Here is a 134,154-nt window from a genome sequence, read left to right as displayed (position 1 = left end):
GTGTTTGGACAGACGGCTGTATCTGTGCAGAGGGATAGAGCAAGCCAAGGAATAATTGACCAGACTATTAAAGAGGGAAAAAGAATAACGTTACCAAACAGTAGTGTTACTGAAACATTTATAGCCCCATCATACAAGTTATTCTGTAACTGAACAGCCTAAAAGTCACACATGTGTGTGTGTTTACACAAAGAGGTTCTTTCTGTGTTACAGATAATTCAGACTCAATAATCACTTTTTTCAAAAGAGTATTTTTGTCAGGGAAAAAAAAGGCCAAACTTCTTGTGTTTTCTCGTATTTACTTCTACATATGCTTCTATATACATGAAGAGATGAGTCTGCCAGGCATAAAGACACACTTTACGACTCCAACTTGTTGATAATTCTATGGAGAATTAGTATGAATTTGTATTCTGTGCTTCCTTAGCTCTGGCTGAGTTGAAAGACTTGAAAGACTTGATTCTTAAATAAATATTTTAAATTATTTTAAAATCGTTTTAGTTACTCTAAAATAAAAATTTCATCAGGGAAGCACTATCAGTCTTTTTAACTGGAGTGGCACAAATAGTATCTTTATAATGTGTTGCCTATTGTACTTAAGGCTTGAGCTACAATAAGCACAATGCTCCTTCAAATTCCCCCATCTAAATGAAAAGTGATTTTCTTTATTCAAGTCTCTCCAACTAAGAAAGAAAGGGAGAGGAGATAGATACAGCTCTTTGTATTACCGCTTAGATGTGCAGGTCAGTCATAAAGTGCAGCGCTGTTTTTAAAGGTTTCAAAATGTAAAACAGAGATGCATTCGGACCTGCCTCATAAATGGACCGTTCTAGTTGAAACTTTGAGAAATTAATTCCTGGGTCTGCTTCTGTTTACTGAGAAAGAAAACACTGTGGCCTTCTGAGGCAAGATCTTTAAAGATTTTCAATGGGATTTATGTGGCAGAAAGAGCTTTCAGAGACAAATCGATATAACTAAGTACAGCGCTCTCATACAATCACGCTGATCAGGAAAACTGGCCGCATCATCAGAGGGCTGTCATTTTCTCACTTGCATTGTGTGAGATTGCCTAAGGTTTCTCACAACATTGCAACCAAACCCTCCGGTTGACAGCAGCCAGTGACAACAGGGGTGTCAGGGCAAAGGAGCTCTATCTTCTCCAGCTCGTGGGTTGCTATACACATTTCGTTTCTGACAGACGTGAGATTCCCATTCCCTCGCACTGTACTGCCAGCACAGACACATTCTCAGATTGCAGCTGTCCTTCTATTAGATAATCTTTATAAAGAAATATAAGGCCAGAGATTGCAAGGAAAAATATATTCTTGCACTTTTTATACATCCAACCTATTTCTTTATTTGGGGATTTTTTTTAATCAGTCTATTTGCAAAGAATAGAAAGACAATGCCTCATCTTGAATTGCTAAGCAAGATGTTTCTGATCACCAAGTCTTCACTCCCTCATCAGATGAACTTATTGCATGGTGTCTTTTTTTTCTTGGCTCCTTCTACTTCATATTAATTCCCACTGCATGGCCCCTTGGCATTGCTCTGGTTTTGTTTTGCTACTGTTAGGTGTTTTCAGGTTGGTACTGCTGATGAACCAACTGGTAAGGGCAGGGCTCTGCTGTTCTCAGCACTGCACAGAGAAAATGGCAGTTCCCATCCCAGCAAACTTAACAAGCACAGGTAGCAGATATCCAAAGGAATTCAGGTGTGAAACGGTAAAATCAGGAAATTAAGGATTAGGAACTCAGCCTGCCTAGTCACTTCTCAAAATCCTGTTAGACATCTACGTGGCTTAAATGTAGCTATGAACCTGACCTGGCCTTTCTTAAATGGAAAAACGTCCAAAGCAGGACACGCACACTGAATGCCATTCTTGTGTTTTCATTGCAGAGGACAGACTCTGCCTGCTTGTTCAAATGCACGCACCAGACTCGCATATGTACCACAAGTTATGCAGAGCCTATGCAAGTCTGGGCAGCTTGCAATTAACATATGCACCAGTGAGAAACTAAAGCAATTGGAAAATAAAGTCCTACTTGACAAAAATGAATGTTATAGATTTTTTTTTTTTGCATAACTGCGGCAGCTGGCTTAGCAATACAAGAAGTTTGCTGCTGATGGACATTAAAAGCACAAAAGAGTGTGATAAAAGAGAGATTATTATGCAGTATTTTTGTGGAAATGTCCCTCACAGCATTTTAAGGTCAGTTCTGCTACTGAAGTATTAGTCTTAAAAATATGACAAAAAGATCACGTGTAAAATTAGTCAAAATGCTTAGCTGTACTGGTGATAGAAAAAGATGGGGAGCATACAAACTAGGGAAAAGGAAGAAAAAAGAAAGGAACTGAAAAGAGTAACACAGGGGAAAAGAGAAGCCTCAGGAGGAAAATGAACATAGCCTGTAAATATCTTCAAAGTAACAATGTAAATGAAGGAAGGAAATTACGCCAAGTCTCAGATTAAAACAGAAAACGAAGTAATGGCCATAAGCAAGCAAAGAAAAAGTTTAGGCGAAACATGAACAAAAACCTAAGAGTAATTACGCTAGTGAAAAATTCAGAGGTAGCTGAGGTGCAATTAATGCACATATTTAAGAACACTGGACCAAGAATAAAATGATGAAGAGAGCAGATCTGTAAAATTTAAGTTTTGAGATGAAATGAAGAAGAAAATCTTCCCTGGCACCCTGTCTATGATTTTTCTCCACAATGGTCTAATCAACTTCAGATTGGCACAGTGTTCAAATTCTGTTACTTGCAACATACCTGTTTTCTCATTACACCTGCTTGTCCGTAATTTTTTTTCTTTCGTGACAGCTGACATCAGCGCTATTCTTTTCTTTTTTTTTTTTTTAATCTTATTTGACTTCTCATCAGTTATACTTCAGTCACCGCATCTCCTCACCTCATCATTTTGTTCCCTCTCCATCCGGCTCCTTCAATCAGTATATAGACACAGATGCTTCTTTCACAGGGAGCACTGATTTGACTGTATGTTCCTTCAGTTGCATTTGCCTCAAACATTTTAAGTTCTGTCATGTTCCAAGAGAGCCTGTAGCTGTTCAGGTGTAAGAGGTGACTGTTAAAAGCTGTGCAAATGGATGACCCTTGTTCAACACAGGACTGGTTTTCAATAGGTCTTTTCTTTCAAGAGACATCTGTGTTTCACTAAGCACATTACAATTTAGTACACAGCATAGATGTTGTTTCATCAGCACTATCTCCTTGATATTTTGACAAACTGTAAATTCATGCTTTTAAAGTCTCAGTTACTCGCATGCCAAGGTTTCATTTCAAGGTTCAACTTTCAGCTCAATATAGATGTTTATTAAAGTCAAGGGAAGGATCCTATCAACTCAGATTGAGTTTAGAATGAGACCTTATACTTCTATTCAAGCTTAAGTAACCCAGAACATAAATTTGCCATTTGGATCCTTTACCTTGCAGTCAGTACAATAGCTTCCACTTCTGCTATCACAGACAGCTTTCGAATTCAATGGTCTGTTTTAAGTCCTCACACAACTCTCCACACCTTTGTATGCAAGTGTTCAAAAACCCATAACAGACTTACACTTCCAATACTATAAGGTCAAGGAGTGCTATTTTCTGCTTTTGCAGATGGGCAATTGACTCACAGTTTAAAAGGAATTGGGCACCTACATGCCTTGACGACCTGTGCCAAAAGGACTTCTGTGGTGTCCCAGTAGCCCTTAAGTTTTTCCTGGAAAAAGCACTTGAACCTGAATTTCCCAGCGCGTGGCCGTAATGCAGAGGAAGCTGGCTGGAGCCACAGCGCTCCTATGGATGCAAGGGCAGGCTGGCGTAGCAGTAGGGAGCTCCTGCCAGCCCAGGGATGCTGATGGGAGGCAAAGGGGAGAGAAAGGAAAGACAAAGTTCATCGTCCCTTAACATTTTTCTCCTCATTTTGCCGTTCTAAAGTTGCCCTTGCTGGGGTTAATTAACAGCTATGCATGCTGGTGCTAAAGGAACAAAGCAGACTGCAGTTTTTACCCCTCTCCCGCATTTTCCATAGCAGTGACCAGACCTTGGGATGTAACCTCTGCAAATGCTCTCTCATTACCTTCCTCCTAATTAGTCTCATTTCATTTATGAGGTATATTATCTGGGGATTTTATATGGTTTAACACATTAAAAAATAAAGCTTCTTGACATTTGAAAATACTCTCATTTTGGAGAAACTGTCATTCCTCCTCACATCTGCACATAAGGGGATGGTCGAAGGAGTCGTCTGGGGATAAAGAAGCATCCTCACAGCAATGGCTATGTAAAGTATTAAGGAGGCTATGCCATGCTGGCTCAGTTTGAGCGCTTGTGTCTTATTACAGCTACATGCCACAAATGTTTAAAGCCTAGATTCAACACATCTAACTATGGGCATTGGACTAATTGGAAAGATAAAAGAGCTGTCACCCTTCGGTTCTCAGACAAGAGTGGGTGATTCATCCTGCCTCAGCCATGAACTAGTCTCTGGAGGTGTTGGCTCCTCTCTCCACTTATCACAGCAGGGAGCTAGGGGCCATAGCTAAGACTTCCGTGTCTACTATTTGGTAGGATGCGTTTCAACCTTAGAGTTTAGTATGGTATATGAACTTTCCAGGAGTTCTTGAGTTTGGGGTATTTTCTTTTTCTATAGATGCAACGTGCCTCGAGTTCTAACTTCAGGCACGGTCCTTAAAAGCCTGTTGTGCCAGCCCACGCTTCCCTCCGCCGCTCTGCATGCTTATGTGCATGCAAGCTGGAGACAAATGTTACTGAAAATTCATCCCAGAGCAGCAGAAGCCAAATCAGCACACGTCCTCCACCATGTTGGCGAAGGTACTTAAAAAAACAGAGGCTATTTTGCAGAGCCAGGTACATTCCCAGGTTGCTGGTATTCATCTTCAGCAAAGTGACAGCGCTCAGTCTTTTCTCCGCTATCCCCTCCTTGGAAACACAAGAGAGATCAATGAGGATTAACCTTCTGGAAGTGCTATGCCAGAAGTCAAAAGAGGAGCTTCTTGTCTCTATACACTGGAACCTCTTCTGATGGGGCGTCTCCTCCAGACTTGCCTTCTCTACATATGCTTCCTTGTACAGAAAAATTGCTGAACAAAAGAAACTGAGTTAAGGTGAACATCTTGAGTTGTATTACAAGTTTTAAGACAGAGGGATGTGATCTATTCTGAAAGTCCCTGATGATTTATTTAGTGGGCATATTTTTACATTGTTTCCTTTAACATCACAGAAAAGGTGCCTTTAGAGAGGCACGGCTTTTATCTCATCTCCTTTAAAATCACACCACAGAACTCGAAAGAAAGGCTATGCCATGTCAGAATTTAAAACATTCACCTTATGGCTGTCACCCAAAGTAGATGAAATACGTGCCACTGAGTTTTAAATGATTGCTTATGCTGCCAATCATAGTCAGGTTCTCAACTGAATAAGTTCCCACTGTTTCCCTGAAAGTGGTGAAGCTGAAACTTTTTATACCAGAAAAGGATCTGGCCCTTAAGTTTTATCCAAGTAATTTTATCCACTTGAATAATTTATCATCATAACCTATTTTTCATTAATTTGACTATGCTCTCATTCCTCTTGGGCTTGGTACTTACCGTGTAGCTCTACTGCGAAAAACAACAATGTGAAATTAGCACTTTCTTACTCAGCAGATCCTTTTCCTGTGTGAAGTCAGAAAGAGTGCTGCTTAACTTACCATAAAAAGTACTAAAATCTTCCCCCCTGCCCCTTCCCTGCTTTCCACCCAGTAGAACCAATACAGCTGAGGGGAAGCAAACAGGACAGGACTTTTGTCTCCTGTATTTACGGGACTATTAACCGAAGTCCAGGGCCACCTGGGCAGCCTGCATGTCTCTGGACTGGGACCACCGCTGCGCTCCCGCCGCAGACAGCGGAGGGCTGTACGTACAAGCGGAGCTTGCAAAACTGTCGCCGCTGACGACACGCAAGTCAAAACAACGCGAGTTCCCGATCCTAGCTGACGTCCTCAACTCAACAGACAGTCAGGCGCTTAAAATTAATCTTAGGCGTAAGCGTTGCAGGACCAGGGCCACTACAAGTCTCGGGAGTGAAAACCAAATGAGGCTATTTGATGATGTGCTGCAAAACATCTCAGGTGTGAATCCTTCTGCGCCAATCCTGAGGGATTCGCTTAGCTAAAATAGATTGTGGAATCAGATTGGGGGTCCCAAAATCAAATAAGATTTGGGGACAATTTCTTACATCGTAAGAGAAACTGATTGCTCTTTCAGAGACAGATAAAGTAACACTGGCGTAAGATCTCTTGTAGAAGACAATACAGTTTGAGGCAATACTCCTTCCAGTGTATTTAAATATTTTTTTTTCTACCTTTCAAGATAAGTCCTTTCAAAAACTCACAGTACAAATTCAGGATTAGTTTCCCCCAAGAAAGCATATGCAATACATAATAAAAATAGGAATTTTCAAAACACCTTTCAGTTTCCCTTTGCCATAAGACACCGTTTATTACCAGAACGTTCTTCAAGTTTAGACACTCTCTAACATACGACTAAATCTGAAGTCACTTCGTCTGTCAAAAGGTAAAGGGCAAGTGAGTTATAAGGGCAGCTGGGTCATCAGAAGTTGTTCTCTTTGGACCCAATGTAGTAAAAAATACCCTCAGTCTTCCAAGTAACTAAAGTCCCAAAAGGCCAGAAATCCTAGCTTTGCAACAGGCCAACCTATTCAACACAAAGGTCAGTATCATTAAACAGAATAAACAAACCAATCCTATAGCCAGAAATGACAGCTCTGCCTAGGAGGCGAAGCAGTCATGCAGCTGTCTCTCTGGGCCCCCTTCACTCCCGCACTTGCACAGTCCCAGGCTTCTTTATACACACACACACTCTCGTCTGTTTAACTCCACGCACACGTATGCACACATGTCCGTAGAATGCGTGTGCAGGTGGGACCAGGCAAAAACCCCCTCAAAGCGTGGGAAGCTGCAAGATGAGCCATTACCAGACAGTACAGAAGCAACATCTGATCGAACTGAGCTCTTCTGCACGTGCGCTGTCCTCGGGAGTCCTCCTCCTCCCCACTGCCTCGCAGGAAACACTATTTCGGCCAGAGATTAAACCACAGCTTGTAAAGAGAGAGCGGTCCTGCTTCTGCTTTCAGGTCTCACCGATTTCTGCGTTCCCGCTAGCCTGCCTCGGCACCGGTGCCTGATGCTCCCAGCCCAGGGACTGTGCTCAAGCACGCGGCGAGGGGTCTTGCCCCCAACATCCACCTCCCATTGCTGCCACGGGGGCTGGTGGCCGCTAATCCTCCTCCTGCGGGAGCCAGGACGCGTGGCAGCACGCGACTAAGAAGAGGGGATGCTCTTCTCTTTCAGTGGCGTTAACCCACAGCCTCCTGCACCTATCTGTGGCCGTTACTGGAAGGCAAGCAGTTCTCCAACAATTTATTTTCAGGGAACCAAGGAAATTGCCTAGGCACTTTGAAACCAAGTACTTTGCATAAACGAGAGCACAGCTGTTTGCGTGCTTATTTTCTTTTGTAACCATGCTGGAAGTATATTATACGTGCTTAGAGCCATACTAACCTCTAATGGGTTTGGTGAGGATACGATCAGCCTTAAAAAACCAGCAGCCATTAACGTCTGGCCGCGAAGCCAGAGCAGAGACCTGCCTCATCCTGCACGTGTGTAAGGGAGCCAGCGCCAGCTCTGCCGCAGCACCCCACCGCCGCTTGTCACGACCCAAGTGACGCTTGTCACATGCACCGTCACGACGCGCTGAGCGGCCGACCTCGGAGCTGCGAGCACGAGCTGCCGCAGCGGGAGCTCAGCAGCAGAGGCAGGCAAACGTGAACACGCGGGCTGCGGAGAGAGACTCCTACCGAGCAGCACCAGCCACTTGAATTTTCTTTCGCTTTTTTTAATTACTTTTATAAGCTTTCGGTATGAGATTATGTAAAACCGCATTCTAGTCTGCCGTGCATGAGATTTAAAATGCCCACATTAATGCAGAAATAAAACCACCACTATATCTAAAGCTAAATGCTGTAAATAAGTAGCTATGCGGTATGAAGAGAGGACGAATCTCAGATGGGACTTGACAGACGCAGGTTTTGTTCTCATTTCTACTCTTGACCTGTTCAGTGACTTTGAGTAAGCCGTTGCTTGCTTTCTATTGCTTTCTGGGTCAGGGACTGCCTGTCATTTTGTGTTCGTAGTCGCTGGCATGAAAAGTGCCAGTGCTAGTGAAGATCCCTGGATACTACTACAATAGAAACAATATTTAAATACCTGTTAAACAAACTATGAACACAGAAAAGACTTTTTTCTTGGTAAAAAGTATGATGTTGCAATGAGTGAAAACTTCAGATGTTTCATAAATAAATAAATAAAATAAATCTGCATTTACCCCAAACACACATATTCAAATATGTTCCTAATTAAACTCTAGATACCTATTACAGCTTTGCTAGATTATTTCCCACCTCCGTATCTTATGAAAGTTTTATCACCTCACTTCTTCTAATAAAAAGTATTGATTTGCTATATCATATCTTTAAGATTTATGCTCTGGCTACGCATAAAACTCAACTCTTAATGCATTTTTTTAAAGCCATCATTATCTCAAGCACATGGCACAGAATTGTATTTACGTTACAACGAAACCCCGTATTTTTCAGTACATATTTGAAAGTTAACATATTTTTCTGTCCAAATCAATTTGCTTCTCAGCATTGTTGAAATAGGCCTTTTCCTAGTGTTTTTGGTAACAGTCCTGCCTTTTCTTACCTCTCCTTGCTTACATGTATAAATGTCCATTTATAAGCTGCCAGCTGAAATAGATGCCAAACTTAATCCAATTGCATAAATTCGCAACATAAACTGCAAAAAGTACATCACTACATGCCTGAAGACCTCACAATCTCTCCTAAAACGTCTGACAGAATCCCCCCAAAATTGTAGTGGAAAGATTCAGTATTTTATTTGCATGAGTGTGCAGTGAAGCTTTTGTTCTCGCTGTTGGCACTTGATTTCTGATACAAATGTTGAGGTATGACCTGCAAGGGCAAAGAGCTCAAGGTCATTCATTTTCTCACAGTGGGCAAGGAATTGATGCCTTATCTGCTAACCAAAAGTAAGGATCAGGTAACTTTGAAATAGGAGACAGTAGTGCTACGGACCACATTAAAAACCAAATAAACAAACAATGAAAACATTGAAAAATGAAAAAAAAATAATTGAAAGCAATGGGACCAAAAGGAATGGGAAGTTTTGTAAACCAGTTGCTGGGTAAAGCCATACAGTTCTCTGAAAGTTTTGAGGGCTTATAAGGTTGGCAGTGTCCCACCATTTTGGATGTCTGGTCAAACACCGATTCAAAAAATGGTAAGTAATAACACATAGATTGCTTTCGATGGTTAGTGTACAGACACCTACTGAGACAGGATATTGATTGTAAAATCTGACACATACCAACAGGTGGAAAACATTTGAAATATTTGGCTTGGTTTTTGGAAGAAGGAAGAAGACAACAGTGTTGAATGACAGGAATTTTAAACATCAAAGATTAAAACAGGTTTTTTTTTCTTATTTTTTTCCTTTGGATAGCATGATATTTATTTTTTCTTAACGATGACAAAGCTCAAAGACTCTCACGTATTTGACAACGCTTATAATCACAAGAACAGAAGGTAAGAGCAGCAATTTTGGATGACTTGTCCAATGAAGTCATTAAAAATTCTTATCTTCGAGAATTTTAATTAGATTTTTTTCTTTTTTTAATAAAAAAAAATTATAATTGGATATTGAATAACATTAGCATTTTCAAGTGCTGCTGGATTGGGAGATGGCTGCTTTTTGTTTGCCAGTTCAAGTATCCCTCTGGAAACAGAGCTGCAATATTTGAATTGTAATGCTAGTTGGCAGCAAAAACTGGTCACCATGTCAGAACTGTTCTGACACAGTAAATGGCTGAAGTAATGACAGGAAGAAATCTGCAGGGAAGTAATTTTTTTTTTTTTTTTTTAGAAATGTTGGCTCAGCTTGCATCAGTGGGGTCCCATGGGTTCCCACGACCACCATCCCCATCTTTAAATAAAGTAACAAGCTACCTCCAGTGACAAACACTCACCCATCACTGCTGCATCACTTCTGGACCACCGATGTATGAGCTGCTTCTGCCAGCAGTAAAAGTTCACAATTTGTCAGCTCAAAAGTCTGTCCTTTGCTAATGGATTACTTTTGCAATGTCTGCTGTAAGTGGAAGTTTTTATTTATTTATTTACTTTTTCCAAAAAGGTGTACAAGCAACACGCTCTTTGGGTTCTGGCTTCTCATAGTAGAGTCCCCTGTTTTAGAGATCTTCTCGATCATTGTTTCCCAAGACTCCGCAAGAAAAAGGGATGAGGGTGACAGTGCCCAGCCTGCACGGCCAAGTTCTCTTTTTCTCTCTCAAAGATACACTCAGGCACAGAAAGAGAAATGTAGCAGGCTTTCAAAGAAAAGATGATACTTAATCCACAGACCAAGGCATCACTGCCCTACGACGGACCTCCTGAAGCCTGGACCCAAGTGACAATTTTGTCCTTGTTTTCATCTCTCAGCAATGGAATAGTCCCTTATTCCTGCCACACAGGTGCTGTGAATAGCAACAGAATCACATGCTTGAGGCATTTAGGTACGATCGTATTGTAAGTCTCAGGTATATCATTTATACGCTTACTCATGAAAGATTTTGGAATCCTTTTGAGGAATGCAGTGAGGATTTAGACAAAGGGAAATATAGCTAGTTAGCGAGGTTTTGGGTGTAATTTGGTGCTCCCTTTGTTACCTGCAGGAAGCAGGTGAAGAAAAGGGCCTCTGAGGTAAACCTGCTCCCTAACAGATAGGGAAATCTGAGTGGCTGGAACACGAAACCTATTTCATCTTAGGACCCCAGAAAGAATCTGTGAAATTTGAGGGTACGTGAAAAAGCAGGCATAGAAACAAAAAATCCAGGACAGTTGGAGAAGTCATCACTCTTTTCTTTGTCTTTAAGCAGTCCTTGTCTTTTGACTTTTTAAAAACCGGGGAGATATTTCATTTAATTTCTCTTCACAGACTCAGCCCACCTGTTCTGGCCAATACACTCAGCTGCAGCTGTGGGGTCAGCCTCTCTGACTGCACTGCTTTCCTGACACCCTGGCAGATCTTTCAGCATGCTGATACCAGCCAATGCACTCCAGTCAGCAAGACGCAATGCTCCTTTCCCTCTGCTTATTACCTTCCAGGTCAAGAACGTGCCTATGAGCAGAAAGCACAGACACAAGAGCCTGGGATGGTCTTCTCTTCTGCAACCTTCAGAGAGTTGCGCTAGCTGAGCAACTCACTGCAACAGCAACAAGGTAGGCTACCATGAAGAGAAAAAAATTAGGAAAACAAAAAAAGACCAGTGCGAATTCATTGACCCTTCTTTCCTTCTACAGACAGAGAATTGCTTTAAAAGGGGAACCCAGAGAAACACTAAGGATATGTGATGGATGGTCTTACCTAACTTTTTATTGCTAGGGAGACATAGTATGTCCATAAACATGAACAATTTGCTAAGAAACACGCCATCTGTAACTGAAGCTGGGAACACAAAATACATTGGAATATGAGGGAAGAAAAAGTAATGAAATACTTTTGAAAGGCCATTCTCACTAAAATAAAAATCTCCACCTTGCCTATAATTTTAATTGACCAGTACATCTCCAGATTTTCAATCCATTTTAACTAGCGTCTTCATACAAAGAAAAATTATGTCTTCAAAATACAAGGAGTTAACCTATTTTTCAGTGGTAGATGGTCTAACGAGCAGCTCTGCAATAACAATAAATGGTTTTGAGATGTGTCCATGACAGATGAGAGATCCGATTCCCTGCTCCGCCTACCATATTGTTATGGCAATTTTTCTTTTGTGTTAGTCTAATAAGTAAACGCACGTTCATTACGCAGCCACCAGTTTATTTTGCAGGTGCTTTGCAGGTTATTCACTGCATTTGCTTAACTGTGAATGAAAGAACAGACAGCAGAATCCAGAATGCCTGTCCCCTGACACCATGGCTCACTGGCCAAGAATAATTACCAGCAACCAATGATGAGACGTGTCACATTTCGTTTCTGTGCCTATTCACAATAATATGTCAGTCATTCCAAGAGCTAAGCATTTAGGCTTGCAGGCAGCAGAAGACAGCAGAGCACACTTCAACTGCAAGTTTTCACTACACTTCATGGAACAAAACAGGAACCACTTTCTGGTTATTAGTCCCCATTTAGGCAAAACTACTTCAAATGCTCAATGACAAATACATAACCCAGGGGGTGGGGTGGGAAGGGGAAGAAGCAGGGTGGGATGTATGGGTCACAGAAATTTCTATCGCAAGACCACCCCCACCAAAGACAATGCACAACGGTACAACGTAGATGATCAACTCCCTAAGCTCTTACAGGGCTTTCCAAACTTCCACCAAACAGAAACTTTACAAGTGAACAGCTTGCTTCATTTAAATATGTAGCCTGTATAATCAGAGTCTTTGAAGTAGGGAGACAGATGATCAGGATTTGCCTTTTGATCTTCCCAAATTGTTTTAGCGAGTAACAACTATGCCTGAAGTCTTTTCTGGAAAACTTTATTAGCAACAATGTTTACAACAGTCTTAGAGACCACGGTTCTCCGAGTATCGCTTGTTAAAAAATCTTCCAGAAACTGAAATCTTACAAAGCAAACTTAGGCTCTGCAAATAACAATGATGAATTTTATGTGAATTCAATTAAAATTCCTCATCAAATGAGCTACAATTCTATTCAATGCTCTGTACATATGCACATTAAAAAAAAAAAAAATAAAAAAAGTGTGCTCACAGGATCTACTGGATCCACACAGATCTCGGTCTTGTTCTTCGTTCACCTATTTGTACCTAAATCAAGTCAACGGATCTTGCATGAGAAGCTCTAGGTCAGAACAGATCAGGCTCTGGAGCAAGCAAAAAAGGACCTTACTTTATCAATAAGCCAGAGACACCTTCACACTTCCAAAAAATCAGCCAGAGTTGCCTAGTTATAAACTATAGCTGTCCAACTGATTAGCATGAGCTCAGCAATCATTTTTCCCAAATTTAAGGCAACTTAAAGAAACAACTTTCTCTCCTTAGTGAGTGCTAAGGACTGTGCTCACATTACACATTCTATGCATCTCTTTAAATTACCAGAAACATTCACACCCGCTGGTTTTAGGCAGTGCGTACACAGAAAAACACCGCGGTTTTGACACAGACAAAGGAAACATGAATTTCTTTACCTTTTATTTTGTTTTCTGTCCTCAAGACAAGGAAAACAAAATTTCTTCAGGCAATCTTCCTAGCCCATGCTTATACAGTGAAAAAAGGGAAAATAGTCCACTCATGAAAAAATGGTTATCATCTACATTTTATTGAGGAAGACCTAAAATTCATTAACTGTAGTAACGGAATGCAGAAATCGTTTTAAAAGTTTGTTTGTTTTCAAGCAATTTCTGGGCCAAAGAAGAAAAGAGAACAGTTCTGGGTTCCTCCCCCCAAACAGCATATCTGATAAATTCAATCTATTTTAATGCAAATGTTTATGAATAAGCTCACAGTCTTCTTACAGCTGAAAAGCGAAACGATGTATAGGAAGAATGGAAGTAATGTTAAACTATGAGCTAACAATTCCACTGGGGTACTCTGGTGATATGAGATACGATGAGAGAAATTTGCAAAGCAACCATACACCTGCAAATGAAGTCACTTGCACATTCTACATGTTAAACACATGAATCTGGTCACAGTTAAGAGGGAAAAATAAAACAATGGTGTACACAGTTACCCATAACCATCTACCAAGGCACCATTTCAACTTACTGCTAGAAGCACACTGGCAATTATACAAAAGAATTTGAAATACAAGACTTGAGGGTAGGGGAGTTGTTGCTGCTTGCTTTCCAAGCCTGCTGCTGTTCAGAGGCATTTCAGCTTTTTATTTACAGGCTGAAGCTATAAGAAGTCACAATCACTTCTCAAAAGTCAGAGAACAGCAGCATCCAGCAGAGAGCAGCTCCTTGCCTTTATCTTGTTTTTATCCCCTCCTTTATGTTTTAATGGTTTATTATCACTCTCTAAATCACAGGTGGTGGTTGTTTTTTTTCTCTCATCCTCTGAAAAGGATTTAAAGCATCAATCCATTACGAAAAGGCAATCATAGAAGCTGGAAGAAGTGAGGTAGTGCTGTGGGGTCAAGTTTTAAAAAAAACACATTTAAGTGCATCTCGCATTGCATGTGTACAAAAATGCGCTTATGAAAATACACGTATTGATTAGCTCAACAGTGAAACTTTGGGAAGACATTTGGGTAGTCTGAACTTCCAAGCTACACTTGTGTCTATCTGCTTTGGCACCTGCAATAAAGTGCTTTCACGGATGCCCATCACACACCTATAGAAAGGTGCTTCAGACAATTGCTTAATTAGTTGCTCAGCATAGTGTGGCCATTGGGCACAAGTTTTCTCCCAGGAGTCTGTATGAATTCTTTGGGCCAGACTCATGCATCCACACTCACGAAGCCGCCTGGTATCTTGTCACATGTATCTGTGTTACTCATATCAGAAAAGATGTGTAAATGACTCACCAAAAAGGATCTGAAGCAGGAAAAAAATGTGCAGTTAAGGAAAACAAGAGTTGTTATCTGTTTCACTTAGCAGAAAAGAAAGATAGAGAAACGACTACACGATACGTACTAAGGGACTGTTTTAACTTAGAACTCAGCATAACAGAAACGAATAGCTTGAAGCAGGCAAATTGAAAGTACAAACAACACACCAACATCTACAATGAAGCTGGTAGTCAGTGGTAAAAACCACCAACAGACACAGTGGATGTTCCACTTTTGGTACCATTCAGAGCTTTTATAGAAGAAACATCCATCTGTCTAAGAGAAGCCACAGACACCAAAAATCAAGGGAACTGGGTGACTTAAAACTGTATGCCACCTTTGAAATACACCTTGGGGACAAATTCTGCCCTCCTTTGGATACAACCAGTTTTCAATGAACCTATCTGGAATAGCACCTGTATGGAGTTTCTAATACACTATTTGACTATTATGGTGACACTGGTATCTTCTGGACAAAGAAATCCATCAAAGTAGACACTAGTTTGATAGAGCAAGAAGTTGAGAATGAAACTAAACTTGTAAATGTAAACTCAGCACCATCTCTACAAAAAAAGTTGTCACACCCTTGCTTTATATTAACTTTTTTCTTTTTTTTTTTTAGAGTTTTATAATACTGATTTAAAGACAAACCCTCCCAACCTTCCACACACACCTGTGTCACATTCCAGATGTGGAATCCACTATTTAAAACAAAACTGAGTATCTTCTTTGCTTAAATTACTGTACCAGTTTCTGTAAAAGGACCTGAAGTTTATGGCTCTGGTTTAGCAGAGTCTAGAAGTACATTCAGCTGCAAAACTTAAGTTAGGTACATGCTTAAGTACTCTGCTGAATTAGTTTCTCATAACACTTTCTCTGCCACAGCAGAGTTCATGCAGTAACTTTGCTGGTCACTGACAAAACAGCATTTGGACATAGGAAACAATGGTTAAACAGCTTTTCCTCTTACAGGCTTTTGAAATTAATACTTTATTACTTCATACAAGACAGTAAAAATAATAAAAAGAATCCCACAACTTTTCATAAAAATTAAAAGGATTTAAAAACAAATCTTATTAAAAAGCCAAACAAACTTTGCACTTAAAACCAAACTAAAGAAATACTATATATACACACACTTTTTAAAGAAGAGATTATGATTTTCTATTTGATATCAACAGGCACTCTTCATTCATCATCTGCAAGAAACTAGGTTAGGTCTCCATAGGCCACAGAGTTATTAAGTAAGTAAATATGCCACTGCTTCTGTGCCCTCCTTTTATTTCCTCGCTTCTTCAGTCTCATCTGGCTCTCTCTCTTGATGCTCTCTTTCCCACCTCATTTCTTTCAACTCTTGTCTGTACTTCCGTTCAATGAACCGCTTCTGATGGGCCATCTGGGGAAAGTTATCTGACACAAGGAGAAATATTTTACATTAATAAACAAACTGGTAACACAAAAAGCCTCAGCTCTTTTTTTTTTTTCTTTTTTTTTTTTTAAACTTTGATGATATTAGGGGTAGGAAGGAATAATGATAGTACCATTTTTACTCATTTATTTCTAATAATCCATAGTAAACCAGGGCTGTGTGTCATAAGACTTTGGTTTCTTTACAATTTCCACATCTGTTTCCCCTGCTATAAAGCACTGCCAAATCTAATACACTCACAAAAATAAAATATAAAATCCTGGTACAGCAACATGGCCACGTATTACCTGGATTTTACATTCTGTTCCCTTAGCAACAGGTGGTCGATACTGAAAAACAAATGTGAGACTACTGTCAATGCTGTCAGGGTTTTTTTTGTCTTGTTTGCACTCCAAAAAGTATGAGCCACTGGTTCCAAGCATTGTACAGATGTTGCCATTATTATGATTATTATTTTAGACCACGCAGAATCCACTAGATGCCCCATATTATGGCAGGGTTCCTAATGAGAAAGTAATAGTGTAGGAAAATGGAATGTAGTAAAATCTGTTCCTGAGAAAGTTAATGCTTGGCTATGTACCAGAATACAGCCATAGAGTAGTCTAAGAGCATGGATGAGTGAAGACTAGCTAAAACAGACTAGACAAGGCTGAGGTGACAGAGAAATAGCTAGGGGGATGGACGCTTCTGATTTCAGACATTTGTCTATTGGCTGGTATGTATGTACACTAGTTAGAACTGAGGCTGTAAACCCAGCTTATATAATTGATCAGAATTGCTCTCAATTTAGTGCACAGCTGACAGAATATGATGTCTTCTGCATGACCAGGGTGCTGACATTCATCTGTGTCTCTGTGCTGCAAAGACCTGTACCCTCCAGCCGTCAGAAAACGAAGAGGTGGTAGAGTACCTGGCAGCCTGCAGTTGCTGGTAAATCCTGCTGGGATCACAAAGAGCTCTGGGATCAGCACTGGCTACCTATCTGTGTCTGAGATGAACGCAAAAGGTTACTACACTGACCTTTAAAGCCATAAACAAATTTGGGAGATGTCTCAGCAAAGGACTGCTCTCTCTCTAGCTGGCTACCGAGAGAGAATTCAGCTGAGGCTGCTCAGGGAGGAGTCCCTTGGCACCAAGCGTTTTCCTCCTCTGAGTCCCAGGCAGCACAGATTTGTTCAGCTAGAGAACATGGTGCAGAAGCCACATAATCTGCAGGAGTTTGTGGTAGAGCAGAATGACTTTCTATTGCTTTGTTTTATTGGCTGGCGAAATTTGTACCTTTTATTATATAGTACAGGAATAAAAGGTTTTCATCAGTTATTTACAACTCGGGCATAGAAGGGTATATTTATTTAAACCAGAAAGCAATCTAAGCAAAAGAAAATTGTTTTTAAATTGCTGTTGCTTTTAAAAACACTAGTACTTTGTTTAATGGAGTTCTGGGATATTTTGTTGCTCATGTTCATCATAAAATGAAAATCAGATTTTCAGCACTGTGCCTGTAACATGATTCTTAAGAATGCTGAAGAACTCAGCTTGGTAGCAACCTGTTTGTTTATAATCCATTTAAGATGTTGAGACAGAAATTTATGTAATGAACACATCATGGCTATCATTTATAAACAGGTACATGAAAATTACTTTTACTTGACTTAATACTTATGCATTAAAAAAAATTAAACTAAAACCTCCACAAACATATATGTAATAAAATAGGTGCCCATAAGGGCTGTGCAGCCTCCGTCCCTAAAGATAGTCAAAACTTGACTGGCAAGGCACTGAGAAACATGACCTAACTTCAAAGTTGGTCCCTCTGTTTTGAGGGGTGGTTGGAGTACAGGCCTCTAGAGATCTATGGTATTCAAACAAATACGTATGTCAGAAAAGAGCTGTGAAGTCCTTGGACTGATAGGAGATGAAGGTCACAGCTCTCTGGGTGGTGATACTGTCACAAGAAAAAACACTCAAAGAAAACTTCAGTAACATTTTGCAGATATTGAGCGGAGAAGGGAAGTTACATTTTTCTACTTGTCAAATTCACCGGTGGTGAGAAGTATATGTCTAGCAGATGGATATAAAAAAAATTCTGAATTACAGGGATTCGTTGTCTTCTGAAATTTTTAAGCTCTGAGATTTCCAGATGTGGAGATAACAGATTAAAAACTTTTGGCATCTGAGAAATCGCCTATTTCTTCCATTGAATCAAATGCAAAAAATGTACTTCCCCATGTTCTTCTGAATAGAGAGCTTCTGCTGCACAAAATGCTTGTAATCTATTTGCTTATAGTACATCCACACCTGGCACTTTAACTCAACTGACCAAAGTTCTTTCGTATAAGAAGTTTGCAAACTCATTCTTTTAATATCTGAGACTCCATTGCAATGAAGGACTGCTCTCACGCTGGCTATCCTGTGCATAATTTTGAGAGATGCATACACAGATCACTAGATCCTCAGCTGATATAAACCATTCTTAACAGATAAATATTGACTTACATTGGCTGGGGATCTGCCTGTTAGATTTTAACCTAGTGTACTGTATAATCTGAGATCAAATTTTACTTCTAAATTGGCAACTGAAAAGTAATTTTCCTCCTCCCCTAAATTAGAGGATGAGACAACCACACCATCAGAGACTACGCAGTCTTATCCCACTGCATATTTAAGCATGGAAACTCTCAAGGAGACTTCACTGAACAGGGTTCCCGCTAAGTTGCAACCTCTGTAGCTGATCAACTGCCTTTAAAAAATACCTGTTGGTATCATATTAACTTCATCTGTTACAAAATTGTCTTGAAAGTACTAAAAGGAAAACCTGCTGCTTAGAAGCTGACAGCATTCAGCGTATACACCCTGTTCAAATCTTAGCCCCCACAAAACCTGCACCTCACGTTGCTAAAAACAAAGCATGTAAACTATAAATTATTTTCTTTGATGCCCAAATATCTTACATTTTTCAAGTGCGTCCATTGCAGCTCCCATTTCCGCTTGCTGAATACTGTGAAAGCCAAACAAAAATATGTTACATGAGATCTAAGTTGTACAGAATAAACTAAAGTTTCTGACAAAGCGGAACACTAGCTACTCTTTTGTAATAAAACTCTTTGGATAACCAGTAGCTAGTAATTCCCAGAGTGTATGATATATCAGCCTCTCCATAAATATGTGAGCAATAGCAGTACAGCTACAGTAGAATATTTTTAAACTTAGATCAATAACACTAACAGAATATTCTAGTCCATTCTTCACTGAAGCATTTGCTTTTACTTGAGAGAAAAAAAGGAACAAAATCACAGAGGTGTGAATGCTATAAAACCAATGATATTTTTATAACCACCACCAGATTTGGTAGCAGAAAATAAGATGAGGTCTTTGGGGTTCATGGTTGAAGTCTTTGCAACTTTAGAAACCATTCTGAAATACCTAGAAGTAATAACATCAGAAAAAAAAAAAAAAAGACCTGAGAGCCTTGCACCCTTAACTTGCCAGCTTAAGTTAGACAGTAATCCAGTAGCAAAGCCAAAGATAAAGTCACTATTTCCTGGAAGCTCTTCTGCAGTTTCTAGTCTGAGAGCCACAAGTCAGTTAGCATTGCCAGCCACCTAGCATTGTGAGGCAAGTTGGCCAAAAAAGCTCAAGACCCAAAACTATACAGATGTTGAACCCTTCAGGTGTTTCTGAGGCAGAAACTCAGAATAGCTTGAAGAAGGCTCTATAGCTTTCCTTTTCTAAAGCCAGCCACACGCTTGTCTATCTCCACAGCTAGTCATTTTGGACACTGCCACATTCAGACTGTAACACCATGTGATTAATTTTTCACTATACCTTGGGCCTTTACCGCATCCTATTCTTTCCCCTTTGAAGTAAACAGCTACTGTGTATGTCCTTGCATGAGACGGTCCCACTGTCTGCAAAGTCCTGAAATAAGAAAGATATGATTTATTCAAGCAGGAAGTATTAAAAACCAGAATCTGTTTGCGGCACATACATCACCAAGCTTTCAGTCTGTGCAAAGCATAGAGCAAGGGTTGAAAGATGCCTGTATAAATCACATTAACCCAGAGATTACCAGTATGGTGCACAATAAAAAGGAGAAATTTACATAAAATGCACCTTATCTATATTGGCTATATTTATTCCTCCAGGTTCACTCAGGAGCACCATATGAATGTCAAAACCTTAAGCTATAAGCAAAAATGCAAAGTATAACACAAAGTGCTTAAACACTGCGAAAACACTTATAATAAATTCATATAAATTGTGCATAGCTGTGCAATTGCAAATAATCACACCAATATGATTCTTGTGTGCACTAAAATTTTAGTCCCCGAGAGTTATGCAGTTAGCAAGGCTTTAAAAGGACTTTCTATTGGACATGGTAGCTCTCTACATACTGAATTATCACAGTACAAAGAAATTTTCCATCAGCTTTGAAAAGCTACAGTTTGTCACAAAACAAACTTTCCATTTGAGCTGAAGTCTAGGACATGCATCAACAACCATCTAAAGGGGAAAAAGATAATTCCCTAGACATGCAATGAATTGCTGCTTCTGCTGTTTCTCTCTGCTGTCCCAAATCTCTCTCCACTGTCAGCTCAAGTTCTGTCCACTACCTTGTTTCTTTTTGGAAGGAGCACCAATTTCACATGAATTTTTGAAGTATCTAACTATAGTACTCTGTTTCCACGCGCTGTGACAAAAGCAAATAAAACCCACCCCAAATTTAAAAGCAATAGTACTGACTGCAGTGAAATAGATAACCTCAAGAAAAGGAATTTAACAAGATAATAGGAAGATAACAGCATATTACTAGCTCTAAGCTGTACTATAAAAATCAATTTATCATCACAGCAAAACAAAACAAACATTTGGTACTTGATACTCAGTGGGTTTTACAAGAATCAGGAATTGTTTTTATTGTATTCATCTCCCTTACTGAAGACAAAGCTGTAAGCCCTCATACAGAGACACTGAGGAGTCAGATTTGCAGAGCATCAGTTGCAGTGTTAAAGCAATCATATTTCTGAAGTGCACTGTTTGTCACTATAACCAAACGGCTACATTTCATTGAAAACTTTATTTCAGTAAATAGGACAAATGCACTTTGACTTTCATTCTTCATACCTTTTTGACGTAATAATCCCAATAACACAAGCCTTGAACTTTCATAGCTTTTCTCTCTTCTTTTGGGGACTAACATTGCACCCATTCTTACATTAATTGAATGGATATGGATGCAATATACAAACTGAAGTTTATTACTGCCTCTCTGAAGCAGCTATTACACTATTTTACAACTGAAAGAGAGAAGGGAGATCCATCCCATCCAGCTTCAGGTATCTAACTATGTGTACAAGTTAAGAGGTTCATTGCCCTGAGCTCTTCTATCACTAAACAGGAGGACATATGTGGGCTGAATTGTGCAGTGAAAATGTCCAAAACTTGTGTTGCCCTTCAGTGCCTGACTCCGTGGATTAGAAACAGAGCCTACAATCAGGATGTGTAACACAAGGCATTTATTACGCTGCATAATAATGTAGAGTGTAGAGAAACCTCATACTATTACTGAAAATAGAATGGAGGTAACTTGACTTCATACTCAAACAGCCATTGTTCCATTCACTTCATTTAAAATACTGCCATTCCTCACATTAAAAGAACAAATATAGAATGATGCCAATGAAATACTCCATTTGAACGTAAAAATTATATTTTCCCTTGCAATTGTACAAGGTAAAATGCTTACTAATTCTTCCTTGTAATGGCTTAAAATGCCTAAAGCTTGGAAGACATTGGTTCAACATTTTCCATCTGCAGAGAGAAACTGGAGAGCTTAGATAACTACAATGAAACCAAACTATGGGAAAAACATAGGGTGACTGATCATACCTTCCTCCGTATACAAGAAAGACTGATAATTAGCTTGTATCCATAAGATGCCAGTTCTTACTTGTAAAGAGGAATGTCTGGCTCTTTTCCTTCTGTCCTGAGAGTCAAGCAGCACTGCTGAAGCTGAGATTTAGGATCATTCCAATCTTGATTTAAAATAAACTCCTGTAAGAAGCTCACAAAGATGCTTTTATGATTGAGAGATTGTGGTAAGAGTCCCAAACACAATAACATGTTAAAACATAGTGGCAGAAAAGTAGGAACCTGACTGATCTTACCTTTAGCCGTGGAAAAAAGCATACATTCATGAAAGTGTGAACATATTCCAAATCTTTATCAATGTACAGGGCAGCAATAAAGGCTGGGGGGGGGGGAAAAAAGGTACTGTCAGTCATCCAAGGAGAATGTTAATGGCTTGCACTTTTAGAAACAAGTATCTCTGAGTACTCTAAAGCCATATTCAATTATGTTTCACAGCAGTGATCTGATGAGGGTATTATTATCCTGCATACACAGGAAAAAATAAAGTTGACCAAGAGATTAAGTGACTTACCCAAATCCACTCAGTCATTTAAAGAGCTAGAAACAACACTCAGCTCCTAATCTCACATTTTAACCAGGAGACCATGGATACTTACCAATAAATCACTACTGGGTACCATAAAAAATTTTAGATATAAATCACTCCTGTTTGTGTGCTATATCCATTTGCTTAGAGGATCTGGCAAAAGCCAAGAATGGCTCACAAAATATATCAAAATATACAAGATATGGATTAGCTTGCTTTGCAGAATATTTATCACTGCTTCCACTTTCTTTGGAAAGAAGGTAGCACAAACTTCTATAAATGAGCTAAAAATAATTTAATTTCCATGTAGCTTTCCCTCTTGTGGAATGACCATTTTGAAACCTCCTAAAATGCAGTCAAATCAACCACAGAAATATCCACCTGCTGAAGGAACTTACTTTATCTTCCAACAGTGACAAGAACATATTAATGTAACATTGAAACTGCTGTTAAGTAGCTCAACTCGGATTACAAGCTTTAACTTTCCAAACATGCTTTTGACCTGGTGATCATGACCCCTCAATTTCTAAGGCTACAACTTCGTATCTGCAATTACGCCTCCTTCATGCTTTCATACAGACTTCAAAAATCTAGGCTAGTGTTAAAAAATCTGGTTTTCAGAGTTATAGGCATAATTCATTTGAAAACCTGAACATACATTTTTAATAGTGATTTGAGAGATTGCTAATGGCTTTCTTAAACAAGCCCCAAGGAAAAAGAAGTTGCGTAAGTACTAAGCTGTTATAACCAAATTAACTCACATTCCAAGAGATCAGCCAAAGTCTTAGTTCGAAGAGCTACAGGTCTTTTTGTCTTGTCATTAGTGATGGCAAATTCTTGCATACCCAGCTCTTCTGCCACCTTGGCCTGTGTCCTGTTGTTCACCAAAGAACTTCTCAACAGCTGCAACAGAAAAGTTCCACTCAATAGTAACAATTAGCAGTACCAAACTATGAAAGGTAGGGAGAGCTGGGGAGAAAAAGTTACTTGCATCGTTGTAGCCTCTCACTTCTCTCAGTTTACTGACATTTTGTTTTAGTACACCTCAAATGATTTTCATAAACGCACACGCACTCTGATTCTTTCTACTGCTAATTTTTCCTTCTGTTTCAATACTTCTCACTAAGTTTTATTTATTCTAGGACTCATTATTTCTGTAACTATGTCTTGCATTTAAAATGCTTGTTTGTGAGCTTCTTTGCAATCATATACCATCTCTTCATTAGTCCTGTACTTTTCAGCTAACCTGCATTTTTCTAGTTTAAGTAATACACAGTTATATACATTTTTCCACATAAAGTATAAACACACAATATTCCGGAGTCTATAGAGCAGTCCCCAGTGTCCATCAAATAAGAAATAAATAGGCAGTAATTAAGACAAATGCACCTTAAAGCAAGACAGTCTAGTGTTTCAGAAGAAGCAGATGAGGAAGCCGCTCCATTCATTTAGCCAGAGAAGAAAATGCATAGCTGGACAGCCTGTATGTACTGTTTGCTCTACTGAAGGCGGTATAGCTGAGCCAATGCATCCCTGACAAAGATCTGGCTCTAACATTTTCAATGTATCACAATGTCCAGGACACCTGGACTCCAGCAGAGTTCCCTGAAATGCTTAATCCTGGCTGCAGGCAGATTGCTTAAATAAACACAGAGCTCTGCCAAAGATACAATCCCATACAGCTTAAAGGAGTATTTTGGAATTTTAGGGTTTCATACAATTTTCTGAACCCGTGGTTAAGGTGAGCTTTTTTCCTGTTTGTTTGCTTTTTTGCTTTAAATGAAACAGCATTAATTTAAGAAGTTAGGGATTTTATGGGAGGTGGAGGTGAGAGGGAAAGAATGTCTCTGCCACTGTTTATGTGTAATCTAAAGTTGAGAAGCTGCATACACTTTTTTTCTCTCTTTGTCTTCCATATCACATTGTCTCAGCTTATTAGATCCAAGTTATATGCTACCTGGCTCCAGCATGTCAACTGAGCTTATGAAAATCAAGATTTATTTGCTGCACTTGATACTTCTTCTCTGACAACAGATAAATAAAGAACAGTATGTTCATAATTTGTTTGGCAATGATGTATGAAGCAGATACTTACAATTTGATCTTCATAAACTAGGCAGACTGCAGATAGGTTTATTACCTGCCTCCCTAACCTCTGCTTAAACTCATCTACTTATTAATTTCCAAAATTCTTCCCTTTTATGTTCTTAAAATAAATAAACAATACTATCCCCAACAAAATCCTAAGTACAATATGCAACCTAGGAGACAGAAGTGCAGTATCACACATGACAAAAATCTGTTTCTTCTAACAGGAGAAGGATCTCTTTTGCTGTGTTTGCAGAGTATTTATTTTGATGGGAACCGTAATCATGATTAGTAGTAACATGAAGAGCAACATATACACTACACAGTGAAGCAGAGATGGGAAAAAACCCCCAGTTATCCTTCTAGCACTGTGGTTATCAATTTGCTCCATATTAGAATTTGCCTCTTCTGCAAGTGTGATCTAGCAAGGTGCTCAGTCCCCCTTAACGATACCGGGAAAACATGGTACCTGTGCCTTCCCAGTGAGTTTTTTAGAGCTAGTCTCCACCCTGGCAAGACACCGCCTGCATCACTGCAGATGTTGAAATGTGTGACAGATGCTCAACTGGAGCTTAACTCTAATTACAAAGCAACTTTTTTTTATTCTTTCATCTTCACCCAGCATACTACTACCCATTGACTGTAGCATAAGCCAGTACAGGAAAAGCTGTATCTTCCAACAGCCAACAAAATTTCACCCTCTTCTTTGGCAGATCACTCGGCTATCTCAGAATATGTAGACAAGACTATGTTCTTCTTTCTTTTTCTTAAATGTAGTTAATTTACAGACATCTCTCCCACAAGTAATCACTACACACTGGGAAGCCACTGCATTCCCAGTCAAGTGGAATCCTCCCATCCTTGACCAAAACTGTCCTTAACACTACAGACACCATTCAGCTGATGTTCTGTTACTATTTTGAATGTATGTTCCCAGATGACAGAAAGAACTCTGTGTTTGCTGTTTCTCTTCAGATCCCACATCACCAGCCTCCTTTCTCACAAGTCTCATTTTATTTGTCCTCAAATTTAAAAACATTCTAAGACAATTTTCTTTTTCACTGCATGCACATCCCCAGAGTTGAAATTTTATTCTCGACATTGCCTACTTCTCCATATCTTTATGTGTCTTCAGCATCCGTTCTGCTCTTTGTAGTTTCCCCTATGAACTTGGGCTGTGCAACTTGTTCTAGTTGCCAACCCACTAATCATTAAATTACGCAACATGGAGACATTCTGATCATTGGTCTGTGTATTTACACCCATTAATAGCAACACTTCATATCCTTCCTACCAAATAGTTCTGGAAAGATTTATCTTACTGTAACAACACTGATGCCTACATTCTTAAAAGTCACCTACAAAGCAGAAAAACCCACAAGTCTTGGATTTCTGCCTTATGTTATTGTTTCTATGAAGAACATTAAAAGTCTCTTCCCCTTTTAACTTTTACTTCAAAAGTTCAGGCTTTATCTACTCTGTCTCCTGAATGGTGCAGAAGAATCCATACGAATGTAAATGAAGCTTAAGAACTGATGAAGAAAAATTAAAATTACTTTTAGTCAGAGCATGTACTTATTTTCTTGTAAGCAGCTTTAGCCCAAAAGACCCAAGAAGTATATTCTTGAAAACACATTGCCTGCTAGAAACTTAGCATTGCTATCCCTTTATTGATTTGAGAAAACCACTCCAAGTGGCTAAGAAACTTACAGTGCTACTTCCTAATTTTAACTAGAAGACTCGATTCATATTCCTGATACATGTATTGCTTTTTCATTCTACTCAAGACTTGAAAACTAAGAAAAATTTAGTAAGTCTAAGAAAATTTATCCTCACAAAGCCACAGCTGCCTAGTTGCAGTACTAAATGAATCAGGAAAACTACATATACTACCACCCTATGTTTAAAGTACCGTAAATTGCTGAAAGATCCCCAAACTAGGTTGTTCAGAGCCCAGGTAAGAGAAGCTGAAAGGCTACAGTAATCAACAACAGATGACTATAACAACAGTAAAATTAAATTCAAAAGCTACCACAGGAGCTCCAGACTGAAGACAACAGGAAAACCAGACTAAAATAAATTTAAAAAACTTATCAGGAAGCATAACCCTGCCTGGTTGCAGGTTCAACAGACTGGAAGTCATGAATAAAAAAAAGTCATGTGATGTGCCTATTTAAATAAATGGTTTAAGACACCCATCTTTAAACAAGAACTAGTCTTATCTCTCAATTTCATCACTGACATCCTTAAAATTATTGATCCATTTCACAGACAGAACAAAAATTATTGCACTGAGCTCATAAATCACCATTTCCTATTCATTGCAGTGCTCATGACTTAAAATTAACAAAGCCTTATTAAAGAGCAGGGGTTGCTGAGGCTTCTTTTATTAATCAAATCCAGAATAATTCACTAGCTGCTCCCATAATTTCAGTCTCCATCCCACTCTTGCTCTTCCGGAGAGCATGATTGATGGCAGTCTTACCGTTAAGTGCCCTTCATGATGATCGGGGAAATGTATGAATAAATACTCTGTGGCTACCAACTGCATTATGGAGTCACCCAGGAATTCCATCCTCTGGTTGTGGCCTCTGAAAAATGAGACATCAATGGAGCAAAATCAATAAGCACTGAGGAAGGAAAAAAAAAAAACCAGCACGCACACACAAATTAAAATAAAGAGTGATCTGAAAGTGAGCCTCGCTCATTTCCAAACACATTTAAGACAATTTTCCAGTGTTAACCAGGTGAGATGAAAACACAGTTCATTACTGTTGTAACACCAACATTCAGGGAGAAAGCAAATCAGGGCAGCTACATATAAACACAATTATTAGATCACAGATCTGGGACTAATGGAAGGAGAATAGCAGTTGACATCAAGTTTGTAATGGGATAAGGTCTCTCCCTGCAACTTCTTACAAGAAAATGAACTAATGAATGCAACAACTTCAATAGAGAAAAAGGTCTGTCCATTCACAAGAAATAAAAGGATCAGGGTTTAAACTCATGGGAGATCCTGGACTCTGTAACCACTGGTATGGTTCTACTGTCTGCTTTAAAACAGGGCCTGGCAGCTCCACACACCACAGAACACAAGGGCTGCATTTGGACCAAAGAGCACGATTTTACTTCTTTCCTCTGCCCAAATGCGATTCCAAGTATGTTTTGCTACTGTCTCAGGAGTGATGTGCAAATATCAATGATGCAGGAAGCTCAGAAGAACCACCGGGATGGCTCTAACATCTTCTATAGTCTTTCCCAAGATATCCACTACTGACTACTGTCAGAGACAGGATACTGAGCCAGGCAGACTTGCGAACATAGCTACCCTATTCTCTTCTGGAGAACAGATATAACATCTAGAGTTTGTTTACAAATAAAGCAATCTGGGATACTAACAGAAGGACCAACAGAGCTACATGAGGACTCTTGCTGTGTACTCACAGAGTCAGATGGTTAAAGCCTACTGTCCTCAGAGTGAACGCACGTGCTAGAAGCCGAACATGAGTAAAGATGACTCCAATTGCCTCCTCAAACTCTGTAAGCTTTTGAAGAACTGGAGAGGTCTCAATGAGTTGCCTGTCAGTATTGGACTCCTGCAGCTGTAAATAAAATGAAGTGCAAATAATGACATACAGACACCGTTGCAGAACTTCTCAGAGAAGAGCAAGCCTTCTGTAAACCAAGGGCAAAGAATACAGTAAACAAGTCGTTCTCTGGACAGCTGAACTGAGAAAACCATGTTTCCTCTGGCTTTTTGTCTTGGATAATTACCACTCAAAGAAGATGTGAGCTCTGATGTATGCTTTTTTAACAGTTGAGGCACTTATAACACATTGCTTATATGGTCCTGTCTCTACATGTGGGTAGCATGGACTACTTATTTTCATAAAACATACAATTGTACGTGGCGGAGTTTTCTAATATTATCACATTGTTTGCAACTGAGCAACAGATTAAAAAATTATTAGAATAGGACTAGCAGACTGACAGCATGTCAAGATGAGACAAACCGCAAATCTATTTCTCCTACTCTCCTTCAGTATCAAAAAATCAAGAACAAATACTTAGTATACGAAATTCAAAAGGGCACAATAACACAAGAAAATTAAAACTATCACTTTGGGTCAGCATCTTTTCTTATCAGTTTCTTGTCTGATGTCCTTGATGTGGTGATACTGTTAAATGGCTTTCTGGAGCTGGGAAATGGCTTAAGCATTTTCTCCAGCCACTCCGGGCATCTCTCTTGTATAGCAATGCCTTAAAGGAAGAATCATCCAGATGAGGATACCTGAAGGAAAAGTAAGAATAGCCACCATTTTTTAAAGTGGCATTAAGATTTTTTTTTAGCTTTTTGCCTTGTCTCTCTTCTATTAATTGATTACATTCAGTTTGTCTTTTTCCTTAAACACTACTGAGCTTTCAGCTGACATTTTCATGGAACTACATATCCCAGCACCAAAATCCCATGCTTGGGTGATAATGGTCAGTTTGGAGCTCAGCTGCATGTGGAGCTGAGACTGCTTTTTGCTTCCTCATGCACAGGCCTTTATATTTATCTACACAGAATTTTATCTGCTTTTTTACTCCATAGTTAGTCACCCTCGCATTCTCACAATCAGACTGCAATTCTTCAGCCTGCTGTTGTCCCTGCTACCCTGAATAATTTGGTATTGTCAACAAACTGCCACCTCACTGCTCATCCTCATCCCTAAGCTGTTGATGCGAACAGCCTGTATTTCAGCAAAGATCCCCAGGGAAATCTGCCAGTGGTCTCCATCCCTTGTAAGATGTGATCATTTCACTCCTGTTCTCCATTTCTTATGTTTCAGCCATTCCTTTAAATCTTGTAAGGACTGACATTATGCACTGGGGTTGCTTGGGGTTTTTTTAATTCCCCCTTTTTTTTTTTAACACATTTTTATAAGCCTTTTTTGAGTGCCTTTCCAACAGCCTGTTAGGAAACCCAGCAGACAGTATCATGTGCATAATCACATGTGTTTTTGTCTCCTCTAAAAATCTGTTACTCATTTGTGAGGGAGGACTTGTCTTTACATTTTGACTCTTTCTAAAGAGACCACATTTATCCAGGTGACCACTAATTATTTTTTTCATCACTATTTCTACTGACTTGACTACTGCCAAATAACAGGGTTACAGCCCTTCAGTTCTGTATATCTTACGCAGAGCTTTTTTTTTTTTTTTTTTTAAATTGGCATCTCATTTGTCATATTGTTATGGTGAAATTTTAATAATTTTTAAAATGCCATTTTTCAGGCTAGCTGTGCCTACAGGCTAACCTGAGAAGCCTGTGTTTCCCCTACTGGCAAGCAGAGAGCGAGGATGGCTTCTGGGACATGGAAGAAAATAAATTTTCATCACACAAGGTAGTAGCAAGAAACGATAAGCTGCATACACTGACTGTCTCCAATCTCTAAGCAGAGTTCAAGCCTTCTTTGTGCAAGCAGAGATAAAAAGGTTAAAATAAAATAAAGTAAGAGAAAAGAAAGAAATCTAGAGTAAGAAGAATTTTCTTGGAAGTTTGTGCCACCATGCAGGATAGCTGGTGCTGAATCTCAAAAGTTTATCTTCCCATTAAGACTCTTTTCTACTTACACTCACAGAGAGTTGGTCATAAAAACACTTCATGTGCACTGATTTGTTGCTGAAGATTTTGTCTATGTACCCATTACAAAATCCATACAAATATATGAGACATTTCAGATGGAGACCTTAAAGTGACCTTCTGCTGGGAGGGTGTGCTCACAAAAAGTTTCAAAGGAGTCAAACCAACTGCACAAAACATCAGAGATTTGGATGGACAAAAGAAACCTCTCAGATGTTCATATGACCCTGAAAACCTTACTATCTGACTGGATGACAATTTGAATACAGCTATTCTTGCAGCTCCCCCGCACACTTGGAAAATGCTACCATGTTTGCTGTGAAGATGAGCTACAGTGCAGAGAGGCTCTGTGACTTGCTCTAGGTCTCCCCTAGAATTCAGTCAGGGAACAAGGACTGGGAAACCATTCTCCCAACCTCCAGCCTTGTAAACTAACAACTTATGAACTTGTATCCTTCAATACATGGAGGACAAACTAGCCTTCAGACACCTTCATAATTCCAGTGTTTATTTGGTATTAAAGCTACTGGAACCACCAAAACAACCATGTTACCATTGCACACACACACAAAAAAATCAGAAAATCAGCATCACGCTCTTATTCCATTCAACTAATATTCCTCCCTATTATTAAGGTTTCAGTCTTAATTTCAGGTTAACAAAATAGGTACATAAATTGTTTTTATACCCTTTTTCCCCAACTTTGAGAAGATGAACAAGAAGCCACCAAAATGTTACCTCTCACTAGATTTATCGTATAAGCGCAGTTATATATCAAACATGAGCAAAGGAAAGGTGAATGATTAATCCTCAGAGAGGCAAAGACTCATTATTTATTAAAAAAAAGAAAAAAAAACAAACCCAAAAGCAAACACAAAGGCAAATATATATACTCCTTTGGCTACTTTTTTCTGAGATGTCATTACAATGAAAACCAATGAAAACATCCCTGAAAGTAAAACAGAGCTGTGAAATTTATTACAGAAAGGGATACACTTACTTGCAATGGGTGTAGTGGATAATTAAGCCATACATCCCGCAGGTCCTGCAAACATTGAGAGATGCCTTTAATGCTCAAGGGAGTCATTTAACAAATTCCACAGTACTAAATAAAATGTCATTACTTGAAATACTGAACTATTTCAGATGCTGACTCTGCTTATTGCAAATTCAATAGTGCTGGCAAACTAATTTTTAAAATCGTGTATTTGCTGTTCAAACTGCCTGTAGTTCTCCCAATTAGCTTGTGTCAAAGAGGTGGAAAAATCCTTGAACCAAATAAAAAGTGGTTAAAGGAAGAAAAAGATTTGTTTAAGCCTCAGGACTAACTTTATTTGCAAGTACTCCTCAATAGCAAGTTTGATTTCACCAAAGGCAAAGACTAAAGAAAAAAATGAACACTTATTTTCTTCTATTTCATATAGGTTTTCTTCACTACAGGCACTGAGCAGCAAAAACACTGAGTTACGACAGGCTTCGCAATACTTTTATTTCTAATAAGCTTTGTCATTTCACAGACTCGGAGACTTTCAAGAAGGAGAATACTGTATAATTCATGCCCTCACCACTGCCACGTGTATTGTTGCAGGTTACTTTCCTTAGGCATTATATGGGAAAAATTCCAACTAACAGTGATGTAAGACACAGTATGCAAGAATGGATCAGACTTCAGTTATGCAATTGGGTAAATGCTGGATGAAATCCCCTGTATTTTTTTCAAAGATATGTTTACAACTTTTAGGGGTGGGATGATTTAACTGATGAAACAGGAATAGTCATTCTACATGTGCATCATTTCCCCAAAGCATGCTGCCTGGATCCACAGCACCCATCTCTGTTGTTAAGAGCAGCACTTTGAATGGAAGTCTGCATGTTTCCCACGCCACCCGCCCTTCCCTACCTGAGCCAACCAACCAACAGCACACCTGAGGAAACACCGTAATTTTTTTGCCTGAACCAGTGCAGCTTGCTGTCCTAAACATGCTATGCTACATTCAGTTTCCAGGAACTAAGTACAACAGGTGTATTCCTGTTCATTTGTGATTCTCAAGTAAAAAAATGGACAAGAAAGCATGTCTTCAGTTATTTTTAAAATGGAAATCAAATTATATAAATACATAAATACCTTGTCATTGAAAAGTAAACGTCCAAATAATTGTTTTGCTTCTTCTAGGCTCCCCTCTAGATAAACAGCTCCTATATGAAAGGACCAATACGTCAATGGTCAATAATGCATTAATACTTAGAAAATTACTAAGCACAGGGAAGTCAAAGATCTCTGCCTTCTTCATGTCCAATACATTTATTTTTTAAAAGCATGCTTTCTGTAGTAATACCTAATTTTCTAAGAAATTTAAAGCATGTTAAACACCAAAATAAATCAATGGTCATAAAATGCACAGAAAAACCTGAAATAGTTAAATCAGTGATAGAAAATGATACACCTAAAGAGCAAAGTTTAAACAAATTAGACCAGAAGCAATCTATTTCTAAAAGTAGTTTCCAGTCAACAGCTAACTATACCATATACATAGATAATGAAAGCCATGAAATACATTTCAATAGTTAGCAAATAATTGTCATTTATTCTGTACTTTCAACAACATTACATTTGGCATATAAATGATGTATCAGGACTATTCCAAACCTCAATGTCTCCCCAGTATCACAATAATACATTGTCTGAACTGGAAACTGCACCTCTGCATCTCTCAGTTTCTGGAGATTATGATACTTCCCCCCCAAACTGCATATACAGCCCTCACTAGCCCTCCACATGCCCTTTAGTAACAACCTCTGCAAAACTTGTGCTAGCATATTATATTGTTTGGGTGTACCATATACACTCTGTATCTGCACAGGCACTTTATAAATTCAGTATCAACATTTTGTCCTTTGATACTATTTACAGGAGGGCTTCTAAAAACCTCAAACTAGTTCTTGTAAGCACATCCATATAAAAGCAAAGGGAATACACAGCCACATGAAGAACACAGAGAAAGGAAGTCAATGTTCCCACATACAGGGAGAACATGGTTTGCCTTGCTGTGTCTTTCCCTCTCTCTTTCCTTTTAATTCCTCTCTAGGTCAACTACTTTCTTTGGACTCTTTGGAGAACAGTTTGGAGGTTTGTAAGACTATCTTGCTAGAGGCATATTATGAGAGCACAGAATTTCAAACAGGTCCTAGGCAGCCTGCTTATACTTTTGGTTATTATTTTCATCACAGGGAAGAAGCACCAGACTTTTAGAAAGGTTCTCAAGTAGGAGCTCCAGACCCCACATATACTTTTATAGTCCCTTAACAAGCTCCCAGATTTTAGCTATGGCCCTGACAAAATCTTATTGCTCAATTAACTTTGTGAACCACTTTGTATTGGAGGTTAAACAGCAAGCCTGCTCTCTTAGCAAATCACAATGCTTGCCAAATCATCCTCATCATTACATCCTAGACAAGCTGAAATATATGAACAAAGCCACAGATACATATCTAGTGTTCCTTTTCTGTTTGTTTTTTTATTTTTAAATTAAAGATCAAAGCACTCACGGAAAGCAAAATAGAGTTAAAGAAAACTCTTATTTCTTGATAAGATGAAATGCAATTTGGCCCAAGGCAGAATGCACAGAACTGCTGACAACTAAGCCAACTATGATCTATTTTTCAAAGCAGGACAAAATGCTTTAGGAGCTTGTGTAGCATGTAAAGACCTGGATCAGGGCTAAACCATTCCCATAGCTAATATCATGTACAGTACATTTGGATTAATATGAAGCCAAATCAGTGAGATTTAGCTTGCTTTGTGTATTCAAACAAGTGAAGTTTTATAAAACATGCTATTTAAAATAGAGCTCGTGTGGATGTAACAGATAAGATTTCCGCCTTCCTGCTTATTTGGTCACCGTGGTCAGGCAGTCCTGATTTCTTCTCCAACATAAATTTATCGACTAGTGCAGCCAGTCACTAATCAGCATCTTAGTGCCCAACAGCAAATTTGACACAACTCCCCTTCATCCTCAGCTAGAGGGTTTTGGTAGGTTCATTACACCAGCCATGGCATATTACCATGCTTTTTATTTGTAAGGAAAATACAAAGCCAAAAATATATTTACTTAGCAAATGTCATGTTTAATTCATAGCAGAAGGTTAGCAGGGCACAGAGGAAGCAGGCTGGTGACTTGGTTGGGAGTGCCTGGTGCATTCAGAAAGCAAGCTGCAGCGTTTAAAATTCAGGGCTGAAACGCGACTCCACATTTTGCAGGCCTCTGCAAGTACTATTGGAAGCAGCAAACTTGTACTTTCCCTGCCAGGCCATGGTGACTGAACTACTCCCCCCAGATGACTGCAGGTGGCAGGCCATGGTGGTGCAGGAGAGGTGGAGTTCTGCGGTGATGGACAGAAGCGCTACACCACAATGGTGTGAAATGGCAGGATACAGATGAGATTTTCTTTGTAATACTGCACACTCATGTGATACATGCAGCATATGTGCAGGAGATGGGAAGAGGTAAGGAAGATTTAAGAAGCTTTACTATCGCCTACCCTTACTAACACTACTCAACACAGACCCATGTCTCCTCCATCACAGTCAACATGGCACGTAGACATATTAAAACTTAACTGTCTGCACACACGAATACACACACTTTACCTATTAGGGCTTCAAAGCAGTTGGCCATGGCATGGCGGAGATCCGATTCCCTGCAAAGGTCTGGACCATGAGCATAAAGCATAAATCGATCTAGTTCCAGCTTCTGCAGAATATGTGCAAAGAGTTAAAACCATGGCTTTAGAAGTACAAGAGTACCAGTTCTAGTCACTAGAGTTCAATTACACTATTATTATGCGGCAACTGGGTCTGAGGGAACTTTAAAGCTTTTCTCCATAGTTTCAGTTCAGACATATGCTAAAATTAGAAGACTTCATATTTGTTTATCAGAGGCAAACAACTAGAGTGTGATAGCATGGGAAAGCTAGGAATTATCAAACCAAATTGTCAAGGGAAGCCAGATCAGAACATGTTACTAGTGAGATTTAGGAATGAGTTGAAGAGGAGGGCTGAGGGTGTGACAGAAAAATAGCCTGATACCGGCTGGATGGTGCAACATGCTGTGTTTCTTGCTGGTAGTTTGCCCTCATGTGATTTGCCTTCAGAAATGCCAAAGGAACATTCAAAGGGAGGGAAGTTAACACTGAGGAAAAGATTTTGCCTATAAGAAGAAGATAAAGTAGAACCATGAGGAACAGGGACTCTGGTAGACACAATCCATTGAACATCTGTCTTCTTCCTCTAAGAGTGCCAACAGGTGGCAGTAACAAAAGTCTCTGGGCACTGCAAGCAGGAGACTGATATTTTAACCCACAGTGCCACCTAGCTTTCTTTATCCTTTCAAACGTGCATCATTAACATTCATCTGTTGCCTAAACCACAGTTCTGCTTGTCAGTCAGAATCTCAGGTAGTGAGTCAGATATCTTATATAACATATGATAATTCTGCTATAGAAATGCAGGCAAGAGCTACTAGATTCTCTTTACATATTCATCTTTTTGACACAAACCCATTATTGAGATTTTTAAAGAATAGATTTGTGCATCTTGCAAAGTTTGGATGAGAACAGGTTCTTCCCAACTGAGTGTAAGTTTCTACTGACTAATTTTTCATTAACTTTCAACTTCATCCTCCTGGAGTATATTTAAGAGGTAAAAGTGGAGACTAAGTTGTTTGAGGTGCGTGGTTTAGACACATTTCAATTCAAAAAAAGGAGTCTTCCATTTTCAATGAATGAGAGCCTATTCGCTGCTCCAGAACACAGGGAATTACCAGTTACAATGTTCCATTGCACTTCATAAAGTGCAGGAGCACTCATTAGAGTCAACATTAAAAGTGGAACATCAATTGTTTTATATCGAATTTAAACTTCTTACAGTTTATTGTCATTTGTTCATGTTAACAGGTGTTGTTTGGGTGTTGGTGTGTCTCCCCCACCTCCAATGGCTTATCTTCATTTTCGGAGCTTGCATTCAGCTTTTTTTGCATGTGTTTTGCTTCTCATTTGTTGATCACAACATGTTTCAGATTATTTTTACAATTTCTGCTACAATGTCCCTTAGAAGCTACAGAAATTTATTGTTTGATCCTCAATTAAAACAGCATTCCACACACACGAGAGAAATTGATGAGCTGTGAATTACATTGAGTAAATAAACTGAATGCAACATGACACTGCAGGGGATAATTAAAGGGGATGAAACCAGGAATATTGTATAAGATATACGAGAGGAAAGAAGGGTAAGTTGGGAAATCAGGAATGTACAGATATCTAATATTTACAGTTTTATCTAATATAAATAAATACAGTTTAAAAAATGTTGCAATAATTTTTTTTTAAATTGTCCATGTACAATGATAAACACTATGAGCAGACATTAAAAATATATGAACTTTCCTGATGCAGGTGTTAAAATAGTAACACGAATTCAAATGTCAGGCAGTTCAATACCATATTTATAAAAAAACCCCTGATTTGAAACATTTCAATCAATTCATGCTTATGTAAATCATTAAAGAAAGCTTTAGAGAAAAATTATTGTGTTCACTGCCTACCCTATGCCTCTCCTGAGAAATGAGCAAAAAGATGACATGTTGGAAATCACGCAGTTTTTGCCAAAATCTCAAGACTGGATATGCTTGTTTAAATTACTGCGTGAATATGAACAGAGAAGATTAAAAGAGCACTTGAAAACTATCAGCAGTACACAGGGGACATGTTTGCACGCATGCGTGCATGCACAGCTTAATACATTACATCAGTAAGTCTCAGACTTTTTTAAAAAACATGCTAGCAAAATCAAGTATAAGGGAATACCAAATTATCTATGAATAGAGACTTAATCAACTTTCTGTATCATATTCCCACGCCCCAGTATCATGTAGAAAAGCTCTGTCATTCACAGAATTAAATGAAATAAAATTCAGAGGCATCTCAATTTTTCCCATGAGATAATACAGCTTTTCACCAAAAGCCTTTTTAACATATTTGTCTTTCACAGTGAATCTGAAAATGACTGTGTAGGTTAGGGAGCAGACAAAATTATCTCCCCCCACCCCCCACCCCCCCTTTCTGTACCACCTGCTGCCATGTTTTCCCCATGTACTCTATCAGGAAGTCCTTTTATAAACAACCAGTTTGTTTCTTTTTCTTCACTAAATTTCTACTACCCACTTCATTACCTGTGCAATTTAAAGCTAAATATAAACACACCTTCAACATAAGCATCCTAAAACCTATCCTTCTGCCTGCAAAAATTGCTCCTCCTAAAAACATGGTTTGGAGAAAACACTAAGTCCTACTTCATCTTTAAAATCTACTTTCAAATTGAAAAGAGTTCCTGTATCCCAAATCTTGTACACAAAACACAGTAAAGACACTGATGTTCAAAGCAGGCAGATCCCTCAACAAACAGTCCACGCGCTAATAGTACCCTACCTATGGGTGTCAAATACAGAGATGTATAAAACTGTACCTTAGCCAACATGGCCAGGTGTTGGTTCTGTACAATAGCAGTGCGGTACGTTGCTAATCCTCCTTCCTCCAAAGTGGGAAACAGGTAGTACAAGTGGACACTGGCAAAACAAAAATCAAATCGGATGCTGTCAGCATTTGGTTAAAAATGAAGCACATGTGTCTCTAGGGAACTGTGCCTTTCCCTCAGATCCTAGCTGCTAACACAGGTCCCTTCCCAAGGTGGCAACTCAGCTTGAAGTAAGGTAAAGAAACAAACATTAAAACAATGCTCAATAATATTTGACTGGATAGCATTGGCAGCAGGGGAGGAAGAGTGCCGTTTCTCTACTGGGCAGCACATAATCTCTAAATCCCTGCAGTGACATGCAGTTCCATCATCTGAAGGTTATCAGCAGCAGTGGGTTCAGCAAGGTTGACACCTAGAGGATGCTGAGGAATAAAGCACAAGGGAACCATCAGCCTTGAGAAACTGTGCCGCAGGTACGCAGTGCTTTAAGATGATACTACTGATGCAGGCTGGACCACCACTCAGGGTATTTGTTTTACAAGTTTCTTACAGCACTTTAGCAGGTGCTAATGGAGCCAAAGAACAGAACTCAACAACCTGTATTTATCAAATATGTGAAGTCATTAATACCACAGAAAAAAAAAAAAAGAGTAAAAATTATAGGCTTTCTACTGCCTTTAATGATATTTGTTATCATGCAAGTAAGATACTTCATAGAACAGAAACAAAACAAAAAAAGTAATTCAGTGATCCAACCAAGATCTGAGTAACAGATAAATGATTCTGAATATCTTCATATATGACTACCTAACCCATGTCAGAAAGAAATTAATACAGAGAAGTTAATACAGTTAATACAGAGAGGGTTTTCAACATCCCACAAATAAAGCAGTGGATGGCACTAATTATTAAAATATTTTATTAACCCAGTACACAAAGAGAAAAGTGCAGATGGATGCAGGATTATTTAAGGACAAAAATTGCTACAAAACTTAGAGCAATCTAAATCTAATCAAGCATCATAATTCACAAAAGCAGAGACCTGAAGTCAAGAGAGTTAGAAAAAAAATTCAGACTTAAATAGATGCTTACATGCTCTATTGAACAGAAATGTAGCTCAGGTTTTTTCTGACTCGAGACAAAAGTTAGCTCAGAAAGTCAACTGATGGTTGATGAACAATGACAATGAAAAATGTAAGACATTTTAATCAGCAAGTCGTCCATCTTATCAGCCTGTACTGTTGTACGAGAGAAAAGGCCATGGGTTTTAAGGGCACTGAAGACCTTTATAGACAAATAGCTTTTAATACTGAGTAGCTAACGGCTAGTAGAATGGAGATATAAGGGCAGTTTTGTTATTCATATAACAAACTTGCTTAAAGAGAAGCTTTACAGTAAACAAGACTACTCCCCTATTAAAAACAGTAGAACAAAACAGCTGAAAATGGATTATAATCTTTACTTTGTGCAACTGCCTGCCTCTAGTAACTCAGGTAAGAGAGGCCAATGGAGGTAACCAATAATATCACTGTATTCTTCACTGATTTCAGTATACTCAAAGCAGACCAAAACTGGAACAATTTTTGATGAATCACGTTTTTTTGTTATTACTTCTAAATAAATTACATTTGTGCTCAACTATTTTATTTACATACAGACATTACGGAAGCTACAGCCCTAATAACTGGAAATATAAGAATTGCAACATATTCAATATTACGAATAAATGCTTTTCACTTGCAACTAGAAAGAACTCATGGAAACAAAATGGCATGCTAAGAAAAATACCCTTCCTTTAAAAAAAGGGTACAAAGTTCAACTTGTCTGTAGCTGAATAATCTCTAACCCCAATCAACTTGAAATTGCACTCCATGAAACAGAAACTCTAGCTTTTCATTTTGTAATCTTCCTTGTTGTACCATCAGTACTGAAGGAATTTTCAAGAGAGCTGCGTGCAGATGTGCAGCTCTAAGTATCAGGCAGGACTGCAAACATACACAGTCATAAAGTAGACACTGCAAAGCTTAATAAGCCCAACAGTATGACAGTAACATACAAAGGTGAGGACTGTTGAAGAATTCCCCATTTACCTTGTTAAGAACTCCACCACAGCATCTCCCAGAAATTCTAAACGCTCGTTGTGGTTAATCCTGAAAAAGGCATTTTAAGGTTTACTATCATCTAAGTAACAAATGTTGGTTATTTACACAATACAATTAAAACAGAACAAATCAGACTTGATTGCTAATCAGCCATGATAGACATTTTTGCAGCCTCCCCCACCCTCTCTGGGTTACACTCGTTTCTAAAACAGAATAACAACTACCTGAATCTTGAAACTCAGGACTGACACCACCACCTTTGAAATTTTCAGATGTACCATTCTGAGCTACTGTCAGAGCTTAATAAATGGAGAAAGGAAACAGTACCATTGATTGGCACTGAGGTCGGGTTTCTTTGTCCATCAGACAGCACCAGGAGACTGAAACAAACAGCCTGTCTTCAGTGTTGTGCATGCAACTAGGGAAATGTACGTAATTAATATCAACACCAGCAGGGTATGACGACTCTGCAACAGATTCGTTGGTATGGCAGAGCTACAACGGAGTTAAGTACTTTCATTTTTCATAGCACCTTTAAATGCCCTGTTTTCTGTAACTTTCTTGAAGCTCAAAAGAAAAAATGGCTGTACAAGATGATGCATTCAAGCATGCCATTAAGCTAGTAGAATCTTATATTTCCTGTGTTTTCCTTTTCTTCTATCACTGCTCCTGATTTTCCTTTGTTTTGCATAAAGTTTCATTTCCTCCAAGCTCTCTCTCTGTAACAAAGGACTAACAGGACACAGCAGCCAAAGAAGGACGTGAGTTTGTCTTTGAATATATACAAATTTCTGCTCTACACATCAAAGCATGTAAGTAGCACCATTTTGACTTCACACATGATTGTAACAGAATCAAGGCCATTGCCACAGAGGGTTTTTTTTTCATCCGGAAGATCCTTCTCTAATGTCTGACAGCTTTTATCGTAATTTGTACTCCCCCAGCAATTATACAGTTACTCTAATTTCTGAAATAGCAGGCCTTTGTTATGGGCTGAAAGAATTCAAGTACCTCTGCTGTGTAAAACAATAAAGTGTGAGCAAAACTACAACTCCTCTGTGTAGCAACATAGAAAACACAGATCTCTCAGAAGTGGGATCTTATATTTGTGTGTTATTTTGTGAGAATTAATGCAATTTAGCCTTATCTCACATTATCTTATAGAGGGCTGAAATAAGCTTGAGGCTGACTCTCAAAGAAAAGGGCATGGTCTAGCTGAAACAGCACTTGGGGAACACTGCAACAATAATTTATTCAGAATTCAACTTCTCCCATTCCCGAGCTTCCTCCAAAATGATGACTCTTAAAAGGCCCAGTTATAGCACTAGTTATACACTAAAATACACTCTGCCCTCTAGTTCACACATTTAGGAGATTTCACATGCAACTGTTTCTTGCATTAGCCCTATGAGCTTTGTTTATTCACTTTGGCTAAATATGGTGCCTGTGGCTATAAACCACATCTTAAACATTATTTATTTGGACAGAATTCTTAGTGGTCATTTAAGGATTATTACATTACAACATTAATCGGTTTTGCATATCTTTAAATTGGACCAGTAAATCAGCAAAGTCCACGTTCAGTATCACACTCATGTTAACAAGGTGCCATGTCAGGAAGGTACTACTGTGAGGAAACGTGATGGAGTGTCCAATTTATAGCAATGATAACAATAACAACAAATCTTATTTTATTTGGCAGAAAGCAAAAAGGTAGCCTTTTAGTCCTCCTCATTTCAAGAATAAACAAAAATGATAGAATTATCTGTTAAAACCTTCCTCAGGAGTTTTCTGCTTGCATGACCAAACATTTACTATGTCACTGCTAATGGAGGTTCAGCACATCTTCATAATATAAAAGTGAATTGAAAATGACTTTTCATTTCAACTATTTGCAAAAGCTGTTGCTGACAGTAAGTTGGTTGTTTCTATTAAATATCTCCCTCTGCAACAACTTTCCTACTTGCAAACAATTATTTTCCCTACCTGGAAGGAGCTGGATCATCCTGTCCCAAACGAGACATAATATTTATCAGGGTGTTTATCCCTAGAAATATAAACAACACACTATTAAATAAACAACCACTATTTCAATTTGAATAGACTTAGAAAATAATTACTCAAAATGTTACTTTGTAGTTGCTGTCCACAAGATCATCCTGTTATTTCCAGGGTTTACTTAGAGCAAGTATAATCCTTACAGGTGCTCTCCGCCTAACTGATCGCAGTCTCATTACAATACTATCATATTTTTGCATTCAGACACCCTGATTAAAATACCACCTTTGTATGAAAAAGACATCCCAAACATTACATAAACAATTTACTTCATTACAGCTGAATATACTTTTAAGGGGTAAGGAATATTCTGCAGCAGACAGACCACATATTTTCACATTAATAAGACATTTTTACAAAATATCCTCCACTTTGCTCACCATATTGAGCAGCAAATTAAGGAAACAATACTTGCCAAAGATCAAAGAAAATACATCCTCCCACTTATTATCCTTGCTCTTTCTCAGCTCCCTACTTGTTGATTAATTTGCAAAATCCAGTCTTTTAGAAAGATCTCACTGGTGTCTGTGTATAACCATTGAAGTCCTCCACTGAAGGAAGCTCTCAGAAGAACAATGGCCAACGAAATAATAACGGACAAAAGGTTTTTATTACTGATTAAGTGTTCAGTGAGAGAAAAATGGTAGTGGTGTAACAAACAGCATACCTTTTTTTCTCATGTGCATATGGTGAACTTTTCTATCTCCATACTTTGGCTGTCGAATCCCACAGTTGGATAAGGAATTTCTGGCATGATCTGGATTCATTCCAAAGTTTAAGTGATGGCTTGGATGAGTCATGGCAAGCTATAAAGTAGCACATACAGGAAAAAAAGTCTTAGATGTATTTTCACAAATATAAGGAAAAAAAAAATCTTAGACTGGTAGCTAATAATTGTTATTTTTTAGTTTGAAGAAAGGCTATAAAGTGACATCATCAATTAGTAGCTTGGTTCCAGCAATTTAAATGTAGGAGGTACTATTTCAGATGTCAGAAAGAACATTTATGCTCAATCATCAGTTTAACTAATTAACTTTCAACAGGTTTTTTTTTCTTTAAAGAAAAATTAGTTTAGAAGAGAAAAAGCATGAACTGTCAATTTGCCCTAAGAGTTTTGTTTACCAGTTTTGCTGAACTGATTTCGATACATTTGCTTATTTAAACATATATTCACACTAACATTGCAGCACAAACATTCATATTAAAAATATGAACAACTAAAAGACCTTCTCAACCATTCACATATTTGATTTAGGTTATTTAAATATAAAACTTTCCTACTTCAAAAAAACAAACAAGTGGATTATCTCTGGTTATTTACAGAAGAAATCTTTCCATCTTGACTATACAGGGCCACTCTTCAATTGGAATTGAACAGCAATGGCATCTAGCATCATCAAAAGCTTACTCTGCTGCTGACACCACCACTACAAAAATGGCAGCAGTAAATAGAACTACAGCTAGCTTTTATGACTCCATCCTGCAGACCCACACATTTTCTCCTTCTTTACACAGACACACCTAAAAATATTAGGCATGTATAAATGTACGTGTACACACACCTTGTATATAAAACAAAAGACACGTTGGCAAATTCAAGCTGCAGAAAGTTACTACTTAAACACCTGCAGGACTGGTGCTGCAGGCTATAAGCAAAGACATTCCAGTAGTTCATTCAAACATTGTCTGTAACTTTCCAAACACAAGACTTAAAGAAGTTTTTATTTTAATTAGAGAGTAAAATTACATTTAATCAACAACAAGAACTTTCTCCAAGTCCTTTTTAATTCCTCGCTAATATTAGTAAGTTTGTCATAATTGCACATTCTCAGCTTCTGCTCCATCTGAACTGGATGACACATGACAACTTCTCTGAATAGTTAAATTAGTGTAATCTTTCTTGCCCAGACTGCACTTTAAAAAAAATACATCATGATGAAACAGGTGCAAAATTACACATCTAATATCGCCTATGCTTAAGTAGGTGATTGGTACTATATACATTTTTAAAAAGCTCTTTCTCTTCTGGAACAAGTTTGTAGGTTTTAAATAAATTTGCATAGGGATCAAGCATTTAAAAGTACTTTTGTTGTAACTAAACATTAATTTGACTAATGCTGACACACTTGATTTCATGCTTTCTCCCCTTTTTGATTGCAATTTGCTTTTTGGTTTGCGTGTTTGGTCTCAACATTTTGAAGATTTCCATCACTGCATTTTTATCTTTCATATTAAAACTAAGGCAGCCTGCAAACAACTAAATCCTACAAGATGCAAAATGTTTAATGTAACTTTCAGTAGGACTAGCCCTGGAACCAACTTCTAGAAAACAGAGAAACTGTGAGAAAAGATTTCCTCATAAGCTTAAAGTAGTTCAGGAGTAAAGTCTCCATACAAATACAGAAACTGCATGTTTTGAACTTGAAGAAAATTCACCTTTCTCAGCCCCAGTCAGAGGAGGGAGATGATGCTTATTTCAGAGGGAAATCCTGAACAGAAGTCTCCATTTCCTTTCAGTAACTTCAGAAAAAACGTAAGGGGAAAAGGGCCACTATGCCAAGAGTCAGCCTTCTGGAGCTGATCAATTCCAAATATGCACTTACATAAATGACTGGTTATGCAACATGGATGCATTTAGAACAAAATAAGAAATTCTCCTCTCCAGTTCCTGCCCCTGTTTGTAAATGCAAAAATTTCCTCATGTACTTGTAGAAATCAAGAGCCGAACAGAAGTTTGCCAATTCCTTTTCACTAGCTATAAATGCAAAATAAAAAGGCAACACTTAAGTTATTCTTTTTTTGAACAACAGACTATAAAAGGAAGAACAAAGGCGTGTACGGTCATCTACAGAATAACACTGTATTCTTCACAAATACCTAAAAAAAAGAACTTAGATGGAAATAATGAGTAATGTACCCGACAGTCTTTTCAGTAAGCGTATCTTTGTCTTTCTACACATTACAAGCAAATACAGACCTACCACTAGAGCAAAGGTAGGTGTGTGTCTACAGGCACAATAGATGTCTCTATTTACAAGTCTCTCGGGATAACCGAAACTTCTGAAAGATCTGCAGTGCAAGTAATCAAGTACGTCTAAGCTGTGGCAATGCAGTGCATTTCTCAAGTTTGTACAGCAGGCAGGATTATGGATAAACTCAATAATATTAGGAAGACAAACCAGCAAGTAGTTAATTTTTTTCATATCTTACCTGCAGCAAGCACCTATCTCGAAAAGTGTAGCCTATCAATTTGTCCAAATGCATCAGACACTGATGGTAGCGGACATGGTGAGTAAGGACAGGAAGCATCATTGCATGCTAAAAAACAATTGCAATAAGGAAAAGCATTCAACTTCAGTGTACAGAGTACTCAGTTGACTAAGCTATAAATACAAACACCTTCCGTTTGTCACAACACTGAGTTTTACTGTTTTGGTTTAAATGAGAAAAAAAAAAAAAATCATATTTTCCCAACCTTCATCATCAGAGCACTTAAATCATATTTGTCCATCTGCATAACCACAGCCCCACTCAGACTAAATAAATAAATACATAAAACCAGTCTTCTACTTCAGTATTTTGAATGAGGTAAAAAATGTCTGGTCACCAGTAACATCAAATTTCAGTAAGCTGTGACTGAATATGATGCTATACGTTTGTACCTTCTCATTTAACACCCTGCAGTTTTACATTAGTACCAAAGATGAAGAAAGAGCATTTCCCCTCTGCCTCATAACATTAGGGAAGAACCACTTTATACCACTTTAATCAGTTTTCCGCAAACAACAGTAGCTACTTGATTTTCAGGCACAGTTATTAGTGCCTTGCTTTATTTCCTTCTGAGGAAGAATTAGGGGCTTTTTGAAATGCTGTAGTCTGGCATAACCTGGCTTAATGTGCTAAAAAATATCAGAAAGGTTGCTGTTTGATCATCTAGGAAACAGATAATGTTTTTCTGTTAGGGAAAATGTCAATAAAAATTTAACTAATTATGTTGCAAAACCAAAACTCTCCCTCTTTCGGTGTTTTAAAGAGGGAATTCTACACTAATATTGACTTTGGATGGATCTAGCTTGAAATAAGCAAGTAGTACAGTTTATCAGTAAAGTAGTACAGCAAGTATGATATCAACGTCAAAAATCTTGCATAAGAGTAAAAAGTAAGAGCTACATGAGAAATGTATTTAAAGAATTTTATGCATGTGACCATTTCTGTGACACTGATATCAAATTTCAGTTCTTCTAATCATTCCTATTAGTGACATGACATGAATATATGCAAAAGAATGACGTGTTTTAAGGGAATCAAAATCTGAGGGCTGTCACTATTAATTTCAGAAAGAGGAATGTGTATGATTACAGAAGATGAGTATACAGTTTGGAGAGATGCAAGAAAAAAGCATACAAAGCAGATGATGTATAATTTACAGAATAAATGATGTTATGGATTTCTGCATGTCATTAAAGAAAGAACAGCAGAAAATACAAACAGGTGAATGTTAAAAGATTGAGAAATTAAGAATAACCAATGGCAATACTTTCCATTTAAGTAAGACTGTGAAATTCTTGAGAACTGAACACATAGCTGGAAGGCAATCATAGCATCATTTAGGTTGGAAAAGACTCTTAAGATCATGGAGTCCAACCCTTAACACGGCCAACTCCACCACTAAACTGTGTCCCTAAATGCCACATCTACATGTCTTTTAAATACCTCCAGGGATGGTGACTCCACCACTTCCCTGGGCAGCCTGTTCCAGTCAGTGCCTGACAACCCTTTGGGTGAAGAAATTTTTCCTAGTATCCAATCTAAACCTCCCCTGGTGCAACTTGAGGCCATTTCCTTTTGTCCTATTGCTTGTTACTTGGGAGAAGAGATTGACACCCACCTTGCTACAACCTCCTTTCAGGTAGTTGTAGGGAGCGATAAGGTCTCCCCTCAGTCTCCTTTTCTGCAGAGTAAACAACCCCAGGTCCCTCAGCTGCTCCTAGTAAGGCTTGTGTTGTAGACCCTTTCCCAGCTTTGCTGCCCTTCTCTGGACACGCTCCGGCACCTCAATGTCTGTGTTGTAGTGAGGGGTCCAAAACTGAACACAGTATTCAAGGTGCGGCCTCACCGGTGCTGAGTATGGGGGGACAATCACTTCCCTAGTCCTGCTGGCCACACTATTTCTGATACAAGCCACAATGCTATTAGCCGCCTTGGCCACCTAGGCACACTGCCGGCTCATATTCATCTGGCTGTCAACCAACACCCCCAGGTCCTTCTCCGGCAGATGGAAGTAGCTAGTTAACAGAAAGAAAAAGACTCTCTGGATCTCTGAATGGCACAAAAATTCAAAACAACTCCAAGCAAACTGAGTAAGCATAAGTGAAATTTTATTTTGTTACCATGTCACTCATTTAGAGTTTTCTGAGGGTAATTTACAAGCTAGGAGAACACCCCTCTTATCTCCATATAAACTGTACAGGTGTACTTCCTATGTCTTCCTTCACAGAAGGAATTCATTAAAAAAACCCAAACAAAAACAAAAGAAAAAACAACCTAAAACTTGTTTCATGGGACAACTCTGCTTCCCGGCCTGACTGTTCCACTGCACCAGGCAGAAAGAGTCCCTCAAGCAAGGTTTAATATTCTTTATACCAATGCATGTGGCCCCAAGTTTGAGGGCTGAAATACAGTTTTAGATTTTTGTCAGCTGTGGTGCAGTGAACAAAGAATTGACATCTGCCTAGGAGCACACAGAAGGCCTTTAATTTGACTCTTGCAGTTATATTGACAAAGTGGTGCTTTCATGGCACTAAATACTTGATTGATTCAGTTAACGTGTTGCGTAGGATTTTAACTATTTGATGTTTCTGATGTTTTATGTATTTATCTCTTTATAAGAAAATAAAATATATGCTTTAAAAAATTGTATTAGGCTAAAGAATGGCTAGTGATTAAAAAGAAAGTCTCCTGAAACCATATGGCCACAGGAGCTATCCCACAACTTTGGTATTTGCATCTGGTTATAAACATACAAGTAACTTCTTCTTTTGTTTTTAAATATATATGATTGTAACTATGTTAACTATGCATGTTCTTTTCCTGCTGCAGCTGGCATGGCAAGGCAAGGAATCTCTTGGGTGCTCCCAGCTAGTGCCACTATCCCCCAGGGTGGCAGATGCTCCTGAGCTGAACCTACTAAGAAGAACCAGGTGAGCTAAAATATTTTGAAATGCATCATTTCGCTCCTTACCCTAAACACTTAACACAGCTGTTGAGGGCACACCAGCAACAAAACAGGCAAGGGGGGGGGGGGGGGGGCAGGGGGAGGTATCTTCTCAGCATGGCCCCATCCTGCCAGACTGCACAGTAAGTGCTGCCCAGCTTAGTGCCAAGTTGTGCACTTCATCTACCGGATAACTTTAAGTGAGCCTGGCAGAACACAGCCATTTTACATTTTTGGAACATTTCACTCACCCTTTTTCCTCCCCCTCCAAGCAGTTCACTTCTGAGATTGCAAAGACCAGTGTCATTACTGCTACGTGGAACTTAAAGCAACTATAAGCTATCAGAGTGACTTAAAAGAGTTTCAATCTTCTAAACTGCAATGCTTTTAAAAGCATTAATTTTAAATCACTGCACTTTAGCTCTGCCCACAGAGTTGATTTATGCGTATTTAGGTTTAGTCTCTTTAATCTGGGAAAAAGCATGTAGCAACAGCAGCAGTCTTTCATTTTACAGACATACAGTTTGCCTACTCTTGGCCTCTCAAAGAAATCAAATCAAAAGGACCTTCACACCAGAACTGGCTGATTTAGATGTTATGGCTGCAGGTGGGCACAAAAATGCGAAATAGCTTTACTTTCATCATTCTTTGGTGTTTTGCTGTCCTTCAACAACAAAACAAAACAGGAATATCCAAGACGACATTAAGAGATGAATCACAGAAATTATAACACAGAACTGTTTCAAAGCTCCTAAATTAGAAATTTACACTGTTTACTTAACCTGTAAAAATAGATACAGTTCACAACAAAAAATTAAAAAAGGGCTGTAATTTTCCTCAGCTATGTGAGAAGATACTGTTCCACTATTCTCTTTCTTTGACTTCAGAAGCAATAGTAGAATCACAAGAAACATTTCAGACAGAAAAAAAGCAATTCTAGTTATTAGCATTTCTCTCCTGTTAGAATTTCCCCTTTGGCCTTACCAGACTTCTAAGATAACAGCGGGATTTCTACCTGTACCTTTGCCTAGCAACACCCAAAGTTTATACTTCATACTGTTAAGTTAATATTAAATTATAAGCCTGTTAATTATTAAATAACATCTCCAAAACAACAGCTAAAAGAAGAATGATGCAATTATACCCTAGTAAATTTATTTGGCTGTTATAACTACTTGAATTTTACTAATACATTATTATATTAAAATTGCATTATTTTTATCATATCACAAAGCTGGTGGCTGTCAGCTGCTTCAGAATAGCATCTGGCAGAGATCCGTACCTTGGAGATGCCATACATATGAAACAGAGTATCTGAAACATATCTTTCTACTGAGGGTCACCTGTTTTAATCCAAAAGTTAGTTGTGGTGCTTTTTTTTTTTTTCTTTCTTTCAAGTAAAAAGATATTTCTTCATGCTTCACTGCAAAATTTGTTTTTTTAAAAAATACCTAAATAGAAAAATACATTAAAATAAAAATATTTAAACCCAACCCAATTGATGGATGAAGTCCCTGGAGTTCCATGCTAGACTCAACATTTGGTTAACCTCCAGCCTCCAGCTGTTCATTCCTACCCCCTCTCCCTTGTGCTAATCAACGAGTGGCAAGAAAACTAAAATTTTAAAATAACTTCTTTTGGTGTGTGGAGGGGGTGGGCAGGACACTAGAATAGTTCCCCTAAATCAATAGATCTTATTGAGATAAAGGTATTCACTTCCATTTGCTTCTTCAGCCTAGAATCACAGCAAACCCTTGCAAGAGGTAAATGGCAGCTATCGAGAAAGAAAATACATTAGACATCTCTGTGGTTTAGTCACCTGGCAGACGTCAGAGCGTATCCCTGTTTTCCAGAATCCCTGGCTACTCAACTCGACGGTCACTTCACGTCTCATTGTGTTCTTCTGACGAATTTTCTGCAGTGCTTCCTAGACAAGGAGAGAATAGAGCTCCTGTGAAGAACTTTCTACAACAAAGCAGTATCAATGCACACGTGACTGCGTTCACAATACCCATTTAAGGTTCACTTTTGGTGAGCAGTTTCTAAGACTAGTCCAAATCTTGTAACTGCCAGCCACAAACTGTGGTGGACATGCTGGAGTACAGTGTAGACAGAGGATTTTGACAGACCGAGAAGAGAACAGCAGTGACTACATTTTTTTACTGCAAATGACAGAACAAACCAGTCCAACTCGTACATCCAAGATGATACATAAGTAAGTTAAGGTCCATACAACGAAAGCACCTTCTTTACCCCTGTGTGCAAAACAACCTCTTCATTCAAGTCTGTCACCATGAGTAGTCCTGGTTTGAAGCATTCAGTAGGTGTAAAACAGGCTAAGTAAAGAAAGGTTTTGTTTCGTGATCTCGGCTACTTCGTAATAGTTCCTGTTCTACATTGTCAGTACTCCCAGTCTGGGGAAGGAGTTCAGCATTCACTAGTTCTGGAGCCTGTTATGATGAAATCTACCAATATTATTTCAATTAATTTTTTTTTTTTTTTAAATTGTTTTGCCTTGACCACTGGCTGTTTGGTATTGTGTAAACAGTGTATTTGTCTCTAGAAACTATGAAAGGGACAGAATCATTAAAAGAAAATATTTTCTGTAAAAATTGAATGAAAGAAAACCAGCTAAAATAAATCATCCCTGGATCAGGATCTCCTGGTTCCAATACTACAAAGGCCCCAGAGTATGCAAGCTCCCCACACAGCATGCACTAACAGTAAAGACTCCCTCAGTGCTCTTCCTTCTTCAGAACATGAAACTTTTCAAAGCTGCAACCCATCCTCCCTCTCCCTCTCCTTTTCACTACAGGGCATTTGCTCAAAGCTGTGTCTTCCCAACTTCCAGTCTGAAGCCTGTGAGCATCTCTGGGCAGGAATGGGCTCTGTCTTCTGCTCTGCAGAGACTCACAGAGTGGTTCCAAGAGGCACATCTATCCAGACACAGATTCATCAAACCTCAGACACCTCAATACTGAGGTGTCTAGGGGAGGAGGCTAGTTAGTCCTGGCTCCTTTTATATTCAATGAAGGGGGATAAAAGGCTTCAAGAAACGCATTTCTCCCTCCATTGACTTCAAAGTGAGCCTTCAGGTCCCAATTTATGCACCTGCTATAAATGCTCAAAGTTAGGTTAGAGGAACAAAGCCCCCAGGCACAACCTTGTCACAAATAATAACATCATACAACCTCATAGTAATGAATGACCGATGGCAGAAGGAACAGAGATGCTTACAGCACTGCACCCCTTGTGCATTGTGTAAAATTCACATCTCAAGGCTGTGTCATTGGCTGTTTTCTGGGATGGGTGCTACAGTGTTTGCTAGACCTAGCTGTATTTTCAGGCTGACTAACTCAGGAGAGGCCCAGTGTTACCCATAATATATGATTCATAATCTTTAAAAGCCCATGTACCAGTCAGGTGCAGCCCTACAGCTCCTTCTAAGTTATTGACACCTCCACTGGCAAAATGCACAGGTTATCCTCACATAAAGCTTCTGTTTCAGCCCTGTATGCCTCTCTGATGGCAAACTACTTGATAAACTCATTATCCTAGATAATAAGGTCTAGAAACAAAAATCAGTATACCACCCAGTAAGTGATAAATACCAAAGGAGCAATTTATCTTTTGAAGCAAAACATAATCACCCCCTACATCCAATCCACTGCAATTTTACAAATAAGTCATCCATTAGCCCGTAATGAAAAGATGCCCATAATAACAACGGTCTTCCCTTCTACTTGCTCTGAGTGTAGAACAAAGTAGCAAACAACGTCATCTCCTACAGGGACAAAAATTTTTTTTCCTTACAACTGTGGCACAGTTAAGTCACAACACTGTGTTTTTTCCCCATTTACCGGTAACGAAGCTAAGGGCTTATTTAATATCAGCATTAATAAAATGTTAACTAAGACTCTTGCTCATGCAACAGCATACTATGCTTTGCAGTAATAATAAAAATTAGGTGCAATGTCAACAGTATCAAACATTTACCACAACCAAAGCTACACAATTAGCAAACTGGGCAAGACTCAGGAATTGGACTCAGTGATCCTCACGGGTCCTTTCCAACTCAGGATATTCTATGATTCTATGAATCATCAGGGTTTCTAATCAATAAATAAAAAACCAACACCACTTAATTAAATTCCATCTGGTACCAAAGAAGTTAATTTCTCCTCTATGTACTCTTGACATAAGTTGTCCAATTAAAAGTGCCTGGTAGACATGCACCAGACAAATTCAAAGCTTCAGTCCAAGATGTTAAAAAAATAGATACCTGAGAGCAGGCTGCTTTAGTCTATATTTAGGTGACTTTATTTTTCTGATTTTAATTTCCAATTGGTTGAGCATCTGCACTTAGGAAATGCTTATTGCTCATCACTTCAGGGAAAAAAAAAAAAAAAAGAGCGGAAAGGCAAAAATTCAACAAATACCTCATTTGTCATTAAAGATTACTGAAAATAACAACAACCAGATGATTTTGACTCAAAGATCTTAAGGAATGTCACTAAGACTGCCTAATAAATTACGGTTTAAAACCATGCACAAGTGTGGCAGTTTTTATCTCAGAAGAGAAATGTTTAAAATTATGAGCCAGCTAAAAGTGCACTCTGAAATAAAAACTCCTTCTCTATGCTAAGCTCTTGAAACCATTAATGGCAACGGCTATAAAGAAGTTATGGTCCTATAATGATCATTTTTATAATTGGGCAAAAAACTTGCAGTAGTTTGACAGCTGAAAAAAGGAAAAAAAAAATCCATTCACTAACAAGCAAAGATAAAAATAAAATCAGTGTTAACAGCCTGCAAAGAAAATCTTTTGTGAGGGATCTCTACTGTTTCCCTAAACAGGGCGGTCATATGGCTTTATTCCACTCTGAATTACTGTGCTCAATTATCAGTTACAGGAAGGCCCAGCATACCTCTCTTTGTGATAATTTCTGTTTATCAGCCTGTTTGACTTTGGGACTATTAGCCAGCAGGTGACGCAGCTTCACATAACTCTTCCACAGCTTTTGGTATCTGAAGGACAAAAACAGAAAACAAATATTTTGGTCGATACAACAAAAGTCTCTCATCGTTTGTCCTTATGAACACACCAGCTGCACCCACATACACACAGGTCATCTACAAGCATCTTTTTGCTCCAGAAAAAAAATCTCAAAGCATTTTCCAAGAGAGGTGGCAGTGCCTCTGCAGTTGTTCCAGCAGGCTGGACACAGCAGCAGAGAGGAGGCATTAGTGCACAGTGTGAGGTAAACAGCAAAGCTCAGGGCAGAACCCAGGTCTCCCAGATACCCACCCGTCCTCTCCGAAGAGCCACTTCTGCATGCTGAAAAGACTTGCCCCCAGCATGACATCTCAATTCAGGCAGGTGAAAACTCCCTCTCCTCCACAGGGTTTACCTATCACTCACTGAAAAGCAGTAGTAACCTTTCCCAAGAAGTGTCTGTCCTTACACTGGCTGAAACATTTCAGTGAAGCACATGAGGAAGAGCTCTACAAGTCATGTGCAACACGAAGTCATTCTGTGAACAATGAAATAAAAGTTTCATTCCCTGTGGGTTTGTGCTGAATGGAAACAGCAAGTCAAGTTTTCTCTGTGGTTAGCATATACTTATCCATATCTGGTTTTCTCCAACTGTCTAGCCTTTTCTTATTTTGGGGGTGTTTAATTACACATGAACTTCAATAACAGAACTTTTTGCCTGGTGGGAGTCCCTCTGCGGTCTATCACAGATTTTCACAAAATGTGTAAGAACTTGCTCTCTTTGTAGATAACATCCCACCATTATATTCAGCTGCAATTGACCAACAGGTTCAAAAGCTACTATGGGAGGAGCGACCAAAAGAATCACGACGTGGACCTTGTGTCCTGAGGAAATGATGCTGTCTTCAAAATAGTATCACCTCTGTAGAGTTTTGTCAAGAAAACCCATAAAACCAGACTTTTAATAGGAAGCAGGGAATTAGAGGACAGACGGAAGAAGTTTACTCAAGTAATTTATTTTCTTTTATATTTACATTATATAAGATGATCCTCCTCAGCAGCAACGTAGAGCAGCGGTTTTAGTAGGAAGTTACCACATTAGTGGCAAAGCAGTAAATGAAGCAGCAGCTTTTCTACTATTTCATAATCTTCCCAGCATCCCACATTCACAGGCAAACAAACAGATCTTTTCTTATCGGCATTTTTTCCATAGCTATTTCTCCACAGCATTCTTGAATGTATACTGTCTGCCTCTAGAGATGCTGATATTTTTTGAGTCTATAAACACATCTAAAATTGTCAGTCCATAGATTTTTCTTATGATCTGTTCTCCACATTTCTGCAATCTGCAGAATAGCACATCTATTTCTGACAAATCCCCATCCAAAGAAGAAAAATGAGTTAATGAACAAATCAATCAACCAACCAGAAAACAAACAAATGCCATGAGGAGGTTTCAGCCCACAAAAAAGAACCTGAAACTATGATCTACAATATGCGTTTTACTACTAGTATTAATATGGGTGAAACGAGCTCTGTTATTGCAGTTAAGTTTGAGAATTAATAAACAGATTACAATAACTAAAAATCCCTATTAGACCTCAAAGAAAAGACACACTAGAGGAAAATCTTTTCTGGGCATTACCTATTTCACATATAAACCAGAGTTAAGCCTGAGATTTATGATGGCACCACAGAGGTCTTTCACAAAAACTGCTTTGTTACTCTGATAAAAAGAAGCACGCCTAAATTCTGTAAGCAGCTCTGGGGAAAAAAAAAAGAAAAAAAGCCATGGAAATCTTAAAAAAAGTTAAAATAAAAAAAGTGTCAGAAGAATAATTTTTGTATCTTTATACTGTTTTCAATGCAAAGTACTAGAACTTTATGAATAATTAGAAATTCAGCATCAAAATAGAGGTGGTTCTTAGATTCTTTGGTCTAATTATTTTCTTTTTATGGGTAAGAAAACTGAAAGATGAGGAGGATTAAAAGTCATGCTCAAAGCCAAAAGAAAATATGTTATTATTTGGATAAGCACTCCCTCTTCCCACTTCCCACCATATTAAAACTAAAATTCTCAGCAAGTAGTTGTAGAAGAATATGGCTGTCATACATGCACATATGAGTGTTTGGGCCTCAAAACTGCAGGTGAAATTGAACGTCCTTAAAAGACACTGGAGGAAAATGTATGAGGAAAAAGACAACCTTAACTATACATGCACAAGAGATGGGCTCTATACTGTCTGTAATCATTCAGAAAACAGATCTCCAAATCATTGGAAGAGTTCCCTGAAATTGTCAGAAATTAAGAAAAGAATTGTGAACAAAATACAGCAATTGCTTTAATGCCCCTACACAAATCCACAGTGAAACAGTATTTCTAGCTCTGCCTGAAGTTCTGATTCCCTCTCCACTCCTTCACTACATTCCTCCCAATCTCTATAATGATATGAAAAGTACAGAGAAAAGTAGCATGGATGCAACAGCTTCCAAGCTAGGAAACCGTATGTAGACTTGATCCTTCAAGGCATAGAAAGAGACAACTAAGTAGGATATGGCAGGGTGCAAGAAACATAAATGTCGTGAAGAAAGCAAACAGAAAATGGATATATTCTTCATTGTTAGATCTAAGACCTGAAGAACATCTAATTAAACAATCAAGTAGCAGCTCTGAAAAAGAAGTCAGTCCTTTTTTATATGATGCACAATATCACTGGGGAAGCGATTACCTGGAATCTTCTCCCTGTCAGTAGCATAAAAAGACTCAAACAGTGATTTGAGAAATTTAGAGAAGGAAGGTCCATTCAGGGCTGTTAAACATAACTATCTAAATACATCCTCTAACTCAGAAGTCCATATGCTACAGACCTTTGGAAGCCTGGGTAAGTATTTCTCCCCCTCTGCCTTCCTGTTACACTATTTTCTCTCTGAAAACCTGCAACTGGCCTCTCAGAGAAATAACATGGAGCTTGAGGAACCTTTGGCCTGACCTAGAAGACCTGTTCTCAGGTTGAAAAATTTCGTACTGCACATGCATACACATTTCCTTCAGCAGATCCTGAATTATGCCAGAAAAAAGAAGTTATACCTTATATTCTCTAATTTACAAGAGCTTGTGTCCAATGTCATAAGCACTAAGCTTTATGTTGGACTCAATTAAGCAAATAAACAAGCCCTATTTAAGCCACAAATGACAACAGTAATGAGTTTCTGAACGAAAGGTGAAAGGAAAAGCATCTTACTGAGGATCTCCAGCATAACTGAGTTGAGCAGGTCGTATCCCGAAGTGGACAATAATGGGGAAAGTAATTACATCAGGATTGAACTGTTCGCGGTCCAGTTGATCAATACGAACAGAGCTGGGTTTCTAGGAGAAACAACAAAATATAAAAATTGACAACAGCTCCGTGGAAAATTTGTTGCCTCTAGCCCACACCATCTAGGAACTATGAAGCAGCATTATTCCAAGCTTATTAAAATACACATAAAACTAATCATTAATATTGTAATAAATATTTGGTAATGACAATGACTGAAACAAAGTTAATTGACTTAGCGCTCTCAGCGAAAAAAGGAAGTCTTTTTATTTTCATTTTACAAATTAGGAAATCTACCGTTTGATTATTTCCGAGAACTTAAAGCAACTTTCTTTGGTCAAACATCACACTGGAAATAAAATTAGGATTAGCATTCTGGCATCCAAGCTCCCACATGCCTGAGTAGTTCACTAAGATCAGGTTACCTCTCTAATTTTAGTTTGGTTCCTGATTTCCCAAAGCAAGTAAAGCCATTATTAGATCCATTCAATCACACTGACTAAACAGCATTAAAAAAATCTGTCATGCTACTCTTAGAAAAGGCTCCTAGGCTGATGTGTAGAATGAGGAATACAGTCTCGTATAATGGGGAGACTTTTGTCCTTTTTAGACTTCAAAACATAAGTTCTTTTTATAGTTAAAAAGGACAATATAGAAGGAGGCAACTTTCACTTCACCTCTAAAAACACAAAAAATGAGTAATTGCACATCACTGCAGAAGACATGCTGCTTACAGAGCTCTCGATCACTTATCTAACATTTAAAAACTCAGTTGAAGGTGCACAGTTTGTCTCCAAGTAAACATTTTCTCCATTACCTGGCAAGCTGCTTTGTTATGTGCCTGCTTACTCCCCACTTTGCGATCAGCTGGATGAGGCCAATATTTTCTGCTTGTCTAAGGTTTCAGAAAAAGGGCATTACTTCTAGTTACCTGCATCTCAAAACTTCTCATTTAGTACTGTGAATTTCTCAAAGATGAGTTTCAGAGTTACAGAAACAGCTCCCACCATTCTCTTCACAAAACAATAAAAATTGCGTCAAGAACAAAGCTTTTACCCTTCAAACCACCTTGGTAGAACTGTTCACAGGAATCATTTTCTGCATGGATAAGCAAAGCCAATTCTATAAATAAAGGTAAGCCTCATCAGGTGGCCACATTTCCAATCTATTCTAAAAAACCAAAAACTTACTTAAAACTTTGACATTCAGATAGAGAAACATTTTCCAAGGGAAAAATGCTTATCAGCTTCCCTTTAGACACGATGCCTGAACATAATGTTACATCTCCTCAGCCAAAAAAAGTGAAATAAAAAAAATTAAGTTAGCTCATGCTGCCAGGCTAAAAAAAAAAAAAAAAAAAAAAAAAGAAGAGAAAAGGTTTTCCCCACAGCACTTCTAATAAAGAGGGATTAGGACAACAAAATCTAATGAAAAACATGTGGAGGACTTGTAGCAGGCAGAATATTGTTCTCTAAACCAGAGCTTGAAGTCCTGAAATTTAAGTTTATCTGGTTTTGCAGGGTTTGCATAAAGCCAATTTGAAAAGTTTTTATCTTCACAAAAGTTGTTTGTTGGTTCCCCCCTCTCTTAACATTAAAAATGAGGACCTCCTCCCATCCCCACCCCCCTCAAAAAAGTAGCCTTGCTACACATCTCCTCTGAGAACCAAGGCAGCAAAATATGATTAACAGAATATGAAACAATAATTATACTCAATACACCAATTACAACCAATATATTTAAACAAATACAGACAATATTTTCCTATTCAAATGTTTCACATTTTAGACACTTAAATAGAAGTAATCTGATCCTCAAAAGTGTGAAAGGGAGAAGAGCTTTCAATAGGCCTACAGCAGGGTCTGTGTGAAACATGTGGCCTCAGGATCACTCAAAACCAGACTCTTTTAATTTATATGCCACTGCCTTTGACTTTTGTCACTCAGTTACACAGCCGTTCACAGATGCCTGATAACAACCAGGACAAAAGAACTCCTTGTTTAAGACTTAATCACAATTGTTCCTTCACTGAGAGTTATGAGAGAAGTGTAGCTAGGCTGTGCTTTTTTCCTTCAGCATGGTGAACACCAGCTTCCTCTCTGGTCCCATTTCTGAAGGTTAAATGAACAAACAGCACTGTACAGAAACATACAGTATAAATGGCACACCAGCAGACAGGACACGATCAAATTAGATGTTACTCTTCCAGATTTTTATCCCCGTGTTCTTTTAAAAGAAGTGCTGTGAGAGACCATCTAATAATCACAACCTCGCTTTTAAAATCTCATCAAACCCAAAGAAATTCTAACAGAACAGAGGCCCATTACCTTTGTTTCCTACTCCAAACCTCATCAATCAAGGCCTTGCTGATATTAGAAGACATGATGAGATTGCATGCACATGTAGTTCAAAAGTATATTAAAATAAATATGTATTTGTATTAGTGAGAAAAGCAGCAATATTTTAGAAAGAAAGAGTGAAGTATTAAAGAGGATTAAAATTTGTGAACCTTTACAGCTATTCCAACACAAAGTTTCACTGAACTAATGAAAGACCATGAATAAATTCAATGGTTTTAAATAATGCTGAACTATTGTTAGTTGTTTTAAGTAAATGGGATTTATATGCCTATCAAAATTTTTTCCCTTCTCCACCATGCATATATACACCTCACTTTTAAAAAAAATAAAATACATATATAAAACCTAGATCTGCTCACAAGAGGAATTATTATTTCTGAAGTGATGTTGTGGAGGAAAGCAGCAAAATAAAATTTAGTGTTTTTACTTTGTTGTGTCAAGTGGATAAAATTGAATTGAAGAGCTGTCATTTTCTAAAACAGTTTCACATTGTCTCTGTAACAGAACTGTTTTATCTTCTAACATTGTAAAATGCACAGAAAATGCTTTCATACTGTGTTTTGCTTACTTTCATACCCAATTGAATATGCTGCAATGAGCAGAAGAAATCCACAAACTAAGTCATTGCAATCTTCCTGAGAGAAAAAACATGTTCTAATGATGGCATTGTAACATGACGTTTCAAAGTGCTGCGGATTTCTTTTATGCTTACATATTTTCATGTCCACACGCATCTTTAAAAACATTATCTTGTAGAATGCAAAGTTTGTCAGTAAAAATCACACAAAATCTCAAAATTAACACTACCACTCACAAACTGCACTGCCTTGTGCATACAGACATTTACAGTTCAGTGACAGAAAGAAGGAGCATATATGCGTTCCTTTATGCTAAACAAAAAAGCAAGTTTTCAACTAGCTGAAATCAGCAGATCTTCAGCAAAACCACTGAAGTTATGTCAGCATATACCATTCAGATGCTGATGACTTGTGCACTAGCACGTGCCTTGTATCACAGAAACCCCAGGCAACGTTAAGTTAAGCAGTTAACGCTGTCTAACAATTTCTATTATGAGATTCTGGTTTAGCACTCAGTTTTAACCAGCTCAGGTAGAATTTTCCATAGTTAGAGTTCACATGTATCCTGTATTTCATGTTCCCACAGATGATCTTATTCTCCTTTTGGTTTAGAAAGTTTTAGCCAGAAGGAAAACACTCAGAATGAAATCAAGGGAAAAATAAATTATCCTGCCCAAGTTATGATTAGCTTATAAAAGTAGTTTACTAAATGTAATGCTGCCATACTTAAAAATATGAACTTGAAAAATATACTTAGGAAGTCACCCTGGCTGCAGTTTGGGGACAGGTTTTTCAGTTAGCAAACTAAATTTCCCCTGAGGCATGATACCAAGTCACACTTTCTGCAGAAGCTAAGAAGTTAAGTTATAAGGAAAGGAAGAAAATGAATTAGGAGAAAGAAAGGTATTACAACCAAGAAAGCTGCATGGAAGTCTAAAATATTAGGTCCAAAACATGCCTCTACTACTGAGATACTACTTTGCAATACTGACCAAACCACGCACACAGAACCCTGCACCTTTCAGGAGATATCATCTATTCTTGTGACCCACATTGCTTAAGTGTGAAAGTCAGAAAACTGGGCTAAATTCACATAAACACTGGAGTTGAAAGGAGCTGTGTTCAGAGAACATATGCTTTAAAATACTAATTGTTCCAAAAATAATAAGGCCATAGGGGTTTCAAGCTTGGCACTGAAAATTAATGGATGCATTCATTAACGTACACAAAATTCCTCAGTGTGAGCAAGAGCAACGTAGAAACAGTGTGGAAAAACCACATAGGCAGAAAACACCTTTTCCATATTCACAGGAGAATCTGGACAGTGCACTTTAAATAGAGCTGGAGGGTCAAAAGAGGAAGATGAAAGAAAATAGCAAACAGTTACTAATTCTCTGGTCCTGTGTCAGGGAAAAGAGAATGAGATCATGAACATAAAGACTTTCTGAGAAAGTAATAAAGCAGTGGAGCAAACTACAGTTTCACATACATAAAATATAGCCACTCCTTTTAACGCGCACATTGAAACAGTGCTCATCTGGAAATCTGCCCTTCAGCATTGCTGCAGTGGGTGCAATTCTTCCCAGGGTTGGAAAAAGTCAATGAACTGTTCCTATAGCAATCTGCAACTGTCATTCGTCATCTTTTCCCTTTCCAATTCAGCCTGTAGCAAACCCTCTGAAACAAGACATGCACGTGTCATTGGGTTCTTCATATATCAGAATTATTTGCTCTACCATGCCAGGGCTGGTAACGATCATCCCTTTGCATTCTTCTGCATATTTCTGCCATTCCAGTTCTTCCCACTGAAGCATGTTTGCAATCTCCTCTTCAGGTACCAGAGCTTTATTGCATCGTAACAAGTAGAGAAGAATCTGATGCATTGAGAGTACTTCTTTTCCTCCATCTTAAAAACATAAATAAATAAAACACATTTCAGATATTCACTCCTAAAGTACGAGCAAAAGAGAAAATATGCAGAACACATAAAATATTTGGATGAGCAAAATGAAATGCAAAATGCTTAAGCAAGTTGACAAATGTTTTATTGATGAATACTGCACATGCATAAACACTTTGCTAAACTGGAAGCACTAACAGTAATGGTAGCAAGAGTAACAGTTTCATCATACTGTAAAGCTGAAGTTTCTAACTTGCCTTAAAAAACTTTAACATGAGCAGGTAGAAGAATCAGTTACATTGTCCAGTTATATCTTCCTTTTCACACTTTTGTAATTCTTTTTACAATGGTAGTTAAAAAGCCTTTAGGCTTTTATGCAGCTTTTTTAAAGAACACTCAAAATTTTACAGGATACTTCTGGATGAATGTAGCAAGTTATCCCTGCATTTTAAACTCATCTATAGTGCTTACATGCTGTACCTGCAGTAATGAAGACTAAAGAGCCTCATGCTGTCGTCTGTCACTAAATGAATCAAGGGCACATGAAAACTGCTAAATACTTCTGAGACCCCAGGAAACTTGCACAACAAAGGCTGCTTGTAGCAAAGGAAGACAGTATAATAAACATCTGACTGGCTCCAGGTAGCCAGTTGCAGATGTGAAGATGCAAACAAGAAAAACAAGTGATGGTCTTGACAGACCACCACTCAGAAGACACTGACTATTCAAATTCAGTATGTTTGCTCATATGAGTAAAAAGATAGACATGTTTGTACAGTGCTTTAATTCTGACACACATCTCTCCAACCCCCTCCTTCAACAACAGGGTGTTAATCTGTAGTAAGGAGGCATCTTCAAGTTTCATCCCCACAGAGCACAAACGTCGTTTTCCTTTCCCCAGGGAGCAGGAGCAATCTGGTCCTGCCACTGAGTACATTCTCTCTATCACTACACACACAAAAAAAAAGGAATGGAGAAAAACCAGAAGTAAAGCCTTAGAGCAATGTGGTGGATGATGCCACAGCACAAGGAATAGGATCCCAGGCACACAGGAAAAGCCTCGCAGAACTGCTCTGTAACAGCAGTGCTGCATAAGATGATGTCCTCTACAAGACACATGAGGGAACAAGGCCCTTCTCTTACTTCAGCTGGGATTACAGCACTATGGTAAAGAAAAGATGAAAGGGAATGATGTAACTTGGCCTCTTAGAACAATTAACCTCATTCAAACTCCAAGAGGGAACCTTAAATAGGGAAAATACATCCCAAACCTCACTGGAAACAGAAAATACTTCCTAATAGCTACAGGGGCAGATTTTTAAATGTGCAAAGTTTTCCTTCAAATTAAAGGGGGACTCAGTTTACAAGACTTTTGTCTTTGTCAGCAACTAGATTATACTGTTACACAAGAGGTAGCCCGTGTCCAACAATCACTAAAAAAAAAAAAGCATAGCCTTACTCACTGAAGACTGCTTACAGCAAGGGTACAGGTTGCTATAGATTGCTGTGCTTAACAGTAGTTAGAGACCTGACCTTTCCTGGGTCAGAACATGCAGTACTTGGGACCTTAAATGGTGTTTTTCTAGTCTTTTACTCTCTTAATATATTTATCATCATAAAAATCTATCACAATGAATACAATACAGCAACTATTCCACATGCTGTGCATCTCTGGCACTCAGTAAACCTGGTATGATTAGCTCAGAGCTATCCAAGGCCTGTCTCTAAGTAATTCACATAGAAAATCTGACATCCCAAACCTCATATTTTTAGACCGTGTTAGAAAAATAAGAAAGAAAGAAAAGTAGAGGGGATGGGAAATCAGCAATTCATTTCTGTGGTTAAAGAGACAGTTGATGGATGTGTGGAGATCTGTTACACCAATATATCTTCTTTGAATAGACATAGATATATAATGTTCTGCAAATGTACCTGGAGGAAATAGATTCCCACTCTCTGGAAATTAAAAATCTCCAAGGACATCGCAGAAAATAATCAATACAAAATGCAAACTTCATTAAAAAAAAAAATCTGTCATAAAGATGCTAAAAGGCAACTACATATGCAGAAATATCAGGAAAAAGACACATTTAAAAATAGTTAGAAGGCTGGGAACCTTAAAGAGGAAACACACAGGAATACATGTTATTGAGACTTATCTTTCCCTATCAGGAAACAATCCAGCCGTGCAGAAAGAGCTGACTTCTAAACTAAAATAAAACAAATCAGAATATAAAGACCCCAAACTAACAGGAAAACACCCTCAAGCTACACAAACCAGGCAGGTCAAACTTGTTCTCATTTTGTGATGAGGTCAAGTTAATCAGCCACATGTGGCTTGATGGCTTATTTTGTAAATTGCTTCAGCAGAACCAAATCAATGTTTGCTACCAAGCCTCAGAGCTCTGCTTCTGATTGAACAGTGTTGTGCAGCCAGGAAGGAACAACAATTAGAAATATAGTCATCCAGCCATCAGTACTCTCCACAGTAACAAGCCAAACCTCATTTAGTTACAGCTATAATTAATAGCCCAACTAAGTTTCAAAGCCCAGAGCAGAGAGCACCTCCAGGCCACAGCCCTCTTGATGAAGACTGTTCCATATCTCCTTTGCACCCTCATTCCAGCAGCTGAAACACATCCTCCTGTCCACAGAACCCTTCTGGAGCAATCACTGGCAGGATCTCAGCAGGACACATTTTCAATGGAGCCATGACATTTATATCAACTGAAAGTCCGTCCTAGTACATTAGGATGTGTTAAATGCCCGCACAAGCTGTTCACTCAAAATAAGCGTAACGCTCCACACTGAAGCTTGTCCTTGGCTGGCAGGCTAGCGTTGAATTGCACCAGAATGGTGTTTTTCTGTCGTTCCACATTTGCTGCAAGGTCTAAGCTTACATTAAGATAAAGAAAGAAACAATCAGAACAACATGTGCTCAGGGGTGCCAATCATGCTGACACTCAAAACCGCACATCAGGAATTTTAATACAATCACACAGTACCCTGAAGAGCAGAGGGGACATTAAATTCAGTTTCACATGTGAGATTAGGTAATAGCACTCCTCAAATGCCACAGCTCCATCTCAGGGCAGGACAAGGATGACCCAGAACTGCCTAAAATCACCACGACAGAGACAAAAGCTGGAAGCGAGACTTGGCCTGACCATATGAATCCCAGTTCTGAGTAAACCATCCAGACTGCCAGCAAGCACTAAAGACTTCAGAGGGAAGCACCAGATCTCTACACTGACTGAACCATTTGACTTGCAGCAAGTTTTTTTGATTTTTTGGTTGTTTTTTTTTTTTTAATGGGGGTATGTTTTTTGGGGGGTGGTTGTTTTTTTCAGATCTAATTTCCATAAAGCTACATAATACAAACATTACCTGGAAGAAATCTCACAAATCGTGGCATGAAGTGAAATCTGGGGCAGCTAATAGAATCATTTTCAAGTGAAGGACCTTAAATATGAAAGAAACACAGAAAAATTATGAACTGCAATGTTTTTGCAAAAGAAATAAAAAAAGAAGGCCACCCTGCTGCAGATAAAATGATGATGAAATGTGCCAAATGATGCACTAGCTTATTAGTCCCTCCCAATTAGTGTGGAGTTTTTTTGGTTACAACAACAAAGATAACAAGGAAATTTCCATGATGCTGTTTTGTGGGTTTTTTGTTTCCTATTTCATCATCCAAAGCTTTGCATGCAAAACCAGTAAGTACCTGGTGTTAAAAAAGAATGAACAGTCAGAACCAGTGATATGAAAGGTAACATTGATATTAGAATACATCTAGTATCAAACCAAAGAAGGCTACACACAGTGTGAAACTTGTATGCTCCTCTGTTTAACTGCGTAAGTGCAGAGTGCATCTCCATAGACAAAGTCAAGACACCAAAACACACCTACAGATACTGAAATGAAATTCCCTTGATATTCTCGGTTTTCTTTTAGACCAAGGGAAGAATCATCCCTGAAATTCTCCTTTATCACAGTCTTCACAGAAACATGTATTTTCATCTTGTCAAGTCAAAAACATTCAACTATAATGATACGTTATCCCTCTATGGCTGTCTGTATGACACTGCTTTGCAAGTTGACTGTAGAGAAATGCCGTACGAGTAACTTGTTTGTTAGCTTGTAAAAACAGAGAATAGTTTACCTGACACCTTGGCTTCCAAAATACCAGGCACACAATACTGTGCAATATTACAGAGATAATATTTACCATTTGATTAAAAAGAACAGTTTTGGATTAAGGAAGAAGTTTAGTCTGCAGGAATACAGTACCAAGTTTGTGCATTTTAATTGCTACAGCCCACACTAATGAACTCTAATATATTTCATCTTCTTGAAGAACAAAGTGGAAGTTTGTCCCTCTCACATAAACCAGCATTTGACTTGTTCTTTTGAGATCCTTCCTCACTTTTTTTCTTTTTAAACTAAAGAACACAACAAAATAGAGACCTATTTACAAAAGCTGCAATTAATTGGGTTTTTGTATGGTTTTTTTTCCCTGAAAAGTTACCTTTAAGATTCCAGTCATAGAGTTCCAAAATATCTTTGAATAGATATGAAGAGAACAGCTCAAGACCTCTCACACAAAAATTCTGGAGAAAGAAAAAAATAAACCAGAATTATTTAATATTGTAATACAAACAATGCCACTCATATATTTAAATAAAACAATGAAAAAAACAGTGTTTTCATATTTGCCAATTGCCAGACACTGGAAACAGTACTGATATATCTGTAATCACCTACTTTAACATAACACATTGATCTCTTCAGAAAGCACTGTCAAGAAAGCATTGTAATGAAGACTCTTTAGTCAATGTCCAAATCAACACTATAGGCAGAAATTATCAATCTGCAACAGTTCACCATGCACTAAAACCCTTTCACCCGAGTAAGCTAAGCAGATGACATATTTCTCAGAAGGATCTTTCTTGTAATTCACTTTTTCCTACGTGTTCATATTAAATGTTTCTATATCAGTGATACCATGATTACTTCCATACCAATGTATCAGTACAACACAAAGCCAACAGGAAAGGATAGGAAAAAAAAGAGAGGAGGGGAAAAAAAAAAAAAAAAAAAAAGAGATTCTTCTCATCAAGTGGGGAAGCAGCTCCTTTAAAGCAAAGAGCTTTCATTCAGAAATGAAGGAACTTAAAAAACCTTCCTTAATGAACAAAATCAGGCCAGGTTGATATAAATTGTACTGTGATACCAGCCATAAATTCCAAACCTAAAAAACCTATCTCTTTCGCAAGAATGCATTAGTAAAGATGGTCTGCAAACAGTGCTGTAGCCAATTGATCAGGATTCCAGAAAAAAGTCAAATTGCCTATTTTGCTTGGTGGCCATTTGTTGTTTTAGAACAAGATTTGGAGACATCACAGCAGATTCAGTAACAAGAAATGAATTGTTTTGATCACATTAATCTTGCTGAGGAATTTCAGAGTTCTTGCATATATTTCAATGATGTTGAGCAACAAAAAAGAGAGATATCTAGCAAGAAAAATGTAAATGTACATGTGTGCTGGTTCTGGCTGGCGTAGGGTTAATTTTCTTCACAGTAGCTAGTATGGGGCTATGTTTTGGATTTGTGCTGGAAACAGTGTTGATAACACAGGGATGTTTTCCTTACTGCTGAGCAGTGCTTGCAGGAAGTCAGTGCCTTTTCTGCTTCTCACCCTCCCCACCAGCAAGGAGGCTGGGGGGGCACAAGCAGTTGGAGGGGACACAGCCGGGACAGCTGACCCCAACTGACCAAAGGGGTATTCCAGACCATATGACGTCATGCTCAGTATATAAAGCTGGGGGAAGAAGAAGGAAGAGGGGGACATTTGGAGTTACAGTGTTTTGTCTTCCCAAGTACCTGTTATGCCTGATGGAGCCCTGCTTTCCTGGAGATGGCTGAACACCTGCCTGCCCATGGGAAGTGGTGAATGAATTCCTGGTTTTGCTTTGCTTGCGTGCCCGGCTTTTGCTTTACCTATTAAACTGTCTTTATCTCAGACCCATGAGTTTTCTCACTTTTACTCTTCCAATTCTCTCCCCCATCCCACTGGGGGGAACGAGCCAGCAGCTGCGTGGGGCTTAGTTGCCAGCTGGGGTTAAACCATGACAATGTGACCAAATTAAACACTGATCTTTGTAGTTAATATGCAGGAGTGTTTCTGTACCCATGCATGCTGTTCCACTGCAACAATTTACTTCACAAACTGGCTTCACCAGAGATTAATTTGTAATAAAAAAAAAAAAAAAAGATGATGAACTCAATGTGCTTTGTTTGTATCTACCGGAAATTTGTTTTGGCAACAGCTTATATTAAGTACTGATAAGCAATCTTCAGAGCTTCAAACTCATGATTAAGTTTCAGCTCTGCCATTGACTTACGTGGTCCTGGCAAACCAGCACCTCCATATGCCTTATTTTCGTCATCCGTAAAAGAAGGATAATGCCTAACTCAGCTTACAGATAAGAGTACCTGACGTATATTGTATATAAACTTAAAATGAAAAGAAGCTATGGATATAAGCACTTCTTACTATTTGATTTTAATATATGATAGCCTAGGTAGATGGATTTATGCTAGTACCTGTGAGTGCAAGTTCCTTTTCAGCCATTTGTTCAGAATACAGCCTGTCTCTTGGAGACTTCACAAGATGGGATTCTGAAGAGTTTAATCCACTAAGCATATCGACAAATCATAACCCACTCTGACTTTTTGACTAATTATCCTTCTTACCTCAGGCATCATCTCCTCAATGAAATGAATTGTATAGTCAATGTTAAATCTGATTACTTTACATAGAGGAATCTGGAAGGAAAACAGAAATTCAGCATGAAAAACTATACAGCATCAAATGTATACTTAATACAATTTTGTTTGCAAAGGCATTACTGTCTGCTGAAAAGGGCACTTACTGAAACAGCTGCTCTGGGGGATCATGCAAAGGCAGGAACACAAGCATGTGCAAGAGAAGTAAGTGTTCTAAATTCCACCTCTGTAATAACACAGTGCTGACAGGAGGGATGGTAAAGGAAGATTAAATAATGCCATCTACTGGAGATGAAATTTTGTTTAGAAGAAAAAGCAAAGCTCAGTAAACCTGTATCTTCTCTCACTTGTGTATTTGGAAGTGAATTTATTGTTGGTGACAACATGTCAGATTGATACAGTGACCTGAAAGCAAGGCGTTTTTAGCACACTGCCAATTCTGTTAGCTATACTGTCTTAAAATATGGCTTTAAGTTATAGCAACACAATGTAAGAACTTCAGGATAAATTTATAGGTTTATACTAATTTCATCCAATAAATATTCTCAGAAGTTCACTCAACTAACTAGTAAGACAAACATCTAATTCCTTTTTTTCACCTTTGAAAAAAGGTTCCTTCATTTGCGAAGTCCATGGTCTACTGAAGGTATGTGTTTATTTTAAATGGGATTTTTTTAAAGCAAAAAAGCTAAATTTCTGAAAGACTACAGAAATGCCTAATCCTGCCCTACACATCTACAGCTCTTAGCAAGTTTTACTATTCACTGGCCTTGCAAGCATAAAAGAATCTTAGAACAAGTCAACGGTCTGTGAAAGTGAGGCAACCCAAGGTTATTTTGCATTGATAAGCAGACAAATAAATATCTGAACAGTGCTGGGGTTGCACTGAAATCAATGGAATTAGCACAGGGGCAATATTCTGCTTGCATCCTCTTGCAGCCCACTGTCAAACATTTGACTATTTTGTCTACAAAAATCTGTTGATATCTGCATGATAAACTAAGGAGCTACACTGAACAACCAAACAAAAAATTGCATTTCCTACAATTTGATACAATATGACATGTGAATACAAGAATAAAAAACCTTGGAAGTGAAACGTCCCATTTAGAATCCGAGGAGAGGAAATCCTGTTACATTTAAATCAGTGGGGCTTTAAAAAAAAAACAAATACAGGGAGCGTTCGCTTACTTTCTAACATGTAAGTTCAACCAGGGGAAGATATTCTGATTCAGAAACTCAGTAGCCTAGAGTATTTTTCTTTGTATTGAGTAGAAAATGAATGCTTTAGAGAAGTGACCACAACCAAAATCTCCATGAATTAGAGTTCCACATACACAAGCAGATACATAGCAAAGGAACATGTGGTTGGTACTGTAAAATTGTTTTGATAGTTATATTAAGAAAATTATAATTTCTCTTATGACTGTACTAACCATTTTCCCTAATATCTGACCTGCTCAATTATTACTAATAGTAGTAACAGTAGTAAGACTTCTAACTGTGTGCAAAGCTAAGATGTCAAATTACAGAAATTTGGTTCATTCAAAGATGTTGGTGTTCAGATCTCTATTTTTGCTACCCTTTGCCACTTCCCTTTTATCAAATGTGTTCCAAAATGTCTCTCAATCAGCAGTTTCTATGTTGCTAAAAATCATCTCAAGACAGCAAGAGACTCTTTCCAAAGGTCTTTATACCTGTTAGTAACAGGAACTGACAATACAGTGTTGCTTTGTATTTAACTCCGTAAAAAAGTAATCATTTGCTACTGATCACTTCCCCTACTTGGAATGAGAAAACACACACATGCACTTTACAGGAAGAGTAAACAAAATGTCTTCATTAACTACTCATATCACACACAGTTTTCCTTGTTCTCTATATATTAAAGATTTCCATAATTCTTTGCCTTTCTGTCATGCAGTAGACACAAAAATTATAAAGATAAGGTGGTCACTTTATCCTTTTAATGGGAGTAAAACGAAACCGGTCCTTTTTGCTCATTTGCAAAGTGAAAACGTAAAGCCTTGGGTCAAATCTGCCTTGAACCCCAAGGCTGAGTTAATGTTACTGGGCAGGAGTGCTTCACACTGCCACGCCACAGGCTGAACTCCACTCTCTCACTGACTTCTTGTCAACATGAGTCCTTTCCCCAGCTCACCAAAAGTAAAGTGTTGTCATATGTTTTACATAAGGAAGTACTTTTTTCCTGACAGCTTGCTTCTCAGTGCCTCTCAGTTCCAGTATTCTTACATCCCAGTCCTGTACTGACAACCATTCTTATACTGGGTTTTAGCATTGGTGGTGTAGCTAGTAATAGGTAGAAAAATGAAGGAAACAAATAAACACTACAGCATTTGAAAAAACAGTTCTTGAAATATCAAGATACCAAAAAAATCTTCAAGTGTACAGAAATTAAGTCTTTGCGTATTTTTCATTCAGATATGGCTAACTCAGCTTATATTGGAAAAGCAGGGCAGTCAGCAACCAGTCATGTCCTTTTCTTGTTATATTTGCTTTCAAAGCATGAAATTAATTGCCTTTAAATACGTACAGCTTTTAATAAAAATCGTAACTTGCCTAGTTCCTGAAGAAGCTGAACAGATGTTGGAAAGTAGCGGATACGTCTAGGTAAGTTTTTAGAAGAGAGAAATCCCTTTAGAGCGGATCTCTGAAAAAAGTCCATTTGTCACTTAAAGGTAAAACCTTTTTTTGTTGATGTTGCCGTTTTGTTAAGCTTTTCCAACTTAACAAACCTGCTCACCCAATTTAAATCCAATTAAGAGTTTTAACAAGTTATTCCATGATTTATTTTACTTCCAAACTGTGAAATATGTAAAAACATTACTTTGATGCACATCACAGTCTGAAGACAATGCTCACCACAATTAGTCAAGACCAAACCTGAGACTCATCAGCACAAATGTCTTTCCCCTGTCCCCAGTGCTGGCGAGATGTTTGTAACATACACATATCATTGTTTTAGAGAAGTTCTACTTAAGGGCAGAAACAGCTTACCTTCCAAACAAATCCCACGTATGTAGTAATGAAAATACTTACGTTTGTTAGTGGGGCATGTGCAAACATTGAGAACCCTTCAAAGATATATTCATGGTCATCATACTCAATAACAGTAGGTCTGTCTGTCTGAAAAAAGCAAACAAAACCACCAGGGAGTAAGCAGGAAGCAGTACTACTTCCATCACTGGAAACAAAATTAGAGTCCTAGTTAGAATTATTTATAAAGTACTTACTAAGAAGTTTGTGGGAGGTGACACAGTAATTCGATAGTGGTATAGTCTTCCAGCATTGTTGGTCATGGGGCGACACGGTTTAATGGGCTTAAAGAAAGAGATAAGTAGAATTATGTGTAGAGTCAAGGCAAATTTAGATTAAAAGAGAGAATAAAGCATTTCTAATAGCCATGAAATATGCACTAGGAAAAATTAAATAAAAGCAGGTAGTCATAATTAAGCATTCTGGGAAGAGGGAAAATATGGCCTTATCTACATTTTCACTTTCAGAAATGTTTTTAAAGCTATTCAAAAGGAAAAAAAAAGGTGAAAAACATTGCTGTATTTTTTTCATTTTCCTTTTGACTCTCCATCTTTCTTGCACACAGCAGTTAGTTGTTTACGTACCAGACTGTGATGGGTTAACCCTGGCTGGACGCCAAGTGCCCACCAGAGCTGTTCTATCACTCCCCCTCCTTCTCAACTGGACAGGGGAGAGAAAATATAACAAAGAGCTTGTGGGTCGAGATAAGGATAGGAGAGATCACTCACCAATTACCATCACGGGCAAAACAGACTCAGTTTGGGGAAAAATTAACTTGATTTATTACAAATCAACCGGAGTAGGGTAATGAGAAATAAAACCAAATCTCAGAACACCTTCCCTCCACCCCTCCCTTCTTCCCGGGCACAACTTCACTCCCGGATTCTCTACCACCCCCCCAGCGGCACAGGGGGACGGGGATGGGGTTTACGGTCAGTTCATCACACGTTATTTTCTGCCGCTTCATCCTCCTCAGGGGGAGGACTCATCACACTCTTCCCCTGCTCCAGCGTGGGGTCCCACCCACGGGAGACAGTCCTCCACGAACTTCTCCAACGTGGGTCCTTCCCACGGGCTGCAGTTCTTCACGAACTGCTCCAGCATGGGTCCTTTCCACGGTGTGCAGTCCTTCAGGCACAGACTGCTCCAGCGTGAGCCCCCCACGGGGTCACAAGTCCTGCCAGAAAACCTGCTCCGTGGGCTCCTCTCTCCACAGATCCGCAGGTCCTGCCAGGAGCCTGCTCCAGCGCAGGGTTCCCACGGGGTCACAGCCTCCTTCGGGAACCCACCTGCTCCGGCGTGGGGTCCTCCACGGGCTGCAGGTGGATATCTGCTCCACCGTGGACCTCCATGGACTGCAGGGGGACAGCCTGCCTCACCATGGTCTTCACCACGGGCTGCAGGGGAATCTCTGCTCCGGCGCCTGGAGCATCTCCTCCCCCTCCTTCTTCACTGACCTTGGTGTCTGCAGGGTTGTGTCTCTTACATGTTCTCACTCCTCTCTCCGGCTGCCGAATACCGCCGTCCCAACTTTTTTCCTTCTTAAAAATGTTATCACAGAGGCGTTACCACTATCGCTGATTGGCTCGGCCTTGGCCAGCGGCGGGTCTGTCTTAGAGCCGGCTGGTATGGGCTCTGTCGAACACAGGGGAAGCTTCCAGCAGCTTCTTACAGAAGCCACCCCTGTAACCCCACCCGCTACCAAAACCTTGCCACACAAAACCAATACACAGACTAATTTGTTTCAGGAAACTGACTTTAAAAGCTTACAGAAATGAACCTGGACCTCACATGAGAAAATCTCAAAGTATGCTATCAAGATAGACAGGTATCAGCTCATCTGCTTGGGGCAAATCTGGGGCCTGAAGAGGAGGGATTAGTCTATCACCACAGGCAGCTCTGGTAGCCCTGCTCTGTCTGCCAAGTTGTAATGCCTGCCTGTGAGGTCCAAAGGCAGCCAGTCCTCCATGCACTCTGATGCAACAGCAAACACCTGGAATTCATGTTTTCTTCCAGCTTGTTCTGAAGCAGTCCAGTTTAAAGACCTAAAAATCCTCAAGAGTCAGACAAAACCAGTTTCTCCTATGCCCTACATCCAATTTGCTGCAGTTCAAAGGCTGCCACTAGCCTGTTTGGAATACATCTGTCTGCATGGGAAAAAAAAAAAAGAAAAAAAATCACTGCAGCAAGCAGGGTACTACTTTAAACAGCGTTACAAAAGTTGGCCTGATTGAGATGGCAAGATAGCTACACCACTATGCAGCTCTGTGCACTTTGCAAAACCCATCCAATCAGTAGGGTAATTACTCTGGCTCTTCATCCCCAAATTGAGCTTCTCACTGCTGAGACAAGACAGTTACAAACCAGGTAGTTTAAAGCTAGGCAGTTTTATCTACACGACACTGTAAAAACTAGTACATTGGTTGAAGAGAACTAGTATAGTGGTTGACAAGCCCAACGTGACTCGTCAGCGTGCGTTTGCAGCCCAGAAAGCCAACTGTATCCTGGACTGCATCAAAAGAAGCGTGGGAAGCAGGTTGGGGGAGGTGATTCTGCCCCTCTACTCCGTTCTGGTGAGACCCCACCTGGAGTGCTGCGTTCAGCTCTGGGGCCCCCAACATAAGAAGGACATGGACCTGTTGGAGTGAGGCCAGAGGAGGGCCATGAAGATGATCAGAGGGCTGGAGCACCTCTCCTATAAAGACAGGCTGAGAGAGTTGGGGGTGTTCAGCATGGAGAAGAGAAGAGAAGGCTCAGGGGACACCTTATAGCAGCCTTCCAGTACCTAAAGGGGGCCTACAAGAAAGCTGGAGAGGGACTTTTTACAAGGGCATGTAGTGATAGGATGAGGGCTAATGGCTTTAAACTGAAAGAGGGTAGATTTAGATTAGACGTCAGGAAGAAGTTCTTTACTGTGAGGGTGGTGAGGCACTGGAACAGGTTGCCCAGAGGGACTGTGGATGCCCCATCCCTGGAAGTGTTCAAGGCCAGGTTGGATGGGACTTTGAGCAACCTGGTCTAGTGGAAGGTGTCCCTGCCCATGGCAGGGGGGTTGGAACTAGGTGATCTTTAAGGTCCCTTCCAATCCAAACCATTCTATGATGATATCCTAGAAGATTTTCTGAAACCTCGAATTCCCAGCTGGCCTTGCTCCAGGGAGCAGCTGCCTTCATGCAGCAAGTTTTACGTATCAGTTTTCTCCTCCTAAATTTTCTCCCTCCTCCTCTGCAAGAAAAACACTAAAGAATGTGGGGAGGAACTGATCCTGAACTGGAGTGATTTATAGCAAGCTTCAGACCAAAGTTATTTTTCTGAACTGGAATAATTTACAGAAACATTCATAAATCCTTAACTGCAGAGAAGTAAAAGAATGTTTCAGTAAATATATGTAAAAAGGCATATTGAAAAATGAAATTCTTCAAGAAAAATTACAAAAGGTAAATTGTAAACCCTACATATTAACGTTCTCCAATTCTTTCACAAACACAAAGTTTTTTAGAATAAAAAAGCTTGAGGCCATCCAAGCACTGTTTTTATTTCCAGAAACAATACTGATCAAAAAGCATGCTCTGTACAAATGAATATGTCTAAGGAAAATAACCAAACGCTATTTCAACATTTTTCAAAAGAAAGGCACTACAATTCTGAAATGTGTTACAGGAAGCTGATGGAGTCATTTTGTCTAATCACGTATTCACAAAGAAGGTAACAGACTGTTTGACAGTTTGCAGTGCAGACACACTCTAGTGCTAAGGCAAGAACACCTCCTAACAAGCTTCCTGCTCCTGTCAGCAGCAGAATTACTGTTTTACTTTTACTTTTAAAGCAATCCCTTCACAAAGAGGGCCCTCATAACATACTCATCCACTTGAAGATGGTAGATCTTTGACCACAAGTTCTTTTTTATTAATGTAATTGCGTTTCAGAAACTTTAAAAAAAAACAAAACCAGCACCTAGAACTAAACAAACACAGGCAAAAGTTTTCCATAGTTTTCAGGTGGATTTCATTACCAGTATTGCATTTTAAATGTAAGGTTACACAACTAAGTGATTTAAAGTTGCACAGGAGTTTTTACTCAGCGTGTAAATCATGGGAAAAAAACTCAAATCAACCCAAGTATGACCTTGCAGCAGCAAGTTTGTATTCATAATTGCAATTCTTAGAATTACTTACCTCTTCGCCAGGATAAATGCCATGTCTTATTCCCGTTCGTCGGGCTTTAGCACTGCACTTGCACAAAGGTCCATCATTCATCTGTCAAAAACAAAATAGGATTCTGTTTTTATTGAAAAATTATTTTGGAAAAGTATGTTGGTTTTAATGCCCAGAGTGCTGATGCTTCTAAAAGCCTGTCATGCTTAGATTAAGTGGATGTTCTTAAGCCAATAAAACTGAAAACAGTATAGACTAATGTAAGAAAACTGCACAATCGCATTAGAACTTCATCACAGTTTCAGAAGCACAAGACAGAAAAATGCTCTCAGCAGAATTGTACCACTCTACTATCATATACATCTTTTCCACTTCTTATATGTACAAACAGCACGCTGTCTGCCTAAAACAAAATTCAGGCCCTAAACATGCATATACAAATATTTACATGCTGAAATCTCCATGTTCAAACAGCTCCACTAAGTTCACTGACTGAAATCCCGTCCCTGACTAACCCCTCTGCCATGTGGCAAGGCTATCACCCAAAGTATGCAAAGCAGACCATTTGAAGATTTTTACTCAGTACTTTAAAGAACTAATGGGAACACTTCAAATCCATCCTATGAACAGATGAGTAAAAAACAGGAAGGGGAAAAAATATCCACTTCAGTATTCTCTATGGGTGCATCAAGTAGCTATACCAAAAAGGGCCATTGCACACAGTATAAAGCTAGCGTCTTTCTTTCCACTTTTATGGCCAATTTCAATGGAGACTATCAATTACGACAACATCCTAAAGCCTTCTGCTCTTAAGATCACGCCCATTGCAGAAATCCAACAAAAAAAAATCCAGAACCAAACCAGAGAAACAAATTAAGTTCCCAATCCCAGGCTTTAATGGAGTTTTTCAAAGTTTGAATCCAAGGACTGAAGTACGTTTTTTAGACTTAGGAAAAAACCCAAAACCTTGCAATGCAATACAAAAACCAGCAGAACTTTCCATGCCATTATAAGCAGCCTTAAAATGTAAACAGCATCCATGGTGGGGCTAAATAGTATCATCACACAATAGATATAAAGTGAAGATACCTCAGGAAGCAAGAACCACCAAACTGCTGTTACTGTAGTCTTTAGACAATTAGGAGAGGGAGGCAACTTTTTAGTTTTGATGTCAATTCTCTGAATGTTCATCTCGGTTTAATTTCTTCAGGCTGGCACAATGCATACATGCAAAGGAATGGAAGAAGTAGGGCACATCTCATCTCCTTTGGGAACTTAAGTCATGTAATCTCAACAACAGAGTGACACGATGGCTTTTTGTTCACACATTTTTTTCCACACTCTGAGGAAAGTACAGGCTCAATGAAATTGAATCATGCTTATAGGTAAAAGCATACTTACTCACTGGCTTATACAGCCACAAAACAGAAGAGTTAAAAAATGCAGTCAATACCAAATTGCTCATCACTGTCCCAAAAATAAGGGCCTACTGAGGCTATTAAAATAATCATCACTTATTTTTTAAAATCTCATCCTTAATTCTTTGCTCTGTTCAGCACTAACTGCCTCTATTACACTAAATGCACAGACCTAAATTGAGAGATGTGAAGTACCTGTAAAGCCCAGGACTTGAGAAGCAAGTCAGATACATATCTATCTTGCCCCTAATGACACCACTCATGGAAAAAAATGCAGTAAAAACACTCAAGAAGTGATGATAAAATGATGTTGAAAGATCACAATTTTATATGGGCAATGGCTTCTAACTTTCTCTGATCATCAGGGCAACACAAACAAGCAGATAACACTTGTAAGAAAAAGGCCACTGTGGTGGCATCGGCTTTAACAATTTATTTTCTGGCAACTGCCAGCACTGCTGGAGATTATCCAAAGTAACAAACGCACTGCTCAGATTGAAGGGTTGGGAAGATCCATCCTAAAAATCCAGTTCCGTGTCAGACAGTGTACTTGTACGTGCCAGTGTGCACAGCAATCAATCCTGGTTTATGTAGTGATAGTTAGAAAGCATTTTGGCTTACTAGATAAATACCTAGGAAAATTTCAAATATTTTCAAATAAAATCTACCCAGAAGAGGTACAGCACTGACAAGCTCACCATGATCTGATTTCATCCTCTTCAAGAAAGATGAAGAGTCAGCCTCAAGAAAGTTTTTGGGAAAGAAAGTTTTTCAGCAGGAAACTTATAAACCACACATTCCTGAATCATTCATACTACAGTTATTCCACTGGTTTTTATTTAGCTAATATTCTGGCCTAGAACATTACTTTGAAGTGTGCCCAAAAGCTACACAATTTTTTCAGTTAAATATCCAAACAGTTCACTAATTTTGTTTTCCATACAAATAAAAACACCTAGCTATGCTCAAATTATTATTTTTTTTAACTAGAAGCATAAATATGAATCTCTAATAGAATATTCAACAGACCTTTGAATTACCACAGTGGCAATAAGCATTGCAGTAACTCTTCACTTTATGATTTGTTGCATGATAAACTCGTGCATCACACAAAGTGCCAGAAAAATAAATTTACTGAGGTGCCACTTGACAAGGAGTTAGAATAGACTGTAAAATATTTAAGTAAGAAAGATGAAGACGGCAAATTTGCAAACAAAAACTAGTCTTCTGTGCCATGGATACATTCAAAACAACACTTCATGAGCTCAGCCATTACATTTAATGAGAACTATAATCTCCATGCAATTACAAAAGAACCATTAGACAAGAAATTAGGAGCATTAATTGCATATTTAAAACATTATTTATCATTATGAGGTGAGAGCTTTTAGGTGAAAAATTTGTAAAGGAGGTAAACACGTTGCCTTTTCTCCATCCCAGAATTCATCTGCGTACCTTTATCTCAGGGCTAAGAGGACAGCATTAGTACATTGTTAGCAATTCAGGTTTTATTAACACTGTCAGATATGATTCCAGCTGAATAATCCCCAGGATTCATGAGCTGCAACCACACTCTTGAAATCAAAAGTGAAGTGCTTTGAAGAAGATGAAAGAGAAAAGGGGAAAGGAAGTTAAAAAATGCATATTGAAATAGATGTCACTCAGCATGTTTGAGAACAACGTAGAATTTATGGTGTACAGGGGAGAACGACTTTCAGACACACAGTACTTTTTCCTCTCACCATACCTGTCCTGGATCATTGTACCATAGTTCTTCATGGAGACGATCAGGGTGTGCTTTTTTCCGCTTAATTTCTGCAATGACGTCAAAAACATCTGAATCTGAACTGCTAGAGCAGCTGCTGTCCTCTTCAGAGTCACAGTCTGAGTCACTGGAGCTCTCTGATTCACAGAGGAAAAATAAAGTCAGCTGAAAAACACTTCCACACACTCTCTTCTCCAATAGCAATCCATTCTCTACCATGACATAGCTAACTGTGGCATACTGGAAGTTATTAAAGCTGTGCATGACATTCACACTAACAGAGAAACAAACAGCAACTGCATTTTTAATTAAAAATGACAGCAAATGCTATGGATATTAAATGCCTATAACAACTGCATCTGTTTGCAAGCATGAGAGATTGCTGTTGGCTGTCCAGGAGCACCACTGATCAGTTGTGGAAGAACAATTTCAGTTACTTGACAATAAAGATTATAGAGCTATAACCAACACAAGTATTACCGTAAAGGGGAAAAAGGAAGGGGGGAGAAGGGGGAAGGGAAAAAAACACAAGAGAGAAAAGAGAAAGAATACACATAAGGTCACTAGCATGACCTAAACAGAATGTCTTGCTGTTTAAAAGTTAATTCTGCTTGCTATGAGCAAAGTGCTTATGTCTAGTTTCATTTTACCTAAAAATGTTCCTGTCTGTAGCAGAATATTATCTATTTAAGAGTTTTGAAACAGCACGTGTAGAATTATTATAGAACAAGTACTGTTAGACTCATTTTTCAAAATCCATTATTTCTAATAAATCCATTATCCCATGTTAGAAACCACAGACAAGAAGAAAACCTGGAACTACTACTAGCTGAGTGAATCCCGTTGTAAGTTTTTTGGAAGCCCTGTTCTGTGAGTTTTTCTTCTTACATATCTCTAACCTCCTGTGGTACTTAGAAGCGACTCCCTTTCTTAGGCACATAATGTCATTCATTTCCATAAATCTCTCCAGCTCCAATTTAAATAAGTACCTTCATAGCCAAGACACATACCATGATGCAAGTAAGGTTTATTATTCTTGGAAGGAGGGATGCAACATTTCTTCCATTTCTAAGTTTTGACTTAAGAGAAAACATATTACTACACTGCCAGTGCTTTGAAATACTGTGAAACTATGGTTTAAAATGTGTATTTATTGAATACCAGACTCTCCTTAGTTAAAAGAAAAAGGAGAGAGAAAATGAGAAAATATTACTAGTAAAACGTTTCCTTTTAAAAAAAAAAATCAAGATGTATTTTTATACAGTCCATAATTCAGCGTAAGGTGTTATTAAAATACACCCTTGGGACATATAGTTTACATAGGTCATATATGCTCAGTTGAAATCAAGTTTTGTCTAAATATGCATACATGTGTATTCCTACAAATATTTGCAAACACTCGAGTTTTAAAAGTTCTCTGATAAACATTAATCAGTTGTATAAGTGTAATTTTAGGTGCAAAATGAGTGTGGGACCTGTGAAAGTAAGCTGGAGTTCCAAAAGACCAACGCAGAACTTTTGGATTTCACATATTGAAATCAGCCTTTCATGATCCAAAAGTGCTCTTGCAGTGTATTGCTATCTCACTACAATACACAACTACTGCTAACACAAGGCAGAACAGAGCATTTAGTTAAGTATAAAATAAGACAAACTGTTAGACACTAAAGAAGCATGGCTGTAGAAGAAGCTGGCACAGACACCAAGTCAGCTCAGGGGACCAGTGCAGACGCAGAGCCTTCACGTCTTCCAGAAAGAGCGGATAAAGAAACACAGGTAAGTTGCTCTTGGCGCTCTCATATTTTAGCCTGGAGCAGCAAAGGAACTCTTTCTGCAGAGATCTGAGGAAGTGAAGCTTTACACAGGTATGTTGAATGTAGCAGTTTTGTCCTTGCTTCATCCACATGAAAATATACCTCCTGAAAAACTCTACAGTTAACTTTGCCAGTGATTCTTGACTGAACTTAAATATGTGCAAATCCACTGTTCAAAAAATGTTAAGAAAGGCACTTCCTTCACAAAAGTGAATTCACATTTAATCTGTTTATTTTTTTCTTTCACCTTTATTGTATCTTTTGATACTGCCAGCTTGTAACTGACCATGTCATTATATACCCGTATTTCAACTTTAGAATTTTTGATATGTGATTTTTAAAGTTACTAAGCTCAGATATGAGAGGCTGAAGCAGCTCAATGGGCAAACATGAAGCATCAGTTAAAGGGCAAGCCCAACAGAGTATCTAAATTAATGTGATATGCCTAAGACTTTCTTGAACTAATGCAATTGACTGAAAAACACACTATGAAACACTGAAATGCTGGAAGTATAAAAGGAACAGCTAACAGTTCTCACAAAACAAAATAAAAAAAAATAGCTTTCACTGACTCCTGAGTAGACAAATTGCTGTCAAAAAGTATGCCCTGCTAATTCAACCAGTATTTCCCCAATAACTGATAAAGTTAACAGACTCATTTCACTGCAAGAAGATCCATACGGGTGGTGCATGACAACGCAGATAAACTATGTTTTGAAAACTGATACTTATGCATAAGATCATACCAAGCAGAGTTGCACAACCAAAATACAATCCAGAAGAAAGATGAACTCAGTGCCATAACAAGCAGCCACATGAGTTTATCACCACTACCTTTCCTTTCTTTTTAGAAATACAAGACCAGGAGCTCCTCAAAGCCTCTTGTGCACCATGCTTTGGCCTATCTGATCATGCTCAGGGTGCTTTCATGCCATGGAAGAGACTTTAGCATAAGGCAGTGCTGGATACTCTCCATTTTCCCTTAGGCTTTCTGGGTAAAGAATCTAGCTCTACTTCAGTCAAAAGCCACAGTAAAACTCCCTTGGATATGCAATGCAAAGGAAGGATTTAAAAAATAGAGATTAACCTAACAACATTATTAAATACATACAACTGCCAAAACCAGGTTAACTACAGATTATTCCATTTCAGAACTTTGTTATCATTTCTGCCTACCTAAATCTTCATCCAGCTTGGTCTTTGGTGGCTCCCATGGTGGCCTAGCTGCTTTTGCCTTTGCCTGTCGCTTTCCTAACTCCTCGTCAAACTTTTCATACAAATCTCGGAGCTTGCTTGTTCCTACCACAGTAGAGTCCCCCTGTCAATTAAAAAAACAGAACAACAACAATAAAAAAAGACAGTGTTGAAATAACACATGAACACAACATGTACCAGTGTTTCACGATGAAAAGCAAGAGGGGGAAAAGGCAGATTTGTGTAGTTCAATGAAACATGGAAATACTTGTTAAGGCTTTAGTGTATCAATACATTGCTCCACCAGGTGAATTAGCAGAGAAATTACTTCATTTGCTAGTGCATTATCATCAAACCTTTGGCCTAACGAAGGAGAGCTATGGCTAAGCGTATTTAGTACAACTCAGCATTGATTTTTAACAGGTTTAGAAGAAACAGGAGACCTGTGAAAGTATTTTACAATTAAAAAGAATTTTATCACACACAAGAAACACAAAACCCAGCTCATTTTATTGCCTGCTTTGAATCACCATGAATTCACTCTCTATGTCATTCTCACAAAAACCCCACAACCAACCACAAACACAAAAACCCCACAAAAACATAAAAACCTCCCCCCCTCTATCACTACTCAACCAGCAAGTGTTATTGTCAAGTACAAAGAATCCTGACTTCCTGCTTCTGTACAAAATGTCTCCAAGGTTGTGCGAATATATGGTGCTTGAGGCATCTTTGCTCAAACACAGGTATAATGGAAAAAAAAAAAATTACCCTTCCCTCCTGGAGACAAAAAAAGTACCTCTCTTCCATGTACCACTAATCTGAACGCAAACAGACAGAAGAAACTGATGAAAATAGAGAAGAATACCAACAAATAAAGCCCTTAACAAGGTTAAAATACTGAGATGGTTGGGAGAAGAGAAGGATTAAACGACACAAAACATGAACCTGCTGAAGGGTTCATATTAATCAAGTAATCAAATGATCTATAAAGGACTGTGTACAGTAATTTTAGAGTTCTCTCACAAACATACCACTTGATCCATAGGGTCATTGGAATAATAGCTTTCAGAATGGGTACAGCGAACCCAGACTGGCTTAAGCAATTCTTCATCTTCCTCTTCATTTTTTTCAGATGCATTCTCCTCTGATTCTTTGTCTTTGATAGCAGTATAATTTTTCTCTTTGCTGGAGCTCTGGTTCTCAGACCACCTTTCTCTGTCTTCCTCCCATCTGGGTCTCTTTCTCTCTCTGCTTGGAGACCGGCTTAGTGGGACAAACCAAACAAAAGCAAAGCTCTTTATTATTTTAACAGTGACAGTTTTATAATAAACAAATAGTTTGCTTCAGATCAGTACATCATTCTATCAAACAAATACAGCAAAATCCAACTGCCTCTTCCTGCTTTTAACCTGCACGATAAAGAGTACTTTGTAGTTTTGACCTATGATAAAAAATGACTTAAAATTGAAAGTGCTTTTGTATTTTAAACCTTATTCAAGAATTAGAATGAAAAAATACATGCTATTTTAGATTAAAATTCCTACTTGAATTCTAAGTGACTTTCTTTTAATTTTGTTCCAAAGTTGAAAACTCATCACTAAAAACTAGTCACATCACTCACAACTAAAAGTTAAAAATATAAAGAAGTTTTAATACATAGCCCACAAACTATTTGCATGAGAAAAGAATTAGGGTTTTATTAGAAGGATTATACAGAAGCCACACTGCTTGTGTTACTCTAACTCTGGCACTCCTTTGAACAACACAACCTGTGATATTCCTTACGTGTTGCAAGAGTAATGCTTTCAAAAGCTGAATGTAGGAAAACTACTTTTTTTTATCTCCTCTGCCTACAAAGCCAATAATGTTGCACTGACTTCAACTACCCAGGATTCATAAGGAAAGGAGCATCAATATAAAAAAAGCTCCTAAAAGGTGATCTAAACATGGAATAACTTTAAATAATCTTGGTACTTTACAGAATGGAAGCAGATGTAAGAAGTCTTTAGGACACAGCAGTGAAGCCCTCTCTCCAGAGATTAATCCTGTTTCTAACTCTACAAGGTCTTGAGATAACTGACATTTGCACGTATAAGCAGATGGTTATAAATTTAAGACACTCTCTTCTGAGTTTCAAACCAGGCATATATGCACATATACATACACAAAATCTCACGTGTGGATGCACAGAGCCTCAAATACACAAAAAACGAATGTAACCTTCCTTACCTTCCTGCTCTCTTGTAATCTTTTTTGTAGGATCTGTCTGGTGATGGTGATCTTCTGCTGTCACGGTGCCTATGCCTCTCCCTCTCCCGCTCCCTTGGAGAGTTCAAAACTTAAGTTAAATGAGAAATCTGGCATTTCATACATTCCACACATGAAAGGAGCACAGAAGCAGGCTGAAATCATGTTATGCTAAATGACACACACATGCTGACTGCTAAAAACCCAGATATTCTTAATGCTGACCTTCAAGAAATTTGTAAGAGACAGTCACTTATCTCCTCTGCCTTTGTCATAAGGCCATCTATCTCATTATGACAGTTAATTCATACCATACAGAGGTAACTTCTGTAAATTCACCACAATACTTGTTGCTATTCTTCCTCTTCTGTTATGAATGGCAAAGGGTAAGATTATTGTATCTTTAACCATTCTTAATGCCTCAAGGAAGGAAAAGAAAACCTATTCTATGCACAACAGTTTTGTAAGCACTGCAACCATTCAAGCGTTTCAGGCAAGCCCTCTCTTCCTGACAGCCACCTCAAGCACACACAAAAAACTGACAGACACAGAAATGCTGCATCACGCTGAAACTACGAATCTCATCTACAAGACTCAACTTGCACATACACATATAGAACTTGACCACCCAAACATATTTCTGGGGCAGAAGAGCTTTAAATTAACTGAAGGCTTGGGGAAGAGTGGCTGGAAAGCTGCCGAGCAGAAAAAGACCTGGGGGGAATGGTCAACAGCCAGCTGAATATGAGCTGGCAGTGTGCCCAGGTGGCCAAGAAGGCCAACATCATCATGGCTTGTATCAAAAATAGTGTGGCCAGCAGGACTAGGGAAGTGATTGTCCCCCCATATTCAGCATCGGTGAGGCCGCACCTCGAATACTGTGTTCAGTTTTGGACCCCTCACTACAACACAGACATTGAGGTGCTGGAGCGTGTCCAGAGAAGGGCAGCAAAGCTGGGAAAGGGTCTACAACACAAGCCTTACTAGGAGCAGCTGAGGGACCTGGGGTTGTTTACTCTGCAGAAAAGGAGACTGAGGGGAGACCTTATCGCTCCCTACAACTACCTGAAAGGAGGTTGTAGCAAGGTGGGTGTCAATCTCTTCTCCCAAGTAACAAGCAATAGGACAAAAGGAAACGGCCTCAAGTTGCACCAGGGGAGGTTTAGATTGGATACTAGGAAAAATTTCTTCACCCAAAGGGTTGTCAGGCACTGACTGGAACAGGCTGCCCAGGGAAGTGGTTGAGTCGCCATCCCTGGAGGTATTTAAAAGACATGTAGATGTGGCATTTAGGGACACAGTTTAGTGGTGGAGTTGGCAGTGTTAGGTTAACAGTTGGACTCCATGATCTTAAAAGTCTTTTCCAACCTAAATGATTCTATGAAATTACTGTGTACATGAGGCAGCAAAGATTACACAGGCAGTTTTCATACTCTGCTAACAGCTGACAACTTGGTTAGTCCACAATCATTTGTGTATCTGTCAAATCTTCTAGTAAATGAGTCTGCTGATACACAAGGAATTATAAACATGTGCCTCAGGTGGTTTCATGGGCTAACAGAATGAGTCAAGATTATTTATGAACATATATATTATGTTTCCATATGCATAACATGAAATAGAATGCAAATTTACAAAGCACAAAGTTCACATAAATTATCTATTGTTCTTCCCCACACCCATTCATCCTTCTGTGCGTGTGCCTTTTCAATCATGGATTTCAGTCTTCAGAGAGAGCATATTCTATGCCACCTGATTTGCTTGAGAGACAGATGTTGTGCAAAAAACCACACCAAGACTGGCAAAGAGTTCTCATTAAAATCAGCAGATACATTGTCAAGTAGACCTGGAAGCTGCTGGCCTCAAGCAGTACTCCACAAATGTTTGGGAAAGCTGCTGAAAACATGCATTTTCAAAACTTAAAACTGAACTTTAAATTCTAAATAACAAGTTGTGAAATTATGTGGCAAATATTTGAGTCACCTACAAATGGCGGAAAATTCCACAAGCTCATCATACAAGGAAAGGCCAGTGCCTTAATGCCAGCTGCATTCAGTTTTAGGAAAATCCTCTTTTGGAAATCAAAGTAAACTTACTGAATGTGAGGTTTGGGTTGGTTTTTTGGGCTGGTTTTGTTTTGGTTTTGTCTCGAATACATCCATCTACAGTTCTGCAATTAAATCTCTGCATATCTAAACCAAAGTGGCTTCATTTCCACAGGCACTATGTGTAAATTCATGTTCACATGTGACATGAGAAAGCTCAGAGCTTCTAAAATTACAGCATGTGATCCAGGTGCCCTGATGAATATTTAAATACTTAACTTTCCAGTATCTCTCTTTGAGTGTTGTGACCTAGATCATTAGACACAAAAAGAGCCACAAAGAGAGCAAATCTAAGACATCTGAAAGATTTAACTGATGATGGTTTGCTCTAAAACACCACGCAAACTGCATCAGGTCAGCTCATAATTTGCAAGCTGTTTTTCTACGAAGCAGAGGGACAGAAACTTCATGACACATCCCAAAATAAGCAGTCCGCACTCATCCATCTGAATCCTAAGATGTCAACATAGCCTACAACTTGCCTATTTCTTTTAACTGGTGTATGCTAATTTTCACCTCAGTCCTCTCTTGAGATCACAGGCTGGCTTGCTGAGGTCTTCACCCTGAACAGAATCACAGAGGCAGGTCTAAGCACCCGCTGGGAGGTCCTGTGAAGTCTGCACACACCTGCACTGGTCTCCGATGAGGATAGAGCAGGATGAAGAACACCCTACAACATGCTTTTCACTAAACCACCTCACTGCAGGGATTAGGTATGTGCACCTATCAGGCTATAAACACCACCAAGTGCTGCTTCTCTACAAATACAGGGCTCACTCAAAGAAAGACCAAATTCAAGTTAACACCTGGAACCCTAACTCTGCTACCTCAGTCTTGAAATTTGAAGTGCTGGGATTTAACCATTTGTAAGGCTTAACTTTGAACACAGTCTTTTGCACAAAGGTGTGCCAACTCTACTTTCATGCCACATCTGCATAAGTTTCTATGGTAAGTACCTATGAGAGTAGAACACTGCTCAGCAATCCACTCAGTTTTCAAACGAGAGCTTCTTTGCTTCCAGCTATCTCCAGGGACAAGGGCAACAAGTCTGCCAGCTCACAAAGGTGAGGGAGAAGCAGCGTACCTGAAAGGTGTCAAATCAGTAGCTCTCTCCATCAGACCTGAGTACTGGCTACCTCCTGAGCTCAAGGGAAAAACAAAAGTGAGGGAAGAACATTGATGCAAACAAATACTATGGGACAATGATGACAGCTCTCCCTCTGCAGGCAGAAAGTACCTCAAGTTACCTGTTACGCTCATAACTTCTGTGGTGAGGCGATATCCTTCCTCTGTCATAATCTGTCCGGTGCCGACTGCTTTCCTGCCTCCTCCTATCTGGACTCCGGCCTCGATCCCGACGATCCCCATGGTTAGTGGACCGATGCCTGTCACCGTGGATGTGACCATGTTCACGATGTCGGTGCTCGTCATAGTGCTTGCTCCTGTCTGGAGATCGTCGATCACTTTGCGACTTCTCTCCCTGGTACTGACTCGTGTGCCGAAAATGGCTGCTGCCACCACTGCTGTTGGTAGCGCTGCTCGGAAAGGAGCCAGAGTTGTGCTGATAGCTATTGAAGTTTGGTGGTGGAAACGATTGCTGTGAATACCCTGCGGAGTACACAGGCTGGTAGTTGACTTGCTGTGGTATGACTGGTGGGGGGGGAGGATGCGGTACCGTGGGAGGAGGCATCATGTAAGGAAAGGTGCTTTGCCCAGCAGGAGTCCCTGGCACAGGAGTGTTGCTAGGATTTGGCACTGGCGGAGGAGCAGGAGGGAAGCATGGAGGCACCGGGAAGCTCTGCCTCATCTGGTGGTTTGGAAATGGTGGCCTCATGGGACACTGGCTGATGGGATTTTGTGTGGAAGGGGGCACTGGAGGAGGATAGGGCACAAAGTCTGGCCTGGGAGGCATGTAACCAGTAGTTGGAGGGTTTGAATAAGTTGTTGGAGGGGCAGTTTGCTGGTCATACTGGTATTGTACAGAAGGTTGTTGCGGGTGAAGCTGCCGTAGGTTCTGAGGGCGGTAGGTCTGTGTTGAAGTTCTTGTTCCTGGTCCCCCCTGACCACGGGGACATCCTCGCCCAGAATGGAAAGACATGGTTCACCTTTAATGAGGAAAATAAAAGTCCAGTGTCACACAATTTTTGTAGGATGTCCTTAATGCATTTGCAGGAACTACTCCCAAAGCACTGAAATTACAGTTTCTGCAGTTTCCTTTAACAGAAGCAGTGAACGATGTCCACTGACTTTCACTGGGATCTTTGTGCTCCTTGGACCTCTAGTGCAGGTCATTTATGCCTCTTTTATTCCTTTAAGCCTCTAATCCACGAAAGCACTCTACTGTCTTTAATCCAGAACCCAAACTGGACCATGCTCTCTGACTTAGGGCAATGTTAATTTCAACAAATGATTGATATGATGACTGGCCAAGGATACAAGCACCACTACTAGTACTCACTAGACGCTTTGATATAAAGCCTTCAGATACCCCATACCAAAGAAACCACTCACTTTAACAACTGCAATTGTCATCTAAAGTCCCCCAACGAGGACTTTCTAGAACATGATTCTAAACTTCAGGCAGAATGACTTTACTAACACCTCATTGCAAGTTACCTGGTCCAACAAATCATGTAAATTTTAAATGAGATAGTAGCAATTTACATTCACAATCGAGACCCCAATTTAGTAAAGGACTGAACACTTCAAAGTATTTTAAGTTAGGTAAGTATAGATTTGTGGAATGAGAATCTTACAGGTTACAGAAAAAAAAAAAATTATGTAGACTCTGCTGTTACTCCAATTTCACTGAAATAAGTGGTTCCCAAAACATCCCTCAGCTGCCTGCCTGGCCCTGTTACCCTTTCCAGCAATTGCCACTGCTTCAAGTAGGCTTAAGTCTTGCTCAAAACTACGCATGTTATTTAATGCATTGTATTAATGTTTATAAATGAAAACCACTGCTTCATTAAGTTAAAATTCATTCTTTAATTACAGTGTTACGTTTCAAGAACTGGAAAAAAGGAAAAAAAAACATTTAAAGTAAATTAAAAAAATCATTCATGTTGTCTTGGCTGGAATGGAGGGAGAGAAAAAAATAATTAATTAAGCAGTCACAGAAGTCAAATCCTGTTTTCCATAAGAGGGAGAGAGAAAGGAAAGACACAAATGTAATTGGAAAGATCACAAGATAAAGAAAACAAAGCCTACCTTTTACTGCCTTTTACTAAGGCTTTGCTAATGCTGAAGTACAGGCACAGAATATTCTCCTACCTGCTACCATGCAACATGGCCAACCTGGACTGCTCAGAGCGCTGCTTTCAGCTGCATTCTGGTGCCAGTGCTGCAGAAGATGTAGCTTGCTGAGAGACAGCAGACAGCTTCTGGTGAACCACAGGGAGAAAGGAAAAGAAACGAAGGGGGAAAGAACTGACATCAGAGGAGGAACCATGAGCACCCTAAGTCTCTCCTTATACACACAGGCCTTAGCGGAAGCCACTGGAACTGGTGGTGGCATTCATTCCCTCTCCAGAGCAACCAAAGGCCAAAGTAAGTGAGAATCCTGCGTTTCTGGGAGGTAGCAGCCATGATGTTAAAGCTACTTGTTCCTTCCAGTCAGCCTGTGCCTGATCAGTACCCTCCAACCTTGTAAGAGCTCTCAAAAAGAAACAACGGGGTGGGGGAAGAGGGGAAAAAGCCCACTTGCATTATTTTGTCTGGCAACAGCACAACCTTTTGTCATTATTAATTCTAATCCATTAGATGCTGAACCCATTTTGCTTTAGTTCTCCAGTCAGGACCTTACATAGCTCAGGCTCGTACTAGAAAACTGTTTTATACTTTGCTGGTATTTACATACACGTTTTATTTAAACAGGCTGAGCTAAACTCTTACTACCTTAAACAACTTAGAGGAAAGACCACTGTATCACAGTGCCTTGCCTTAAAGCCATTTCTTTTTAACATGTCATAGCATTCGAACAAAAGGTCTTGCTTATCAGCTTTCTCAAATAGAGCTCTAAGTCTTCCCCAACACCAGAGAACTGCTCTGGTTCTACCACCTTAATTTCACTGCTTCGGAATGCACAGAATCACTGCTGCAAAAAAATACAAAAAGGTAGATGAAATTATTTTCAACACCCAAATTATTTTAAAGCTCCCTCTGCTGCAAACTTCGGTCACGTTCAAGTTTTCATTTAAATTTAAGTAAGTTAAAAAACACTGGAAGGGACAAACTCTCCTTTTCCCGTCGCCTAGGACAGGAAATTTATTGCGCGGGTGGAAGGCGTCACACAAAAGTAACAGAGGTTCCTTGAAAAACACCGGGAAAACTCCTCTCCCCGCAGACGTGCAGCAGAGAGCAACAGGGCTCCGAGACCCGGCCTCATCCAACCGCCGCCTCCCAACGGCCCGTAACGGCCGCCGAGGGCCACCGAAGGGTCGGCGCAAAACAGAAGGGAGACCGGCACCCGCCCGGGCAGGCTCTCCCACGCTGCCTTCCCGCCGCGCTGCCCCGCTCCCCACACGGAGAGCCCTCCTCAGCCGCAGGCCAGCCGGGCGGCTGCCGCGGGAGGCGCCGGCGCCCGGGCCCCGCCGCCGCACCCCCGGGACCTGCCCCCGCCGCCCGCCCCGGCCCCTGGCTCCTCCGCGGGGAGCCGCGGCACTACGAGCGGAGCGGCCCAAGGGAAGCCCCCGCCCGCCCCCCCTCCCCCGCCCAGGCGAGCCGCCGGGCCCACCTTTGCGCCCCGCCGCCGAGGCCGGCCCGGCCCGCAGCGCGCCGGCTCCGGAAGAGGAAAGCGGTGGGAGGGCGCTGCGGGCGGAAGCACCGCCCGCCGGGAGAGAGGCAGGGCGGGCGGGCCGCGCTGCCGGGCCTCGCCGTGCCCGGCCCGTAGCCGCCGCGGCATGAGCGGCGGGGGCCCGGGGGCTGACGGCGGGGCCCGCTCCCGGTCCCGCGGGGGCTGCCTGCGGGCCTACCCGGCGCTGCCGGTGTGGGTGGTAGAGGACCACCAGGACGTGAGTGGCCGGGCCGAGCGGTGGAACGGGGCGTCCCTCGGGTGGTGCATGGGGAGCAGCTTCGGTTCTTTCTGTCGTTCGTTCTTTCTTTCGGGAGGACGCGCTTTGCCGCGCTGTAACCGGGGTCTGCCCGCTGCCGGCGGTTGTGTGGGACCGGCACCCGCCTCGCCAGCCGCGCGCAGATCTCACACCTACGTTCTCTTTCACCACGGAAACATAAATCGAGTTCAGTGCTCAGGTGACCTGAATTCTCTTCCCGATCCGGTGATTCAAGTTAACAAATGCCATGATCGGATTTTGGCATCTTTTTAACGGTTACGGGTGACTTTTTGGTTCCTTTTCTTCTTTGCTGTAGTTAAAAGGAAACAATACCTACATTGCATTGCTCTTAGAATCAGCTAGGCATTAGTGCGGTACTCAGAAACTCAAACCTACACAGTGTCGACCTACGTGGCGACAGCAAATTGGTAAATGTAATCACGTGCTAACAAGGAGATTGACTGCCACGTGATGAGAAAGGTTAAATTTGGAACTTTGCGGTTTTAGTTAAGTAATTGAAAGGGGGAGTGAAGAAGGAATTGCTTTTGAACTGCTGTTTCTGGTTTCCCATATGGTTTGTTTATAGTAGCATAAGCTGAGGCCTTAGTCCTAAGTAAGCAGATTCTTTGCAAACAGACAATTTTAGCGTAATGAAGTTTATGAAAGAAAGTAATGTTCTGAATTTGTAAGTAGTTTAACGCAGATCACTTTTGCTAAGACTCGCTGAAATATATGATGCTGTGATAGCTGATTTTTTGTGGTAACCCAGGACTTAGAGTGTCACCGTGATAGGAATACTGAGGTAATTACTATTAACGATTATTCTTTGTTTTATTCTCTATACTTCTATTCTCAATTAGCGCAACAAAATCTATTCATTCTAAACGTGTATGCTGTGTTTTCAGTATATGTGTGTATATGCATCGGTCTGTCTTGCGTAAAACATAAATGGCTTTCCATCCCAAAGTGTAAGAACTTCACAGAAACTTTATATAGTCCTTTGCTGACACTGATGTTCCTCTAAGGCAAGGTGTCACTAGATGCATCATTCGCTGATTAATAATACAGCTGGTGTAAAGGAAATTTTGTTCTTAATCCAAAGCAGCAGAACTTGCAACGTTAGAGATGTCAATCTCTTGCGTCTTCCCCCATTCTCTCCTAGTCTCACAATTTGTAGTGACACTTAACCTGAGATGAAACTTTAATTTTAATTGCAAAGATTGTAGTTTGTTCAGGTAGGCCAGATTACATGCTTTTTCCAAAGAAGTAAAAGTCATGGATGAGGGAACCCTTCTTATTTTTAACCTTGTTTTATCTACTATTACAGTAGTATACATATTACTGCATATGTAGTGGGTAAACTGGGGAACTTGTTCCTAGACAGATGGAATGCAGTTCAAATTTCAGCTGTCAGTCATGTTTTACAGCTATGCCCATGTAGTATGCAGGATTTGTCATCTTAATCATTTTTTTGCCAAAAACAGTAGCTCAGTTTCTGTTGTAATGTAGAGATCGAATGGAATTTTTGTTGCCCAGTCCTTTTACAGTCTTCACGTTCCTTGTATAATAGGGCTGTGATTCACAATCCTTGCTAGATTTGTTCTGGCAGCTAAAGCAGTTACTTTTCCTGTAACTGTGGGACAGACTCCACGTACTGCAGTTTAGTGTAAAAGGTATCATGAATCAGCCATCAGTTTTCTCATTTTACCACCCTACATTATTGCACTTCAGTGGTTTACTATGCTATAAATTGATGAGTTGCCTCATCTCCTATTTTTCACACCTTTCAGTGAAGACCTTCAGCAGGGGTTAAAGTTGGGCAGTTGAGAAAGGTAGTCTGTTTATTGCAGCCACTAAGTCATGTAGGGATTAGGAATTAAGCTCTTTCTTCAAGGGGGATAGGTTTAAAGATAAACTAAAGTTTAAGTCATGGTAGGGTCAGTTTTCACTCTATATCAGTTAACTTATAAAACACAAGTAATGAAATGTTTTTATCTCCGTGGCACCCATGCATGGTGAGGAAGCTTTTTAGCATGGAGAAGGCAATGCAGGGGCAGTGTTCTGCAGAAGAGGAAAGGCATTCCTGGTGTTCAGTTGTAAATGAAAAAAATCTAGGAATTGAGTTGAATGGTTAGTGAGAAGAGCTACTGCAAACAAGACTTCCTATAAAGAAGAAAAGAGGGAGTAAAGCTGTGATTCTTCAGCAGCTTCTCATGTGGAACACTTGGGCTCATAGTGATTACAGTTCATGAGCTGTCTTGCCACTGGAGTTGTTTCCCCTTTATATTGTCTTCTGTCTCCCCATCCCTCTAATCCAAATTCTAAAGGAGTAAGAGTGGGACTAGTGTTTTTGTTGTTAAAGCTGTTGCATTTTTCAGCCCACTGGTTATAATTGAAATATCTTTATTCATGTTGTTTTAGGTGCTGCCTTTCATCTATCGTGCCATTGGTTCAAAGCATCTTCCTGCCAGTAACATCAGCTTTGTTCATCTTGATTCCCATCCAGACCTTCTTATTCCTGTGAATATGCCTGCAGACACCGTATTTGACAAAGAAGCTCTTTTTAGGTAAGTTCGGGCTACTGCATCAGAATACTTTAAGTCTACTTCTTGCTGCCTTTTTTTCACAGTGAATATTGGTATGACTGCATAGGAAGTATGAACAAAAGATCTAAGTCAAGTTCAAGTTGTATCTTCTGTCTGTTCGCTTTTGCCGAAAACTTTATTTTTTGGAACGGAAAAAGTTATGCTTGTGTTTTATGAATGTGGTCAAATGTTTATGTTGCATATCAAGCAATTTAAGATGTATGAATTTCCTTTGTTTAGTTGTTCAGTAGTATATCATGTTACTAACCCAGGTAGTTCCTCTGGGTAACAGGAGAGCACTCTTGAGTGGATGCTTTGTCTGAAGAGCTGTAGTTTTAAAACAGCCTTTCTCTCTTCACACTGAAAAATTGACTTTGAGATTGAAATAACATATGTTATGTTGACATGGTGAATATGTGAAGGTGAACAAGATTTTCCTATCAAGATCATTAAGACCAATATTTTCCCCCAACTTCTTAGGTAGGTAGGTAACAAGCCACAGAGTGATCTCTGCTATTGTCTTTCTCTTCCCATTTTAAAATAAATATTGATTGCTTCAGTATTGTGGTGATTTACAGCAAAGACAACCTGATGCAATTGGTGTGTAAGTACTTGTATCATCCTACCCACAGTCAATATTTTGTTCTCTCTGTTGGATGAGTAAGAAGTTTTGTGAGCTATATCGTACACCTAAAAAAAATAGGGTGTTGATAATGAGGAAAGATGCTAATCTGTAGATGCTGACTGACTCACTTTAATCACTGAGATTATATTTAAAATGTACTTAGAGCAGTTTACAATAAAATACTCTCATGAGGTCAGTTTGAAGTTATTTAGAATAGTGATGCTCCTTGCACTTTCCTCTGTCTGATGTAGCAAAAGGACAACAAATCCATGTAGTTTATAATCAAAGTGCCATGCTAAAAGTGAAGCTGATTGCACTCTCTAATCCTAACTTTTTAAAATCTACTATAGAGATTTTTGTCTGTCTCACAAATAAAGATTTCCCTCTTTTTCTTTCTTTGATGATGTGACCCTTACAGAGAGTTCTAATTTCAGATGATTTGCATGGGGGCTTTCAAGGCGCAGAAGGTGTTTGTGGCGTTCTTGACCATGTTTTACTTACAGGGAAAGTAACAGTGTTTGCTCCTGTCTTTCTCCATACATTACAGTGAATTAAGTATTGAGAACTGGATTATGCCTGCTGTTTACGCTGGCCATATTTCTCAAGTAGTATGGCTTCACCCACCCTGGGCTCAGCAGATCTCAGAAGGAAAACACAGTTTTTTAATTGGGAAAGACATATCAACAACAACAATGAGGTAAATTGTCTGCTGTCTTATACTAGTAGTATAAAGCTATCTCTATAGCTTTTCATGGGCATTTTTTTATATTCTTGGATAAAGGTGAAAATTTAATTTGTATGTGTGATTTGCTTAGGACCTAATGTGACTACCTGTGTGAATGGGCACAATGAAAATTGTACCTTTTTTTTTTTTTAATAGGTAATTCTAGCTATTCACATTTCATTTCAGCTACCTAGGTTTTAAATTAGTTCTCATTAAAGTAAAAAAATCTCAGAAAGCAGTCATTTTTAACAGAGGATTTGGGTAACAGAGGGGAGCAATTAGATCCTCCTCAGCCTTCCCTTATCAGGATGAAACAAGCCCAGTTCCCTCAGGTTCCCCTTGTTCATCACATGCTGCAGACCTTTTTAATCACCTTAGCAGCCCTCTGTTAGATCTTCAGTTTATTGATGTCTCTCTTGTCCTGGGGGCAGATTATTTCAAATGTGACCTCGCTGGTGCTGAATAAGGGGAGATATCTCTTCCCTTGACCTTTTGGCTATGCTTTTGCTAATACAGTGAAATTTTGTAATTAGTCTTCATCACTGCAGGGGTGTACTGCTCACGCATGCTCACGTTGCTTTCTACTGGGATTACCAGTTCCTGTTCTGCAGGTCCTTGCTTGTCTATGCCAACCCTGTACTGCTGCATGGGGTTATTCCGGCCCAGGTGCAGGACCTTGTATTTATCTTAGTTTAACTTAATGAGATTCTTGTAGGCTGTTCCTCTAGGCTGTCTAGGTCATTCAGGTCAACCTTGCCTTCTAGTGTATCAGCTACCCCTAGGTCAGTGCTGCCTGTAAACTTTCTGAGTGCATTGTTGAGGGCATTAATGAAGATGTCAAAACAGTAACAATCCCTGAGGAGCACTACTTACAACTAGCTGCCAGTGGGACTTCAAACCATTGATCACCACCATGGAACTGTTGGTCCAGCCAGTTTTTCACCCACCTTGTACTGCACCCAGTGAGTACATAGCAAGGATTATATACATATGATCATATGATAATAGATATTAAATATTTTTAAGCTTCAGGGAAACCTAATTTTTCAACTTTATCAATAGTGCATCCATTATTTTCTCTTCCAGTTAAAACAGAGTTATTGATGGGATATCCTCCTTGCTTTACCATTCAATCATAGAATGCCAAATTCTAACCTAGCTCATAGTACAGTCTAAAAAAAAAGATACAATTAAGTAAATAAGATCACTTTGATAAAACTGACCTGAAATAAAAGGGGATGCTATTATTTAGCAAATGTCACAAAGTTCATAATTACTTTTTGCACAATTCTATTTCATAGTAACATACTTAAGAAAACTATGTGTTTTAAGACAAACTGTTTTTTACTGTTCTGGATCAAAAGAGAGAGAGGAGTCACGTTTGGGCTAGGTGGGAAAAAAAATCACTTGCTCTGCTTTGATTCTGTACTCATATTCAGCTGTTTTCAGCTAGTTCCTTTGATAAGTTTCCCTTCAGGGTGAGCTTCCATGGTTAAATGCAGTATGAGTGACTGACCCATGAAGTTCAGAGATTTGTGTTCAGTAGAGTTATAACAAACCAAAACGGGACAGAAAGTGAAGGGCAGCTTTTATTTTATTTTCTAAATGGAACCTAAATGTACCAATCAGGACAAAGTTCGTTTGTTTGTCATCCTTATTGTGACAAAACTGGACATTTAATGCATGTAAAGCTTCTCTTTTTTTTTTTTTCCCTTCTTTCTTTTTCTGTGGATGGGAGAAAGCAGTTCAACTTGTATCTCTTTGGTCTTGCTAGTAAAATTTTGGCTTGGTATCAGCCATGATTCTGTTTCTCTGGTGTGGGTTTTTTTGTTTGTTTTTTTTTTTGTTTGGTTTTTTTGATGTTAATCTACTAGTTAAGCACTGAAACAGGTACACAGGCAGGTGGTGAATTCTCCATCCTTTGATAAAGTCAAAACTCAACTGGACGAGGCCCTGGGCAGCCTCATCTAGCTTTGAAGTTAGTTCTGCTTCAATCAGATGATTGACTAGAGACTTCCAGATGTCTCTTCCAATCTTAATTCTGTGATTCAAGTTCCGATCAGATCCCCTCATCATTCAGCAGGATGCAGCCCATGACAATTTCTCATTCACTGTATGCACTGCATTGTGATTTCGTATAGCTTGAATGGACGTTTACAAATCATGTCTCTTGCCAGCATATCAGAATAAATCTTTTGAAGCAAGTTTAATAGAAGACAGCAGAGAAATGATTTGTTTTACCACCTTAAATAAAACACTAAAGCTCTACAATTCTGAATCTGAGGCCTAAAGTAAACCTAACTAATAAGACAAAAGCTGGTGCTTTCAGTTACATTTAACCATGAGAACTAGCACACATACAGAAATACTTCACGATGGCTGAATAGCTCTCCCACAGATCCTCTGGTCGCCTTAGCAATCTTGAAAACAACATTTCAAGCTGCCTTTTGAAAACAGTCAGGTACCTTTTCTTCAGATTCTAGGCTTACAAAAATCATGAAGGAAGAAAGGGAAGGAATCCTCAGAAATATGAACTTCCTAAAACTTTTGTTGACAGCAGGTGGCTGGATAGGCAATAGATACCTTAGTGTCCCACCAAGGGAAAGGTGGTAGCATGAGCTCGTATTGAACCCTGGAGAATTTCTGAGACAAGACCCTGTGAATGCCCCATCAACAAGATGAAGTTGTTATCCAGGCTGTCATTTTAGCAAGCTCAGGGTAATCCAGCCAGAGGACGCTGGGGAACTAAGCTTCAAATTTCTGCTGCTTATGGAATTATTTGTCTTTGTGGTTGATTGATGGTTATACCCTGTAATCAAATGAGGCCTTAACACAAGTGAGCAGAAATTCACACTTCTTCTTAAGCTTATTTTTTAATCTGAATTTATGATGCTTAAGCCTTAATGTACTGAAATATGGCTTGAAAATTATATTATTTAAATTTTCACTGTAAGTGGAGGTTTTGGTGTTGGTTTTGTTTGTTTGGTCGGGTTTTTTTAATTAAGCGGATTCCATTGATATGCAGCTATTCATCCTCAAGTTACTGGCTCTCCCCCACTTAGAATAGGAAATCTATATTGGTGGTAAAAAAAAGTTAAATGCTACCTTTTAATTTATAATATTTTACTAAATCAATATCCGTGGCTTTCAGGGCACTTCTCAAACACAACTAACAGAATTTTCCTTAAAAATTAGGCAGTCCAAGACAAAATATCCATAGCTTTGCAGTCTTATATGCCATAATATTGACAATATCTTGTTGAATTCTGGATTTGGTCTTTAAAGTGCAGTTCCATGGCAAATTTATCTTAGAAGCACATGATGTAGAATCTTTTTGTTATCCCTTAAAACCGCATGGGCTATCATAAAAAATATAGAGTGAATTTTAATATATTTATTCAGCAATAAAGAAGTAGAAAAAACTTCAATTTAAAAACCTGCAGATTAAAATAAATATTTTTGTGTACACAGTTTCATTGCTTTTGTTACCCATCAAGCATTTATTCATTCTTCTCAGGATCCCTAAAGTGTGCATGCTTTTTCCTAAGCTCTTTGCAAAGATATGTATTAACTGTGAGTTATTGTCAATTGTAGGGTTACAGGTACAGATCATTACTTCTTAAGTGATGGTCTTTATGTCCCTGCTGATCAGCTAGAAAACCAGAAGCCCTTAAATTTACACGTCATTCTCATCAATCCTACTGAAGCATCAAACAGCCATGAAGAAAATGGTGAAGTAGCGTCTGCTAAGAGGCTGAAGCTAAACACAGATGACACAGCAAGCACCACCTCTGCCTCTTCATCAGTGGCTCCTGGTGACCTTGATCACAGCACCCCAAGTGTGAAGAAAAAGGAAGTACAAAATTCAAGTGCCCTGAACAGGGCAGAAACCTTGTCAAAGTGCTCAGCTTCAAGCTCTCTTGGAAATAGTGAATGCCCAATAAGGGAAGTTGTTAAAGATGTCTGCCAAGTACTGCAGAAAGGGGATGCATATGTTTTAGACATTGATTTAGATTTTTTTTCAGTTAAAAATCCATTCAAAGAAATGTACACACAGGTAAGCATGGCAATAGAGAGGCCTCTTACCATTCACAAAAGAATACCAGCCCTAGCATTTATGTCTGTGGAGAAACTTTCATCTAAGATAAATTAGCAGATCAGCTGATCATGATTAATGATTCATGGTAGCATTTGAAGGAGAGACATTCTAAGGGAGTGTATGTTCCAAAGAATTACAACAACCTAATAGGGTAGATCCTTGCATTTGAAATCGGTATTGAGTGCACATTCAAGCTCAGAGGTATATGGCTCACTTCTGCTTGTTGCTTGGGACATAAAAGCTATGCTTAGGTTTCCAAAGGTAATGTTGCAAATACCCACAGCAAGATTCATTAGGGAGGGATGACAGACTGTATCAATTTTTACCCCCTATAACATGCTATTGGAAAGCCACAATGGTATTGGGAGGCTCTGCCTTTCAAAAGGCAAGGTGGTGTTGATTATCCAAGGAGTGGTTACTTGTCCTGATGAGAGGCTGTCACACTTACTTCCTTTGTCTGGAGTGCTGAGTAGAAGGATGAGCAAGCAGCTGTTGTCTCTGATGCCATGGCTTTGAGCTTAAGACTCTGCCTTGTGTTCCATTTATAACTTGGTTGCACAGGAAAGGTAGCTCACCTGATAGAGTCGTGAATAAGTAGATCCTCAAAGGTGCAAAGCAGTTAGCAGCTTTTCTTGATATGAACAGGATTTTTAGGAACTAACTAATCTGCCCTGAAAATTGGGTGTGGCATTTAAGTTTACAAATTCTTCTGCAATATCCTGACTGGTTTTAGCATTTAAATGTCTCTTTTTGACACTGTTTTAACTTCAGCCTATGCTGGAGAACATCTGACATCTTTGAGTTTCAGCTAGACTACTGCTTCCTTGTTCACCGTAAAGGGGTGAATATAGTATCCCTGACCTTTGTTAGCTTCTGATATTCAGTATTTATGATTGCAGTATCTTCAGGCAATGTGCAATGCCAGTTGTTCTGAATCACAGAGAGAAGCATGCAGCAAAGGGAAAGCACTGTGGGGGTCTTGCCATATAAGAATAAAATTCAGTACACCTCTTAGGGCTTGAAATACATTCTAGATAAAATAACGGAGGAGTTTTGGGGGGGTTGTTTTGTTTCTTGTGCTTTTTTTTGTTGGTTTTGTGCTATGATAGGTTCTCAGTTCTAGGAACCACTTTCAGATATGGACTCGCACAGAGCAGAGCGCCCAGTATACCTTTTTTGATATAATGATTTTATTTGCAGTTAATATTTCTTAACTGTTTCTTCTGTTGTAAGTTACAATAATTCCGTCTGAAAATTTTTCCCAAGTTAACGCTTGAAATGCAAGAATCCAAGGAAAAGCTAAAAAGCAAATATAGTTCACCAATCCAGAAGAGTGTTGTCTTACCATCAAAAAAGTCTAAAATTGAAAACATTGCTCTAAAGATGCTTTGTAATTCTGTAAAAATTGAATGGTCTACCCTTCCTTTCTTCCTCTGCTCTAAAAAATCCATGAGTGTTCACCTTTTAATGCTGTTAAGTAAATAGTGAGATCTGTTTATCCTTGATTAATTAAACCTGAATATTATTAAGGAGTAGGGCTGACAAGCCCAAATTGTGAACTTGTTGTCAAACTAGGCTGACGCCTTTATCTATCCTGTTTTCTTTTACAATCATACTTTCCCATTGGTTTTGTCTGCCTAAATTTACCACCTCAGTTTTACTCAGCATCTTATTGGACCTTAGTTCAGCAACATGTATGTCTAGTTTCAGAGACTCTTTAACTAACAGACTGTAAATGTTTAGCTGTTAAAGCTGTGTTCCTGAAGTCAGGTTTAAAGTTAAGCAACTGCAGAATGTTTGGCTGAGGCCATGAAGTATTGCTTTCTCAAGCCTCACAGCCTCTTCCTTACCTGCATTTATAGAGAGTTGTCTGCAGTACTAGAGTAGAGGAATGATCTTAGTGGTCAAATTCTTTTTCTGAAGGAGGGCTTGGAGGATTTTCTCTCTCATTTGAAGAGACTAATTTTTTACCTCTTCTTTTTTTTTTTTCCAAAGACAGAATATGAGCTTTTGCAGGAGTTGTACAATTTCAAGAAGCCTCATAGAAATGAAACAGAGGTATGGTATTTCTGTGTGGGATGTATGAGGGAATGATTGTTTTGGTTTACCCAATAAAAATCAGTTACGACAAGAAAGGAACCTATGAAAGGTGCTTAATTAAGTGGTCTCCAATTAAGCTATGCAGCATGCTGAATGCTAATTAGCAGCATCTTAGGAGTTCTTTGCTATTAGATGTTTTGTTTGAACATGTGAACTGCATAAATATTTAGCACGAGTGTGAAAATTAATTTCTGTAAACAAGTGGTAATTGACAAGGAAGAAATGAAAACATAGTAAATGATCTGCAATCTTATTCTTTTTATGGCTCAACAGGGCTTTGGTTTGGGTATTTTTTTTGTTTGGGGGGTGGTTTGTGGGTTTTTTTTTTTACTTCCCTCCAGACTCTCCCCTTCCTTCCCGTATTTGCTCTTCTTTGATAGTCAGAGCTGTGCTGAGTGCCTAACTGGTATTTTACCTATTTATTTAGATGTGGAAAGGACAGTTATACCACTGTAATGTACTTTTCATTGTATGCATTGTATGCTTCTGAATCATGGAAATGTAAGTCTGCCGTAGCTGCCAAAACAGTTACTCAGCCCTGAGCCCAAACCATGGAGACAGCCATGTTAATGGTCACTACACCAAGTAATTTCTAATCAAGATCTTGTCTTTGCTTTCATAATCTCATCTGAACACTATTACAGAGAAATTCAACACATACAATTATTACAGATTAAAGAATCCTAATTAATATGTCTGTATAAAGAAATGGAGATATGGGGAAGGTTGTGAAATTGATTTTCATATTTCTTAGTCAATCGGCAATAAAAACAGTTACCTATTTAAAAGGTAGTTAAATGTGAAAGGGGTAAACGCTTGTGATTTAAATTGCCAATGTGATTTCAGGGCATAAGTTATTTACAAAAGCCAACAAATTTATAGGAGGCAACTGAAATGGTTAGCAGACAGTGTGTAATGGGTAGGTATAGAACTGAACAAGGCAAGGCCAGATGCATGGATGGTTTTATAGTGAGACAGTCAATTTAAAGGATTTGAAGGTAGAAAACTAGTGAACTTTGTGCTTTTCAAAGTTTCAGAAAATATCCTAGATCTCTAGTCTCTTAAAATTCCTGAGTACAGTTACATTTGTATGATACTGCATTATACTATTGTGGTGTTTTAGGGGGTGTTGTTTGGTTTTGGTTTTTAAGTAGCATAGAGGGGGATGGGACGTGTCTTTAAGGTTAGTTACTGGTGATGCTTAGAAAAGTGTCTTTTTCATACCCCAGGATAGGATCATAAATCTGTACTTTATGAATGATTGATACCCCCTCAGCTCCTCTTAAAAATTAGTCCAAAGTTGACATCACTGGCCAAAAGAAGCAGCATCTGTTATATGATACAGCCAGCAGAATCCTAAGAGGGAATTGTTGTGTTCTTAATTGTTACCTATCTATTCCAAAGTGCTTTTTAATTTCCTTCACACACCACTGCACTGAGCATTTTTAATACCAAATATGCCAAGCATTGCTTTTCATTTGATACGTTATGTAGGATCTCTTTCTGCAAATGTTTGCATGCACAACAATTCATGTATGTAGCCTCACTCCAAGAAGATTGCCTCTTTATGTGTTCTGAATATAAAGCTTTGCAGGTCAGAGCAATAACTGACATTTTAAATTAATTCCATGTCTTTTCAGGCATGCAGTTGAAAGAAGCTCAAAATCTCAAATTTTGTTTTGTTTTTCTGAAAATGCATTTGACTTAATATATTATTTTTAAACATAAAAAAATTAAATTTTCCTTTCATTATAAAAATGTAAAGCTTGTACTCATCTGAGCATTTCAGTTCTATAGAAACAAATCTAACAATTGGTCATATACAGTTTCTTAGCTCTCCCCAGTGTATACTGCTGGAATGTAGATGTGGCACTTTTTTTATTCGTTGTGGGAAAGACAGAGCAAAGAGAGGTGATATTCTGAAGGTGTAACAGCTTCTGCAGGCATTCATTCTGATCCTCTTGAAAAAATGTTCTGTAGTAATGAATCAGTTGCTTCTGATTCCCCACTTCCAGTAGATCAACCATTTCAGAATTTAAATCATAGTGTAAGCCATGACATTCATACCTCTTTTTTTCCTAACATACTTTTGTATGTACTTATTTAAAGGAGGGCTTGCTGGATTGTGTCGAAAACCGTGTTCATCAGCTAGAAGATCTGGAAGCAGCATTTGCAGATTTGTGTGACAATGATGATGAGGAGACCCTACAGAAGTGGGCTTCCTGTCCTGGGTAGGAAACTTCTAAATGGCTTAAAATGCAGACAGTAGTTTGGAAACTGATGAGCCCAGCACTTTGCTAACAGAAAAGGAGAGAACCTGGATAGGATCTATGCAAGGCTACCATTTTTCCTTTAGTTCTAGAGGAGGAAGAGTCAGACAGAACAAAAGGAAAGGCCATCCGCTGTCTTCAATGCCATGGTAAGCCTTCCAAGATCAGCCTTGTACAGCTTCATGCAAATTCTATTTTCTGTGGAGGGAGGCATGTTTGGTGACTAAAAATTTAGTGATCTGTGTGAAGCAGAGCTCTCAGAAAAGCAACAAACTACAGAAGGTTCTGCTTTTTGTGGAAAAATGGAAGTGAATGAGAGGCTGTACCTGAGCAACAGTGTCCACAAAACATCTCAGCAGCATCTGCTATGCTTTTAAACTAAGCATTTTCAGCTGAAAAGGAACAGCAAAAGTCTGGGCTTTCCCTTGATAGGAAAATCCCTCATTTTCCCCATCAAATGCAGCAGTTACTGCCAGACCTGTGTAACACTGACCACAAGCATTTCCTATCAAGTTCATACGACTTTAAGGTACAACAGCTTCTCTCCAGGTCTACCCTAAAAGAAGTGCAAAGAGGTCTTGCCAGAGGCAGATATAGGGGCTTTGTAAGAAAGACCTGGTGAAACAGTACAATGGTACTGATAATTTCAATTTTTCTCAGGTGCAAGATGACACAGAGGGGCAAATTACATTTTCAAATCCTAGGCCATGATAACTTCTACTTCCTTCTTTTTTCTCTCTCCTTTTTTCTTTTTTTTTCTTTTTTTTTTTCAACCTCTTGAGGTAAATATATGTGTTTCCAGCTCTTTATGTAATAACTTCTGGTTTTGTTTTCACTCCAGAATGAAGTCGCTTGTTCAGCTAGTTCACAGTTTGAAAACCAGGACAGAAAGCCCAGACTATGAAATGGTAGGTGACTAGGTAAAAGAGCAGAAAGTAGACAGATTTCAAAAGCATAGCTTCAACAAGGAGGGAAAATATCATGCTTCATTTCAGACTTGCTTCTTGATTCAAGACTTTGTGAGATTTTTGTGGTTTTGGGTTTTTTTTATGTCTTATTACTTAGGCCAGCTTTTCTTTGTAAAGTTTCTAAAATTATACTCTGCTTGTCTATATTTAGGTGATATTAATGTGATCTTTCAGGACTGTGATGTCTCAGGCTGCTTCCTGTGAAGGAAGGTTTCATTTTACCAGGGTTTGTTCATACACTTTATAGAACTTAAGGTACCTACTTGTAAAAGATCAGACCTGTCACCTTCAAGGTCTGCAGCATACTCTGAATTCATAGGAGAGGTACAGTGTACTGGAGATCATGAAACAATCCATACAACCTCCAGAATTTTATTCTTTTTGTTTAAAGAACAAGTTGGGAAAAAACCCCAACTCTTAACTGCCTGAAGAGGTGTAAAGTTACCTACTGGGCTAGGGATGGTATCTTAGAGACTTTTTATACAGATAAACTGTATCAATAATTCATCAATAGAAATTAAATCCTGTTTAATTTACATGTAGGTCCATCAGGCTGGTCTGACTTGTGATTATATGGAGCTTCCTCACCATGTTAGCACTGAAGAGGAGATCGAAGGCCTCATACAATCCATTAAAGTTCTACTAAAAGATATGCCTAAGCCCACACTTGTGACAGTTGCTCGGTAAGACTGTGTAGGTACTTTTACTTTAAAATGCTCAGACTGTGTTTACAAAGCTAAATAATTCTATCAATACAGCACTGGTTGGCACATGTTAAATTCTGCTTTAAAGTGGAAGCCTTACAGTGTAGTGAAAATTGACAGTTGAAAACGTTGATCATAAGGCAGTGACAGTATCTACACAACTAAGGGAACATTCTGTGCTGAGGGCTAGTTTTACTGAGCTTCAGAGTAGCTAGCAGAGATTTCAAAAGCAGTGAAAACATGATGACTTAATGAGCTTCAGCACAGGCTTTATAAAGCCTGTGATGAGGCCTTGCGTGTGTTGAGATTGATAGCTGTCACTGGGGCTCATAGATGTCTGCTACTTTAATTACTTGTGCTAGTTAGAGCAAAGCTAGCTTGGACAAGCCTGCCTGGGCTGAAATCACACATGCCTTACTCTCTTGCTCTAGGGTTTATGGTACTACAGATAGGATTTCTGTTTTCAGTGAAACTTGTGATAGAAGTGGTTTTCATCTAATAGGCTGAAAGGGATTTATATTCTAGAAAGCTCTAGTAAAGCTTTGCATGGGGTAAAAGTTACACTTCCAGGACTGTACGGGTATTATTTGGGAGAAAACAGGGTGGACTTTGAGGCCAGGGACCTGGGAGAACCAGGGATCTGCCCTGGGAAAACTTAATTTGAAGACCACAGTGTATCTGTTGACAAATTGTTGTAATTTAATCACTTCAGAAATACTAAGTGTGCCATTAAAGGGCAGGCAACAATAGCAGAAGCTGACATGAAATTGTTTTTGTCAACAAGAAATAGTATGGCTAATACCTACAGTAAAAGAAGGCTGTATTTCCTGTGCCACCTGCAGGGTCATCATCCACTGTTGCAGAGAAAATAGAGAATCATTTATGTAGATCTTGACAGATAAAAAAATCCAAGAAGTGTCAGCTCTGCTTTTTTACTAGTGTCTGTTTGCAGTTCATTAATAGATACTGTACAAAATGTTGTATCACAGGGATTGTGAGATTTGTTTTTCAAGTTTTCCCACCTATTTTACTAGTAGCATTTGAATTTTTCAATCTTAACTTTCCACCAGTCCTTTAATTGGATCATTTGCTTGAACTTTGACTGCCAGCTCATTCTGTGTCATAGTCAGGAAGAGAGTAGAATTGGAAGGAAGAATAGGTCATGTTTCTAATCTGCTCCAGACTTTCTATTCAACTTCATGCAAACTGTTACCATTGAAAGTAGTGAGGAGAAGCACAGCACTATGCTTTGAAGGAATACTGGGAGGCAGAACTCACCACGGTTTGAAAGTAGCTTCAGCCTAGACACAGAGCATTACAAGAATACAAAATGTGGTGATGGTGGTGATATCTGTACTCTCTCATGTTTTTTTCAATTCCTTGTTACAGATCAAGCTTGGATGACTATTGCCCTTCAGAGCAGGTTGACATCATTCAAGAGAAGGTTCTCAATTTACTAGGTTCAGTGTATGGCACTCTGGATGTGCACTTAGATTACTCAAGCACCTCATCTTCTTTGTGACCTTTCTTGACGTGTTGCCCTCTAATGCAGTGAATTAATTTAAATTGCATATTAGCTATGGTTGCAAGGGGAAAAATACCATTGTTTCAGCAGGTGGCACTAGAACCCAAGCTGAGCAACAGCTAGTTTTGAGTTGCATTGCTTTCTCCAAATCAGCTGCATCTGAACTGTTACCTGTTTGGCTTTGTTCAGATTAGTTCTGTGATTATTATTTTTACTGTCATGCTTCATAAAATTAGTGCAAGATAAACTATTTTTTGTCTATAAAATGTATTTTTTCACCTGATTTCTTTTAAGTGGCTGTAAAAAAAAATATATATATAATTTCTTAAAATAAATGGATTTCTTTTATGTAATTAAGCTTGTTTTGATGGAGTTTGGTGAGCAACAAACATGTTCCTGAGTTGCATTGTACCTTTTAAAAAATTATTTCAATAATGCCATTAAGACATTAAGTTTACATAGTGATCTTTCTTAACAGCTGTGGCCGAGATGACCAGGCATCCCTCTATCATTTCTCTAGAGCAGCTTATGGCTTCTGCCGCATCCACAGAATATCATTTATATTTATACTCTGTTGCATTAATATTGTCTTATTTTGCCTTAGACTATTTCATTGGTGACTCAGATAATATCCCTAATGTATGACATTAGCTTGGTATTTTCATTTTTACATATTTTTGAGAATGAAAAGTATGTGTGCATGTGCATGCTCTTATCTGTTGAATCCTGTAAAGAGTTGAATTGATGTTTTCTTCAGAAACAGAGATTTAACTTGACTGAAGTCAGCAGCAAAACCTTCTGCACCAGGTTTTCACTCATTTCAGTATTGCTATTTGCAAAATAACAGTTTTAAAACTATTCAATTTAGAAAGCAATCTGGTTCTAGAGAAAACTGCCACTTCCAGAGGAAAAAAAACCCACAGGATTTATTTCGGAATGAAACTGAAATGGGAAAGAGAAAATACCACCTAGAATATTGTCTTTTATTATGAATAAATTTTGCTTGTAATTTCTTCTGAAATAGTTAAGTTCATTTGTTAACATTAGTATTTGCTCTACAGAGACTGTGCACTCTTACAGTTTTTTACTACTTCTGCTGTTGATATAAATGACTATATTATAGATTGAAAATATAGAATAATTTTAAAATATTTTTTCCAGTAGAATAAATTCCATGACCATGGACCCATTTTCTTCATGCTTATGCATTCTGTCACAAAGACGTGGTGAGCCTTGGATCCAAGATGCTTAATATTTCATAAATTATAAACACCCATACGCTGCTTACAGAAACAAGTGGACTCAGATGACATACTGCTTGAGTAAATTTTTTTGTTTTCTTTAAAGTAAGAGATGCTCTTTGCTGGGCTTTGAATGAGGTTGTAGAAAACAAACAAAAAAAACCATTGGATCAAAGGTGCCAGGGGTACTTCTGCACTGTGGAGAATTATGTTAGCCCCAGAAAGAGAAGTGTGCAGGGTGTGATAGCACAGTTCTGCCTGTCTAACTGATATTCTGCTTCCATGTCTCAAAACAGAGCACCTGCCGCACATCAGCGTGTACCGGGTGCGGGTGCCCAGGCGCTGGCAGCAGCGATGGCGGAGGCTCTGCAGGGGCGGCGGCCGCTCCTGTGAGGAGAGAGGCGGGGCTGCCCCGGGCTGGACCCAGCCGGTTCCCGCCGGTTCCAGCCGAGCCCCTCAGCCTCAGGGAAAGCCTGGGGAAGAAAGGGCAAAAGGGCTGAGGGAAACGGTGGGAGAAACAGCCCTGCCAGCCCCGAGGGGAGAGCGGGAGGAGGGCAGGAGGTGCTCCAGGCCCCCCTCCCCAGCAGAGATGGCCCTGCGGCCCCGGGAGAGACCTCCCCCCGGTGGGGCAGGGGTTTCCCTGCAGCCCCGGGGAGAGGACCATACCAAAGGGGGTGGGTATTTCCTGAAGGAACAGCAGCCCATGGAGCACCCCACGTTGGATCAGGGGAGAAGTGTGAGGAGGAGTAGCAGGGTGGAGCCCTGTTACCTGTCCATCCCATCAAGGTCCTTGAAGCTGTCCTGAGCATTTCCTGGGGGCTCAGATACTCAGGGAATGGCCCAGACAGCACAGCCATGGAGCCATGACTGTCACCAAGGTGACCTCTCCTCACCCTCCCTCAGGTCTGTCCTGCACTTGCTTTTCTCAGTGCCGGGATCTGCACAGGCTCTCAGGTCAGCCCAGTCCCAGGGATGCAGCCCTGCCACTGACTCTAGTTCTCCAGTTGTTTCCAAAGGGAGTAACGGTGGAAATGGGAAGGTCCTTGGCCACACAGGACAATGCAATAAAGCAGACAACCCTCACAGGATAGCTGGAGGGAAGGAACAGGGGGGAAAAGTTAGTGCTGTTGAGCTGGTTGTCTGGTCTGTGTTTCTGACTACAATAGGAAAGAGACCTGTCAGTCCTCTAATGAGCTCTTTGGTTTTGAGTGTGGTGGGTTAACCCCGCCATCCAGTCTAGATGATTTAGATTTAGATCTAGATATATAGATATGGACTTTATTTATGATATTGCATCAAATCAGTTTCTTTGCTCAGAATTCCTGATCCGCAGCCTTGTTGCTTGACTGCTATCCCACAGTGCAGTTCTTGCAGAAATAATACTCTTCTTCAAGAACTTACCTCCTGATGGAAATGCTACAAGGCTACTTAGCCCCTCCAAACACAGGCTGAGAAGGTAAAACTGCATGTAGAACAAGGGAATTCCTTTTTACCCAGGCTGTTTGGGGTACTTTCTTTAAAAGTTGTAAAAGTTGGGGGGGCAGTTTTAAAGAAATCGGCCCTAATTACATTGTGAGATTTGACAGGAGTGTGGGCCCATTGCTTTTTACATTGTGTGATTCACTTGTCCCAAGGAAAGATCCTTACAGAAAAATCACATGCCTTGCAAAGTTTACTGTTAAATCAGTTCCCCCTCTTCTGTGCTTTTCTGAATGAAGGAAGAAGGATGGCTTGACCTCTGTTGAGCACAATACCATGTCATGTTTTCATTGCGGTATTTCACAACATTTGATCTGTGCTTCAGAACAAACACAAACCCTCACTTCTGTCTCCCCGTGAGACAGAAACCCAAAACCCCATCTGCCCATGATGTGTCCTCACCTACTGGGTGGACAGAGTGACAAATTTAGTCTCTGAAGCTGGTTCCTATTCTTTATAGAAAGATGGGCCAGTTGTGAGTCAGAAATAAATCACTGCGTAATAACAAGTTGAGTGGAAAGAACATTTGCCTCTTTGGAGCAGTTTTTACCAACCACTGGTCCTTTAGTGCAATGGGAACGAGTGTGGGGAGAAATGTGCCCTGCAGTAGTGTTAGAGATCCAGACTCAATTACGCATGTTCAGAAAGGCTAACAAAAATCACAAATCTGCCTCCCAGTTCCACCAGCATACTTGTGATTTTGTCACAAGTCACCTTCATCAATGGCACCTTTACAGAAAAAAGCTAGTTTTAAATGCAATATTAGGCAATAAAGGAAAAGATTACACCAATGTTACCAGTTTTCTCTTACATACTTATGTTGTGTTGGACACAAACATCAGCTAGTCCAGTTTTACTTCAGAACTGCAAATTGTAATGTTGTCTCTTCAGTTAACAGCTTGCTTTTCTTTCATAGCCAAAAGGCATGCACATTACTGAAAACACTTAAAAAGAGAGGAAATCTGTAGTTAAGGTCTGGAAGGAGCTCAAGGAAGGGGAAAGCAAATGCCTTGGAATTATTCCGTTGTAGAATTTTTAAGCAAATGTATAAATTTGTGACATTCTTAATAGCCCTCAGACAGTTAAAAAAGCTTTCAAAATGAAGCTATTAGATATTAAAATGACTTCCTGATGGAAAAAGAACTTTAATTTCAATCTTGTTATAAAGTTAACCAAAAGAAGGGCCTTTAGCTGGTCCCCAGCCTATTGAGGGGCACTGGATCAAGCTGGTCCTTCTCAGATGATCTGACAGGATGAATCTGCTCCCAAGGCAAGAAGGTACTGCAACAGCTGGTACCTCCTGGGATGGTATTAGAGTCCAGGCAGAACAACAAAGTACACTTCTAGGGCATTTCTACACATACTGTGCAGTCTGTAGCCCTCCCTTCTGCTGCCTTCAGGTCAGAAGCATTAAGGAAGGCCAACAAGGCAAAATTAACAGTGTTTCTACGTGCCTTTCTTGTCTGAGATTGGATGCTAATTGAATTTGGCTGTACCAAAAAAATCTACCTGAAATTTCTGCCCTTTATGTCCTTCCTCCTACACAGCCACTATAAAGATGAAAGTTCATTGCTGACATGTTATAAAAAAATTTACTGCTAGACTTGCCTTTTCAGGGATCAAATGTTTTCCTCGCTGCAGAAACAGCTTCCTGCTTGAATGGAGCATATTCATTTCTCTCTGCAATCAGCAATGCACTAATTTCCACTCTCAGAAGCACCTGTCAGTAGGACAAGATAATTCTTACAGCCATGAAAGTTATCCCTCTCTAATAAAGTATGAGTGCAAAGTCTCCGAGTACTTTGAAATTCATACTAGAAAATGATGTACAAACAAATTCATTTTGGAGATGCAGACCTGGGGAGGAAGGATTAAGTCTTCATTTTTTCCCAAAGAAGACAGAGGGAAGGGAAACTCAGAGCTCATATCCAGTCTGGCATCCAGGAAGGCAATCACTGAGAAAGAGGACAGAACTGGTGAGAAGCAGGTGCTACTGAGCACTTTGCTGCCTGCATTTCTGGCTGAAAAGACTTACTGTGATTCATCTGGAAAGGGCTGAATTTATAAACCAGCATACACTCCTCTATGATGGATGCTCTATGCCAAATTAAAGTCTAGCTCAAGCTCCAGTTCAGGTTCATAGTTCCTTGTGTTAGTGGGTTACACCTGGTCTATTTATACCACAGTTTCCCACAGATATGATATAATTTGATATTTCCTTCACTTTGTCACTATTTGTCTTTTACGTGGACTGCAACCAGCCACCTTCAGGTGGGGTTGCTTTTTGCTTATATGATTATGCAATAGCCAGCTTGCAGGGCTTTAGAGGAAAGCTCGGAAAGCCAACAAAAGCCTTCCCAGGAACCTGTCTGTCCATAGCATTGATGAAAAACTGCCTGATTCATCACCTATTCAGGCTAGGATGGGTAAAACTGAATTTGAGCCCAAGGGCTTAATTTTTATTATAACATGTTTTGGTGACTTTTAAAGAACCTTTGCTGAGCCTGGCTGAATTTGCTTGTCATGAGATATCTAGCAACTACATAGCAAGTGGGTTTTACAACATATAATTTACTTGTCAAGAGTAAGTTTTTTACCAAAAAAGCATTCTTATCCAAATTTTATTCTGTCAGACAACAGGCACTCTATCTTCATTGGGTTTTTTTGCCTGGCACAATGCAACATTTTCATCTTGCTTTCACTTGCTGGCTACTTGTAGAAGGTCATACCTGTATTTTATAATATATTTTTTAAATTTCTACTCCACCTTTCTCTGCAAGTCCCTCCAGATGACCAACAATTAATTTTTTGCCTAACTCCTGTAGCTTGTTTTGCCACAGGTTGACACTTGAAGAACATATATAGGTGAGAAATTCCTCTGACCCACTTTACTGTGAACATACTGAGGCAAACACTTCACCAGTCAGGACCTTTGTCAAAACAAATGCAACAAGTACTCAAAGTAACAGTTTTCTTTATGGGGATGTTTTCAGTGTCCTAGATGCAGCTGTGTTTGTTTCTGTTTCTTGCAAGAGGACGTCAGTGCAATATAAGTTTTTACTTATCCCAATATGAATGGACACTTTTACATTTAACATTTCACATATTTCATCCAGAAAATGAAAGAAAAAAATAAGGTGCATTGTAAAGAACTTCCTCAGGTTAAAGTAAAAGGTTGTAATTAAATGAACTGGAAGTATGCATTACTTACTTAAGTACTACACCTAAGTAATACAGTTAAAGTATGTGTTTGGTAAAATAAAATTATTAGAAACAAGCTTAAGCCATTTACGGGTTTGTACAGATATGCTATTAAAGAAATTTGATCAGAATAGTGCTTTTAAACACCACCATGAAGGCACCAGGATTATAATTAACTCCGTTTAAATAAAGAATACAGTAACATTTTTTTGCAAGGAATGAGCAGCTGCCAATTTTAAGAGTGGATTTGATTTTAAATAGCACCTATAACAGAGTTACTAATACAGGTAGGTATTCACAACTCCATCAACCTCCAAAATTTGAGAGCCTGGGCAAACCCCGGGCAACATACAGAACAACTCCAGAAATCTCCAGCCTTTACTGCAGAAGAGCAGTAATAATTAAATTACTGATAAAATTTCCCATGCTCCGCTCTGTGTAAAGCCCCTTGACCGGGGCTTAGGATAACAGGGCAATGACTGGCCACTCGAACACAGTCACCAAAGTGTAGACCGCAACTCTCTTGAAATGAACTGGGAGACGCACTGGGCCCCCTTGGTGGTCCAGCACATTCAAAGTCACGGGAAAAAAGCACAACAACGCCGGGCTCACACCAGGGCTGGGGGACACCTGGCAGTCCCTCATCCGGGCTGAGACGTACCACCACACGCTCAGGTCATCCCTGCCTCAGCTGCCCCCCAGGCCCCCAGAAACATCAGCTACACTGGGTCTTAGACGTATCAAGATTTCGATCTTGCCAGGGAAGGCTACCATTCTGTCAGGCTAGATTTCCAGCTTCAGACGAAAAAAACCTCAAGATTAACTGCTTGGTGGTCTACACCTCCCATGGAGGGGCAAAGATTAAAGAGGTAGGGAATGCAAGTTGTGCTCACTGGCAGAAACTCATCTAAAAGGGGAATAAAGGAGAGGGAACCCTTCTCCGCAGCTTGAGTGATGAGATTTTTAATTTGCCCTTTGCTTTGCTGTGTTTTCTGGAGGGTCTTTGCCATCTGAATGGAATAGCCCACCCCCAATTTGGTTAACACTGCAAAAACAGATTTCTTCATCTTCACTTGTTTCTGCTTTTTGAAATTGTACCATTACGCTTTTGCACTTACTTGATCTTAATGAAGACATTGCCAGGATGACTCTGGGAACAGAACTGAAAACATCATTGAGAAAGTTTTTATATTAAGTAGTTCTCAAGATGTCTGCATGTCAAGATGGTTGTCTCCCTGGAAACATTAATCTTACTATTTGCTCTGAGACTTTCATACCAGTTATACATGATCTTTTGAACACGTAATGATACTCTTTATTCATTGTAATTAGATAAAATACTTGGATTAATTAGCCTGGAACAGCAGCAGCGTATTACAATGAAGTGCAAGTTTGAGAATGTTGTGGTGTTTCTCTTAAAATTATAATTTAAATTACTGTTTAAAATGACACTTCATTTCCATTTTTATTCTTAAATCCATCAGCACTGATTTTCTTCTACATCAAGAAACGGAATAAAACTGACATTTTTCAGCACTGCAGTAAAAGATGCTTTTTTCTCTTCGAGATATTGACACAGGAGTCACTTAAGATGAGCCTGTTTGCAATACAAGCCTTTTTTTTTTTTTTAAGTTTTAAGAAGGAAAGCCTTTTAAAACTGCATTTATCCACTACTGCTTTGAAGCACAGAATAGCTAGCCTTGCTTGAATATGATATTTATGTTTTAAAATGTAGTATTTGGTGCAGCCTTATGAACTGGAGATAGGCAATGCTTGCATTTGCATCTATGCATGGATGGAGGATTAGGTAACTCAGATGGAAAGCCACAGAGCCATCCAGAAATGGGCAATAATTTCTTGGACACACAAACTTTATAACAAGTCTTGAAAAGGCAAAGCTTTGTCTTCCTCTGACAGAGAATTAAAGCTGAACTGAATGGAGACTTCAGGTTCAGAAGCAGAAGGTAACGTGTGCTTTTTTTTGCTTTGTGTGGGTACAAAAAGCAAGAATGGTCTAGGAAGTTTGCCTGTTTCCTTCTGGCACAAATACATTGCATATGCGTAAGAAAACCAGAAGGAATGCAGAAGACTTTCTGAAGAGGAGGACAGTGTAGATCAGCTGGCTTAAGCTACAGTAGCTGGGTATTAGTACTGAACCAGGACAGGCAATATGAATTCAAATTTCTTAGTATGCAGCAGTAGTAAGGGAACCAAGTGGTATCTCTTGTCTAAAAATGTCACCTATTTCATCCATATTATCATCTTCATGTGCAAGAGGACACATTTTTAAAAGCATACTTCTTGAGGCTAGATCTTATTTTTATGAATGCACACATGCCTCTGGTATCACAAAAGTGAAATTGAATTTTACAGTTTTCTGTTGGTTTCAAACAACAGAAGAAAAACCAGCATATGAGGACATTCCACTCCATCCTGGGCTAGACACAGCCATTAGATTTCTGCCTGAATAAAAAGAGGTCTATTAAAACTCTGGAATGGCTGGAATCCCAGTTCATGTAGGAGCTCATCACACTTAGCATTCACTCTTTGCTTGAGGAAACCAAAGACCCTAGAAGGAGTCAAAAGTCACCCCAAGGGTCAACAAACATTTAAGGCTCTGCTAGTTTAACCATACTGTAATAGGCAATGATCCTAATGAGACTTGAAAATGATAGGCTTTGAATTAGCTATTATTAATTAGAAGAGTGGTCTTAGGGTTGGAGTGAAGGATGTCCAGAAAGAAATTCTAGAAGCTCAGACAGCAAGTCAAGCCTAATCCAGTCCCTGGGTTAGGGACTGCACTGGAAATTATTCCTTGTATTTTAAACCCCTCAAACCTCACTTGCATCTCACACTGGGATGAAATAAAGACTTTGCAGCTTCGCATTAGATTCATCACTCGCCACTATCCTTTTTGCAGACACTTTCTATGTCATCCAAAAGTGATGTTTGGAAAAGTAAATCATCTTGCTTTGCGGTTCTATGCAGCTCAAAGCCTTTAAACAGCTAACCATCCTCTTGTGACCCTCCAGTTCCTGGACCCCCACGAGCTGCAATTGTTTCCTGAACTGAGGAATCCTTCCTGACCGTAGAGATACTTGTTATGGTCACTAGGTGGAGCAATAAATGCATCATTTGAAAGCTGCTCGGGGGTCAGGAAGTAAGCTGGAAGAAACCTGGAACCTTTGCAAGTTTATCTGTCATCATGAAAAAGCAGTGGGATAATTCCCTCCTGGGTATTCAAGGATTTTCTATTATATTCAAAGCTCATCACTACTTTTTACCATTTTAATAGCTGATGCATCTCCAAAAAAACTTGCAAAGAAATAGGATAGTTCTAAGTAAAATAAGAAAACATGAAGAATGCACTGACAAAGTATCATAAGGTACCTAATTTTTAAGGAAAAAAACCCTTCTAATCTTATGAATATGTTTTTTTAATAACAGTTGTGACCCAAGCACAGTATAGGTATTTTCCCTGCAACGGTACAGGGCCTACTGTAATGCACTGGGTAAAAGCCTTAAGACTGTAAATACTACCGTTACAGTGCATGGGTGTCTTACTTCAATAAAAGTCCTATTTGTTTCTTATGTACTCATTTATCTGTCTTTAGCTATGTCTGGATGTTTCTTTGTTAAAATCACGGTAGCATATCTCAACTGGAGCACACTGTGTGAGCCAGCACAGACAGGACACAGGTACAACCACTGAACCACAGATGAAATGCAAAGAGTAAATTTATTTTTGTTACCTCACCAACCAGGGGATCCCTAAAGCAGCAACTGGGCAGAGGCACACAAGTGGGGATGCAGGCACTGCTGAGCTTAGTCCATGCTAGAGGACCACCGATCCTGCTGTTTTGCTGCTATATGTCTAAAAAATCCCTTAACTCTTTTAGGGTGTAAATACATGTGATCTGCACTCCCCCAACCCCTTGTTCCTGCTGTCCCCCCATTTTTATAAGGGGTTGTGCTTCTACCACCTCCCAGCCTTCTAAATCCAACTTAAACTCAACCTTGGAGTCCGAAGATTAACTCTAGATATTTCCATCCCATTCCTTGGGATCCCACAAAAGTTTTGTGGTGAGAGCACAAACTTGGGAAACTGAAACCTTACTTTTTCCATATCTGTCCCTTCATTTATTAGTGATACATGCTACCAACCACTCCACAGTACCTTGCAGCCCATGGCACCGCTCTGCTTGAGTAGTGATTACTTCTTGTGTGATCACCTTTGCATCTTATAAAGTCCCGACTTCCCTATCCAACTCTCTCATTTTACTCCGTAATGCTAGAACTTCACAATCAAGAGCTCCAAGACCGGTGACTAATAACCATCCCAATCTACCCGCTACCTTGCGAGAAGACTTTGATACCGCTTTCCATGGCAATCCATGCATAGCCATTTCAATTGTCTGGGGGGTAACGACCGCCCCATCATCTATTTCAGGCCAGGCTTCTGGCGGAGCCAATGTAGCCAGGAAAGTGGCCATGGGGATCCAGCACTCAGTATTGGGCCATTCTGGAATACGGGGAGTCACCATCATGGTCTCCACAGTCCCTGATTTCTTTGCTGTTCATGGCATAGCTGTTCCTGGATCCTGCCGACTACACCAAATGTGTGAGTCAGCACAGACAGGACACAGGAACAACCGCAAATCCATGGATGAAATGCAGAGAGTAAATTTATTTTCATTACCTTGCCAACCAGGGGATCCTCTAGCATGGACAAAGCTCAGTGGTACTTGCATCCCCCCTTGTGTGCTTCTGCCCAGGTGCTGCTTTGGGGATCCCCCGGTTGGCGAGGTTAACGAAAATAAATTTACTCTTTGCATTTCGTCTGTGGTTTTGTGGTTGTTCCTGCGTCCTGTCTGTGCTGACACACACACACGTTCACTATGGTTCTGCAGAATTAAAGTAACATCATGAATTGTCTATGTGTTAGCCAAGTTATTTGTGGCTTTCAGGCACAGTTTTTGTCCATGAATGTCAGATTGGTATAATCTGAAATCTGTGACTGTGCAATACATTCCAGAAAATGGCAGTCTTACATAATTACAAATACATTAATTCCTACATTATGAGGACATTTGCAAGGTTTTTTCCTACTTTGGCAAAAAGTAATCAAACAAAACCAGAAACAGGTATCTCTGTTTATCGCTTCTGCTGGATATGGCTTATTTATTGACCACAAGTACAAATCCTCCATTACATGTGTCTGCCTCAATTTCTCAGCTTATTTCAATATCTACTATGCAGAGCAAGACAACAAAATTGTAATGCATAACACCTCTAATCAGTGCTGTAAGGATGGGACATGAAGGCCCATTAGAAATAAACTCACTTGGGGATATCGGCATAGCAGTGCTGTATAAGACAGCAGCTCCACATTGTCTCTTGTAGTTAGATGCCCCCACCAGCTCTGCTGCTCCCCTTGGCACCACTGAGGAGTGAGGATGCCCACTTTGGAGGGCATTTACAGATATTCCTCAGCAGCAGAAGTGTGCAGAGATAGCTCTATCTTAATTGTGGCTCAGCTTCCAATACGCACCATCAGCCTGATCATTTTGGTATGAAAACTATCACGCATTTGTGTGCAATACAAAATAGGGTCTTAAACCAGATATACTGAGCAGAGACTGTCTTCCCTGTGCATCACCAGCTCTCCACCCCAGCCACACTGCAGTTTCCCTGCTTGGCACTGTGGAATGAAGTGAACTTTTTCAGGAAAAATGGACAGGGGATGAGTCAGATGGCTGAAGTTACTGTGCCCTCTGTTACCTTTTCTTCCCCTCATTGCAGGCTTTCTGTCTTTGTCTCTGGCAGCTCTGTCCCTTCCCTTTCCCTGATGACTGCACTGTGAGTTGATCTCCCTAGCCACCGACAGAGCTGGACTGTGGAGGTCAAAGAGTCAACTGCATGAGCATTTTCCTTTTGCTGCTGCTGTTGAGGAAGAAAATCACTCTTCAGCAAGGTCAGTCTTGGGGGAAGAGACCCATTTCTAGGAGAGCCAGGATAACGGTCCTGTCTTCTTATGCCTCCAGTGGGCAGCATCTGGAAGGGCTCCTCCTGGCCCACCTGATGGCCCCATTAGTGCCACAAACCCTTTGCATGTCCCGTCCACTCTCAGGAGGGTAGATGAGGCGAAAAACATCAGGTTTTTGCCTTCAGCTTTCAGTGTCTCTTGCAGAAGGAACTCCTCTGTGCCTGCAGTGGCAGTGCGGCTCTCACACCCCAGTGCAGATGGGAAGTCGGGACCCAGCAAACCCAGTCCCAGCCCTTGCCTTGGCACAGACCTCCTCCCTCACCCTCATCAGCTTCAGCCGCAGACCCATGTCGGGACAGAGGCAGTCTGGCTAGGTCCACAGGGGAGTACCGTAACACTCCCACAAAGGCAGATTAATTCGGTACTTTTCTTTCAGTCTGCGGGCCGCTGGCTGCCCCGCTTCTCTGTCACAAACACAGCTCATGAAGGTGCTGGATCCCTTCGCTGGTGATCATTTCCCTGCAGCCTTACAAAGACTCCTACCTCCCTCCTATCTCAGATAAGGGAACTCTCTTCTGCAAAGAAAAGCTGCTACTTGCCGTATCCCCAAATATTCAAGAAATGGCTCTGGTCTGAATTTTCATCTGGCTCTGTTTTGTGGTTGGTTTTTTGTTTGGTTTTTTTTTACAGTTTAATTGCAATTCACTTTGGGCATACTTAATTTCAAATAGTGATATTTAGCCCTCTCAAGGAAGGAGCCACCTCACTGGAGAGAGACAAATTATTCTGGTCCTTCCTCACTAAATGCTAGTTACATATTTTCAGCAGTTTCCATAAATGTCCTAATGGTTTTGCACATCTTTTACCACAGGGGACTGCAATGTCTGCTAGGGAGCTTTCTTATGGGATTGCTTACCTTTAGCAGAATCATTAGCATATAATTTTACTCAAGGCCCTTGGCAAAACAGAGAAAAATAATATTACATTTGTGTTTGTCTTTCACTACATTACAGAATGAGGTCCATTATGTGCAAACTTAGGGCTGGAACTCCTAAAAGTTCTCTAAACTCTAAATAGGTCTAACACGTGTCTGTCTCTCACCTGCCCTAAGCGATATTAAATCTTAGATTTAGTCAATGTACCGTGTCAGTCCGTCAAGAAACATCTCCCAGCAGTGTTATTAATATGAAGCTGAGCTAATACACTGAAACTCACTATGCTATGTTCTGTTCTAATGTTTATGTTTTCTCTACTCTGCTTGCTGCCCAGCATTTCTTCCAGCCATTCTTGTTATTGCCATAAACATGTTTTGGAAAACATGAATTTAGCAAGACTGCAAGGTGTATGAAAGCCTTCTGGAATGCTCTGCCCCACACAATGTGGTCCTTCCCTGCCGCTTGATTTCGCTCAGCTCTGAACGCTAGTGTCCAAGCTAACTCAAATACCCGACTTCAATGCATCAAAGCCTGCCTTGGGGCTTTCTTCTCTTTACTTCAGCTTTATTTATTTTTTCTCTTAAAGGTAGTGAGGGTCACCAGCTACCCAATTCCTGTTAACACTGAATTTCTGCTATCATCTATGTAATTCCAGTTGCCCAAACTCAAATTTCCCTTTGTTCCAGGCAGCTCACTGCTTCTCCGAATCCCTCCCTACCTTGGCTCTAGGCGAGTCCTTAAACTGGGAGCTGGGTGGTCCTCCTCAGTCAGATACAGGGCTAATTATTCTCAAAAAGTAACTCTGATGTGCTAAATCTCAGTCCTTCCTCACACTTTGAACATTAAAAAAAAGACAGACAATTCTTTTTTTTCTTTCTTTTTTTTTTCCTTCTTTTTTTTTTCCTTTCTTTTTTTTTTTTTTTTCTGTTAAAGTGTGGCATTTTGTAAATTCCTGTAACTAAAACCGGATCTTGGATGGATTCTGTTTCCATGCCTCTAAGTGCTATTTTATTTCAAGTAAATATAGGACTGCTCACTGCTAGTTCATTAAAGTTCCTGAGAAGTGCAAATCAAAAGCTGATGCATTAGTAACTTCCATTTCCCAGATAGACCAAAAGTTTCAATGTAGGCTACAATATCATGTCAGACAGAAATACTTCACTAATAGCATATTTTGTTTCCTTGTTTATAAATTGCAAGAAGAATAGAAATATGTTTATAAAACATGTATGATGATACAGTACAGTTTTCATAGGCTGCTTGACAGCAAAAAAAGAAAATTGGTCAGTCCTTCAGTCCCTAGGAAAGAGATACTCTTCTTGGAGGTTTGACAGAATAAATTCTGTGCATTAAAATTCCTGCCTTTGACAAGGTTATGGATGCTGCTCCTTCTTTTGTAACAGGTCACTTCATTTATCATTAAACAGTGCAGAAGAATAGAAGTAGTTCCCTTTTTTTCCTTTGTTTCTCAGATTTCAAGAAGGCAAGCAATCCCAGGAACAAAACCTCTGCTCCTTCCCCTCCCACCTGCTTATCCTTTATTTTAATCTACTTCCTTCCCCTTGGTTCTCTCCTCTTTGCTTCTAAGCCTTTAATTCAGTTGCTGTTTTCTGACTCTAGACAATAGTAATTCAGGCCTCACACACTCTGAAAAACACCTTTCTTATTAATTTGCCTTTGTGTTAATCAATTACATAGTTTCTTTAATTCAGTTCAGGCAAGAGGAGAACGGAAAGCTACTCTTACCGCCTCGGACTTTCAGGCTCTTTCTTTTGCCCTTCCTGGTCCTGGGTTCTGTGTTACAGCAGGAAATGCAGGTGTGCTAGAGCTGCGAGCCGTGTCCAGCATTCAGCCTTAAAAACACATAAGGCACAAGACACCTCTAAGCCTTGAATGCCGTAGTATTCAATAGCCTACTTTAGCCACCTCTGATGCCGTAGTATTAAATATCTTACTTTAAGTCACAACCCTGTGCACAATCCAGAGTAAGTAACACTAAAATCATCAGACATCTTATTAAAGAGAGAATGGTAAGTTATACAGTCGTGCTGCTTAAGCCCTTTGCCAAAATGTCCTCATAATTAGGTCGAACAGCTGAAAAGGAAGACTGGTCAGTGAACAAAATGCCTGGGACTGGCCCCATGGCGAAGAAACACTTTTAAAGCACTAAATGCTATTGGGGATGACTTCCCACTAATGTGTTTATTTTTGGTGCTGCTTGTGATTCTTCAGTTTTCTGAGGAAACTCTGGTAAATACCTGACACAGGTCAGTAACCTTTTAAAGAGTGACTGGAAACAGAAGAGAGGCTGCTCACTTAAAAGTGTTTTTAGGACACATTCCCAAATGTAAATGAGCTGTATTATCCCCTTCCTTTGTGTCTTATGTCCTTCCCTGCCCTGCAAAAGATGGTCCTTCAATTTCCATTTCTCCCTTTTGTGTTTTGATGTCTAATTTTTGATGTCTAATTTTATAACTCATAGCTGGTAAATATTGGTTGGGTCATTTAAAAAAAAAATCCACCTCCTTCTTGATTCACTGGTGTCGTGGTTTAACCCCAGCCAGCAACTAAGCACCATGCAGCCTCTCACTCACTTCCCCCCCACCCAGTGGGATGGGGGAGAGAATCGGGGAAAAAAAAAAAGTAAAACTCATGGGTTGAAGTAAAGACGGTTTAATAGGACAGAAAGGAAGAAAATAATAATGGTAATAATAATGATAATAAAATGACAATAATAATAATAATAATAAAATAATTGGAATATACAAAACAAGTCATGCACAATGCAATTGCTCACCACTTACTGACCGATGCCCAGTTAGTTCCCAAGCAGTGATCCCCCCCAGGCCAACTCCCCCCAGTTCCTATACTAGATGTGACGTCACATGGTCTGGAATACCCCTTTGGCCAGTTTGGGTCAGGTGCCCTGGCTGTGTCCCCTCCTGAATTCTTGTGCCCCTCCAGCCTTCTCGCTGGCTGGGCATGAGAAGCTGAAAAATCCTTGACTTAGTACAAACACTACTTAGCAACAACTGAAAACATCAGTGTGTTATCAACATTCTTCTCATACTGAACCCAAAACATAACACTATACCAGCTACTAGGAAGAAAATTAACTCTATCCCAGCTGAAACCAGGACAACTGAAAATAATGAAACTTCAGCATTTTTATCTGTAATTTTACTAGTTTGTAAAAATTTTTCATACTGAATTGGTCAAAATTGCTTATGGTTTTAATGTGTTTGCTTCAATGTGGAGTCCTTGAAATATTTTTTTGAGTAAGATTAAGGAAATGTATGAATAAAAATAATTTCAGCTGAAAAATGAAAAGTTTTAGTTGAAAAAATATCAAAATGTTCCAACTTACATATTTCAGAAGAAAAATACATTTTTCTGATACATAAAAAAAAAATTTATTAACAGTAGTAAGAAAAACATTGTCAGACAGGATGCTAAAATACTGCCTAAAACTTAACAATTGCGGGTTGGTGATTTACTGTACTTAATTTCTTCTGTGTTTTTCTTCCAGAAGCAGTCCTTGTCATATTTTATGTCTAATGTGAAAGAAAAAAAGTTCATTTTAAAAAAGCCCACCACAGTAGTCTGCAAGTCACAGCGGTTTCCAAGTTTCTTTCCAAGACCTCCCTTTTAGTGATGTCCATAGTTCCACAGGAGTAATCAATAAAATTGATGAAAGGGCTTTAACAGCTGGATTATTTATTGTAAATAATTTATTTACTACATTTAGCTTTCTTCCCTGTTAGTAAAAAGCATGACTTACTTCTGGATTTTACAAATTAGTTTGCTATGTGCAATTGTTTGCTTTTTTGCATGAATGAAAGATAGCTTTCCAGAATGTTTGTGTTTTGCACCAAAAAGTTTATTTATTCCTCATAATATTTATGTGTATTTTTCTGAAAGCTTTCTTCTACTGTCTGTGCCCATTTCTTAGCTTTGATGATTTTCAAATCAGGCCAGTGCTCATTTGTTCCCACCAGAAAGTTATTTTGTTATGTGAATATGACCATCCTATGTTCAGCTTGTTACCTAGGTATAAAAAGAAAGCGATCATTGTATTGATCACACATTGCAACATGGCATATTAAGAATCACTTAAGTTACTATGCCATTTAACTTGTAAGTATACGGCAGGTATGAATAATATGTCATCAATGGCTTTAGAGATTTACTTGTAGAAATTGTTATATAGAGTTACAAACAGCTTGTTGGTGTCTGGTATTAGAAGCTAAATTCTAGAGCTGGAATCTGTACAACACAATCCCTTATATGTACATTAGTGCACATCTATAACTGTATGCGCAATCTGTAATTATAAAGTGTGTAGCACTTCATCTTTTATTAAAACTTATTTTAGACATACATCAATCTTAATCAACCTACACTTTATTCAACCTTCTCAATCACAGTGAGTGTTCCACTGAGTAAAAGAAAAAAGGAAGAAGGAAATATTATTCCATCATTTGTCATGTTTGTTACTGCAGAATTTTTATGTCCTTGATTCTTTGTGTATTTCTGATTGACCAGTGAAAACACAGGAACTAGTAAGCTGTTATTGAAAGGGTGTCTATTAATATATTAAGTACCTTTGACATTATCTTAAATATGTTTATTCTCTGAGAGTTCTCCCTGTGGCCAGCAGGATTAATACTGTTTTGATGATATAGTTTTGATTTTCAGAATTATGTATTTCTTAAGGATGGAATAGCATTAGATATGAGCTGTCTGCTGATAAATGTCAAGTTGTATATATTGTTTTCAAACAATGATAGCTAGAGAGAGGGATTTTTTTTTTTCTTTAAAAATAAGAATGTAACATACAAGGAAAATAATATATTGTTTGTATTTGCCACATTTGGAAAATTGAGCTTCCAGTTGCAAAACATAAACCTGAGAAGAAATTTATGGACAAAACAATTTTCTATTTTTTTTTTCCAGAACCAGAGATCATATATAGTCACACACACAAGTAACATGGGTATTTCATAGAGCAGAAAAATATTCCCACCTGTGGTTTAGAAGCTTTAATTACTTCATAAGCTGAGGAAGATTTCAGGACAACAAAGGATGCTGGTGCTGATTCTCCAGTCCTGGAAGGAAGGGACAGTAACAGACCTACTTACTTGCACTCTGTAACAAGCTATCAAGCAAAAGGAGCTGAATTAACACTTTAAGCCCTATCCATTCTGTAGGTGGAGGACAGAGAAACAGTTCGGTCTGGAGGAGAGCTTGAGAAGTTCTCAGAAATGTGTAGCCTTCTAAAGAAGTGAGACATCTATCACCACAGTGTGGGAGTGAGTGTGACCGTTGTCCTCCATCTTCCCTTTCCCCCAAATAAGTGCTGATTCTGTTGACCTGCTTCAAGCAAACTCTACGGATGATTAGTGTCTCAAACTTGTCAGCCTCACCCTGCCATAAGCTCTGTGTAAAAAGCAAACCAGGAATCCGGAAGAGACTTTAGAAATGCTCCCAGTGAGGCAGCATCAGGAGCCAACTCTTTATTAGACTCTAGAGAATACACAGACACACACACACACACACACACAACCCTTCTGGACCTCCCAGTGGTGGAGAGAAGTCCGGTAGCTGCTCAGTCTCTCTGACACAATGGCATCATGCAGAAGACAAAACTGCACAAGGAAAGAAGCCTCCTTAGCTCTGGTCGATCTGAGTCTCTTTGATCTTCACCCAGCCTGCCATGGTCGGGGGCTAAAGCAGTCTATCCCAGGGGTCACCTCTTGTGTGTCTAGGGTCAAACACAGCAAATGTGGACACAACCATGAGAAAGAGTGCAGCAGTCAGAGATGAAGAGGAAACTCATGGATCAGCAAACCAGAGGTTTGTTAGGACCAAAGACAGCTCCAGAACATCTGCAGCAGGAAAACACAATTAAAATCAAAGTCAGTCACTCGGAGTGCAATGGATACAGGTGTTCTTGGCACCACAATTTGCCCAAGATAAGAAACTCCTGTGCAACACTGAGCCTGGGAGAAAGACATACTTTGACTCTGATGACATTCACATGTGAATATACTTTTACTAGTTTTGGAGGTTTTTCTAACAATGGGATAGGGGGATGCTAGGAGGAAATGTGGGCTCTTACACAGTGTTTTCCAGGTAATCTGGAACTGATGAGTTTCACGCTGCTGGAGATTGAGTAGAAATTGCCTGACTGTCCGAGGAGAATCAGGAAAACGTGCATCTTGGGCAATAGCAGCAGCAGCTTCAAAGACAAAAACATCTGAATCAGCCCTTTACTGCAGACAATAGTTATTCCATTTTCTATGGGTTAAAGGAACATTATAACAGTTTTGACCCTTTTGAAAGTTAAGCCCTTTTGATACTTTAGAAGGCTTTTTTACTAGAAAATAAAACAGCTGCTAAAGGTTGTCTCACCACCTCATCTTGCAAAGTGAAACCTGGGACCTCAAGACATTTAAAAGGGCTGGACATTAACTCCTATAAAAATTAAGTGATCAGTAATACATGTGTACAGCAGATTTCATTCCTACTAGTCTTTAACTGCACACTGAGACATAAGACTCTGGAGATAATCATAAAAATTATATAATCTTTTTATTTTCTTTTTTCTCCTGGAGTATTTAATTGCTGTGGTAGCTTATCTTAGGCCTTTACTGACAGGCTTTCCTCTTTCAGTCTTCTGGAAGGTTCTAGATCTGTAAATAAAATTACTTGCTTTGGTCTTATATAGTCATATACTTCTTCGTTCTTGTGAGAAAATGAAAGGCTTTCATAGATAGCTTAACGCTTCATTTACTTTTACTTGCAGTGCTTAGTGTGCCATTTAGAGATGTCTAGGTACTTGTTAATTCTGATCTTTAAACTACCTGCTGTTAAGGGCAACAGCTGCTTCACCCAGAGAGTTGAGACCCTCAGGCTTTCTTCAGTTTTCCCCAACTCAGTGTAACTAGTTATAGCTCTCTTTTTAGATTTTTACGCTTCATCAAATGTTCTTATATTTAAATTTTAACATTCCCCAGATATAAAGGAGATAGAAAGCGTGTTAAGAATGGTGACAGACCTTTAAAAGGAGATGCCACAAGCACTACTTCTACTGAGGAAATCGTATAATTGAGGAGCCAGGGAGTTCAGAGAGTGAATCAGTAGCTGTAATGAGGCAGAAGTGGTGTTTAGTGGCTGTAGCAGATGGTAGCTGGTGAAGAGGATGTGTGACATGGTGAGAAGGGAAAAGCGGAGGAGGATGAAGAAGCTGTGGGATGGGTCTGAGGAGCTGCCTGAAGTCAGGCTGTGTTGGAGAGTGGTCTGTGATGTGCATATTTATAATGAGTAGGGACTAGGGACCACTGAGTTTATTCTCATTAATCAACTAGGAGGTAGAAGAAGACTGTTGAAACTGAAGAGAGTAACTGGAGGGTGCGTTTGGGAAGCATGAGTGGGGTTGTGGGGACTAGTGCTTCCTAGAAACCTGGATCATTCAAAACACTAGTGGTGTTGAGTGAGACATGGAGTTAGCGCTCTGCTTATGAAAGAAAACTACTCTATTGATTAAATTAGCTGCCCAGTCCCAGCTATTTTTTGGATTATATAAGTGAAACTAGGAAGGGCTGCCAAAATAACCTGGAACAGTGCACACTTTTTAATCTCAGTAGCCTTGAGTAAACAGCATTTGTTCACTGAATCCTTTTAGGCTGATATCTCATTTCTTGGGGTGCCCTCATAATGAAAAGGTCACCCAGGGATTTCTCTTATTGCTCAGGATGGAACTGTGTAATACTGTAATGTATGTAACCAGGGGCTGCATGCATTATATCCCCCTTTTTTCCCCTCAGAATGAGAAAGCATGAAATAAAATGGCAGGAACTTTCACTTTTTAAAAAACTTGTTGGATTTGTGAGATAGTGGAATCCTAGAGATGAAGGAGAAATAACTAGAAAAATTGGGAAATTGACTGTTATTGAAGAACACCACTTAATGTGATGGTCAACTGAAATAAAGGGAGAGGCTGGGGGATGAAGGCATTGAGAGCAGCCCTGCAGAGAAGGACTTGGGGGTACCAGTGGGTGAAAAGCCAGGCACGAGCTGGCAATGTGCACTTGCAGCCCAGAAAGCCTATCATATCCTGGGCTGCATCAAAAGAAGCGTGGCCAGCAGGTCGAGGGAGGTGATTCTGCCCCTCTACTCCGCTCTGGTGAGACCCCACCTGGAGTGCTGCGTTCAGCTCTGGAGTCCTCAGTACAGGAAAGACATGGACCTGTGGGAGCAGGTCCAGAGGAGGGCCACAAAAATGATCAGAAGGATGGAACACCTCCCCTGTGAGGACAGGCTGAGACAGTTGGGGTTGTTCAGCCTGGAGAAGGGGAGGCTGCAGGGAGACCTTATTGCAGCCTTTCAATACTTAAAGGGGGCTTATAAAAAAGATGGGGACAGACTTTTTAGTAGGTTACAAAATCTGTGCATTGAGACCTTGTCACTGAGAGCTTCCTAATATTAACTGTATTTAAGTGAGGTTTTACTTCAGCGTTGTTGCTCATAAATTGCTCTGCCTGCTTTTCATGTCCTTAGTCAATGGCATATACTCTTCACTGTTACTGCTCCTTATTAGTTAGGGAATCAGCCGGTATTCCTAAAATAAGAGAACAGTTCAATAATGCAAAGCTTTTGCATGCGAAATCTCCTGCTTTCTGATGAGGTAAAATGGTACTTGATGGCTGTCTTCTCAGGCAGAAATGCTTTAGTGTATAGGTTACACTAGGATATTACAGACTGGAAGGCCAGTCTGACTCCAGCATCTCACTGCAGGAGCCTTGAGTTCAGGAACAAGGACATCCCGAACACAGGACAGGAAGAATCACGGTGTTTTGCTGACCTCCAGAAGAGCTGAGGGAGATCTGTAAGTCCTGTAACCCAACAGTTCTTGGGGGACTAGCTTACTTAGAGCCTAACTCTTTGATTGCCGATGTTGATTCTCTTGGTTGCCAAAGCCGGCTGGCCTTTACCTGCTGATTCCTTAGCCATACATGGGAAATCCAGGCTGTATTTATCCCCTGATCATCAACACAGTAGATGGAGTCAGCTCTACCCTACCTTTGGGAACAGCTAATAAACAGGTTCTAACTGTACACTTGCTAGGTAGAAGTATGTTTGTTAGACATGAAGAATTAGCAGTTCTTGTGAAGGACTGGAATAAAATGACTGCCACAATTATTATCAAAATGCTTTAATGTTTTCATCTCCTAGAACGGCATTGGCTCAGTTGTGGGCAGGAGGCAACTGTCACCTGTTGAGTTACTAACGCAGGAGTCATTACAAGCACTTTTGTGCATTGTCTTCAGAGGATCCTCAGGGTCCCTTCAGTCCTGCTGCTCTTCGAAAATCATGCAATGGCTAAAACAACATCGAGAGTCTGTTTTGGTTCTTGTAAGAGAATAATTCTTGCAAAAAGCAAGCAAATTTGATTCTGCTTTCTTCTATAAAAAACAGTGGGAAAGTAGGCTGTCTCTGCCTTCCTCCACCCCCCCAGCACAACTGCTGCAACAGCACAATGTTTTCATCTTGTATCTTTACTTCACCACTTCAGAATGGTGTCCTCCAATAACAACAAAAAAGTGCAGCTAGCATCATCATGGGTCCTATGCTTGGAAGTACTTTAGGCTTTGGAAAACTTCAACATTAACAAACTTCAAGTTTCTCTTGTATGAAGCCCAACGAAGTACTGTCCTATTAGCAGGCATCCTTGGCCTGTGAGTTCCTGACTGATCGTATTCCCTTTCTTAGGGGATGTACTCAGTGAGTCACTGAGAATGAAAAAGGTATAGTGAATGAGAAGTAGTGAGTAGTGTTCCTGAGCTGGATTTCATAATAAATATAAAGAAAGTTTTAATTAAAATAAAATTCACTTCACATTGATCTATTATGCGTATTTTGTGTAATAAAGATACATATTGAAATAATAAGTCAGTATAAGTTAAAATAACATTTTATTCTGATACTTCTACATAAGTGCCCATAAAAGGAGGCACAAATACAATTCATTTTTTCACATAGTTACTGAATAATGTTTCCTCCTCATTTTATACTTGGAATAGTAATTGTTTCTCTGACTAAACGTCATTTCTTGCAGACTAACCTATAAATATTTGCCAGAAATGTGCTGAACTGTTCTGAGCTAAATATATTCACTTCTATGAAGGTAGGCCTGTCTATGCATATACTGTCAAGTGGAAGTATATGCTGCTGCTGCTGCCACTTTTTCTTTGCACATGCATCCTCCTCCCTCCTCCCTAGCTATTGAGAAAGTTGGTCTTCAGCTGGAAAAGAACCTTCCTTCAGGCTACTTGTCTCTGTAGTTGTGCTTCTTTCTCTTGCAACTCAGCCTTGACAGAGGACCCCAGCTAGGCGTGGAGATGACTGTTTCCTTGCATCTGATACATAAGGTCCTGAGGTTTTCTTAGACTGAGCAAGCTCTGATGCTGCCTGGAACATCTTGATCCATGCTTTCTATTGGCTGGCCACAGAAATGGGTCTTAGTCACTTTTCCATCTCATGTTTTGCAACCAGAAGTGCCTTATTGGGAGAACTACTCCGGCTTTCACATGAGTAATTAAAAGGCTCAAGGAAGTACATTTTCAAGATGTCACAGGTGTTACATGGTGATAGCAAAATTGCTGAAAGAGTGGGTGACATTTTACTCTGAATTAAGCTACTTCCCTAGGATCTTTACTGCTTTTGAACAGTGAGACTCAAAAGAACGGTCAGAGGGCCTGACTGCTTGAATATTCAGCCTGCAGACTTCATGAACCTGAAAGCAATCAAGTCCTAAGCCTTGTGAAGTGTTGATTGATTCGAACTTCTATCGGAAGACATTAGCAAACCATCTTTATAAAAGTTCAGACTTAGGAATTTGTCACCTTGCATAAGAAGAGCTCAACAGAAGTTGTTGACTCCAGCCAGATCCTTCAGAAATGAATAATGAGTTAAAATTTCTCTTTTGCTACTTACTAAGCCTTTAGGATTTCAGCCAGTCCTTTACAGGAAAATGAGTATTTATTCTTCTGTGCCCTGAAACACTGTGGGGTTTGGAAGTACTTAGCCTGGAAAATTAGAGGCTCCATAAATGCTTACATCCTCTGCATGAAGTTTAAAGATCTGGGAATGTAAGCCAGGTTCTCTCCAGGTGCATTCCTGGCACAGCACCTGCCCCCAAAATAGTAAAACCAGAATCACAGAATGGCTGAGGTTGGAAGGGACCTCTGGAGGTCACCTGGTCTGACCCAATTCCTAAAGCAGGGCCAACTAGAACCAGTTGCCCAAGTCCACGTCCAGGCAGCTTTTGAGTATCTCCAAGGATGGAGACTCCACCACCCCTCTGGGCAAACTGTGCTTGGTCACCCTCACAGTAAAAAAGTGTTCAGAGAGAACCTCCTGTGTTTCAGTTTGCACCCATTGCCTCTTGTCCTGTCAAAAACACCTCTCTGAGGACATGGAAGGAGTGCACATAGACTGAAACACCGTGTAAAATAACTTGGTCTTTTTCCTTAGCAGGACATAAGCTTTCTTTGGGGAAAAGCCTGATTGCATGCTGTTGCCTGCTAAAGGCTCTTGCTAATATTAGCCTTTAATGGACTGTGCAATGCTCTGTTCAGGGAACATCCCAGGTTAATCCTGTGTCTTCCCTCTGCTGACAGCTGCCCAGGAGGTGGTCCTAAGCTGTGGATGGAAATGCCAGTAAAGTGGCAGGGGTGGGGTTAAGAATATCTATTTCAAAGCAGACACCTCTACAGAATTGCGAAGATATATTGCTCTGTCAAGTCTTTTCTTACTAGTCTTATAATCTAGACTTTTTTACTGGGTTTGAAATGTCTTTAATTTCTTGAACATTAAGACTCTTTCCTTAAGACAGTGTATATTCCCCGTTTTCTCACGTTGATCAAGTTTCCCTCTGGATGTGAACAGCAGCATAATACATTCAAGGGAGATTATTTTGAGTGAAACTTCAGGATGTTTTTGGAAAGCATTTTCTCTCATAATGTGGACCAGAGATCTTTAAAAGATCCCAGGAGATGCCTAATTGTTTTAAAGAAATTTTATCTTGTACTAATCCATCCTGGTCCATCTTGTGTGAAATGATGAATCTTCGAGAGCTTTAAACCCACCAAAACAGACAAGGAAACTCACCAGGAAAGATGGTAGCATTCTTATTTTTTTGAATACATGTAGGTACTGGTTCAGACTTTGTTCAGCTGAAATAGCTCAAGAATTGGGAAAGAACTGTCATGATGTAAAAACATTCTGCTAGGAAACATTTCTCATGGTACCTACTTATTGAGGCAGTTGTCTCCTCAGAAGGTAATGCCTTCAGATATAATTTTAGTATTCCAGGTTAAACAGCTCTTGTTATCTTCATTCACTGCTCAAGAGGTTGTGATCTTAGTTCTTAAGACAATTGAATTATGCTAGAATAAAAGCAGCAAATTGCATTCACATAGGAATACGAAGAGTGTAGTAACTTGAGATTGCACACAGGAACTGAATTGCTCTTTAACATTCATTTCATTTTCATTGTTGTTTTGAAATCCATCTGTACTGAATCTCTCCTGTGGAGACAGGTTGAATGAAACTGGCATTTTGCAATACTACAGTTATTGTACCATCTTATTCTTTTCTCTGAAATAAACCATTCTTCAGGATGAAGATGAAGCTACAGCTATTGCTTACTGATTCTTATTCTGTTTCAAGTAAAAGAAATTTAAAACTACCTTTACATTCTGATTTTCTGAAACAGAAAAGATATGAAAATGCTAGTGTAACCTATAAACTTTATAGAGTAGGATTAGACTTTCACAAGAGAAACAGAAATGCAGGCCTGTATTGCTTGCTTGAAAGGGCACAGCATCCAGTGAGAGGGTATAGCAATTAAATATTAGAATAAAAATTGAGTTTTTTTCAGAAAGAGATATGGAAAGGAATAACATTTTGAAGATGTGCTTTTACTCTGTAGAAAGAGAGAGAGAGGAGTGTACTGCAGAGAAAAATGAAAAATGGGCTATTGCCCTTCCTTTCTTTTTGTAAAAACTCTTGGTGTATGTAAATTGTCAAGCTATTGGCATTAGATTCAACAGTGAACTTTGATTTCTCCAAGGCATAAATTAGCAAGGCTCTTGTCCTGGACAAAATAGCTTCATGGATTCTGTTCTCTCTCTATATGGTTGTGCATGTTGTCTCAAAATGTGATATGCTTTTTGAGGTTTGGGGCAGGACAGTGAGTAGGAGCAATGTTGTTTAAATCAGAATTCACTACCATGTGGACAGAAGTTGACTCTGGGTATAGTGTGACTAGCTTCAGAGGAAAAGCAGTTAAACATACTGGACCTGGAGGCTATTTCCCAGGCTAGGTGCAGCTGCTAAGCACCATGCTTGAGTGTTAAATCCTCAGGGTGGTCCTGATCTGCATCCTTGCACCTCGAGTGAGGTTGGGGATTTCTGATCTGGGACTTCTTGTTTCATGAAACTAATTCTCAAGGAGTCAGTTACACACAAGTAAAACTCCTCTAAGAACAGGAAAAAATTGAAGCTAAGGAGAGTGAAAACAAGGTCTTTTGAAGTTGGTTCAGTCTCCCCGTGCCCAAGGAAAGTTGTTCAACAGAATCCCTGTTCAGGCTCGGGTCTGCCAGCCTCCCACCTCTCAGGAGGGTTATGATAACTGGCTGCAGTTTCCTTTGGTGAACAGGGTTTTCTTCATTATTTTCCACTTCTTAAGAATTTTTTCTTCAAAATATATCTGTCCCCTGTTGCATATCCATGAAACACCTGTGATAAATATTATCGTGTTTTAAAAACTAAGCAGTAGCCGTTGCTCTTGAAGATAACATGGTGTATATATACCTGGAATCGGAACATTTCCGTGCACGCCCTTTCCTTAGTGCAAGTATCTTCCTCCCTCAAATCTATGGAGTTTCCCTCTTCAGTATATCTTGTTAATTAAAGTTAATATTCCTTCTTTTATAACTAAGGAGAAATGATGGAGTGCAGAAAACTCCATCTCTGCAACTTGACCCCTGAGCTTGGCTGTGAAGATCTCTAGCATACAGTTAAAAACAGTGTCACATCATCTAATTTTATCCTGTGTCAACAAGGAGCTACACCCTGCTTTGTAGTGGTGTATCTGAGCTGAAACTCCACCCATGGTACCTTTCAGTTTAAAAGCTTCTTTGCAAATGATCATCTCCCTACCTCTACTTCTGGGAATTTCTTTTTTTCTGAGTAATTTGCAGAAAACTTTTCTGCCATCTCTAATGCTACTTACAGTGAAGCATACGGTTCAGCAGAGTAAAAAACTTTCTGTACTTCAAGCTGCAGCTCAACCTGTGGCTCTTTTCCCCAAGTGCATTTTTTTAAGGTGTGGACTCTGCAAGTTAAGATGTCCTCAAGAACATAAAAAATCAAGACAAACAGCCACATGTATACCAACTGCAATATGCGGGATTGAAAACAGTAAGCAATGGATGAAAGTGGTGAAATGGTAAAATTGCTGCTATGAAAGTGAAAGGAAATGTAGCCTTGACTGTCTGTAACCATCACTCTTACTATTGCAGCATAATCATTGTTCTTGTTACTGCACAGAACTTAATCTCAAAGGCAGCAATGCAGACAGTACATGCATTGAACTTAGGAATATAATACATGTGGCATTAAAGGTGGCCTATAATTGGGCTCATTTAAACAATTACTAGGTATGAAATGGATTGTTGTTCTCTCTTAGGTATA

The 134,154-nt window shown here is 39.4% G+C and overlaps 2 protein-coding genes across 10 annotated transcripts; one reads left to right on the top strand and one right to left on the bottom strand.

Annotated features, from left to right (window-relative positions):
- Window positions 1-13,312: 13,312 nt before the first annotated feature.
- DROSHA (drosha ribonuclease III) lies at window positions 13,313-90,694 on the bottom strand. 4 transcript variants are annotated; one of them, XM_052780983.1, is made up of 33 exons: window positions 90,634-90,677; window positions 89,109-89,281; window positions 87,146-88,003; window positions 83,776-83,868; window positions 82,578-82,809; window positions 81,526-81,667; window positions 78,518-78,672; window positions 75,374-75,454; window positions 71,396-71,482; window positions 71,202-71,288; window positions 68,109-68,180; window positions 65,880-65,961; window positions 64,739-64,813; window positions 61,188-61,357; window positions 56,439-56,563; window positions 53,129-53,228; window positions 50,020-50,127; window positions 45,197-45,304; window positions 42,654-42,792; window positions 41,915-41,975; window positions 39,917-39,976; window positions 37,818-37,917; window positions 34,944-35,046; window positions 32,421-32,491; window positions 31,296-31,340; window positions 28,114-28,271; window positions 27,152-27,257; window positions 23,340-23,481; window positions 22,289-22,371; window positions 22,072-22,175; window positions 19,947-20,039; window positions 19,073-19,119; window positions 13,313-16,102 (listed from the first exon to the last, which is right to left on the bottom strand). In XM_052780983.1, exons 3-33 carry the CDS (start codon window positions 87,994-87,996, stop codon window positions 15,972-15,974), a joined length of 4,011 nt encoding a protein of 1,336 aa, XP_052636943.1. In that variant the 5' UTR covers window positions 87,997-88,003; window positions 89,109-89,281; window positions 90,634-90,677; the 3' UTR covers window positions 13,313-15,971. The 4 variants fall into 4 exon arrangements, with proteins under 4 accessions (XP_052636943.1, XP_052636961.1, XP_052636934.1 ...); XM_052781001.1 differs by lacking the exon at window positions 89,109-89,281 and having other exon boundaries at window positions 90,634-90,694; XM_052780974.1 differs by lacking the exon at window positions 90,634-90,677 and having other exon boundaries at window positions 89,109-90,288.
- A 30-nt stretch (window positions 90,695-90,724) lies between these two features.
- On the top strand, window positions 90,725-107,895 carry C1H5orf22 (chromosome 1 C5orf22 homolog). 6 transcript variants are annotated; one of them, XM_052780933.1, is made up of 9 exons: window positions 90,725-90,910; window positions 93,371-93,516; window positions 94,707-94,856; window positions 98,478-98,940; window positions 100,978-101,040; window positions 103,192-103,313; window positions 104,194-104,260; window positions 104,864-105,003; window positions 107,714-107,895. In XM_052780933.1, the coding sequence occupies exons 1-9, from the start codon at window positions 90,800-90,802 to the stop codon at window positions 107,799-107,801; spliced, it is 1,350 nt and encodes a 449-aa protein (XP_052636893.1). In that variant the 5' UTR covers window positions 90,725-90,799; the 3' UTR covers window positions 107,802-107,895. The 6 variants fall into 6 exon arrangements, with proteins under 6 accessions (XP_052636893.1, XP_052636883.1, XP_052636911.1 ...); XM_052780923.1 differs by having other exon boundaries at window positions 107,711-107,895; XM_052780951.1 differs by lacking the exon at window positions 107,714-107,895 and adding an exon at window positions 106,414-107,570 and having other exon boundaries at window positions 104,864-105,013.
- Window positions 107,896-134,154: the final 26,259 nt, after the last annotated feature.

The sequence above is a fragment of the Harpia harpyja genome, chromosome 1 (assembly GCF_026419915.1).
Source record: "Harpia harpyja isolate bHarHar1 chromosome 1, bHarHar1 primary haplotype, whole genome shotgun sequence".
NCBI lineage: Eukaryota > Metazoa > Chordata > Aves > Accipitriformes > Accipitridae > Harpia > Harpia harpyja.
This window is presented reverse-complemented; position numbering and strand designations above follow the sequence as displayed.

What these genes read in the sequence shown, in the direction of transcription:
- C1H5orf22 (XM_052780914.1), top strand. Translation starts at nt 90,800, where the DNA reads ATGAGCGGCGGGGGCCCGGGGGCTGACGGCGGGGCCCGCTCCCGGTCC. An exon ending in ATATCAACAACAACAATGAG is followed by an intron (nt 94,857 to 98,477) that starts GTAAATTGTCTG and finishes TGTCAATTGTAG; the next exon opens with GGTTACAGGTACAGATCATT. An exon ending in AAAGCCCAGACTATGAAATG is followed by an intron (nt 104,261 to 104,863) that starts GTAGGTGACTAG and finishes ATTTACATGTAG; the next exon opens with GTCCATCAGGCTGGTCTGAC.
- DROSHA (XM_052781001.1), bottom strand. Translation starts at nt 87,996, where the DNA reads ATGTCTTTCCATTCTGGGCGAGGATGTCCCCGTGGTCAGGGGGGACCA. An exon ending in AGTTATGCTGGAGATCCTCA is followed by an intron (nt 53,229 to 56,438) that starts GTAAGATGCTTT and finishes TTTGTCCTTCAG; the next exon opens with ATACCAAAAGCTGTGGAAGA. An exon ending in AGAAATTATCACAAAGAGAG is followed by an intron (nt 50,128 to 53,128) that starts GTATGCTGGGCC and finishes CTCCTTGTCTAG; the next exon opens with GAAGCACTGCAGAAAATTCG.